We start from the raw sequence: 144,179 nt of genomic DNA, 5'->3' as shown, positions 1-144,179 counted from the left end.
GTATCCATTATGCAAGAGCTTTTTGGAGGTATTGATCTATCAGATATTTTTCTGCAAAATGTCAAACAAATAATCAGCAGTAGATCTAATAAATACTTGATATACGCCCCATATAACAAACCCTGAATCAATCCGTTGATCATTTAAAGGATTTTTATTGGGATTTATCTTAATGCTCCGAGATAATTGGTTATTTTTTTTGTTCAATTTGAGTTATTTGTTTTAATTGAAATAACTAGGATGAAGCATAGCTTTACATTTAGTTTTATTCAAATGAGCTGTAGTGCAAAAATACCTACAACTTACAAGTTAGTGTGCTAAATATGATTGCAAAGGCATCCTCTGGCCAGCTTGATAGAATATAGCATTTAGATTTTTTCCTATAATTTAAAAAACATTTAATGTTAATGAGAACACTGCTTATAAAATAACAGTTTTGGATGCGTACTGTATTTTTTAGGTCCAGGAGCTATTGATTATTGTTTATTTCTAAATATAGCAGTAGGTCACGGAGCACTGTGAATGTGAAGAGGGAGAATAAAATGCCAGTTCAGATAGAAATATAAAAATCACAGTAAGACATAAAAAATGACAAGAAAATGAAGTGGTGGTGACAGAACAGAAGAGCAACAGAATGTGATAAAGGAAGAATCATCAAACAAGAGCCCAAAGAAGAAGCAAACATTAGAGAATTAGAAAATTCTTAAATTTTTACTTGGAGGTTGCATAGATGATGTAGTCCAAGATCATATATTTACCAAGTTTTTAACATCAACATTGATTAAGATATAGATAAAGTGCACAACCCTGTACCTGCTCCCAAGGCCTACTAAATGTGTGCAAGAGCATGAAGAAGCCAATTTCTCCTTGTGGAGGCTCCGTTTTAAAAGTTGCTGTTTACAAGCTTATTTTCCACTATGTCAGACTCACACGGGTAAGATATCTACACGGGGACGAGCACGTAAGATGGCCTTAAGAAAGCATATTACCAGAATGATTGTCAATTAGGAGGACCATTTATTTTGCAGATCCACCCAGAAAAAGTTAATCCTCCAATATACCTTTAAGTGAGTTTTGTCAAAACTTTAAAGATAATTTTGAAGGATTGAAGAGTTTTTTTTATGTGTGTGTGTGTGTGTGTGTGTGTGGGGGGGGGGGGGGGGGGGTCCTCTCCACAAACCACCTCAATTGTTTCATTATGCTGAAACACCTAAAAGGAGAATTGTACTACAAAAGGTGATCAAAATAGAAATGGAGGTAATCTGAAGGGCATACGTTTGATACATTCAAAGCCACAGAGAAACCTTGCTTTCCTGGTGATGAATTCTGATCTTGATTAAGTTACATGTTTTTTATATATATAAGAGAACTAGCTAATGTCAAATGCTGCAGTCATTTTGCACATCTCTGATGTTGCTGCTATTTTTTAATATCCATCACTTTAAAAAAAAAAAAAAGTCCATAGCTGTATAATGGTTTTTTATTCTCTAGGTGCAGAGTTTTATATTGTTAAAACACTTTACTGTACAGTGTTTTATTGTTTATCTTTTAACACTTCACTATTAGGTTATTCTTACACTTTCTTCTAAGGTCAACATTTGTGTGACCATTTTTTCTATAATCTTTTTGCTGCTGTAAACACCAGAATTTCCCCATTGTGGGACAATAAGGGGAGTTTTTTATTCTATTCTATTCTGCTCTATTCTATTCTGTTATGTTATATATATATCTAAATCTTTCATTGATTTTACATACAATTCTGCCTTCTAGCTGATTTGTCAATGTAATAGTATGAAATCAACTCACAAAAGGTGCCAAGACAAAAAAGGGACAAGACAGGAAACTACATCCTACTTTAACAACACACAGTGATGAATCACAGCACATTAGGGAAAAGCTTGCAGAAGAGTTTGGGAAAATGTGAAAAAAAGATCTCATGCAGCATGAAATCTAATATGAAACAGCTACATATGCAGCCATGAAAATAACTGGAAAAAATAACTGAAAAAACAACAACATCCTTTTACAAACCAGGCTTCAGTCTTTGTAAAGATACCATACACTGTTGCAATAAATTTTGTGAGAAAAAACAAGCCATCAAAACAGAAGTCCAACTAAGAAAGTTTATAGAGGAACAGTAAGTGATCTACTATGTGATCTTTCTTACCTATTATACAGACATTATAATCTAAATATATCCCAAAGACTAGAGGCTCAACAAAAATTAACTGAGGAGAGGGTAACAACACTGCGCTCTGTAGCTCTGTGTTCTGTTATCATTGTTGCCAGTACAATATTGCCTGTGCTCTGATTAATTGTACACAGCACAAAAGAAGCAGAGATAAGCATACTCCCACAACCACACTCTCATATGCAAATGCTCCTGGAAAAATTGCTGCCATACAAGCCTGAATAACACAAACATGCACACTCACTTCACAGTCATGCACCAATGTACTGTATGAACCCAGTATTTATTCAATTTTCACAAAACAATTGAGCTCAGTTATATGAAACTGTAAAAAATTATTATTAAAGTTTTTAAAAGTCGGTCAACATGAAGTAAACCAGAAAATACGAATTCAAGTTTCCTGTTCAATGAAGACTGTCTAAACAGACAAGACAAAAAATGCATTTCTTTGTTCAGCTGACGGAGGTTTTTCCATGTCAACCCATTCAGGTGAAGGCAGGTACACCTGTATTTTACAAGTTCATATAAAATATGTCTTACTAAGTGGAGAGAGATTGCGTAAAAATTTGCTTTCCTTATTGTTTTTCTTGATTGAGTGTTAATAATCTAGTGCTCTGTTTAAGTACGAACCCTGGAGAATAAATCCTGGATTCCATCTTCCAGGAGTGATTGTGTTGACTTCAGCTATAACACAATTTCATACAATCCCACAGAGGGTCTTCAGGCCTTGAAGGGTCATTCTTGGAAACAGACAATATTGTCTGTACTACAAAACGTCTTACTATGTAATACCATGTCAAACTAATCTGTCTTGGTGATGTTGACACACTTAATTGCATTTTATTTGCATTTAATGTGCAAACAGTTTTATCAGTTTGATTAAAAACAGCAGAATCAGACATGGTGTAAGAAAACTGAAAAACTGCACAGTCAATATTTTTCAGAAACCTATTACTGTATTGACTGATTGATTGATTTATTCCACTCACAGTGGATAACTTTACCCGTTACATCGGCTCAATAGTTAGAAAGAAGAAGAAGGTGCCAATAGAAGGAAAATGAGCATGAGCTAAATACAGTATATACAGTGAATACAGTGCGTATAATGAACTTTATTGACTGAAATACTTGTAAGACATAATTTATCCGAACCACACAAAATGCAAATCCACAGATGATTTTATTTTAATTTATCATGTCACAAAATTTGGTGCTTTAGTGTTCTCACCTCTTATCTCTTCTTCCCTTCTGCATCAAGAGAAATTGACTGTGACAGATGAGCTGGTAACTTTGGATGTTTACAGTCATCTACAAAACCTTGTACCAAAAATAACTTTGATACAAAAAATGACTCAAGTTAAACTCCGCATGGAAGATTTGGTTTTATATCAAGAAAATGAGTTAAAGATAAGAATTAACATAGCAAAATCTTACTAATGCAACCGGGCATGACAGTATTGAATCTTTATAATATCATCCTACATCAATTTTTTTTTTACTTTTTTAATTATTAATTAATTAATTTATATTCTCACTTTATGAAATTAAAACTGAGGGAAATAAAACATTGAGTTTGAATTTAAAGAATGTAACCAGTCACAGTGTGTCAATGTATTTCAGTCAGATATTCAGTCAGTATTTCATTTTGCAAACACTATACAAGATGACCATAAAGTTTGTCTAAGTCTTTCTTTCAGCAATGTATTTTTCTTGTCACTCCTCTTTAGGGTGGATTTGTGGATGAGAGAACACTTAGTTGTCCTCTAGACATATTCCTCCAACTGAGCTCTGGGTCTTACCAGCTCATCCAAAGTTGCAGAGAACCTATTGGTTACTTCTCCTATTTCCTATTTGCTGGGTCAGATTTTTTAGATATTGGGCCAAACTTTGTAGGCATGCAGTTGTGTAATTCTGAGTCTTTCATAGAGCAACTATATTTGTACTATGATTAAATGACAGGTTTATTGAGTATCTTTATAAGGTAAAGTTGTTGATTGCACTGAATCTTATTAAGGGGGGCCTTATTTGAATGGGCTACTTATGGCTTGTTCTTCTCAGATTTTCAATTTGTAACTACATCTTTCTATACATTCATTTGGCCATCCACAATAAATCCAAAATACATTGAGGCTTGTGGCAATATTGAGACAAAATAAAAAACAACATCTAATTACAGATTAGTCTCTAGAATAGTTTTCATGTTTAATGTTTTTAGGTTCTTCTCTAGAATATAACTTCCTAACCAGAAAACCTGTAATTTTGATTTAAATGAGTTTAGTCTAATCATAAACACATTTCCCAAACCTGCGTATCCTTGCAGGGTTGGAAGGGGGGGAGGGCCTTTATATGTATTTTATTATTTTTAATATAAAAAAAAATGCCACTATGCCATTTGGTAAATATAACTGTTAATATTTTGAGAAATATATTTTATTTTCTTTGTTTTATTTTAAAGGGACATGCCTTTTCCTCTGCATGAAATGTGTTGTTGTTGACACAGGCAAACGGAACTAGACTCGATTCTGTTGCATCACACCTCTGCTCAGTTTTGAGGTGTTGGCAGTTTTCTTATAACCTAGGCCATCTTTATGAGGAAAAAACAATTCTTTTTATCATAGCCTCAAAGGGGTCTTTGCCATGAAGTGTCATGTTGAACTTCCACTGACAAGTATGAGAGTCTAAGAATGATTACATCAAATTTAGCACGCTTGCTCTTATACCTGAGACCATGTAACTTTAAAAAGTCATATTAGAGGGAAAATTCTTGACCGGGCACAATTTGGACATTTAGGGTTTGCTCAATTTGTTGCCATAGGCTCATAGAGGTTTATGCAGCTATTTTTTGTTTACCAAGCAGGGGAGAGAGCTGTGTATGCCGCTGGAAGGAGGGGAGTGTATTGGAGTTGTTCATCAGATTATAATATATTGTGTTAGCTATTCCGAACTGGAGGTCTTTTCCCAGACTGGAACCTTACTCATTGTTTAGGCCTCTTTCAAACATCGACACAGTTTAAATGCATAAATGGCACTTATTCTGGACGGGATAGGGAATAAAGCCTACCCCCTTTCAACCTGATGTTGTCAACAATGGGTGGTGAGGTTGCTCGAGGACCCAGATGCAGAGACGAGTGAAGCAGAGATGAGTTCTGAGAGGTTTAATTGCAGACCAAAGGTAGCAGAGGCAGAAATCCAGAAATCCAACTTAAAATATTAAACAAACCAAAATCATGGAGACATCAGGGGAAAAACGAGTCTGAGGAGCCGGGGAGAGACGAGCAGAGTAGACAATACAGCAACGAGAAGGAACCAGCACTGAGTGACTGCAGAGGTGGAGTATTTAAGGAGAACAAAACAAAGGATGGACTAACGAGCTGAATGAGGAGCCGGTGTGGGTGGAACTGGCAAGAGGGAATCCAAGGGGAAAGAAAACAATCACAAGGGGGCAACAGAGAGTAACCAAAGAATGCTAGAATATCATGGAAAATAAAAACAACCGATAACAGAAAACTGAAAACTCAGAATCACAACAAATGAGAACCATAACAGATGCATGCTCACTCGTTTTGGCATATCCAGTGAGGACCATGTGTTGACTCCCATTGACTCCTATTGACTTTCAGTCATTTCCAACCATTTCTATGCCCTAACCCTGACAATCACCTTAGACCTAACCAGTGCATAGCTCACCCTAATCCTTAATTAAACTCAATTCATACCTTAGTCCTACATTAGCAAAGAAGGAAGTGAAGACCAACAAAATGTGCTCTGATGCAACTGAACACATGTTCATTGAATAAAGTATGTTACTCGGACAAAACCCTAATATCCTAAATTTCCTTTAAACCTGATCCTGAGATTCACTATTCCTCATTGTCACTCTCCTCAAGCTCACTGTCAGAAAGAATGGACCTCATGCAAGAACCGTTTGTACGAACAAAAGTTGTTCTTTTGTACAAGTGATTTTGCATTCACCATTTTTCTCCTATTTCTAATTCTTCCCTGGTACAGTTAGGGCCAGAAATATTTGGACAGTAACAAATTTTTCGCGAGTTGGGCTCTGCATGCCACCGCATTGGATTTGAAATGAAACCTTTACAACAGAATTCAAGTGCAGATTGTAACGTTTAATTTAAAGGGTTGAACAAAAATATCTGATAGAAAATGTAGGAATTGTACACATTTCTTTACAAACACTCCACATTTTAGGAGCTCAAAAGTAATTGGACAAATGAACATAACCCAAACAAAATATTTTTTTTTCAATATTTTGTTGCGAATCCTTTGGAGGCAATCACTGCCTTAAGTCTGGAACCCATGGACATCACCAAACGCTGGATTTCCTCCTTCTTAATGCTTTGCCAGGCCTTTACAGCCGCAGTCTTCAGGTCTTGCTTGTTTGTGGGTCTTTCCGTCTGAAGTCTGGATTTGAGCAAGTGAAATGCATGCTCAATTGGGTTATGTCATCAATAAACACAAGTGACCCAGTGCCATTGAAAGCCATGCATGCCCATGCCATCACGTTGCCTCCACCATGTTTTACAGAGGATGTGGTGTGCCTTGGATCATGTGCCGTTCCCTTTCTTCTCCAAACTTTTTTCTTCCCATCATTCTGGTACAGGTTGATCTTTGTCTCATCTGTCCATAGAATACTTTTCCAGAACTGGGCTGGCTTCTTGAGGTGTTTTTCGGCAAATTTAACTCTGGCCTGTCTATTTTTGGAATTGATGAATGGTTTGCATCTAGATGTGAACCCTTTGTATTTACTTTCATGGAGTCTTCTCTTTACTGTTGACTTAGAGACGGATACACCTACTTCCCTGAGGGTGTTCTGGACTTCGGTTGATGTTGTGAACGGGTTCTTCTTCACCAAAGAGAGTATGCGGCGATCATCCACCGCCGTTGTCTTCCGTGGACGCCCAGGCCTTTTTGAGTTCCCAAGCTCACCAGTGAATTCCTTTTTTCTCAGAATGTATCCGACTGTTGATTTTGCTACTCCAAGCATGTCTGCTATCTCTCTGATGGATTTGTTCTTTTTTTTCAGCCTCAGGATGTTCTGCTTCACCTCAATTGTGAGTTCCTTTGACCGCATGTTGTCTGGTCACAGCAACAGCTTCCAAATGCAAAACCACACACCTGGAATCAACCCCAGACCTTTTAACTACTTAATTGATTACAGGTTAACGAGGGAGACGCCTTCTGAGTTAATTGCAGCCCTTAGAGTCCATTGTCCAATTACTTTTGTTCCCTTGAAAAAGAGGAGGCTATGCATTACAGAGCTATGATTCCTAAACCCTGTCTCCGATTTGGATGTGGAAACTCTCATATTGCAGCTGGGAGTGTGCACTTTCAGCCCATATTATATTTATAATTGTATTTCTGAACATGTTTTTGTAAACAGCTAAAATAACAAAACTTGTGTCACTGTCCAAATATTTCTGGCCCTAACTGTATAATTAAAGCGGTTGTCCATTTTATTAGGTTAAATTGTTATATATTATCAACCTCTGCAATTTTGTCAAAAGGAATAACAGTCAGTGAACTCTATGTAGGATCAGGCTACTATTGAAATAACATCTGGAACAGAAAATTGATGGAAAGTTCAGCAGTATGGTAGACTTCCATTCATTTCACTCCATGGCATCTTCTTGTCTTTGCTATTACAAAAAAGTGGGATGTACAGATCTGTCTGAATTGGTCAATTAAGAGATTCACTGTTAACAATTTCAATAAATATATGTTTATAGAAAGGAGATTTCACAAAATTTGTGTATCGTGTTGTTTAATGGCGAACTAATGAAATATTTACATCATATGTTGCACCTCTTGCCTCCATCAGTAGTTTTCATTGACTCCTTTCGGATCAAAAGATTTTTATTTTTATTTTTGTAACAGTGCATCCACAGTATTTATAGCTATTGTGATTTATTTCCAACTGCTTGGCTTTAACTTATACTTTAATTCTGCTGCTCAACTCTGTCAGCAAACCCTCGACATCCGAACCAGTTGAGTTTTTCTTCTGCGTCTCCAATGCCGTTTCTATGAACACCTTCTTATAAGCATGGGAAGTTGTAGCCCACTTATAGCCTTATGTGGAGTTATTGGGGCAGTAATTATACAGAGGAAAATTTCTTGTGAACGCCTGCTCACTTAAGCACAGGTGGACTGCATCAAGTTTACGAGGATCATCTACAATCATTTAGTGAAGTTAAGAACATTGTTGAATCTAATGTGGTGCATTTGTAAGAGCCCACAGTAGGAGAAAAGTAAGAGAAATTTATGATGCCAGTATAAAAAATGTTATTACACGTAGCCAAACGAGTGTAACGCCTCAATCCCGCTCCTTACACCCATAAAATATTTGTGCATCCATTTCCTGTGAGTAACAGTGGATAGTTCAGCAAAAAAAAAACAACAACAAAAAAACCCAACTGACTATGGCGATAACCAGGCATCTCTGCACATATCCATCCATGAGCATGTTATTGTTCAAACAACAGTGGTCTAACTGTACAATGTTACCCTGAGGCAATGAATGGAAAACTACCATTTTAGTACATAAATAAAAACAAAAAGGTTCCTTACTCAATCAAATGTGCTTCTTATCCTACTAATGCAAATCACAGATATTATTTCAACCTGTCCAGGGAACACCTCTGGAAATGAGCAGATATGCTATAACCTGGTAATTTTTTTCTATTCTTTTTTATTTTTTTATTTACAAAGATCTTTGTTGTGCATTGTACAGTACCTGTGGAAAAAAAAAACTTACCATACCAAATGCAGAGGAGAAATCAAAGAACATGTTCCTCACAAGTCTGTCTGGCTTGTGTAAATGACAGTGTGTTTGTTGAAGTAGGTGTGTAAAGGCCACGCTTGTCTCTCCAAAAACAAAGAATGTCAGAGAAGTTTGTAAGGAGATCACTCCTCACTCCTTCACTGCAAAAACAATCAGACCTCCTTCAGCAGCCATCACTTGTTCAAAATTACAGCTTGTGAAAAGGAGGCCCTAAGAAGAAAATAAAAAAATAAAATAAAACTATGCTGTAATCTGTATAATTTTTTGGGATTCATCATTTAGCAAAAAATTATTAATTAGAGACCTAATAGGCTGCAGCATCCCGGCCCCTAATTCTTAACTTTAGCAATGTAAAATTTCAAAGATAATACTCAAAGAAGACTATATCAAACAAAGAATTAATGTAGTTTTTATCCCTATCAAAGTTATACAAAGCCTATCAAGGTTTCTAATACATAAAATCAGTCCATAGTAAAGGTTGGAAAGTCTCTTTATTCATTCTGCTCTCGATTTAAAGACAGAACTTATCTATTTGTCGCTGGATCACATTAGATTTGGCATCTGGCATCAAACCCCTTGGCATCTGGAAGAGTCCTCATAACACAGCCCATTGATCATGCATCCTTTAGTGCCAATTTATCTGCAATAAAATCCAGATCTCTGAGGCAGAAGTTTCTTTACTTGTTGTTTTATTTGCCTCCTTCTTGAATATGTTGGATGTACTTTCTTATTCATCGTCTAGAGAAGTTGAAAAACGTTTTTTAAAGACTCTCTGTGTTTTCACTGCCTTCAGCTCGAATAAATGATTTGGTGTCAGGGGTTCTAAATCATTGGCCGTTGTTTGAAACAGCAGTTATTTAGAGTGGCATCCATTTCACACGTGGTGTTGACAGGATTTCATCATTTAGTGTTTTTTCCTTAGAACAGATGTGAGAGTCTTTTTGATGAATTAGTCATTCCCAGACTCTGCCATGGTGACCCCTAAAGGACAGTTAAAGATCTATTTAAGTCCTCCTATTAAACAGGTGGTTTGAATCTTTTAGTAGTATAACTTTTTTAAAGCTTCTTGTATTTCTTTTTATGCTCCCAAAAAGTTTGTTTCTGTTCTTACTCTTGGTACTGTTCCTTTTCTGCATTCGAATCATATAAAAGCTTAATACTTTAGTGAAGAAGTTTGCCATCTCATGCTAAGTAGCTCGCCTTACTACACGGGTGAACATAATCCCCAAATATTTTACCTGAGCTTGTCCCTTTTTTACTTTGATGGGACCAAGTAGTCAATGTCAAGGTAGCTAAAAGAAATCAGATCTAGAAACAAAAATGGTCCTCAGGAAGATCGGACATTTTCTGTTCACAAGGTTTTGCCTGCATGCATCTACAAAATGCACAACTTTTTGTGATTTTCCTGGCTAAGATATTTGCATGAGGGAGCAAGAGTTTCTAACCTAGCACGGAAAGCGTATGGCTTCATCCTGAATGTTTCACTTGATTATGGATTTTTTGTAGGATGAGATTAGATATATGTTCAACTTTAGGTAGAGAATTTGTCTGTTTTTTCTTTTTTTTTGTTTCTTTCTTTCTTTTTTTTATCATCCAATAGGCTCTATGAGTTGTGCAAAGGCATCTTCAAGTCTACAGTAACTCTACTGCAGCGGGTCCTGAAACCTGCTTGTTGGCTTGCCCAGATAAGCCAACTGGAGTCTTTCTTGGACCTTTGTGATATGGCATGTCAGGGTAACTGGTCTTCAATCACATCAATGAAACAATCTTCTGTGTCAGGCTAAGGTTGAGGAGGTGCTGTAGAATCCCATAGAGCTGCTCTGCAGCACCATCGTCTAAATTGGTTGAGAATAAATGCATAGAAGGAGGAGTCTCCATGGCAAAGGCGCAAGATAAAACATTTGAGGTGTAAGATAATAGCTTTGGGTAAAAAGGAAGCTGAGATACTCATTTGAATGCGGGCAGGAGAGATGGATGCTTAGTTTTTTCCTAAGCTGAACATATTGAAGAATGTATTCTGCTTGTTCGCTCTGTCCAGACTTTTTGTCTGATCCTCTTTCTACTTGAAGCCTATAATCTTCTTCATCCCTTATCACACTAATCAGAAATTTTTCAAGCCTTTTTTTCCAGGTTCTTGTATGTCTCTTTCTTTTCTCTTATGTTGACCCTAAGTTGCTTCTGTATATTCTCAATAATTCCCTGCCTCTTCCTGAAGGATTATTTTTTTCTTGTTTAGTAGTTCCTTCGGATCCCTAGTGATGCATGCTATAAAACGGGGAAGGCATCTGGCTGTTCTCGTAGTGATAGTATTTATAGAAGTTTATATAGTCAGTGACTCACTCGTTCATGGTATAGATGTCCGCTTGATGTGGCTGGCACAGTGAATTCTAGTCTATAGCCTCAAAACAACCCTTTTATGGCTTCCTTCGGCAATCTATTTAGTTCCCTTATTCCTGCAACAATTTAATCTATCTTTCCTTCCCTCTTAAGCAACTCAGGTTTGTTTTGCTGAAATAATTCATCTAAAATCTCACCTTTGACATGAAAGCTGTGAAGCCAGCAGGGCATAAAGGGCTATTTGTGACAAAAAAGTCTACATGCATCAACGACTAATGGCTTTCAAAAAGCTATCAGTGCTGTCTGGCTAGTGAAAAGCTACTGAATTCCTGCCTAAATGGAAAAAAAAAAAACTGGGCAGGTATGACATTAAAACTAGAGAAACTATAATAGAATAATGACACATTTTGCTAAATGTTTTTAACCAAGAAAAGGGGAAAAAAAATAGGAACGAACAACAATAAAGGGATGAAAATAAATCAAAAACCGGGATTTGAGATCAGACGATCACAAAAATCTCAAACTGTAATGGTACATTTGGGCCTTTGTCTTGTAGATTACCTAATACAAAGAGACATACAAATATTCTCTAATAATGTTTATAATTAAGAGAATATTTTTATGTTGAATTGTAATCTACGTTGGACATAGAATATCTAGCAAAGCATTTATTTTCTCCAATGTATCATTAACTCTGTTGCCTGATGGACGGCATAACATTGCAGAGAGGTTTGAGTATTCTTATTAATGTCACTGCATTCGCTCTGTCAGACCACTGATTAATCCATCCACCCATTTAGTTTTTGTCTCCGATGTCAAAGGACTACTTGAGAAAGATAAGTGGGTTCAGATGCACAAAATAAACAACCATCTGAAATACAGCAGAGGCCAATTTGACCTAACAAGCATTTTTTGGGGGGGGAGAACCAGGGGAACTTACTCCTACTTAATACAGTTAATGAGACATGTTTTTACTGGTCAATGCAATCTGTTAAATATTTAAAAATGTGATATTTAAAAAAAAGATTTAACAAGACAGCCTTCACTGGGGTTTTTGGATCTTAGTGAAGCCTCTTGCTGTTAGATCCAGTCTAGAAAAGGACAGATAGACACATCTAAAGGGACTGACCACCTGTAGGGACAATTGTGGAGGAGTGACAGACAGGCAACGAAGCCCAGTTTTCTCAGTTTTTTAACTTATAAACTGGCTTGTGCTCATCTGCAGTCCCTGGCAACTCTTGTAAAGTTAATCAGGCACTTTAGTATGGATAGATTAAACCTTTTAGCACTATTGACCTTTTTTATTTCTTTGTTTTTCTATGTTTTCCATAATCTTTTATCATCTTTTAGCAACAAGTTTGGTCAAAGGCTTTCCTCCATCCACTTCCGTACTTAAAGCATGGTTGTAGAAATAAAAGAGTAGACAAACCCCATGGATCATAAGTTCATTGTTGCTCATTCTTGTGACAGCAGGAGGCACTGCTGCTCCTTGAAATTATGGTATGTGACTCTCGGGGCTTTTGAGATTGACTATATGCCACCTTGGCTGGGCCACTAAACTGTGATTGAAATTAAATGTAACTGGAGAGCAGAGCAGACTGTCATATCAAATCTAAACACTGGCAGAGGGGTTCTTTGGCAGTAGTAAATGATAGAAATATACTTGAACATCATCTGTTGACGACGATTAACCTTGTACAATACCATATAATTAATAACAGGACTGTGTATATTTTATTTGTGTGCATGAATGCATGTGTTTCCATTAAAAAAATGGAAACATTTAAACAACATTAATGAAAAGTGTTGTAAAATCTAATTCCTGTTGTCAGTCCAAATTAAATTAGCCCAAAGTTTTTTAAAAGTTCAGCCACATTTAGGTGTCATCCCCTAAGAGGAGCTTTTATATGTAATTACAAAGATCTAAACTCAGCTTTTGTGTTAACATTATGAGAACTTGAGAAGAAGAAAATATTGCTTCAATAAGAAAATAATTTACAATTCATTCTGCTTTTCAAAATAAAATTCAAACATCCAGTGTAGCATCCTATAATGTTGAACGATTGGACTTTTCTTTTCATAGTCACCGAATTAATCATGAGTAAATACTTAATTAAAATAATGTTTTATAGACAAGCATGTACAGGTTTAACTGAAGATAATAAACCTTCTTGATTTAATTCAAACTGTCAAACTTGTATTTTATATACTATTGCATGGATATATATATATATATATATATATATATATATATATATATATATATATATATATATATATATATATATATAAATATAAATTGGCGACACAGAGAACAATGATTTCAAAATGGCAAGCCTTCATTTTTGTTAGCTTTCATTGTTAGGACACAGCACATGAAAAACAAAAATTCAGCTTGTGAATATTTTAATGTTAATTAAGACTTTTAAAAGAGGAGTGTGCTGCGCTTACTTGATACAACACAGTGAACCATCAACAGCAGATGATGTCTCCACAAAAGATTACTGACTGAGGTAATTTTACACTGAGTCTCAGCTACTTTTAACTCCTACCTCTTTGTTCCTCTTTCAGACTCTGGGACCTTGATTTCCGAATAAAATGGGGAAAAAGCTTTCTCCTCTTAACCCAAATGAAAAAAGCTTTTTGATGTTGTCTGTTGTCATGTGGTGGAAGGTGCTAATAAGAGGTATTTTAGTTTCTCGAACGCGCAGCAGGTGAAGCCTGTTGAGAAGTTCTGGGCTGAGTATATTTATAGACAGAATTTTTTTTTTTTTCATGTTTTTACAGTTTTGGCTTAATTAGTACCCTAACTGTGTTATTCTTTCAGCAAACAGTGCAATAATTAGAGCTGATCATTTAGACAATCAATTAATCACAATTAATCAAGTCAATCATTTAAGCTGGAAAATACAGCAACAAAAAAATATTTCATACTACAGATGCACATTTCTTACATCTACACATCTTTAATTATGTAAAAATCATTATGTAGCCTATATATGAAAGAGAAATATTGGTCTTGGAGCTAGATTGACACACAGGAGCAGGCTGAGATAGAAATAAGAACAAAGTTGGCTGTCAGATCTCCAACAGGGATGTCGTTAAGGACTTTGCAAACAGCAAAGCTTGGAAGCACAAGTTAAATGAAATACTGAGGTAGTATTGGGGGGAAACTGTGTTATATAAAGAAGTCATATTTGTGGATAAATATAGTTTATATTTTCAGATAGAGCTTTTGAATATTGGTACATAGATCTGCATTCGATTTCATTTTAGGGAAATCTATTTTTACTTTTAAGAACAATGTTAATATTTCATTCTGTTTGGATACACTCTGAGAGGAGTCATGTTCTTAGGCAAGGTGGTAATAAATATAGTCTTCTTCAGGATTATGTGGGCCAGAAAAAGACTATAGCATACAATTCTGTGTTAAACAGCTATTTATATTGATTTTATTATCATATAATTTTATCATAATCATCAACCTAAACAGATGGTCGTGTTTGTCTCAGGTGGATACATGCTAAAGTTTTGTCTTTTTTAAAAATCCTCTGAGAATATCAGGCCACCTTTTAAAAGAAGTGACAACATCCAGAAAAAAAACCCTTATCAAGTAACACACCATTTCAGCTGTTTAACAGCATATTTAATAGCCCAGAGCACCCAGTTGTTGCTCTGTTACATCACAGCATAAAAGACAAAAAGACAACTTCACATCCATCCATGGGTTTTAGGCTTGAGGTTTCCATGAAAACCACTGGCATGAATATTTTTAGCATTAGGCAGAACAAAGGGTTCTTCAAGCATTTTCACTTTTATGAAAATTATAAGAGCTATATCAGCACCATCAGCCATTTTTAATTTCCAGCTGCACCAGCATATGCAAAGCTATAACTTAATTACCCATCAAGTTACCCATAAAGTGATTTGAGACCTGTTGTAATGACACCGAAAATTCTCATTAAATGCTCAGTGTATGCCACTAACAGATTAACATGCATTGTCATATATCCCTTTGGGTGACACATTTTCTTTGATTTTTTTTTTTTATTATTATTATTATTTTAATCCCCTTCTGTTGAAAATGATAGTGTCTGTTTGAGGTTTTGAATTTTCCTCAATAATTCTGTGTGAAAACGCTGTTCCAATAGTGGTAACTGACACTAAACAGGAATAATAACTTAACTGGAAGTCAAAATGGGCTTTTTGAGGCTGAAGGACATGTATAAAAAGCAACCACCGTTAATCCAATGCATGAAATTGCTTCTTTGGTTGAGTGAGCTTTTGTCTCTGAGGAGTTCCTTGATTCAGAAAGGAATCAGCCACACACTGCTCAAGAATTAGAACCTGTTAATAAAAGCTTTAACATTTTTAGGAATAAATTAACATTAAAAATCGGAATTTTTCGAAGCTAATAGCAAATGAAGGCAAACGTTTATCTTTACTGGTCATTTTAGAATATTTGATATAGTAGACAAAATTTCATCAGCAAAATGTTTCTTCCCTTATATTATTTAGTGCCAAGCCCTCAGAAAAAAAAAAATCGAGTTTTAAATTAAAATCAAAACCATATGCACATGTCTCTGAATAAATGTGATACTTTTGAAACATCGCCTGTCTAATAACAAAAACAAAGATTTTGTTATTGATTACAGTAAACAGTAATATTGTGTAAATATATAATTGTCCTTGCGCTTGTCTCTCTTGCTACTATTGTAAGGTGTTTATCCTGATGTTCAGATTTTATATAAATCCATATGTCTATTTATTTACCTATTTACCCAATCGTCTCTATTTGTGACAATGATGATGATGGTGAATTTTTTTTTTTAACAAATAAAGGGTGATAAACATTTTTGTTATTATTATCCATTTATTTTTATTGAAACAATCATTATCATTAGTATAGATAGCTAAACCTTGGCTTGACATGACCTAAGAGAAGGGTGAAGTTGCTGACCGTTGGTGGTCTCATCACTCTGTGCTCATCATGGTAACCTGTGTATAGGACATGTGGATGTGACACAGTGCCTCTCCTATTTAAATGCATTACATTAGTATGCACACATCATCCCCAAGGCAGGGAGAGAAGAAAAAAAAGAAAGAACAGAATAAAGTAAACCAACAAAATATAAACACAATACAGACTAGGGAGGGTCTGGTATGCTGGGTGTCCTCTGGCTGGGTCACCCTCTGTGGCACTTTCCCTGCTCGGATACAAACCCCGTTCAGGAAACACGCAACACACTGGGCCCACTTCTGACTGCATCACACTATCTTAGGGAAGAAGTATATCAAACATAGGTTAGGCATGGCCTGCCTGGAGCATTAGAGCTGCCATTTGAAGTTTTTCTAAAGGTCTAAAGGAGTTAAGATCAAAATTATTATCAATATCATTACTACTTTTAATTATTATTATTAGCATTATTATTGTAATTATTTATATAATTCTAGCAAACATAAACTCTTAATATCATCATAATAATCACCATTGTCATTATTACTTTATTTTTAACACATCAGTTTATTATTATGATTCTTACAAATATTTTCACTATAACTACAATCAGGATGTTCTTATTATTAACATTGTTTCTACAACTTAGAATTTGTCACAAATTTAGAAGTATTTCTACAAACTTTGTCAATACTCAAACTGATATTACTTTCCACTCCCCTTTCAGACTCAGTTTCTTTCTTTCTGTTGATCTTTGCTAATTCGTTACCGGTAATTATTTTCACAATGATCAGATTATGAGTAATCTATGCCATCCAAAACTTATAGGTTAGGTATGTTTGTGTTTATGTATATTCATTTCTATTTCCTCCTCTATCCAACTGTTTCACGTTGCTACTTTTTTTGTTTACCGTAATGTTCAGTTTATAATAATAATAATAAAAGAAAAAAAGGTTTAGAAATCCTGTCCTTGAGGGTTGGTGGTGGGGTTTAAGTTGATATTTGCTCTTTAAATGATGATCGTTTGACTCATATAATTATTTTATTAGTCTTGTGCATTGAAACGCATGTTCAAACTGTTGTTTTATATTATAGTCTACTTATTTTGAACATGGAAATGGATTTTTTTTATGGATAGCCACATACGTTAACAGGTTCATATTGGTGAAAAGCAACGTTTTTACACTTTTGGGGGGCGTTCAAAGAGAGTATATTTTGTACACTGGTTAAAACTTAAAAAGTTATGAATGGACCCTTTGTATTTGGTAGGGCAGGTACAATTAACATGGACCATTAAATAAAAATGTATATTATGCCTGTATCATAGTCCTTATACCATAACCAAATCACAACACTCATCCCCTGAAGAGCTTTTAGCATTTAAAAAAAAAAAAAAAAAAAAACAAATATAAAAAACTTAAAATACATTTGGAAATTTCCACAAAAAAAAAAAAAAACAGATACCATTAATAAAATTACTATAATAAAAATAAAAACATGAATCAAGGATCAAATAAGTGTATGTATTAGATATACAAATGCATTTCCTGTGACATGGCTGCATAACTGCAGCTGTATGAGTTGGGATTTTGTTTTTGTTTTTTAAAGTGGGAAATCTGGTAAAGGTCCTAACATTTTGTGGGAAGACTGTTCCATGGGATGTCTACTTTCACATAAAAAACATTTTTAGCAAAGGACATTTAATAAAATGTATAGTCTCCAAGGGTAGCAGCTCTTGTTGATCTGGAGGTATCCAGTCTGTTAACAATACAATAACATCATTAAAAAATAAATTTATGCTTCTGAAATTGAAAGCTTAAAAAGTTAAAAATATATATATATTATGTAACAATGATTGACTGGATGATCTCTGTCTAAAATCTTTAATATGTAGCCTTATGTAGATTGACTGTTTGAGTCCAGACAGTTGTGGAGTAAGACAGATGTGACAAGATTATTGTATTGAAAAAGACTTGAGCAGGTTCAGGTTTCAGACAACTCCAGATCATTCTAAGACACTTCATACTAATCTTCTTTTTTCTAACGATACTTTAAAGTTTAACTGATAAATCAATGTTACTACTCCTGACTAAATTATTTTTTTATGTTTTCAGACAAGATTCGACTTTACTGACAATTGCCTCGTCTTTGCCAATTTTCAAATCAAACAGCAAATTAATGAATATGTTCTTGCAGAATTCTGTTAATATAGAGTGCAGATTATTTATAGTTTAACTGTGGCGCTGCAGTCTGCAGGACCTCGCCAACCGAATGTGTTCCTGAGCGTTCTTGTTTTTCCGACAGTCCAAAAATGTCCCACTCCTGAAACGTCATCACAGCAAGAAGCTTCGTCATCACGCAACCCCGGAAATGCTCAACCGCATAGCTTAATTTTGTTTTGACAATGATGGAGGAAGAAGAATTAGAACTAGCTGATGATTTAGAGGCAATTTTGCATCTAACTCCAGAGGTGCAGCTAGCTATTGAACAGGTAGGTGGTTAGCCCAGTCGGCTTAAAACAAAAACTCATTATTCTCGCTTTTTACAAAAAGAAGGTGCAACTGTTAGCTGGCTAACGCATCCTGCGAAATTACCTGACAGGACGTTGCTGGCTCAACCATTGATTGTACAACAATGACGACATGTTCATTGTTAGAAATGTATTCTGAAAGTTAAATGCAGTTTAAATTCAGGGTTGACATTTTGTTGTTTTAACCTAAAGCTTATTGTTTTTTTATACAAGGTTTTCCCCAGCCAGGACCCTCTTGACAGGGCAGACTTTAATGCTGTGGAGTATATCAACACACTCTTCCCCACCGAGCAGGTATAGTACCTTTGTTCTAAGGACTAAGCTCTTTAAGAGTTTAATTGGTTCGTTTCAGTTTTTTTTTAAATATGCCAGAACTTGATCCATTAACCTGTAATTCATCGTGAATGACACAGAAGTTATGATGAAAACATTCCTTTATGTTAGCAGGCTTACTAATTAATAAACTAAGGGTTGGCAAAAAAAAAAAAAAAAAAAAGGCAAAAAATGTTGCTTACATTATGTGATATATGTGACATATATATATATATATATATATATATATATAGAGAGAGAGAGAGAGAGATTTATCACATAATGTCACATAATATAAGCAAAATTTGTTTGCTTATTATAAAAAAAAAAAAAAATATATATATATATATATATATATATATATATATATATATATATATATATATATATATATATATAGTAATTAACAGGAAGACAGAAAAAACGAAAAAAAAAAACATAAAATAATAGTATTTATATAAATATAAACTCTTTTAAAATGTTGCTCCAACATTTGCAATCACTTGAAAACCTTTAACTGTATTAATTGCATTGTCTATAATATCTTCTGAACATTTTGCTGTGTATTAAAAGGAAATTTTTAAGTTATACATCTAAAGGTTTTGTTACTTTGTTTCAAATTAGACTAATTATTTTGTTTTTTATTACTATCTAGGATTATATGTAAGAATTAAACAAACATTATTTGGAAAATAATCTGTTGTAACTTTAGAGGAGACTTTAATAAATATGCAGCAACTTTCAAAGACGTGTTAATCACTCTTTTTCTTTTGCAGTCATCTATAAAAGTTATTAGCAACCGAATTGTAAAAATAGATAAACAAGAAGAAAACATTATATGGTGTAAAACCATCTTGGATATATTTCCTCTATGTGATTAGTAAAGGACAAATTAGCCATGCCATGTATGGTTAAATCTGTCTTGGGGACAAAAAAAGTACTAACAATTAATAACAATAAGGATTCATGGATTTATTTATTTATTCTTTTTTTTTTTTTTTTGTACGAACATCAGTAACTTTTTTTGGTTTAACTTTGAGATTTTTCCCGTAATTAGGTCGGTTCGGTTTGATGAAATAAAATGGCTCTGTTTTCACAGTTTTAAAGAATTCTAATGTGACTTTATTGTGATGCAATTATTGCGTACATGTATTCCATGTCCATCAGGGGTCACTGCAATCCTTATGTCGATATACTATACCTGTAGCACACACTTTTTTTATACCAACCCTTTTACTTGCATGTCAAAGTAATTTAATCTTGTTCAAGATTAAGTTATTTCTAACTCAATCATAGTTGATGATTTATGGAAATAAAGAACATATAAATCGGATTATGTTGCAGTGAATTTTTGTTATGATTATTTTATATTTTTCTAATATTCTGTCTTTTCTTTTTGTCTCCAGTCTCTGGCGAGTATCGATGATGTTGTAAATAAAATCAGACTAAAGATCCGGTGAGTTTTGTGTTTAATGTGTTTTTACCAGTTTTGCACTCATAAGAGATTTGACGGGTCCTTTCAAGTCACAAACTTAAAATAACACTTTGGCTTTGTTTTCAGACAAACTTTTATTCTCTTTAACAACCATAAAAAGCAGTGAATTAAAGATTAGAAAGTCAAATTATACTTTTATGCTATTTTCCCGAAAACAGCCCAAAGGTACAGTTTTCACTATGCACTTTGTTTATCTTTTTCTTTTCCTTGTGTAATATCTTAAAATATTACATTTTTTCTACAAGGTAATTTAAAATAACTAAAGGTTGATTTCACTCTGATATTATAGAGGAGAAATCTGCTCTTCCCTTTAATGGTTATGTTGTCATTTTTTGCATGATAACTATACAGGAGCCTGGGAAAGCATGACTGCAACTGCAAATTAATAATTCATATTAGAACACAAGGTGATGTCTCACTGTGTGTTTGCAGGAGAAAAAGAAAAGTCATTGCTTCACAGCTCAGCAATTAAACCAGATTCCACTGTTCAATCAAAGCAAGGACACAATCATTACTGAGAAGAAGTCTTTCTCTTCCTTTAGCATCCTCAAAATAGAACAGATATCATTACTTGTAGCAGCAGGTGTGTCTGTTTCATTTAGTGTTGTCAGGCTGTTTTCCTAACTGTGAGATTTCCAACAGCTGCCAACAATTTATAATCCATTAGGTTTCATGACTGACAGATTTATACTTCTGCTGTTGTGGTGGTCAGTTAAGTGTAAAATCTTCTTTAGGTCACTGGTGAATCTGTTTGAGCATCTCTTGTTAGTGCTGCATGATTGATTTCTGAGTGTCAGTAAAACTTGTTTTTTTTTTGCTTTGCGTTTGACAGGCGTCTTGATGACGATATCAGAACAGTAGTGAGAGGCCAGACCAATGTGGGGCAGGATGGTAGACAGGTAAGTTGAACTAAAGGTCCTGATTATCATTTAAAAAACCGATTTGGATGTTGATCTCTGATTTTTGTCTACTTTTAGATCCAGTTTAAATGATTTAATCACATCGCTCAGCATTTTCAGAAAGAAAATTTAAAGCCTCTTTTTTATATTGGTCTAAATAACTTTATTTTGCTGGTGAAGCACTCTACTCCACCTTATAGTTGTGTGCATAAGTTTACATACCTTGGTGGAACATGTTTTTTGGGCCATTTTTCAGAAGGTGTGAGTGATAACAAAATCTTTTTTTTCACCCATAGTTCTTGAAGTGTAGAGTCAGTTTTTATCTAACAACTGTATTTATTCTTTTATTGTGGATGACACTTTATTTTCTTTGATAGTAAAGCTGCCTATTATCTTTGGCAAAAAGCCTTCAGTTCTTGTAAATCCATGGTCTGTCTTGCATGAACTGTATTTTCGACTGTCTATGGAGCTGCTCAGTGATCTTTAGGTCAGCAGACTGAGGTAACCTTTACTTTGTTTTGCCGTACCCAATGATAGGCTGACTTGACCTTGTGTTTTGAATTATTGTCATGTAGGAATATCTTCTTGTGTCCCACGTGCAGCATCCAGGCTGATGAGTATTTTCTGAAAACATACTACGTTCATTCTACCGTTGATTTTGACCAAGTTTCCTGGGCCTTTGTTGCTCAGATGTGTCTAAAACATGAGCAATCCACCTCTGTGTTTCACAATTATAATAGTTTACCATTTTTAGGCATTGTTGTCTCCAAACATTTATATTTGTGACTAAAAACTTAAATTTTGGTCGCATCACTCTAAATAAATGTGTTTCTCAATTAATGAGACTAGTCTCTATGCTGTTTGACACATTGTAGGCCACACATTGTGGCTCTCTTCCTGCTACTGGACTGTGCAGAACATTTTTCTTCAAGTGCCTCCCTAATGGCCTGTGAGATGGGAAGTGTTTTTCGCTGCATCTAATGCCGGTGCTTGGACTGGCTGTACAGTCTGGTTTGGCGATCTCCTGTGTCGTTGTCAGCTGTAAATATGCATCTGTCACTTGCTGAGAAGCAAATGCTGGCATTATCCCTACTAGAAGTTCAGCAAGTGGGGAGGCTGTTGGTGCACCAAACGCTCACGTCCAAGGAGCAGTCTGGGGAGTTCTAGCTTGTGAAAAGCACATTTTCCACAGTGACTATTTCCAGGTCTATTTTTGGCTCAGTTTGGAGCAATTCAGGAGTATGCTGTGGAAAGTCGGAACAATAATCTCAAGGATCAATACGAATCAGACACGCAGTGCTGCCTTCTCCTCCATTTCGCCCTCAGTCAAGTTGAGCTAGCTGACCTGAGCTTGTGCTTTGCTTGACACAGCACCATAGTGCCCTTTTACGGCGAAAGAGCTGGGAAAAAAAAGTTTTTTGAAGCGCAGCGGGGCACGCCTTAAAACCTGTCTTAAAGGCCCAATATTTAGCATATCGTAACAGACAGACCACTATTTTTCATAGTCGAAAAAATAGTGCGTGCAAAGTCGAATCTTTGCAACCTGAAACAATTTTCCTGGCAGTTGTTGCTGAAACTTTTGTTGTTCTCCCTGGCTGTGGTTTGTTTTCAACAGAATCCCTAATTTTCCACTTAATAACTCGTTTCAGCACTGCTGATCGGCATTATGAGTTTCTTGGTAACTTTTTATATCCATTTCCTGTTTTATGCAGTGTGCTTACCTACCTTCCTGCTGATCCCATGACAGTTAATTTGTTTTCCCCATGACTCAGAAACTTCAGGGCAGCACTGGTTGAAAGATGCAGGGGTCTGTCAGGAGCCTTGAAACTCCCTGACCTTTTATGTACACACTGTGATTACAACATAAGAGATCACAGATTCTGGATAGCAAATCTAAAGGATGGTTACCTTTTGTTATCCTTTAGACCCATTTATGTGAACTTGTGTGCTTATTACCAAGCCATCATCATCTGGGTATGTAAACTTTTGATCAAGGTCATTTGGAAAAACATTCGACAGGAATGTATCTTTATAAAACAGGTTTTTGTTTTGAGAACTGCATCAACAAATATTTAGTGTGGACTTTGCTTTTGTATTTTTGCTAAACACTGAAGATTAATCTAATAAATATACAGCAAATCTAAGTGTTATATGTAGTGTTAAAACTAATATTGTTCTCTTATAGTTAGAGGGGTTCCTTGTGATGTAACCGATACAAAAAACTTGTGCTCCTGTGTGACTTTCTTCTCTGCTTATTGCTTCCATGGAAAAGGACAACATGACTCAGATCCATATTTCCCGAAGCTCAGTCAGCCTCTTTATGGAAAACATGTCTGGGAAATACATTCTCATTCTTCACGTGTTTGTGTTTATCTCTGACTATTGGGGCACGGCGTTGAAAATCAGATCAAGCTGATGTAGTCAAAGCTTAAAAAAAGGCTAACTTAACACCAGCTTTATGAACATTGTGACCTGTGAATGTTAATAGGTGTCTTTAGGGAGCCCAGCACAGTGGCCTGTCTTACCCAGTCAGCTACCGTTTTGCAGCAGAAAGGCTCTAAATCTCCATCCAGACCAATAACATTAACCAGTCACACACAATAATTTTAGTTTGCTTTTCCAACCCCACTGAGCAATTTTAACATTTCCAGGAAGAAAAAAAAAACTTTCAGCAGATGGAAACAGGCTCATTTTATTAAGGGAGAGAGCAGTAGCATAAAACCAACAGCATCAGCAATTTTAGTCATTTCTGCTGTTGACTGAACTCCATTACTTTACCGGCAAAAATATTAAGGGTGAAACCCAAGATGGTAGCATTTATTAAGAAGAAAGGAAGAAGCAAGTAGGGTGGAGAGAGAAAGTGGAGGAAATCTGGAAAGTGTTTTCCCTTTAGGTCTTTTTTTTTTTCTTAAGGGAGGCAGACAGTAATAAGCTCACTGACAGAGAGAGTGAGGAAATGTCACAGCGATCAGGCTTCACTTGCCATTAAAGTTTGCATTGCTAGTATTCCTGCTACTTAATAGCTGTGTTTACATTTTATTCTGTTAATTATAGTGCAAATATTTAGGCTCATTATGAGGGCATAGTGATCCCCCCTCTGGTTTAATTGTAATAAGAGTAATTACAGAGAGAAAAACAAAACATTCATATTGAGGTACTAATAATAAGTTTTCTTGCTAAGTCTCATGGACCAGCAACTGAGACATTTGCTTAGTCAAAATTGCACATATAGTTATGAAAACAATGGGGTGAAAATTCAGATTTTTTTAAAGATTAAACATTTTGCTGACCCACAAAACAGGATATGATCGGCCTGATTTGAGATGCAGAAAAAAAGAGTTGCATGCATCAATATTTAGAATTTTATGGACTTTATATCCTAAACTAAATTTTATTTTCTCCAAATGATTTACTGACCTAAATCTGTAAAGGTGTGTATTGGCCTTGGGTTTGAAGGTTGTATGAGGATGCATAGCATTGCCTTTTTACACCTATGATCTCAGAGCTTTTATTTTGTTATCCCCAGCTAAGACGCTGTGCACCAGATTTTGCCAACTTATTGAAAAGTTTTACAGGAAGCAATGCACAGAGCCTTACTCACCTGCAGCATGTAGGTAAACGCAATCTTAATGATGTAAAACTGCCCTAACGATATGTAATCGAATGCTACAATATGCAGATGCTCAGTCTGCGGTGTTAAAGATTTTACTTACCTATACATGCCTAATGTATGAAGTGACAGAATAGTAATGATTATTTTAGCAAATAGTTATTTCAGATGAACTCATAGATCCTTGGATGTTTAGACATTATGTTGTAAATGTATAAAAAAGTGTTTATAACAAAATTATATAACCTAAAGGGTAAGTTTGCTGCAGGAACATTTTCCATATAACAGGGTGCTTCTTTGCTCATTCTGTTTTTAATTGGCTAAAATAAATGATGGATGCATATTAATTTAAGAGAAAGGCCTGGGTTCTGATTCTAATTTCTTATCTAGCAGGGTGGATTTTTTTCACATTAGGAGTGTTCAGCTCTCCAAGCTAGTTTAAGATATTTTTAAACTACACAGTCATGTCCATTACATTTTACATATTTTAAGTTTGATTATTATCTGTAATAGACCTTTATTCTTGAATGTCTACTTATATACATTTGTAGAATTAGAGGGAGTAGATTTTCCAGGCAAAGTAATAATTTTGGCCTTTTTGCCATTTTTGCTGTCAGGCACAAATAAAACAACTGCAGCCCCTTTGGGTCCCTGTTATATTTTTATCAGATGGAGCTGTGCTGTTATTGTCTGCATGTGTGTTTAATACTTCGTCACAGAGGTTTTAAATATTAAAATCTCTGAATGTTAAAAACAGGACATATGTTTAGGAGAAATCCTTTTTAATGCGCTTCAAATAAACCTCTCCCTTGACTTTGTTGGGATTTTACATAATTTATGAAGTGTTGTCATTGTGGCAGAACTGACAGTTATTTTGCAAGTAAAAAAAAACACGGAAAAAGCTCAAAGTAGGAGGAGTCTGCTGACATTTAAGAGGGACTTCCTTTTGGAAGTCGAAACAAACAAAATGGGTAAATTAAATTTTTCAACGGGAAAAACACAGGCTTCTCATAGTCCAAAAACACATTTTTACTTAATAAATTATATATATATATATTTATACCCTTCTCCCATACACATTTAACATACACACGCACACATACAGTATATAGACATAAATACAACAGCACCTTGATATATGCTAGTTTGTTGCTGCATAGTGACATTAAGGATTCTTCATAAAATTGCCAGTTTATTTTGAAAGCTTTATTTTTTTTCTGGGTAAAAAGCATCGATTGGATTTTTAATAAAGCACCTATGGTTCATTTTTTTTCCAAGAGAACTAAAATCAGTTATTTCTGGTGGAAATCAATGACAAGTTAAATGGCTGCCCATTAGGGCTTCACATCCTTAGGACATTATAAATGTAGTGCTAAATGTCTTAATGGCATCAGCTATGATTATTCTATGATTATTATAGTTTTATTTCTTTACAGTACCAATACACAGTGTTCCCATCACGCTGCATGGGTTTCATAATCTTAACCAGCTGCTGGTTAATACAGTGAATAATTGTTTTAAATAAGCTAGATTTCATTAAGTAAGGTTACTCACAATGGATGGTGTAGCCAGAAATTTAACTCAAGTAAAAGTAAAAAGTCCAATACTGTAAAACTGCTCCTAGAATGTTTCTTTCCCTAAAAAAATTACTCAAGTAAATGTAAATGAGTAAATGTATTTAGTAGGGCTGGGTATTTTCGCCAAAGTCCTGAATCGATTTGATTTTGATTAATACAGTTCTAAATTGATTAATTTCGATTCGATCTGTTTTTACAATAATGAAAGTGGTTCAACTGTGTTTCAAAATACTCGTGAATTATATTTTTTCCTGTCACATTAAACACCAAATGCAAACTTGTAAATCAGACAGTTTAAACTTGAGATATGGACAAAAGTGCAAACTTGTTTGTGAAAAGTGAAAAAGTGAAAAACTCACTCGAGCAAGCAGATGTGACACAGCGGGGACACAGCAGACATGCATGAGCTGAATTATCTTCACTGCACAAACCATATTTGCAGCGTTGTCTGTAACAATTACAGGGTGTTTGCTGGTCAGCCCCCATTTGTTAATGTCTTCAGTCAACCTATTGGCTATATACGCACGTCACTATAAAACTAATCAATCTCATTCCCTAGACATCGATTTTGCAAAAATGTAAAAGAATCGATTCAAAATCGATTAAGTCGATTTTTTTAACCAGCCCTAGTAATTAGTTACTACCCACCTCTGGAGCTGAGAAACCTGATAACATAATACTAATAATTGAACTTTTTTGATCTCATGGGCTGCTAAGAGAGCAGTGTGGGGTTAAGGGTTTTGCTCAGAGATCCAGAGTTTTGCAGTTTCCAAGTCGCCTGCACAGTGAGTAAGAAGTTATACAGGTACCAACAATTACCGACTGCCTGCTGATGAGTCCCATTTCGCGGGAATGAGAGAAGAGAGTGGCGATGGCAAGGTGTGCTGATGCTAGCAGCCTTTTCAGGAGTGATGTTAGTACACAAGGAGGACCAAAATCCTTCTTTGTGGAACGAGTCCACACCAAAAACCCCAATTCCTCTCAAATTCCGGAATTTCTAGCAAGTTTTAACTGAACCCTAAACAAACAAACTTTGCCCTGCTTATTAAATTTTTAAAGGACACATGTCATTCTTTTAATTTCTTACTTTTCCTATTTAAAACATTTAGTTTTGGCCCATATAACACTCAACTCCGTTCTGCCATGTTTAATAGCAGATATCCGATCATCTAATGATGTAAGAACATTTTTCCCCAGAATATCTATTGAAAGATGCCAACAATTGAAGAATTTTCTATTCAGCCCTACCTACAGTTGCGAAGGTCCATACGCGAGTAGACTCCAAAAAAACCTATATTCCTATATGACTTACGTGCCTATCATTATAGGCTACATGAAAAATTTAAATTCTTAAAAAATAGCTTGGAAAGCTTGAGCAAATCACAATAGTAATTAGCTCCAGTGACATTCCTTTGTTAAGGTTTTATTTAGTCTGTTTTATATATGTGCATTCTGAGCAGTGCCTGCATACAACTTTTTATTATAGGTCAAAAGTAAAAATAAAGAGTTTTGATTCTTAAACATGTCTTTTAGAAAAGACCTCAACATAGTTAGGTCTCTTAACGTTTTAACCTTGGCTAACAGCTAACATTAAAGTCAGAAAAATCACTTGTTTCCAGATCATGTTTTCACAAAGAAAAAACTGCAACCAGACAGATTGCTAAACAAATCAACGAGAATCAAGGTTCCTTGAAATGCTTTGCTTAAATCAATTTCCCTGCAGATCTATGTACATTGAAGAAATGGTTTTAACAGGCAACTTAGAAGGAATGTTGATCCTGGGGAAAGTGTAAGGACTCACGTGGGTTAATTTACCCAGCAAGCAAACATTTAAATGCATCTTTTGGGGCTTCGGTATCTTTCAGCTTGCAACTCAATGGATTGACAACCAGATGTCCATGATATTGTTGAGCGGTTCCACTGCAAACACTGTGACGTAATAGAGAACAAGACACAATAGAAACTAAAAAGAAGACTAAAAAAATGCCACATAGAGCACATCTAAAAATACCAAAACATGACCTGGAGAATGAATTAAACTCATTTAGAACCATCAAGCACAGACAAATAAAAATGTTATAAGTTGAAAAAGTGGATTTTGCACAAATATGTCTACTTTGAATGGTCTGTATTTATATAGCGCTTTCACATGTCAGGAGACTTGACCAAAGTGCTTTACATTACATTCAGTCATTCACCCATTCACAAACGCTATCTTTATTTAGTCACTTTTTTTTGTTTTGTTTTTGTTTTGTTTTTAATCACACAGCCCCTTATTTATGTTGAGAAACTAAAATCCAAGTGTGAGATTTTGTAACTGTTATGTAAATGTTGTGCAGAGCTTTGTTTCTACCAGTATGACCTTGTCTAGATATGACATCGCAAAACAAGAGAAAAACAAATTTCCTTTTTTTTTTAACAATTCAGTCTGTCAGGAAAAAAAAAACAAAGGTCCAAGGGGAAGGAAAGTAGAGAGAAAAAAAAAGTTATTATTTATTCTTGGCTTGCATACAGAATTTTAACTCAAAGAGGTATTCTCTTGTCAGTTACAGTGTTTACACATGTAGGGTGGAGGGTGTTGTTCAGACAAAGTCCCAGCTGCTAAAATAGCTCTGTTTAGCTGATCTGATTTACTGCAGTGTTTAGCTTTAAATTCAGAAGTACCTTTTAATGTGCCCTCCTTCTCGAACCACTCCACTGAGGTCTGCCTGCAAGACGAGTAGGGTTTATCTTTAGCATGTGCAAATGTTTTTAAAAAGAGGCTCCACTGCGTCTTATCTAAACTTTACATTGCTGCCTTTGTGAGCATCGGAACATGTGCAGCTTGTTGCATGTCAGCAATGCACTGGTTTGTGGGAACGCCGATATCATCTCTAGTTTGGAGGCGACTGCTAGACATATATCCTTTGAGCTTTCTTCCAGGCTAAATACAGGAAAAAGGCACTAGGAAGTGTGCCTGATTCACTCAGCTGAGACTGCATGTGCAACAGTTGCACCATTGGAAGTTCTTGCATTTGTTTATTTAAGAGCCACTCCAGCAAACCTCTTAAAAGATTCAGTGGCACTTACACCCTCACGGGGCTCAGATCAAACAAGCTTCACCTCTTATTTAATTTCCTACAATTAATTCCTTAATTAGCTAAAATGTGTGGGTAAAAGGAAAGTAAGATGTATAAAGCAGAGCTACATTTCGATTCTCTTTGCTTAATTAGAACCAGACTTGCTGTGCTGCCCTGAGAGGGGAAAAAAATATGGTATCTCTAGAAATATAGAGTCTAAGCTTAGTCTGAAAAAGCCACGCTTTGAATGATTTACGAGCAAAACAATTCAGATGTTTTTTTACATAAACACTCAGAGAAAGGATAATTAATCAGTTCTTGTCAACACACAAGGTATTTACTTCGGCGTGAGCCTGCTTGCTGTCCATTTGTTTGTCAGAGGTGCTGTGAAAGCGGTAAATTCCTCAGACAGCTGGTGTCGGCTGTTTCCATTCCTCCTGTACATGTGTGTGGAGAGAATCTAGAGAGACTGAGTTGTCTCTGCTGTGCCACCACACCAACGGGACCAAATTAGGCTAATTACCTCGGTTTCAGGACCATCAAAGAGCAGCTGCTTTTATCAGATAATGGGGGAAAACTTGAGAAAATCTTACAGCTGTACAGTAGCTGGCTAATGGTATATAGTCTGAAAAAACAGCTGATGATCTCTTTAGCCTTAAAAGTATGAGCCTTTATACTCAACTTAACCTTTGCCCTTTTTTTCATCTTAAGCCCTGTTAATGTTTTGATATTGTGCCAGTTTGTTAATTATGTGTGCAAATTGTACTGTGAATGGTGCCCTGGTGTTGGGGTTGACATTAGTGGCACAATGCTTTACTGTGGCCAGTTTTAAAAGGGGAACCAAATTTTCTCGGGTTATGTTACTCAGACATCCATGATAAAAATTTTCCTCATATTTTAAAATGTTAGGTATGTTTTACTTGATTTAAACATCAATGGTTTTGTATTTAGAATTATTTTATTTCCATGTGTAAAAGTCCAATTTTTCCTGTCTGACAGTGGTTCTGAAAATCGAGATCAACACCCAATATTTGTGAACCGCTATTAAAATTCTTATCAGTTTATTTTTATGTTTTTATATCTAGACTACTGACAATAAAATGTAATATAATCTCAGTGCTCTGGGATGATATTTAACGCTTAAAAGTCAAAGAGGTAGAAATGGAGTAGATTACAAAGTTTCCACAAATAAATGTATACCTTTTATTTAATTTACATGTAAGATTTCTTGGACCATTTAGCCTAAATGGAAGTAGGAAGGAACAGCGTGACAGCACATTATTATGATTAAAAACTATATCATAGTGTCAATTCAATTGTTTTATTCGTACTGTTTTAAGCTTTGCATATTTAACACATTAGTATTTATGGACATTTTTTAATAACAGAACTTTGGTGACTGAAAATACTTAAAATCAAAGCAGAGCAGACAAGTTATAATGGTTAAAAAAGTGTGCTATGATATTTAATCTGACCAAAAATCTGCGCCATCTTTTGCTTCTCATAAATACGGCATACATTTGATAAACCGGTGGGAGGTAGCACAAAAGCCTTATGTGCGCAAGTTCTCACTTTGCCAACTGTTTTTTTTTTTTTTTGTCATTTCTGCTGCAAAGTTTATAAACTCCGTTTAGGTAAAGTACAGGGCAAAGAACATTTTTCTTCAAAGGAGTTGGACTCCCCTGTAATCTTTTAAAGTGGTCACAAGCAATAGACCTCAAAGCTTTTTAAGTCCTTTATTGTTGTATGCTGTACTGTTTTATGTGCCTTCAGACGGAAAACTCTCTATTATGTTGTGGTATAATATCTATTTTCCAGCACTTTGTAACATTAAGTGCCTCTAATGTGTCTTGTTCAGTAATCAAAAATTGTTTCTCTGAGTGTGCTTGTTTAGCTTTGCTCTGTTTATTTTCTGCAGGCTTTGGAGGAAGCCCAGATAGCCATCCAGCAGCTATTTGGCAAAATCAAAGACATTAAGGACAAAGCTGAGAAGTCGGAACAAATGGTACACACAGCAAAACGTACACACAAACAAAAAACATAAAAGGGCTTTGTTGTTGTTCTTTGGAGATGCAGCTTTTATTTAAAGAAGGAAATCATTTTGTTATCAAGTTATGTATAACTTATGTAGTTATATTATCACTATTAACTGTCACTATTAACTATAGCCACTATAGCATTGGAGAAGCTGTTGGTGCAATGGGCGCACAAACCCCTGTGTTTGAAAAACCCAGGTTGACCTGTTAATTTCAGTGGGCAAAGGGCTTTACTGTCTTTTTGTGACTTTGAAAGTTCAGTCCTGGACCCAGATTTTAAAGGAAAAGGCATATTTTTTTTTTACATTTTGCCCTTGATTTTACGTTATTACATCATGTTCTACTCACCCATATGAGTTTTGTGTCATTTGGAGCCGTTCTGAAGATATTCGGTTAGGTTATATCCAAGTAACCTCTTCCTATGGGCAAACAACTTGAAGGCACAAACTAAACTGTTCATAATTAATTCTTTATGGTACGCCAGCATTCATAACATGTAAGCGAATCACTGTCCCCCAGACATCCGCGGTTATATTATTTATATTTATATCTTATAAAAACAAAGCGACGTGTGTATGACGTCATCCGCGCGCCGGACCGGAGTTGTGACAGGCAGCTCGGGCCACAGGCAGCTACGCTCTACCCCTTCTATTCATTCGTCTAGCTAATCTAAATAGTTCAATTCCATTTCAAGAGTGAGATCATCTGTGGTAGCAGCACTAGAGATCTTCCAGGCATCTGAGTAAAACTAGCAGCAGTTCAGCGGACAGGATGAATGAATGGTAGCCGGCGCGCGCGGATGACGTCAAACACGCGCCGCTTTGTTTTTTAAAAATATAAATATAAAAAATATAACCGCGGACAGTGATTCGCCTACAAGTTATGAACCATAAATGATAAATTATGAACAGTTTAGTTTGTGCCTTCAAGTCATTGCCCATAGGAAGACGTTACCTGGATATAACCTAATGGAATATCTTTAGAACGGCTCCAAAAGACACAAAACTCATATGGGTGAGTAGAACATGATGTAATAACGTAAAATCAAGGGCCCAATGTAAAAACAACGGCGTTTTCCTTTAAGCCTGATTGGTGGTTTTAGCTGTTTTCGTGCTTACTTTTGAATGCTCTTTGTTGTCGATAGACTTTTATCATCTGAAGAAAATTTTGGCACTTGTGTGTCTTTAACGCACTTACAAGATGGGTTCATGGTCACCTGGTGACAACGTGATGTACATCTGTGTGTCGTATGCATAGTTTGGCAGCTTCTGTTGTTTATTAGGATCTGAGTTAGAAGGAGCATGTAGAAATTGAATAGCAGGGCTTAATAGCAGCTAGCGAATATGTATGAGCAGAATCAACTACTTTTCTTTGGCCAAAGAGAAGTTTGCTCAGTAAAACCCCCCATTTGATGAATGTGCCAACATCTAAAGGGAGTCAGTGACTCACAGTGAGCATGGCAGGGACTTAATATTTGATTCTCCATATACTTCAAGTCTTTTCTTGTACTACACAGGTCAAGGAGATTACAAGAGACATCAAGCAGCTGGATCACGCCAAGCGCCATCTAACTACCTCCATAACCACCCTCAACCACCTGCATATGCTAGCAGGGGGTGTTGACTCTTTAGAGTGAGTGAAAGAGTGGTGGTTTTGTAAATCAAAGTTCTCTAAAGCAGCAGTTTTTTATTTATTAAAAATGTATTGTTTAATGTAAGCAGGGAATGTTTATACACATGTCAATGTAAGTACTGCCTCCTGGTGGCCTGGAGGGGAATGACACAGTGATTATCATTTCTCCAGAAGTGTTGAGCATGGAGGTCACTATTTAAACCATTTTATGTGGCGGTTAACAGAAAAAGGAAATTGTTTATGGTTGATTGTTTTGCACACAAGGCTTAAAGGCTTAGTTATGCTTGATGCAAGTATGTTCTGTGTTGAACACACCCTTTGCAGCTTTTATACTTTTTATAATCCCACTTGTACCTAATAGTTTGGGCGTATCTAGGAGGGCATGTAGAACACAGACCAGGAGCTACAAACACCACACAACATGTAGAACATGAAAACACAGCTGTGTCATTCAAGATTGGAAATTTCTTTCCTAGTATTTCCAATGTGTTGATCATAGTGATGTTTTATGGCGTATTAAACCTTAAGTTAATATAGAACTTTTTACACTTTTAACACAGTCTGATGTGTTTTTCATAAATCCTACCATTTAGCCTTGTGAACTCTGCCATTTTAGGGGCAGTATTTGCATTTACAGGAAATATTTGGAAGGATTACCTTGATTGGATGAAAAAGGCCTGTCTTTGATTGGCTGGTTGGTGCAATTTTCATACAGTTAAGCAAGTAATGAGTGCAGGTCAGTGAGCAAGGACCAAGCAGAGTGTGTGCAGAGATAAGGTTGAGCTTGCACAGAAACTTTGTGGAGTATATGAGCAAATGGAGTGAAACAAGAGCACAGGTGGTGGAGCAGAGTTTAGCACGAGGCAGACGGTTGTGAGCACTCAGGTCTGTGGCACAATAAATATGCCATAATATTTATGGACCAACTCATACAATGTCTTTAGAGGTTTATATATTTGCAAACCTTGTCAAGCAGGAACTGTCACTCTATGTCCACTATGTTTTTCCCATGGATCTGTCCCATTAGTTACAAATTTTCAAAAGGTTCACAGTGCCAAAGTTGTAGGCGTTGGCCACACGGACCTTGAGAACGCATCCAGCATTAACACGGCTTAGGTTGTCTTTGATCTATGATTTTCTTCTCTGGTTTGGCCTTGCATTGGCCTTGCATTAATCAATATACCGCATGTTCTCAGCTTAATGGTTATTGGTGAGTTTTTGTTGTCAATAGAGACAAATTCCTGGAAGGAGATTCCATTACATGCTACATGGTGCCACTTTATGTAAAAACTAGAAAAAAATGCTTGTGGGATTCATCTTGTTTCAAGTAATGTAGTTCGACACCTTAAGTAGGACTCCTATAAGTGTCTTGAGTGTGTTCATCTCTTTAGTAAACATTTCCACATAATACTGGAGATACACTGATAATAATCAATATACACATGGACCATGTTAATAAATGTGTTCTAACTTGTTCTTTAACTTTTGTTTTGTTTTAGAGCTATGACCAGAAAGAGGCAGTATTGTGACGTGGCCAACTTGCTGCAGGGAGTCGTCAACGTGCTTGAACATTTCCAGAAATACATGGGCATACCCCAAATCAGACAGCTTTCTGAGAGGTAACGCTGTTGCAACCTTCTCCCTGCACACACCCACACCCACATTGCACACTTAGATGTTTGGTGATCAGCATAACTCTGGAGCTAATTTCCACCAGCCAGAGGGTGTCCTCCCTTCCCCTCTCCACTGGAAATGTTCCTTAGCTCTTCTCTGAACTGTTGAAAAGTGTTTCCTTTGTTTGGGGAGGGGCTCTGTGTATTACATCCTGTTTATGCTGATATGCGCACATTGAAACATTGTGCTGTAGATGAAGGAAAACACAGGAAGGAAACCGCCTGAATGGGTCCTCATTATTCCAGCGTTTCTTTCTTTGTAAGCTAGCACGGTCACCCGTTCCCTTGGTGTGTTTCTATCTCTAAATAAATAGGGTTATTTATGCAACTGTAAACTGTATGTGCCTAAGATCAAATGTCATGCCTGCTACTTTTCCTTTAGGCTTTTTACCAAATTGGTGTTGCATGTTAATGTCAACTCTTTTGGGACATTATGTGGCTGTCTGGTTCCAGTATACAATGATTTTGAGATGCGTCAATAGTATTTGTTGAATCTATTTAGTAATATTGATAAGTTTCATAGTTAAGTTTAAAGGATTATTATAAATGTACAATAATACTTGAACTTTATTGATCTCACATTGGAGAAATTTACCTCTTCATTTATCCCATCCCCTTTGGGAGCAATGAGCTGCCATCATGAGGCGCCTGGGGAGCAGTATGGGGTTAAGGGTCTTGCTCAGAGAGCTAGAGTGGCAGTATGTGAGGGTGGGGCTGGAACTCAGAACCTCAGGATTCCAAGCTCTATGCCCCAACCAATTGTCCATCACACTCCTCTACTAACTCCCGGTCACTAACACGCTCTTCTTTATTTTATTGGAACAACACTAAGTAACTTTTCCACCCTTATAGAATATTTTCATAGCTTTTGTGATACATCGACGTATTTGGGGGCAGTCGTGGGTGAGCGGTTAGGGTGTCAGACTTGGATCCCAAACCGGTTCGACTCCCGACCCGGCAGGTTGGTGGGGGGAGTAATTAACCAGCGCTCTCCCCCATCCTCCTCCATGACTGAGGTACCCTGAGCATGGTACCGTCCCGCCACACTGCTCCCTTGGGGCGCCGTTGAGGGCTGCCCCCTTGCACGGGTGAGGCATAAATGCAATTTCATGGTGTGCAGTGTTCACTTGTGTGTGCTGTGTCACAATGACAATGGGAGTTGGAGGAGTTTCCCAAAGGGCTTTCACATTTCACATTCACACAACTAGTTGAATGATGCCTCTGTTATGGCCTGAGGGGGTCTGTATCGCTTTCACCAACACTAAGCAACTTTGATAAGGGTGGTAGTAGCCCTGCAGTACAAAACAACAAGAAATGTGCAGACCGCTTTACGGCATGCGTGACTTCCCCCTTTCTCCATCCGTAATTAAGACAGAAGTTGATGCCATAAGTTTCCCTGACAGAATTTATATTCTTTCAAATTGTGAAGGGTTGATTTTCAGGGAATGCAGCACCTTCTTGCTGGGATCTTTATGTGTGTTTACTGTGAAATCATTAAACATAACATTGTATTTAACCGTTTCAAGGCTCTGAATTTGTCAGTGACTGATGTGCTGACAAATGGGGTGGAGGGCAGCAAAACTAACGAAAGTTAAACGTTTCTTATTTCCATGTCGTCATATGACACAGATTTATTACATCATCACTGTTCAGCTTTCACATAGCCATTGGAAGCAGAAATGTTGTTAAATCCAACTGCAGCTGACTGGAAGATCGGGATTTTACAACGCTAAGATCTTCCTTCAAGCAAAGCAATACAGATTCTGTCCACACAGGGGACTAGAAATAGACCAAAACTGAACATTTTTAGTACTGCTTTAAAGTGTGTTAGATAGTGTTCATAATGGCTACAGCTTTGCTGTAGAGAAGGATGAAAGGAGACACAAGGAAGTGTCAAACATCAATGCATGGCCGCCTAAAACATGGGTTGATCTGAAAAGATTTGAACTCCCTAAGTGACTAATTACACTGAAAAATATATATTAAAATTTAAACTGATGGGGTTCTTCCAAAGCAAAAAAAAGGTTTTTCAGACTTTAGAGTGTTTTAGTTTTAAGGTCTGCACCTTAGGAATGGGGGTTGTTTAAGTTCTTTGTTAGCCTGTTATACCCAATACCTGTCTATGTCTCTGAAAGACGGTTGTTAGAGGTAATTGTTGGCCTGGCGAAGTGTTTTGGTCCCCTCTATGGATATGGGGGTTGCGATGATAGCGGAAGGGAATCAACTCAATTTCTGCATTGTAGGTTTTTGAAAGCTGAAATCTGAGTCCACCCCCTCTGTTTAAGGCTGTTTTTTCTTTCTTAACATAGAGGGCTTCCTTCACGCCCCTCTCAAACCTCCTATCTTCTTTGTCCTAAATGTGAACATTCTGGTCCTTTAAAGAGTGTCCTTTGTCCATAAGGTGTAGGTGTACTGCTGAGTCTTGCCCCAAGGAGAACGCTCTTTTGTGTTGGGCCACGCGTCTTTGGAGGGAAGTTGCCTTGATAATGCTACGTTCAAACCTAAAGCAGCAAAAGCAGCCAAAACGGTCATGCTGATTAATTTTTGGTGCTTGTATAAGTTTAGTTCTGACATGAAGCTGGAGCAGGAAAGTTGCTTCAGCTGCGCGGTAGAAAAGTGGGTCTGATGCGCGTTGGGCGGACCTACCCTATCCTTTCTTTGCCTGTAGCAATGGCAGCTATATATGCTATGTGGGTATAAAGTAGTTTAAATATGTTTTTAAGTGAGAAAGTCCACCTGAAAACTTAATCGGTGCCTGTTTCAGAGGAGTGATCATAGCGCTCTGCATCAGCAGCGATGTTTCTGTCTACCTGCCAGCTCCCAGATCAGATTCGCTGATTGATTGATGTGGCGCGTCGAGCAGCAAAAGTAAAATTTTTCCAACTACAGCAGTTGCTGTCGCGCGTTGTGCCCGTCAGATGCTCAAACGCTCATGACGCACTGCTGTAGCTGCTCAGATGATCTGCTCCTGCTGCGGGACCTTTTGCAGCACTTTGATGCACGTCAACCATTGACTTTACATGTAAACTAGCTGCTCCTGCTGCCTTTGCTGCTTGCGGTCATAAGGCCTATAGTGGAAGCCCTTTTGATGTGCTACATATTTTTTTTACTATGACACTTTCCTGTGAAACTGGACCTGAACCAGGGTTTTTTTTTTTTCTTTATTGTAGAGCAGCATCCATTGCTGTCTTATTGAAATTAATCTCTATGGACAGATTTGTTAAGGTTGACCAATAACATAGCAGTATTGTAGTTAAAGGCAGGAGTCAAAGCTGTAAAGAAAGGTACCCAGCCCACAAAATAAATACAAAACCAAAATACATGGAGGCGCAGGAGGATGCTCGCATAACTGCTGTTAACACATCTGGTTTGTCCTTTTTGAACAAGGAACCGGGAGATACATTGGCAAAAATGTTTGTGCCTTTTTATGAATGCCTGAATCCAGATTTTCCTTGGCGAACACTAGGTGTCACCTTGCCCAATATGCTTAGTAAGTTCCACTGAAGGTCGCTTCATTCCCAAATGGGTTCAATGGAAACAGTCCAAGTCTAAACTGAGAGTGCTACACATTATCAACCTGGTTTGACATGTCGATTAAACTAATCTTGTTATTATTTTGTAAGAGGACTCATGCACTTTTTACTGGTTTGTTTTTTTGTCTTGTTTCATCTTAATTGATTTATTCAGTAATTCATTTTGATCAAAAGTCTGTTTGTACATCTGTAGACAACCAAATAATTGACTTGTAGTGCATTTAGGTGTCTAGATCTCTCTTTCCAGGTTATGAAAATGACTTCAATAATTCCCTTATTGGGCTTGGTTGAAAGGCTGCTGCGAATTCATAATTAACTTGACAGGGGGTTGTATTATTTTACTTTTACATTTCTTGTACTTAATGTTTGCACATTAATTAAACCAAAGGATCTTTCATTTGGTTGTTGGCCATAAAACGTCTCTGCCACAGCAATTAGGGAGTGAAAATAATTGACAAGCGCACTGAGTAGAAATATGCTATTACTCTTCTAAAATGCTGTACTGCTTTGGAGAACAATTAACAGCTCAATCTCATTGTTTTGTTTCTGAAAGGGTGAAGGCAGCACAGAGTGAGCTGGGGACTCAGATACTTGCAGATTTTGAAGAAGCATTTCCTTCACAAGGCTCCAAGGTAAAAATAATGTATAAAAATAAATCTTTATTTAGATTTTCCCCTATTTTTCCTCTTTTCTAACAAATAAACTAACCTTGATGTCACTCACAGAGGACAGGTGGACCTAGTAATGTGCTGAGAGATGCCTGTCTGGTGGCAAACGTCCTCGACCCTCGCATCAAACAGGAGATCATCAAAAAGTTCATCAGGCAGCACCTCTCAGAGTACCTGGTTCTCTTCCAGGAAAATCAAGATGTAAGAATACAATTTTACTCACACTTTTACACACAATTATGAGCTCATTAAAAAAAGCTTTTTTATTCTACTCTGTTTTTCAGGTTGCCTGGCTGGATAAGATTGATCGGCGCTATGCTTGGATCAAACGACAGCTGGTAGACTATGAGGAGAAATATGGTCGCATGTTTCCTGAAGAATGGTGCATGACGGAGCGAATCGCTGTGGAGTTCTGCCACATCACCAAGTAAAAGCACACAAAATGTCTCAATGTGATCAAACGAAGCTGGAGTTATAAATTAGAGTCTGTGACTTCTCTAACTGGTGATCATTTATACAGATAAATGGGGAAGAAAGTGGCTGAAGACAATAAGATAAATCATGCATACACATACTGAAGAAATGTGTAATTTCCATACCTCAGTATTATGAATTGAGCTCCACTGTTTTTGCATTGCTACTCCTGGAAATGGCACAAGCTTTTCCACAGTTGAAGTAGGTGGCCCACATAAGCACTGGCCCAGTGTTGATACTTCTCCATCTTTTCCCTCAACTGCTTGAAAGAACGCAGAAGCTTTGGACTCTGTGTGTTGCTTCTGGCTGTAACCGAAGCCCCCCTTTACTCACTCGTTTCACCATAAAAACACTCAGAAGAACCTGTCATTATGCCGCCGTTTCTGGCTCTCACCAAGTGAAACGAAATTGTTGTGATGAAAGTCCATCTTTTACTTTTTTACAGCATGCTGGTGCTTTGGACCCCGAGGCCTGATGCTGTAACACAACAGCTTTAGTGACCTTTCTGTTCCCTCATGCAACAACTTCCTAAAGAAAGACTCAAAAAACGTTTTTCTCCACTTTGGTGTGCCTATTTTTAATCTGTAGCCAACAACATGGATAGGTGGAAAATAACGTTGTATTTAGCACAATCTGGTATCAATGATGGGTTAAAATCAAAGGCTTTGTTAGAAGATAGAAAAAATGCAAAGGAAACTTGTTTTTTCTAAAAAAAAAAAAAAAAATCAGCTCCACTTTATGTAAGACTTACTTTTTTAATAAATTTTACCACTGTTGGTCAGAAGTATCTGCTTTTTTCATTGCCATTCCTGATTTAAATCACAAGATTTTGGCTTGGCTTACTTAATTTGAGTAGGTAAATAAGATGATCTGCCAATGGAATTAGTATTTTCACCCTTAAAATAAGATAATTACATATTATGCACTTGAAATAAGAGACTGCATTTGTTTTTTCTTACTTTAATGGTCTTAGTACCTACTCAATTCATTAAAAAATGTATTTATTTTATGAAAATTTCACTTACTTGGATTTCCATTTTTTGTAGTGTATACTAAACCCACACTCATATTTCAACAAATGTTCTTGAGCAAGTTGCAAAAAAACTTTTTTTTTTACAGCCATCCATGAAGTTTTGTTTTGTGTGTTTGAAAGGGTGGAGCTGGCCAAGGTGATGCGAACACGGGCAAAGGAAATTGAGGTGAAACTTCTCCTGTTTGCTATCCAGAGGACAACAAACTTTGAGGGTTTACTAGCTAAACGCTTCACAGGATGCACCCTGACAGACATACCTGGGGTAAGAAATGTGTACATAGATGTAACAACAATGCGTAAGCATGATGGATCTGTGTAATTCAAATACTCCTTCAAACTATTGGTGGGCACATCGAATGTTAAATCAAGACATTTCCTATCTAAATGCACCCTTCACTCACTATTCCCATAGATCAGAAAGTCATTTACAATTATAAAATAAACATTTTATTTGTGGCCATATTTTAGCAGTTAGGTATGTTTTTGTTTATTTAAAATATTGTAGGAATTGTCAGGCCCTAGCGAAACTGTCTCTAAACCCCCTTAGGTGTCCAAATTTGTTTTATTGAGATTTACGGTAATACAAAGAAGGGAGTAATTGGTAAATTAAATGAAAGGAAATTGATAAACACAATTTAAAAAATAAAATGCTCTATCTTTGTATGCATAACAGACCCAGTGTATTCTAACACATAGATATGCTTTAATCTTAACCCAGCCACTGCATATCTGTTTTTTTCACGACTGCCCTGCATTTAGTTGCATCCATTGTGCCATTAACCCTGACCGGTGGCTGAATGCATTATGCTCCCACCACAATATAAACACAGTAGGGATGGTCTGGTCAGGGTATAGGATAATATTTAATGCAATCTGGCCAGAGGGGAGTGTTGGCCTAGTGGTTAGAGCAGTGCATTTGTGCTCTGTGAAGGTTTCAATTACCCAGTTCGATCCCCACAGTCTCCACTCTGGGTCCCTGAGCAAGACCCACATTTCTCCCAGGGCGCCGCACAGTTGCAGCCCACTGCACCCCAAGGGAATGGGTTAAATGCAGAGATAAATCTCTCTAATGCGAGATCAATAATGTTCAGTTATTAAAAGTTAGGTTTGTCTTACTACTGTTTGTTTCTCCTTACCATTATGTCAGATATGGAGTACAGGAGAAATAGTTCCCCTGTCTACAGATTTGCCTGTCTGTCTAAAGGGTCTTTGCACCTCCTCCAAAGTCACCATTAGAATCTTGACTGCTCCTCTGATTAATCCTCTCTTTGCCAAATGGTGGAATAAACATTGCTGTGTGGCAGATAAATTCATATTTTCAACTGATCCTGCTTTAAACGCATCCGCAACTATATCCCAGACATGTGAGTTGTGTTACTGGCTCTTCATTATACTTAAGCTGGGCATACACTGTGCGATTTTTTATTCTTTTTTTTTCAATCGTTGCAAGCATTTGCAGCTCACATTGTACGACAAAACCGCAGGCTTTTGTCGCACAGTGTGAGTTCACAGCTCACGATGTCAGTGCAGCGCAATGCTCTGATGCAATCTAACTGATCACACTGTACGTCTGAAAACAATGTGGGATTCAGCTCTGCAGTGAGATGGAGCTGCTCTGACTCCTCTATCCGGAAGCCAAATAAGTAGAAGAGGAATATAAAGCTCACTAGTGAGAAATGCGCTGCCTTGGCAATCTGTGCAATTTTGTGCTGAAAATCCTAAAAAGACATGCCTGAGCAAACGTGGCTACTATCCTCTGTCAATTTTACAGAAAGAATTCCATTTCACTTGCATCCCCGCCATGCTTCTTTGTTTACATCTGAGAGGAAGAAGAAAAAGAATAATCATTGTTTGCCCGCCGAGCGATTTGCCCACGACGGGCAATCGTGAGGTCGGGAGAAAATCAAACAGGTTGGATTTTTCTCCCGACCTCACGATTCCTGATCATCTTATTTACCCTCTGTACACTAGATGATCCACGATGCATGATCAGGCTAAAAGTCGGCCCATTTCGGATAATACTTGCGCAACTGGAAAGTCGTCCAGCAAAGGGCAAAAAATCGCACAGTGAAAGCCTGGCTTTATGTTTTCTCCCAAACACCTGAAGCCATCATAAAATAAATTGATTAAACTGCATGCAGTGGAATTTTGTTTAATCATGTTTTTTATTGAGAGGAGTCTTTTCGTTCAGTTAGGGGCCACCTTTCTTTCTCATGAAAACTTTGGGAATGGAACTGCTAACCTTCATGTGTTTCCATCCCAGTACCCTTGATTACACCTTATAATCCAGGTCATGTGTTTTGCATGAAGGGGAAAGTGACGCTCGCTGTGAAGGCACATAATAAGGGACATGATTAGTTGTGGCCGAGTGGGCCAACCTCGCCTTGACCTCATGACATTTAGGCTTCACACAAGCCTTTTTTGTCTGAAGCAAACTTTAGACCTGTTCCTTGTAAGCTTTGTGTTTCAGCCGGGGATTTGGTGGCAATGAATTGAATAACCAAGCACCACATAAAAAGATCTATAAGACAGTAGTGAAACTTTAAAAGCTTGCTACAATGAAAGATCACTTTTACAGACTGTGTTAGAGATCAATGCAAAGGTTGTATTGTTTCCTTATTATAGCAGCAGAAGAGAGCAGAGAGCCCTCTAGACCAAACCAACCCTTTTTTAGAGGATGAGCCAGGGGAGGATGTGGGAGCAGAAAAGGATGAAGATCTTGCTAAGGTCAGTTAAATAAAAAAAAAAAAAAGTTGCAACTTTAGATTACTGACCTTGCATAAATATATTTTTTCCTTGATTTACCATAAGCTTTTTTTTTTTTTTTTTTTCAGCCGAGGAAGCCCAAAGCTCCTGACAATCCATTCCACGGCATTATCTCCAAGTGTTTTGAACCTCATCTATATGTCTACATAGAATCCCAAGACAAGTGAGCAACAGCCACTTATAACAGCAGTTTGGGAACAAAAAACAGATTTAAGAGCAGGTTGTATAGAGAGCTGGCCCCAGAACGCTTTTTGGACCCACTGCACATCAATCAGTCCCCTCCCCTGTTATTCTGCTTCACCTCCTCCTGCCTCCTCATTTCTTGTTCCTCTGCATGCTTCTGTCTCGCAGAAATGTTTCCCATTAGCTGCACAACCACAGAGACTGAAAGAAAGAGAGAGGGAGATTGAATAAATGCTGTCACAGCAGATATGCCTTTTTTCTTTCCCACCTCTTTCTCTTCTTTTTCTTTTTGAAGTTGCCTTTCTCTACAGTCTAATTCATGCTTCAGTCCTTTTTTAAGTTCTATTTTCTTTAATTATTAAATGATTTTTGTTGTTTCTTTTCCCTTATTTCTGCAATTTTTTTTAAGCAACCTCCTCTACAAATCTTTACCACAGGACCTCTGTTTTCTCTGTGCTGCTTTTCTACCTGAATTCTGACTATATTTTATGTAACATAAAGAGTATTTAATTCCACCCAAAAAGAGTTCTGGGATTAATGAGTCAATTGCAAACCCTAGGAGTATAAAATGCTGTTTTTCCTGTCCAAAGGAACAGGATTGACCAATAAGGCAGCTACAGCTAAAACCTCATTTCACTTCAGTCCAAAAGCAGAGGCCAAATCAGCTTGTCCCCAGTGGGAAATGGCTGTGGAGAACAGTGGCCTGCTTGTTTGTCCTTGGCTTTATTTGCCTGGTTCAGGCGAACTGGGACACAACTGGCTGTGGAGCTGCAGCACTGCAAATTTGGCACAAGTGGTGCTTTCTTGTATATTTATCCAGTTGGCTTGCAGTCTCTCTGCTTGTTATTTATTTATCAGGACTCATCATGTCTTTATGGTTTTTGTACAGTTTAATTCACTTTATTCAATATGGCCCCAAGTCTGCTGCTCGAGTGTGTTTAAACCAACCTATATTGTCTGCAGGAACCTTGGGGAACTGATTGACCGCTTTGTGGCTGATTTCCGAGCACAAGGCCCCCCCAAGGCAGGCACCGAGGAAGGCGGGGCAGTGCTGCCTAGCTGTGCCGATCTCTTTGTTTACTACAAGAAGTGTATGGTCCAGTGTTCCCAACTGAGCACAGGCGAACCCATGATCGCCCTTTCAACCATTTTCCAGAAGTTCCTCCGAGAATATGCTTGGAAGATCCTTTCTGGCAACCTGCCAAAGTAAGATCATTTTTTAATTTGAGAAAATAAAAGACACCCAATGATCAGAATCATACGATATTCAGAGTCTTTGGAGTTCAACATACATAAACGCTGTTAGGTTGCAGTAATGTTGACATCTGCTTAAGGTCCAGCAGCTGCACCTTAATCGAATTCAATAATAGGATTTAAGTAGGGAACTCCAGAACCTTAATTTTGTCTTTTATTTTTAGCCACGAGAAGTTATTTTAGTGTGACTAACCCTAACACTTGCTGTTTGATATATTTTATTGGATGATTCCTTTTGTTTTTCTGTTCTTAAGTTGATTTAGATCCGGGTTAAGGTCTGATGCTTTCTTAGATCTTACTTCATGTCAGGAATCTCTCAATTTTGCAGGTCTTACTTTAATCAGGATAAGGTGATTTGCCTTGTTAAAACATAAAATGTGTTTGTTTAGGTAGTTAATGACTACATAGGGAGGCATCACAGGTGGGTACGCTGACCAAAAAGCATTACTCCATCATATTTATGTTTCTGACTTACAGCAATCAGTAAAGGAAATTTTGTAATGAGCCAGTTGAATTGAATTTTAAATTAAGGTATTTAAAAGAGTAATGTAAAAGAATTGATGACTTTGAAATCATATTAGGCAAATTGAAGTAAAGGGAATATAAATATAACAGTACCCCAAAAAAATAAATAAATAAATACGGCCAGGTTTATTATTACTAGTTTTTATTTTCCTGTATTAAAGGAAGCATATTTCAACATAACTTGAAACTGAAAAACAAGTGTATAAAACAGAAAAACCAATGTATATTTTTTCATGACACAGTATCTTCTTAAATGTGGTTCTTAAAGGGATATCAGAATTGGTAAAAATACTTGCATATCTGAAAAATAAGCCACAGGAAGATGTATTTTTGAAAATATACATCCCTCTACAGCTGCTTGGACTGGCTGGGTTTTAAGAAAGCCTTAATCTCATATCAGAGGTCTCTGCACTCTCCACAGGTATTAATTTGTTCCTGGTTCTGAACTACAGTGTTGGTAACACACCTTATATGTGTGAGATTTGAGCGCTCTGACCTTTTTCTTTTAACTCAGATTCTCTGAAATGAACAAACACAGACTCCAATAATGAAGCGCGAAAGAATTAAGATTGATTCTCCCTGGCCGCTTGATTACAGGAGAGCAGTTAATCTACTTCCTACTAGGAGTATCTAAATGTTGCTAGTGTTTATTAATTATTCTTTGTCACGCTATGTAATTATAATGAAAATGCTTTACTTTCTCTTTTTTTAGTTATTAGTGTAAAACTGTGTTAAACTCCAAATTAAATTTGGAAAGGCAAGGTAAAATGTAGGCGGGCGAGGTTTCGTATTAAAACAATATTTTAATGCTTCATCATTCAACCAAATCTGCATTTTTCTTCAATATGCTCAAAGTTTGAGGCAAAGGAAGCAGTAGTTGTGTTCCATTCGGACACTGAGTGTTTTTATCAGCAAACATCCCTCTGCTCTCTTCATCCATTCATCCATTTTCTGACACGCTTATCCCAAGCGGGGTCATGAGGGGCTGCTCCCTTCAACATATGCTTAATTAAAAAGCTCTGCTATGTAATAGATTACTCAGCAATATTGGCAGATAGAAGTAAGGAGTCGCGGTAAACCCTCTTGTTTGAAAATGAATTGTCAGAACAAAACTTAAGTTACAGATTCAGTCAAAGATTTTATTTCCTCCAATCTACAAACCGAAGTCTTTAAAAAAGTATCCAGACCTTTTGAGCTTTTTCCCATTTTGTCACATTGCTACAGCAATTTTCATTGGGTACCATTGGGATGTTATGTGATTAATGAACACAGAAGGGTTCCTTCAAATCCAGAATTCCTAAATGCAACAACAGTCCCCCTGTGGTGTAGCAGTCCAGGTCTGTGTCTTAGATTGTTTTAGACAAGTTGTAATAACTTGCTACAGGGAGCAGCTGAAAGAAAATCCCTAAATGTTCACACAGCCAAATATATAAAGAAAATTTAGGCCAGGGAATATTCTTGTATTAGAATGGATCAGTTAAAGTCCAGAATAATAGCTCAGATTGAAAATGATCTCTAAGTGAGTTTGAAACTGGTGTTCAGAAATGCTCTCCAAACAATTTTGGTCAAGCTGCAGCCTTCTGACAAAGATGAATCTGCAGTATTTTCAGTCTCTAGTTCTGTTAAGCTTATAGTCTTTGATCCCTGAAATAATTGGTTATACGAATGGCTAACTTTGGTTGCTAAACAAAATAAAAAACACATTTAAACATTTTAAAAACTGTAGGGCTAAAAAAAATCAGATTAATCTGTTATTTAAATGGCACAAATTAAGTAATCTATAAATAATCTATTGTTACCTGGAGCATAGAGACTCTAAAACATGCAATTAATTATAAGAGCAACCCCAAATAGAGCAGCAATTATACCAAAAATGTAAAAAAAAAATATATATATAAACATTTTGGATTGAAGATTTTGATGTCTATCAAAATACTTTATCCAGAACTCGATACGCAGATTAGTTTTATCTTCACCTTAATCTAATCTTGATATATTGATCAAAAAATTAATTAACAAAATAATTATCAAGTGCAGTAGTAAAAAACTGTTGTATCTTCTTACCACCTCACAATTATACACCTACCACTGCGTATTGGAATTTACTCTTCAAATTGTTTTCTATTTTTAACACAAAAAAAATCATCAAGCTAGAATCAGCTTATAATGCAATCAGCTTATAATGCAAAAAAGTCAACTGCTGTTAGTATAATTTAGAAATTTAAGACTAGAATTTCAAGTAGGAATATTGAGTTTAATCCCAGTTAGACCATCAGAGTAAGAAGTTAAGCTGTCTTGATTTTGATTAATAACATGCTTCCTCCTCTGACGGTTTCTTGGATTTTTTTTTCAGATTGCTGTATAAGTATAATGCCCATCAATCAATTAGGATGTCTCACAGCCGTGGTGGCTTTTTTTTTTTGCCCTGTTCAGGCTTTGTTTTCCTTGCTTTTTCTATTTCAATTCACAACAGTGGCTATAAACAATCAGCAGTAAGGCTAATGATCATTTTGATGCTTCACTAAACTTTAATGTTGGTAAAGAGCATATCTAAAAACAGTAAACAAACCCAGCTTTGGGAATCACAACAATTTTCTAGATGGTAACAAACTCATTTGTTTGAGGCTGCCACACCCGTGTTTGTTCATTCATTTTGGTAAATTGCAGGCCTGGTTTGCAGTTATATATGAAACCGACATGTTCTGTGTTTGATGGATTAGGATGGCATGCCATGAGCGAACTGGAATTGGTTATGTTGTGGCAAAGCCTAATGTGCTACCAGCGAAAACATCTCTTGCTCATCAGCCACATCAGAAATCATCCCAGGCTGTGGTGTGTGCACACACAAGCACACACACACACACACATACAGATGCATTCTGAGATAATTGTGCATGCTATTTACACCACTGTGTTTGCCGCTAATGCGTGCCATATTCTTAGCCGTATACAAATACTGTCCTGGATGCACTTAGACTCTTTAGAAATCCACACACTTGCAGACACCCATCAAGTGGGGTGTGCTGTGAATTAGTTTTGTGAGGTTTTGAAAGGGGCCCTCAAAAGAGCTTGAACTATGTTGTGGTTTTACCCCCATGTCTGTGTATGACGTTTAGTAATATTGTGTCGCCAGTGTGCCCTCTTTGGACCCCATTTTTACATCTGTTTATAATTATATCCATTGTGGCTCAGTTATTAAAATGTCATTTTTACCTGTAGTTTGAAATGTATTTATTTCCTTGTAGAGATTTGATTAAAACTTGAGGGCAAAGCATAGGATTAGATAGGAAAAAGAAAAAAATACAAATATTAAATGCTACAGAATTATCTTTCTTATGATAATATACAAAATATTAAATGATCCTTTTATATGAGACTAGCAGTGCAATTACAACTAAACGCAAGTGGTAGAAAAAAATAGACCACTGAGTCAGTTTACTAAATGAGTTGTTTTTATTTTGAAATCATGCAGAAAAAAATATTTTGCTGATTCAATATATTAGCATTCCTGCAAACTAAAAAGTGTGGAATTTGCTCTTCAGTGTGGTCCAGAACATAAATATAAGCTAATAGGTTTTAAATAACTATTGCTTTTCTAAACTTTACCCTCCCTTTCATTTCTCTAAAGGTTAAAGTTAGATATTCTGCTGCCTTCACTCAGAGAATAATTAGACTCCCTTTTGATCACATCTGATCTTTGATTAAAATTATTTATAAAATGTATCTTTGATTAAAATAAAATAATCAGCTAGCTTATCTAACTCAAAGTTGCATATCTGATAAAAATTAAATTATCAGAAAAAAGTTGCTGAAAATGTTCATATATCATGTAGAAGTTGACAGTTATTTTTTTGATCATGTCTGTAAAAGACGACTTTTATTCAAATGTAAATCCAACCCCTAGTACAATAATTATTAACTAGAAGTGAGTTAAGCTGTTAAAGAAAATGCCGCTTTTTAATTTTACACTTATTTTGCAAATAGTTTTGCAAAATATCCCAGTTTAACTTATCTTTTACCTCCCTGGTCATAAAGGAAGCCAGTTTTGTCATCAGTTTCCCTTAAACCTGACTGTTTGTGTAATCGATAGAGAGCATAATAGTGAAGCTTATTTAAGTGGTTCTCACAGTTTGAGCTGTCATAATCCGTAAAGGTGTCAGTCTGACCTCCTTCTAATACTAACAGAGGTACTGGATTTATGGCTGATACTGAGTCCATGTAGGGATGATACATGTTAAATAACAATCCTATTCAAGGCCAAATAAGAAGCTTATTTGAGTTCAGCAAACACACTTGTCAGCTTTAAACACTCTGGGTCATTTCAACCCCTATTTCTTTCTAATGTGTTAGCATTTCTCCCACCTCACTTCTCTTCTATACTTACCAGCTCCAAATTGATTTATTTCTTTGTCTCCTCAGTAAATAATGGTTCGTGGAGATGCGTAATCAAAGAGTTGCACAATTTAGTTTATTTCACTTCAGTTCTAAGTCCAATTTTGGCAAATAGGTATGATGAAATTACCTCTGATTGGGACAAAATAACAAAGGGCCCTGTTACGTGATATTCACCTGACCACACCTCATTAATAGAGTATAGAGAATCACTTAAAATCTCAGGTTGTCAAATTAGGACACAGAACCTCCGCAAAGTAAGTTTAAAAAAAAAAAAAATGCTCGGTGAAGGGATTCACTGACAGGTTGAGCTTTATCGTGAAAACTGCGACCTAAAGAGAACCTCTGTCAGAGTTCATAGTTAACCTGGTAAAACCATTAGATTTTAATTCTAGCTTTAAGGTCCAATATATCCTTAGCCTCTTAGGGCCAGATTTCAAGTGAATTTTTTTACATGGTGCTGCAGGTTACTAACATTTTCTAATTAATCTTTCTATAGTTCAGACAGGGGGCTGTAAACTAAAGAACCTTTCAAAAAGATTCTTCAAGATTTTCCAAATCCTGAATCTTTCTTTTTTTTCTTCTCGTTTTGCTACCTTCTTCAATGTGTCCAGATCCAGCAGTAACAGCGGAGGGCTCACCATCACCAGCCTGCTGAAGGAAAAGGAAGGTTACGAGGCAGCGAAGTTCACTGTAGATGAGCTATGCCTGATCTGCAGCATCCTTAGTACAGCAGAATACTGTCTGGCCACCACACAACAGGCATGTCCATATTAAATTTTTTATTTTATTTTTTTATTTTGTTGTTTGCAAATACAGAAGAAATTGATTTTATGTAAAGTTCTGTTTACCGCTCTACCCAACCGGTTTTCAGCATCTGTAGTAAAATGTTTTTACAGATGCGCTCTCACAGACGAAGCTTTTTTTATTTGCGCATTAAATTTCTTGTTGATATGTTTCAGCTGGAAGAGAAGCTTAAGGAGAAAGTTGACAAGGTGCTGATGGAGAGGATAAATCTGACCGGGGAGATGGACACATTCAGCACGTAAGCATTTAGCACTTAATAAGCTAAACATACCCGTCTTTTCTGCAACAAGCACATTTTAATGGTCTCCTATTTTATGTTTCTTTTTAATAGTGTGATCTCCAACAGTATCCAGCTGCTGGTCCAAGATCTGGATGCAGCCTGTGATCCCGCTCTAAGTGCTATGAGCAAGGTTAATAAAAAAAAAAAAACACTGTTAAATATTCGGCTCATTTAATTGCATTAAATCAAACACAGCTGCTATTCATTGAAATACAAATAAACATATTTTTGCCTGTAATGTTAATAGATGTCCCAACAATGCATTCTTGGTGGTTTTGTTGAACTTCTTGCTCCCACCCAGAAGGACATTATAATTCTGTCATTGTTTTACATGTAATTAGATTAAAGAGATTGTCAGATAATGTTAGCTGCTTAATTAGATGTGTTTGCAACCAGATCTGATCTCAAGCTCCCGTCCTTTCTTTCTCTCTTTCTCTCTCTCATCCTGACCTTCAGATGCCATGGCAGAGTGTGGAGCACGTTGGTGACCAGAGTCCGTATGTCACGTCAATCATTATGCACATTAAGCAGAATGTGCCCATCATCAGAGACAACCTTGCCTCAACTCGAAAATACTTCACACAATTTTGCATCAAATTTACAAAGTATTACAAACAGTCTGGCTTTTGTTTTCTCGTCGTAAGCAAAGAAATAAGGTTTGCTCAATGTTTGTCTCTTCTTTCTTTTCTTCAGCTCTTTCATCCCTAAATTTATTAACCACCTGTTTAGATGTAAGCCTATCAGCATGGTGGGAGCTGAACAGGTGAGCATAATCTGCACCAGGATTATTTGAAATCTTTTGTGTTGGCCAGCACTTTGCTTTTTGACATTGTAAGACTCTCTGCTCCTTTTCTCCAACAGCTTCTTCTAGATACACACTCCCTGAAGACCGTTTTGTTGGATCTTCCGTCCATAGGCTCCCAGGTGCTCCGAAAGGCGCCTGCCAGTTACACTAAGATTGTTGTGAAAGGCATGACGCGAGCAGAGATGATATTAAAGGTGAGGAGGTTAGGCATGGAGGATCATTTACTATCCCTCTGCTTCAGCTCTGTTCAGACGTGTTATTTTGTGGATTTTAGTCATAGGGGGAAATAAGAAAGGAGTCCAAGTTCCATTTAAAGTATTTTGGAAAAAGTCAGCCTCACCCCTTAAGGCCATGTAGATTAAACACTATAGCTTTCCGAGATAAACTAAGGATCCCTCAGGATCTGTTTAACTAATGGGCTTTTAAGTGACCCTGAGTTTGACTCTAAATACATGACTGTCCAACTTAAACACAGCATCAGTGATTTGCTGTCCTTTTAGGACCCTTCACATTTCACATAACATTTAACTCGAGCAGCTCAGTCGGCAATGGTCGTTTTTTTTACTGGCAGACCTTTCAATTGATGCCCTTTAAAGCCTCCTCTTATGGCCTATGTGTGCGATCCGAATTGTTTGGTCTTTATCCCCGGTTTGCCGTTTAGCAGAGTTGACGGTGAAGTGCCGTCACATACATTTAAACAGGGTTAGACGTCTGACTAAAAGCAGACTGGCAGAGCGAAGTCTAATCAGTTTCTGGGCAGAAGTTTACATCCACCTTTTATAGTTTTCGTCACAAAATCCAAGAGTAAAGAAAGTATGTCAATGTTAAAACTCAAAATGAGCTAAATTATATTAATTTACACACAATATTTTGCATGGGCTCACATGTTAAAAAAATGCTCCTCTGAATTTTGGATAAGCATCAGTTTGCAGGCTCCACAAAAAAACATGCATTTGTTTAGACATCGGTAAGATAGAGTTCAAGGCCATTCCTGAACTTTATTGTAACACGTTCTGATGATTGCTGGATTTTTCCCTTCTCATCCCTCCATCTTTGTTATGAAGTCCATTAAAACAGCCTCCCACCATATTGCAGCCTACTACATAACTGGACAGTTACTGTACTCATCTCAGACTTGTGAGTGTGACCTTCTCCAAACTGTTGTCTTGTCTGATCCATAAAACACTTTTTTCTTTTTATATTTTTTGTATGAAGGTTTCATCCTGAAACATAAATTGTCTCAAATAATTATTCATTTAATCTTTATTTGACCAGGAAAGAAATCACTAACATCCCAAAAGAAGTCACATTCGTGCTCATGATGACTCTAGTAAACACCTAACCAGAAATGTGGCTGCTTTTCCATGGATTCAAGGTCCAATCATGAGAAGCAACAACAGGCCAAACAAACAGTCTCCCCTTCAGTATTTGTGGTCGGACCACTGAGCCAGCTTTAAATGTTTGCCTCGAGTTAGTCACTTGAGCAGATTATCCGCTGTTAGTTTATTTTTGGCAGAATTGGTCTTTAATTGTGTCTTTAACCCCTCTCACAATAGCACTTTATGAGCATGTTTCCACAAAATAGCTCATCTCACATGAGGCGAGTAGAGAGCAGGGCTGGAGCTCTTCTGGTTTAATGAATGAGTAACGGGCCAAGAGGAGGCAGATATCTTTAAAACCAGCATGTGGTTGAGCCTTTAGAAAGGTTTGTGTGTGTGTCTAATTTTGACATCACCCCCCCTCCCACACATGCAATGTGCCATGTTGCAAATTGGATGATGTTTCCAACGAAGACGCAGGCAATCACAGGATTCAGACGTTTCACCTTCCTTTAAAATAACCTTAGGAGACTCAAGAGGACACTGGTATGCAGCAGCCACGGACAAACCACACCCTAATTAACAGTCTCAGGAGTGTAGAGAAATGCATGCTCCTTTGATTTGTACAGCACTCCCAGGAGGCCTTCTTTCCTTCCTCATGTTGGTCTTTCTTTGTGTTTACAGGACCGAGTCTGATCTGCTCTGATTGTGCTGTCTAAGCCTTGTTTTTACAGTGAAACCAGTAGATCAGTGAGCTTATCTTAGACAAAGACCTTCTGGCACACTTGCTTCGCCTCAGACAGTGACAGTTTGACAAGCACTTCTGTCACCATTTGATATTTGATTTTGTGTCTCAGTCTGTTCTCTGTTGTCTCTTTAATCCTTGACACAGTCCTCTGAAGGTATTGCCTAAACGTATATCCATTGATTTCCACTTATCCCACCTTAGACATATTTAAAACATTTTCCTTTTTCCAGGGTTGTATAAATTTATTCACATCAGCCCACTCCAGGTTTTGTCTGATAGCTTGAAGGCACAATTTATCCAGAGTGGATCTACCCAGTTTCAGAAGATAAGGCTGCATACAGGCCTTTGATTGAATAAAGTGCATTACTGTGAAAGCAGAGTAGAGCAACTCATTGTAAAGGCTTGACATTATGAAATTATATAAGGAGGAAAACGTTAGTGCCAGATAGTCTATAGGAGGTTTTAGCAATGACAGATATTTATATAAAAACAAGCTAAATGACTGAAAAGAGCAGAAATTGCGGCATGTATACTGTGAAGAAAACAAGTCATGAACTATCAGCATAACATCGAAGATGAGACAAAATAGACAGATGACCTTTTTGCATTGTTTTAAACCCAAATAACGAGAGTAAAGAAAAGCTTCTGGCCAGCATGTAACATTGAGTCTCCTCTCAGGTAACTCCTTCCACCTTGAGTCAGACTTCTCAATGATAAATCTATTGAAGGGTCAACACTGGAATCCCTCTGCTTTCACTCAGTTTCACATTCCAGTCCAGGGTGCAGTGTCCTTACTCTGAATCTAGGTTACCGTTACAGAAAAAGTCTGTTTTCAGAGCATCTAAAGTGTTTATTGGTTGTCTGCTAATGGTTTCCAGCTCCATGTTTATTTCATTAAAGAGCAGCCAGAGGTTTATACTAAAGCAGTATTGTTTTAAGTTTTGCTTTATACCCCAAAGAGCTTATGTAAATAATCCAAGGAGGTAAATTATATTAACAAAAGTTTTGATCCTCCATAAATGATATTCAAATCAGCTTTTCTACACAATTGCATTTATTCCCTGTTGCATAAATGTAATCTGTTTTCATTTGGGAAATATTCATGTTACCGGTTACTAAATACTCTGAACTGTCTGCTTTTCTAGTTCCAATGCTTTGTTTACATGCATCACTGCTTTGCAGTAAGGGTGCTTAAGCTCCATCAATTACAAACAAAATTATAGGAAAAAAATGTTTGTCATAAGTGACATTGAAAACAACTAAGTACACCAATATAAATCATATGCAATTCATATTTTGATATTCAGCAAGCATCAGTGCCTCTATAAATAAAGGGGTGTTCCACATTTAGAGCAAACTGGTTTGTTAAACTCAATCGGAAGAAGGAAAGACATCAGCAATGACCTTAGAGAAGCTATTGTTTAACTTGGGAAGGTTGAACAATAGCTTCATATTTCCACATTATTTAAAGTCCATTTTAAGGGCCGACCGAAAACGCGTAGGAAAACTGACAACCTTCCCAGGAGAAGACTATTGCAGAAGCTTTTGCCATTCGAATCTGAATAGCCCTGACTGGATCTTTATTTATGTAACCTAAAGTTAAATGCATTAGTTTGGAAATCATTTTCATTAAACTGCTTTAAATGGTTTGAAACAGAATTCATGTGCTCCGTAAATGTATTTTGTTGCATAAAAAAAATTCAGTTAGTCTATTTCTGTCCTTGAGTTTGATAATTTCGTTTCTTAGTGTCAGACAACTGGGTCCAAAAGCCACAGGTTAACACATCAAGATTAATTTACTTTTTGTTTTGTTTTTTAGCTGCAGCCTAAATGAGCTTGGTAGGTGTCACCAAACTCATGTATGCTCCACTGTTAAAGCTCAAAATGAGGCAAGTTCAAACCAATGTCAAAAGTCAGTGTTTCATTGCACCGTGGCTTAAGGACCTGGTTATGTTTATGCAAAGAAGCCACATTTTCAAGCTGAAATTAAAATGATATAACTGAAAGTAAAAATAGAATTATTGAATTTTCAGTAAAATATAATACATTTTTAAAGCAAATGAATTCCGTTAAATTCAGTTTCAGTTTAGTGAAATTCATTTTCAAACCATTGCATTTCATATTCCATGAATAGAGATTCAGTCCGGGCAATTCAGATTCAGTTTCTGATGGTACAATTTTCTGCCTGTAGTAAACATTTTAGAGGACTCACTACAAGATCAGATCAGACTCTGAAATTGCAACAAAAAAGAAAACAAACAAAAACCCCAAGAGCTCCATCTCTGACTCTACAGGCCTCTGTTTGCATCATGCATATTATCACAACTCTACAGTAAAAAAGGTTAATCATCTATGACTTCTTTGTAAAGCTAAAGCCTGGCCATAATCTTTTAAAAAATACTGAACAGAGCAACTTTGCATAAATGAATCTCAATTGGCTGTAGCTTATTAGTGTACATCAGAGAGGCAGTGTATTAGAGAAATGATGGTATGTTTTAAATACTATATCCAAAAGGACCAGTTTGTGTGCTGTTGAAGTAATGTTAAGCTTTCAATGATTTGTCGAGTCTTGATCTTTCATACCGGATAGAATGCTATCATCTTTACCTTACATGGATCCCAGCTTGAACCTAAAGGCAGAGATCAGAGAAAGCAGATTTTCTTAATTTCGATTTAACAGTTAAATACATTTGGTGAGAATGCTGGCTGCTGTCAGCAGACCACATTGTTTTAATTGCCCAAATCAGTCATAGACATCTGTCTATTGAACAATTTTTGGACAACGTCCTTAGAACAGATGGAAACAAAGCAAACAAACAAACAAACCTGGCTAGAATATTCAGTGGCTTGTTTGAAGAACACCAAACACAGAATATTGTCATGTACTATACACCTCACACCAGTTAGTATGCATGATGGTGGAGAACTGATGATCAGGGATGAGGTGTAGCTACTGGGACTGGGCATCTGGGACTCATTGACTCATCCTCATTGTATACTAAAGCATTCTAGAGTCTAATGTGTGAACATCTGTCCCATCATCTAAACCTTGGTGGAACATTTGCTATTAACAGGACAGGAATCCCAATCACAGAAAAAGAAAACAGAATAGCTTAACAATGTTAGACAATATTAAAAGAAGAATAATGTCCTGAAAAATGCTACAGCGAGAACTGGGGGGATTGTGTAAGTGGGGTGATGGTTTTGTGTGGGTTTATCATTGTTAGATTATGGAAAGATTTGTGAAAGGGCTTAAGAGACACATTTACAGCAGCACCAGGGATCAAGGGAGCTTTGAATCCTCACCTGGAAAATGTCACTCAAAATGCCACCGAACAAGAGGACTCTAGAAAGATGAAAGCTGGCCACAGAGAAGCAAAAAACATCAAAGAGAGGAGGAACAATACAAAGTTGTGGTAAAATAATAGCATTGCAAAGATATGCAAATAGCAATATAAAATGTAAAGCTTTCAGAATTTAAAATAACATAAAAACAAAGCACTACAGCAAGTCAATTAAAGAGCCTGGCTTCTCATAGTAGCTGTCAGATTTTGTGCTTCGAATGAAAAAAGATGAATCTGCTCCAAATGTGTTTTGAGCCACAGCTCAGTTATGTTCAAAGAACATAAGACTTTCTCTGTGTGTCTGAGATGGCCTCTCCTGGCCTGCACAATGCCTGTGAGACGTGGCGGTTTTCCACACTCCTCAGCCCAGCCCACCATAGCTGCAGCTTTCTTCTCTCCTTCTGAAGTTTTCTTCTGGGGAGCATTTCAAAGGCAGCCCCATCCCCACCCCTGTCCAGGCTGAATTCCTTCATTGCTTGCTCTGACGTTTAAGGTCCTCTTTTCAGTCTTAACTCTTACATTTTCTTTTTTTCTAAGGTCCCCAGCCGCCTTTCTCTTGGCCTGGCTCCAGTACAGTTGCAGAGTAAATCACTCAGTCAGTAGGTCCCATAAGAAAACAGAGAATTCCAGGGAATCCTGAGGCTCTCCTGACTCTTCTTCCCTCCAGTACTGCTTTGATTCCTCTACACTCGCACCGTGTGCCGCTCATGCGTTTTATTCTGTGTAAAGGAAATGTAAAACCTAAAAACGTTGTGTTGGAGTTGAAGACTGAGGGAAGCTTTTCGTTCATGCTGTCAGTCATTTCAGTTATTCTCAAAAAAATGTTGTTCAATACTGATTTCCTACTTTTAAGATCATTTTATTTTTCAGCAGTTTATAACTCATACATTTTTAAACACATTGCTATGACTTCCAGTAAAGTTAATCTGATTCATCAATATGTGATGTGACTTGTTTTCAAACACAAAAAACGTCAGCAGTACGAAGTAGGCTTTAAGTAAAACCTGAATTCTAACTTTACTTTGAGGTTTCTACTTTTTGATGTGTTCCATTTAGGTGTAGAAACCCAACGATTGCAGTACCATCTGGTATCACTCATAGACCTCTAGGGTTGTCCAGTGATGGCTCATTGGAAGGTAGCAGAAGGTTCTGAGCCAAAAAACCTCAATAAACTCTTCTCATTTCCACAGGTGGTGATGGCCCCACATGAAGCACCAGTGGTGTTTGTTGACAACTACATCAAACTTCTGGCTGATGGGAACCCAGAGACCTTCCAGAAGATTTTGGACATGAAGGCAAGTTGGATGATTTAAATAAATAGTGTAAAAATGATCATTTTAAGGGTTGCTTCCTGTAAAAGGGAGGGTTTGTTAATTCAGTTTGTAGTCTGTATTTCCCCGTAGAACATGTATTTTTTTCTGCATTTTGTTTATTATAGATGTAAAAGTAAATGTAGGCATTTTGTACGATTAAGACAGAACAATAGGGCTTGGGATCCGCGTTGCATTGTGGGATGTGGCGGCCATGTTGATGGCTACGCGAACTTAAACATAGCACTGATACAGCGTTGTTGTTGAACGAAGAGACGTAGAAGTAGAGAGAAAAAAGATATTAAATCCCAAAAAGGATCTGGAATTTACCCGGACACATTAAATAGAGAAGCCAGGGACCGGTATGTTGACAAAATCAGCATTATTAATAATTTGGATCCATATGAAGTTCCAAACAATGAGTGAAGCCCCGATGAGTGAGCGCCTATACTTTAAAACAGTTCCGAAGCTACAAGTCCTTGTAGTCTCATGTGCAGTTCATGAATGGATGGGTTCAGGAGCTGCAGATCATAAAGCCAGCAAACAGTGCGGACACAGTAATCCGTACAAAGGTATGCTGTGCTTAGACGGGCTCTGGAACCTGCTAGTTTAGTAATTGCTAACCGTTAGTAATGTACTTTAATGTACTTTTTTTGTACTTTAATGTACTTTTAACTACGTAGCTTCTATGTGTTTCAAAGGTGTAGTTAGTAATGTTAACTGCCAACCCTCCCTAAACCCTCTGGGTTTCTCACGTATTTGAGCCTTTTCCCGCTGCCGTTTTTATTATTTTTCCGTAAAACCATGAAGGAAAGAAACACTGTAGGCCGTAAAATTAAACCGTGCATCATTAACTTACCAGAATGAAAATGTAGGGAACACACTCTCATTGACATCGGGATACTGTGGAAAGTTATGTTCGGCCGTCTTACAGCCGCGATCCAAGCTAGCCGACGACTCTTTATCTCTGACACTTGGTCTTCATGGTTGCGCCTCCAGGCAGGAAAGCGGTGGAAAGTTAACCCATTTTCTATGTTTTTCCCATGGCGATCATGTGTTGCGCTGGTACAGCCCACAATACAGCAACGGTTTACCATGGTTGAAATCAAGTTAAGGTGAAATTAATCAAATTAAAACGCGGCTAAGAGAGAGTACAGTACGCAGTAGTCGTAGGCAGTAGTCTGAGCAGCGGTAAAGGAGGCCATCAACATGGCGGCCACGCAAAGTAATTACGTCATGACGCCCAAGCCCTATAAAATTATATTTTTATGCAAAAAAATTATTATAATTATTTTTTTATGTAAGGTTAAAATCCCACTCCCACTAAATGAAGACCACATTAAAAACCCAAACTGTCAATTTACTGTTGAACTGAAATATCTGTTAGAAATTTCTGTCACAATGCTGCTGTGGCAACAAGATGTGTAACCACACCATCCTTCATTGTTCCAGGCGTTAATATGAAAATGTCTTCATACTGAGCTAGCACATCATGGCTTGTTAAAGTTCTGTACCATTCTTAAAATTGCACTTCTTAGGCAGGGCTTTAAAAAAAAGTAGGATAAACTGAAAGGAAAGTTCTAGTCGTGTTCTTTTTGCATTAGCACCCACACTAGGTAGGCTAAATAGATTTAGGTACACTGGGTCAGCTCGACACGTTTTTGTGATTTTCCATTACAATTGAGAATCATCTCGATGTGGGTGGCATCGCCCTATTAAATATCCCGCCCCATAGTCAAAAAGTAATGTGCAGTGTAGCGGCACAAACACGACAACAAGGGGAGACCTGCTGTAGCTGGAATCAGAGTGAAACAGGAGAACCACAGACGCCTGTGAGCAGCTAGAAGAGGCATCCTGGATAGGTACAGGACAGAGAGGGACGTTATAGAACAGGCTTGACGATGTCCTGCACCTTTGAGATGTCTCTGCATCAACACACCTGAGTCAAATAATCAGGTCATTAGCAGGACTCTGGAAAACCTGACTGCATGCTGAGGAGGTAATTTATGATTCTGGTATGGAAGCAGAGACACATCTAAACGCTGCAGGACACCATTTAAATGTGGCTGGAACTGACAAAGCCTGCTTTAGAGTTTAAAAAAGAAGAATATCAGCCAGATGTGACAGTAAGCTAGCCTTACAGGATGCTAACTCTACCTAGTCCTCATATTCACAATAAGCCTTGTGCTAAAGGTTTAACGGTTCGAGGTATTAAAATAATCTGGGACTAGTGATGCTGCCCCTGTAGTCAATCAGTGATCCACAGTCTTCTGAGATCACGTTTTCAGCTCAACTTTGTTGGAGCTGTAAGCAAGCAAGTGCTAAATATAGTAGCTGTTCCAGATAGCCATTCTTTATGGAAAAGCCTAAAAAGCGAGCAAAGCTGCCCCGAAACAAGTCGGTGAAGAAGGGGCTATAGTTTGGCAGTCTGCTCTGGTACTGCCTGCAGTGGGCTGCATAACATACATGACACTTTGCCAGATGTATTTTTAAAACAGTCACACTGAGCCCCATACAGCTTTCTGGCATCTTATGAAAATAACTTCAAACTGTGCAGACAGTATAATGGAAAGATTTTAGGGGTCACAAAACAAAGGTATACCTTGATACATTCAAAGTTACCTAGGAAATCAAATCAAATTGATATTGTGTTTCACTATCTCAAGTGTGCTCCATTATATTTTATTTTCACTGTATTTTTTTGGTGCCTGCTTGTGTGGATGCACAGGGTCTGAAGCGCAGTGAACAAAGCAGCATGCTGGAGCTCTTCAGGCAGAGGTTACCCACTCCACCCTCTGGAGCTGACAGCGGCCCATCTTTGTCCTTCAGTGCCCCCACCCCTGAGCAAGAGTCATCTCGCATCCGCAAACTGGAGAAGCTCATCAAAAAGAGACTGTGAAGAGACGCAGAGCTTGATCTGAACAGGCGCTGCTGTGGCCTTCAGGTCTTTTGCAGTTAAGACCTCATTAGACTTGATGTCCGAACTTTGCTAAATGATGGTAACACAAAACCAATGTGATGCTTGGTTATGAAGAAACTTCCTCAACCGTTTTTTTGCTGTTGCAAATGGCCTGTACTTCTGTAATTTTCCACTGTTGATTCTGTGACACTAACATCGGCAATCTTAGACAGCTATATGTGCTATTGTTAATTAAATTCTGCTCAGTTTTTGCTCCTTTATGTACCTAATCTTGGAGGAGCCTGATATGATGAATGAATTTAATGTTTCTTTGGGTAATTTTCTCTGAGGATGGTATATCTTTAAATTAACTGTTTTGGAATGAGTGAGCTCAAATATTGATTTATTTCACTTATAAAAAAGACTGATATCTGGTGTAGGTGATGTTGAATTAGCTGTGCCCTATAATAATCATAATGTCTCAAAAAGATTTGCTTATTCAGGTCTGTGAACCAATATTTAACTAAATGCCCTATAATAAGCAAACATCATAAGAGTACATTCAGTGCCTCGCAAACGTGTTCATATCATGTCACCTTTCATCTATAAACTCCAGGGTATTTTATTGTGATTCTATCCAAAAAAAAAGGGTAAATCATCTTGATGCGGTGGGAAAATATTAACCCTTTTCATAATTTTTACAGATAAATGTCTGAAATTCGAATAAACCTCCTTGCAACCAAATACCTTCACAATCTAATAGTGTGCATTTTCATCTCAGAAATGGCTTGAGTTTTCAGATTTTATTTGTATATATAAACAGAAATAAACTGATTCTCCTTCCACTTCATAATTTTGCACCACGTTTTTTTGTTTTATGGCATTCCATTATCATGCACTAAAGGTTGTGTTTGTAACCTAAAATACATCCAGAATGAATACGAATGTAAGGCACATGTAGCTGTGTGTAATTAGCTGTTTAAGCCAGTTGTTTAGAAAGCAGGTTGCAAACATCCAGTCAGTGATTCAATAAATAATCCTTGTGTTAATCTGGTATATTAAATAAAACTATTCTTTTGTTTTAAACACATTACTCCAACGTTACTTCTTAATTCTGTCTAAAGTGTAAACTCCAAAGTCCAGAAATGGTTAAAACCTTTCCATTAATTAAATGTGGCTGTTGTTTAACCTACCTTGCATTTTGTGAACAATAGCAGGAGAGTAGGCTGTATCCAGAGGTGTCAAGTAACGAAGTACAAATACTTTGTTACTGTACTTAAGTACACTTTTTAGGTATCTATACTTATCTCCATTACTTATTTTTCTTCCTATTTTTGACTTCTCATTACATTTTCACACAAGTATCTGTACTTTCTATACGTTTTTAAAACGTTTCTCGTTACTCTTGGCTTCGGTTTAATGTTTATAAATATTTATTTCACGTCATGTGAAAACTAGTTTAATTGATGAGTCATATAACACAAACACTCATTGGTTAGCTAAAGGCAAGGCAAATTTACAGGTGCTGGTCATAAAATTAGAATATCATGAAAAAGTAGATTGATTTCAGTAATTCCATTTAAAAAGTGAAACTTGTATATTATATTCATACATTACATACAAACTCATATATTTCAGATGTTTATTTTGTTTAATTTTGATGATTACAAATGACAACAAATGAAAATCTCAAATTCATCATATCAGAAAATTAGAATATTACTGAAGACCAATAAAAACAAAGGATTTATAGAAATGTTGGCCAACTGAAAAGTATGAACATGAAAAGTATGAGCATGTACAGCACTCAGTATTTAGTTGGGCATCCTTTGGCCTGTATTACTGCAGCAATGCGGCGTGGCATGGAGTCGATCAGTCTGTGGCACTGCTCAGGTGTTATGATAGCCCAGGTTGCTCTAATAGTGGCTTTTAGCTCTTCTGAACTGTTGGGTCTGGTGTATTGCATCTTCTTCTTCACAATACCCCATAGATTTTCTATGGGGTTAAGGTCAGGAGAGTTTGCTGGCCAATTAAGAACAGGGATACCATGGTCCTTCAACCAGGTACTGGTAGCTTTGGCACTGTGTGCAGGTGCCAAGTCCTGTTGGAAAATGAAATCTGCATCTCCAAAAAGTTGGTCAGCTGCAGGAAGCATGAAGTGCTCTAAAACTTCCTGGTATGTGGCTGCGTTGACCCTGGACCTCAGAAAACACAATGGACCAACACCAGCAGATGACATGGCACCCCAAACCATCACTGACTGTGGAAACTTTACACTGGACTTCAAGCAACGTGGATGAAGTGCCTCTCTTCTTTTCCTCCAGACTCTGGGACCTTGATTTCCAAAGGAAATGCAAAATTTACTTTCATCAGAGAACATGACTTTGGACCACTCACCAGCAGTCCAGTCCTGTTTCTCTTTAGCCCAGGCAAGACGCTTCTGACGCTGTCTGTGGTTCAAGAGTGGCTTGACACAAGGAATGCGACAGCAGAAACCCATGTCTTTCATACGTCTGTGTGTGGTGGTTCTTGAAGCACTCACTCCAGCTGCAGTCCACTCTTTGTGAATCTCCCCCACATTTTTGAATGGGTTTTGTTTCACAATCCTCTCCAGGGTGCGGTTATCTCTCTTGCTTGTACACTTTTTTCGACCACATCTTTTCCTTCCCTTCGCCTCTCTATTTATGTGCTTGGACACTGAGCTCTGTGAACAGCCAGCCTCTTTAGCGATGACCTTTTGTGTCTTGCCCTCCTTGTGCAAGGTGTCGATGGTCGTCTTTTGGACAACTGTCAAGTCAGCAGTCTTCCCCATGATTGTGTAGCCTATAGAACTAGACTGAAAGACCATTTAAAGGCTTTTGCAGGTGGTTTGAGTTAATTAGCTGATTAGAGTGTGGCACCAGGGGCCATCAATTTTGAACCTTTTCACAATATTCTAATTTTCTGATATGATGAATTTGAGATTTTCATTTGTTGTCATTTGTAATCATCAAAATTAAACAAAATAAACATCTGAAATATATGAGTTTGTATGTAATGTATGAATATAATATACAAGTTTCACTTTTTAAATGGAATTACTGAAATCAATCAACTTTTTCATGATATTCTAATTTTATGACCAGCACCTGTATTTGTATAGCACAATTCAGTACAAAGACAATGCAAATTGCTTTACATGATTAAAATATAGGAAAATAAAACAAACCAAGTAGGAAAAAATAAAATAACAAAAAAGAACATTAAAAACAATTGTACTAAAAAAAATAAAGTTGAACTAATGATGTTTCAGTAGAACAGTCAAAGGCAATCCCAAACAAATGTGTTTTTAGTCTTGATTTAAAGGAATTTAGGCTTTCTGCACTTTTACAGTTTTCTGGAAGTTTGTTCCAGATAAGTGGAGCATAGGAACTACATGCTGCTTCTCCATGTTTAGTTCTGGTTCTAGGTATGCAGAGCAGGCCGGAGCCAGAAGATAACAAAGCCAGAAGCTATAGGAACTCATCAGAAGCAAGCAGGTGTTCTTCAAACTGCAAACGTGAATTATCTATGACATGATACAATGATGGATTCAGAAAAAGATGTTGAAATGTCTGAAAGATCGGGCACAGGCGAGAGCGTATCAGGAGATTGAGACGGAGACCAACAAGACCTCCCTCATCATTGGCCCTATCTCAAAGAATTTTTCAAAACAGTCGAAAAATTGAGGTTTCATTCATATAGTGGCATCTGGTTGTTTTTTTTTTTTTTTTTTTTTTTTTTTAAGGTTACTTTATACTTTTATGCTTTAAGTAGTTTTTGGAACACATACTTTTTCACTTTTACTTGATTAAAGAGGTCAAGTTGATTCTTCAACTCAATGGCGTAACGACACAGCAACATTATCTGGCTGGGCCCCATATGAAGTACAACACCCCATTTAATCTACTCTCTGGATTACCCATAATTCCAAGTCATAGTGTAAAAAATAAAATGCTCAAATTCATCGTTCTTTTAGGATCTTTATTGGGGTTTGAAACAAAATATATGAGTGTATTTTTTTTACCAACCGTCTAATGAACTATACACAGTTATTAACATAGTAATTAAAAGTACCAGTGTCTGCTTTGTTATTGGTGTCGTGTTTTAAAGGAATAGTACACCTTTAGTGCACTATTCCTTAGTGCGCACTTTCATCTGGTTTGGTCTGCCGCGGTTTCCGTAGACTCGTGAACGCGCTTTTAGGAAATCCTATACACTACTGTTTATGCTCTAAAAACATTCTAAATGACTTCGCTTCGAGTAAATTATGGACGCTACCCTCTTAGGACACTTAGAATTCATTGGACGAGCAGTATGGAGGAATATTGACACGTTTTTTGTGGACTTTTATGGACCTTTCTGCCTCGGGCGCCGTAGACCTCCATTATTTGAATGTCAGCAGACAGCAAGAAGCCTCCCAGATCTCCAGATGCATTTGAGATATCAAAAAAGTACTCCAGAGTGTTGTTCAGCATGGGGGTGAGTAGAAAATGAAGGCTAATCATGTTTTGGGTGTACTATTCCTTTAACGGCTCACCGTTATGTTAAAATCTGCCATGTGTTGGGGGTATACAGTAAATAAGGTCTGGTCAGTTGAACCAGAATCAGGTGGTATAAGAGGAATTTTTCGCATCAAAAAAACGACGTAGTCCACAATTGTTAGGGGGCCAACCAGGTGTCAGTGAAAATCAACTGCAGTCTCTGCTTACTGATATTATGCCATTGCTTCAACTTTGAGTGTTTTTAAACTGTAGTATCTATACTTCCGCTAAAGTAACAAATGTGTGTACTTTAGAAACCACAGGCTTCACTGTGGGTCTGCTACCATTGAGAGTCTGGAAAAACTCCTAAATCCCTACTTTGTCTCTTGCTACCAATTATCTTCCATCCAATCAACGCTCGGAAAGGCGATTCGTTTCCGGTGTTTGCGGCTGTGAAAGCCCCGCCCCTTTTAGGGGCACAAAGTTTGAAGACGAGCCGCGGGTGGCCGCTCTGCTCAGTCAATCCGAGTCCCGCACTGAAGAACAGCCCCTGCCCCCACCCCCTTTTAGGAAGCTGGAAGTCTGATCAGTTTATATTAATGTGAAGGAAGTAGAATCCTCCCCCTCAGGTTAATGATATTTCCAGCCTGCAGCGCTGCGCTCAGCACGGGAAGGAGTTCTGCTGCAACACGGGGGACGCAACTTCTCTTTCATAAGCCGCGTCTCGCGCACTCCGCAGGACTTTCGCAACTTTTCACCAGATATGGTTGGAGAATTGAAGTTGCTAAATGTAATCGACGGAGATCCTCTGGGTATGAACTGCAGCAGGACTGAGGGAGGACTCGATAGCCCGGACTCTGGGTTACCCCCCAGCCCGAGTCCCAATGCCTGGCTGCAGCCTGCGTCTGCAGAGAGAGCCGGTGGGGTGACCCCGGGGTCTGAGGACGAAGGAAGGGCCCCTCTGGTATGTAGGAACTTCTATGGTGGTTCCAAAATATCACATTTTTATAAACTCTGTCATGGCCTGAGCAGTTTGATGATCTGAGTCCGATGAATCCAACAATCCACTCATTTGCTACAAGTTTTTTTTTACATCATGGCTGCTGTTTCTTCACTTGATCTAGTATTATTTTAATTAGAGCTGTAACAATTAATCGTGATTCATCGATTATTGAAATAATCATCAACTAATTAAGTAATCGATTAATCATTAACTGGATTATAGAGACTGTAAACATGCTTGTAGCTGACAGTGACACACTTAAAACAGTAATTATATCAAAATTGTAGAAAAATATATAAACACTTTGCATTTTGGATTAAAAAAAAAACTATTTCTTCTGTAAATATGCTCTATCCAGAACTCAAGTGGAAAAATTTTAGTTTTATCTGGTTTAATTTCTTAAAAAGTCTTCTTTAATCAGCTATCTAATTATTAACCGAATTGCAAAATAATTTGTTGCAGCCCTAACTCTACTAAATCAAATGTTTTCTTTCAGTTCTTTAAAATTAATATGAAGTGTTTTTGTTTGTCTTTGTTGATGGAGGCATTAAGGCTCATCCCCAGAGTGGCATATTGTTCCGGTTGGCAGGTGCTCCTGGATAGTTGATGATCCCTATTACCTTTTGCATGTGGCTACTAATGCTAAAGTAGCCATTTAAATTGCAGCTAAAGCTTAAATTGAAGCTGAGAGGGTGGATTGCTTTGGTTATTTCTGGTTAAAAGTAAAATATTTGTAGCTTGGACTGAAATATTCTACAATTCTAAGAATGTGTACAAAGCAGATTGTGTTTTATTTGGTACAAAAAGAACACAGGACTCCTAAATGTATGAGTTACCTTTGGTCAGACAATTGTTCTAACTTTTAAGGATCTTTAATAAGGTTTATGAGGTGACATGTTGGTTAATAAGTAATTTGTGCTGCTTCTTTTTTTATCTTTATTAGATTTCACTCGCACCAGCTGGAAATCTGCAACTGCAGCCTCTGTCTTTTGGAGAAGGCATATCAATTGATCTGTTACCACCAAAGGAACTGAGGTAGAGAACAAGCCTAAGGCATAAATGTATACAGTACAGCTATCTAGGGCCCAATGCTGGCCCACCAGAGGCTCCCAAGAGCATTTAAAATGTTAAAATGTTACCTTTAGAAAAAGGGGTTGCTCTAATGATTTCATACACAAATCATAAATATTAAATGGGTAATAAAATGATAATAGCATGAAAATATTTGAGTGTGTATCTATTTAATGCTGTTTACATTTGATTTGATTTTGCTCTATTTACTCATAAGTATCATGTTTGTTCTTATAATGTTCTCTGATCTCCAGATACACATCATTTGTGAATTATGACTCAAAACGTCACTTCATTCAAAACGTGGCCCTCCAGCTATGGGGCCAGGGCCTCGAACACTACCAGCAGACAATAGTTGCTTTGCCGCACAACACTTGGCGCCACTACAAGACCCAGCTGGACTTCCAGCCCCGCCATCGACCCCACCGCTATAAGAGCACCACCATCATCTACCCCAAGAAAACCAGCACTGTCTATGTAACGGAGCTCAGCTACGACTCCCACCGGCTCTCCAGGCGTTTCTTGTCCAGTGTGGAGTTGGAGGTGGTTGGCGGCAGTAGACTGCCTCAGTGAGGAAGGAGGAGACCTTGGCTCCATGCTCCCCCTCTGAAGATGCACTGAAAGTCGGTTCAAGCTCAGTTGTTGATTTTTACTTAGAACAATCAGCAACATCCATAGACTCTATTTTTTTTCCTCTGGGTCACTGTTTTTATTTTTTCCAAGGCGACCTGAGTGGGCTGGAGGTAATCACAGTTAAAGCAGCTGTGTCCCCCTCTTTAGGCCTTTTAAAACCCATAATCTAAATAGGAACATCTACCAAATACTCTTATTCTAGTGTTTCTTTTTCTGGTTTACCCTGATGTTCCTGCTTGATCAGAGAGCTTCTTTGTGGAAGGAGGGGGCTGTGCTTGCTTTGAAGCTAATGTGGATGTTTGCCACTGATCTGTTGTGTAGCTTCCTTTTGGTCTCTGTCCAAAGCTAAATATTGGAAGGATCTGCTCCGCCATAGCACAGATAAGAATGGGTTTAAGATTGTTTTTATATATATTTATGGGCATTTAATTGAGGCGGGGTAATCCCCGCACAGGTCGCCAGTCTATGGCAGGGCAACACAACCATACACACACACACACACACTCTTAAGGACAATTTAGAGAAGACCCACCTGTCATGTTTGTTGACTGTGGGAGGAAGCTGGAGTACTCCCCATATTCATGCAGAAAGACCACTTTTAAATGCTCAAGGAGGCATTTCTTTTCAGAAAACTAATTAGATCAGTGTAATTAGTTTGGATATGAGAGTGTTATTTAGCAGGTTACCTAGGACTTAAACAGCTAACAAATGATTTCCATGTTCTGTGCAAATTGAAGACCTTTTCCAAAGCCTTGTGCATTTTTGTTTTTATTTTTAGAGAACTCTGTGTTTAGGTGCACAGCATAAAGTAGAGCTCTTCACATGACTAATTCCAAGCAGTAAGCATGTACCACTCTGGTGTTGTGCATGCTATGAAGATGTACTGTTTGTTAGTGTGTACGTTTTGATTAACCAGGTAGCACAGATGGCACCTAAGTAAGGTATTCATTAATAAGTGCGCTAATCACTGGCTTAAAACATTCCACTACTTTTCTAGCTGTTGTGATTTGATTTTTAAATTTGTATTTATTCAGGTTGAGATTTTAAATGCTAATAATTATACCCTTTCCATTTTTGTTTTTTGTCAATTTATTTTGAAATGCCATATGTTTTTGTGGCTTTTTAATTCAATCAATTGTTGGATGTGTAGTTAAAATAAAAGGAACACATGTTCAGTTGTGGAAATGTCTTTTTTTTGTTTTGATAAGTTATGATTACCTATCACTTATTTGAAATGTTTTCTATTTAACCTTTGGAAAAATGTACCGTAGTTTAAAAAAATATTCCTGCTTCCATTAACAAATCTACCGTAATAGATTTAACAGAATCATAAAGTTGAACACCACACATTTGAAATTACTTTTCAGCTGTACAATCTGTGTTTTACTTTTATATATATTTTTTAATTAAGTTGCTTTATATCAATTTTTTGTTGGCTTGAGAGGAAGTTAATTTTTTTGTCTTATTGTATAAATCTTTATGCTGTACTACAGCGCCCTCTTGTGAATATAGAGTGTAAATGCATGGTAAAAACTAAGCTCATGTCTGTTTTTCTTGTGCATTAAAGCATGAAAGGTACATTTTAGGCATCTGGATGTGTAGTTTTCTAGAAGAGTGTTTCCCAAACCTTTTTTGACTTTGACTTTTAATCCTTTGGGCATTCTGTCTTACCATGAGTTCTCCTGTCAGTCCAAAGTTTTAAAGATTGTCCAAACATGGAAAGTAGAATAATTGATTAAAAAATAAAAACTATTTTACTTTTAAGTATTTATTAAATTAAAAAAAATATGTTGCCTGGAAGTTAGTAAGGAATCAAAATAAATACAAAATAAAATATAAATCTGTATTTATAAAGCTGTAGCTCATCTGAGTAACTCCCTTTGTCCATTTGGATACGATAGTCCAAAAAGTAGTTCCACCTTTTGAAAAAGCAAAAGAACTAAAAACTTGTATTTAATCCTCATCACATATCAGAATCTAATTAACCTTCACTGACGAAGTTTTTGGGTACAAATAAGGAAATCGACTTTGGTTTGACCTTGCAGCTCATTCAGTGAAAGCTTTAGGCAGGCGTTTCTTCCACCATCTCTGCAAAACGTGTAGAATAGGCTCACAGTTCTATTGGTTGCATTTATGCCCACTTTAATAGTTTCCTACTTGGAAACTGGCAGTCATAAGTTACTACTTGCCAAGTTTACAAAGTGTGACAGTGTTTTTCACATACTTTTAAAAATATTTGAACTGCAACAGTCTGGTTTATGGGGCGCACTGGTGTCAACTCACCCTGGAACCCAGTGGGTCAGAGAACTGTACCCTGGCCGAGTTACAACTGCCAATTTCAAATCCAGGCCCTGAAATGGTTCACTTGGAGTGTGAATGCATGTCATTTCAAGACAACCTTATGATGTAAGAGCAGCACTTTTCAGTTCACTAAAAATAGAAAAAAAAAATAAACAATAAGAACAGGAATAAAGACTAAGGAGTTAGAAATGTCTCCTGTGGCTATATTGAGTAATGAAAAGGTGCAAAATGCAGGAGGGCATCTGGAATTCCAGCACAACAGTGGTATAAAATTCCCATGAGATGGACCTTCTTTATGTTTTTGTTTCTTCTCAGTCAGCACAATACCGGTGCCTAAGCTGTTTGTTTGGAACTACATAATGTTGTTTGGCTCAGTCTAAATAAACACTGTGTGAAAGTCAATTTGGTTCACTGAAGGTGTGAATTTTCTCACTTAACTAATTCTTGGACAGATCCCTAAAATCACCGCCATTCCATCAGCAATTTGGAATGAAATTACCTGATTTCTAAAAAAAAAACTTTCTTGTCATTTGAACGTGATAAAGATTATTAGGTTATATCTCAAATGGTAAGTAAAGAGATAATTTCTTTATGCCTCTATACAGTTAAAATATTTATATGTTTTAATGTGTTAAGAGATGTATAGCCAAATAACACCTCAAGCTAAAATTCTAATGAATAAACACTTTTTCTCAAGTATGGCTGGACTGAAAAAAAATGTGTAAAATGGGTTTATTACCATGTTTTTTTAACACGTAGGAGGAAATTTTTTTGGTGATAAGGTACAATTACAAACAGATGAATTTGAAAATATTCAGTGTAGAATAAAACTTTCAAGTTGTATAGGAATGTTATGAGAGTAGAGAAAATTTGTGCATGTTTTTGCAGAGGAAGAGCCCAGAAGAGTGCAGATATTTTTTTTTAATGAAATTAAATTGAACCGAATTTCACTTTAAAGAAGAAAGAACAATCTGAGATTCACAGGGAAAATAATAGAATATAGTCTACTTTTTCTAGATGTTTGTTAATCTGCATAGTTGCTCATAAATAAACACATTGTCAGAAAATAGTTTTTATATATAAAAAAAATATAAAGCTGACTAAAAGCTTCTCCATTATTAAACTGGTACTTTATTTTTTTAGGTTTGTGACACAATATTGAACCATGCAAAACACAGATTTACCTTCACGAAGCCTCAGAAGGGCAAGATTTATGTACAAAACGTAAACCTGGGTATGCTTTGTTTTTATAATGTTTTTTGTTGTTGCCATTCGTTTAAATACACTGGTGTGATAACTTACCATATGTTTGATTGGTTTTTGGTATACGTCTATTTTGAATTTATTGCCCCCCCTGGAGAAAACTCCACCAGCCGCCACTGGCCGAGTAGCTACCGTTTAATAAAAATGAACATCCAGCTCTCCCATCTTTCTGGTTATGATAAACACACCTCATTGGATCATCACATCATAGGATGGGCCCAAATAGAAATAATAAAGACAGACATGTATGTATGCAGAGGTGTTTTTTTTTTTTTTTTACAGTTGCACATTTCAAAATTCAGTTTTCAAGTTCATGTTTGTTGACAGATATTTAATGAAGATAAATTGTGCCTACATCAGTAGTGGATTGGAGATATAAAGTTAAGTTCACAAGTGGGCCAATTCAATTCAGTTTAGTTCAGGTAAATATTTAATGATGCAGAAGATAACAATCTGATTGTTCAATTTATTTATGACGCTTTATAGTAATAAATAAAGTGCTATAAAATAATTGCTCGCGTGTTTGCAATAATCATCTGTGTCCATGCTTTTTTGAAATAAACATTTGCCTTGTGCGCTCGCATTTTACTTGATACCCTATTGTGCCTCTGTATAGTATTGGGTCAGCTGACGTCCCTGGTCCCTGATATAGTGGCTATGAAACAACCAAAACGAATGAATTGAGAGCAATTTTGCATGCTTAAGTAATGATTTAAACGTATTTAAAGTGTTAATTAACACACATTAAATTGTTTGCAACCAATAGACTGAGCTGGACCCAGCTTAAAAGCATTTTTGCAAATTCTGTCTGAATTTTGTCTTGATTTATTTTACACAATCTCTTTTTTCCTTTTCATCACCTGCTGAAAACAACCAAATCTAAATAAATCCTCTTTATACATGTCCACCTAAGCTCTGTATGTTAACTATAACTTATTGATAGTTTCTGTCTATTTTTCTGTGCTTTTCTTTTTTACGAAAAACATGGAAATCAATGTTATTTAGGGGCACCTGAAAACAAATAAAGCAACAAATATGCTTTATACGGTGCTGAAATGACGCCAGTCTTTAAATTTTCTTTATGAGTTGATATATATATATAATTGTTTATTTATGTATTTTTTTATTTTATTTTATTTTTTTTTTTTTTTTGGAAACTTGGTACGTTATTTTCTACCCATCGTCTTATATGATATATATTTTTTAATCTTTTTTTGGGTTGATCTGAAATTTCCTCTTTAGATATACTACCGTGAAGGCATCATGACGTAGGCGTAAAACTCAAGGCGTGAAACCGTCACTTTTTTTTTTTTCCTAGTAACGTTTGGTACTTTATGAGACATTCTTCCATTGACCAAAATAAATTAAGATAAAAATATAATGATAATAATAAAAATAAAGGATGTAATGGCGCGTTATGTGACGTTTCACTTTAGAAGCCACGCCTACGTTTCCCGGCGTCCATGCGCTACGTCTCTGTAGCTCAGTTAAACCCACTCACACACCCACGGCGGCTTGTTTTGCCCACAGAGAGGAATTCCACGCTGGATACCAACCTTCACTTTAATGATATAGATGTCAGAACGTTCATTTGTCTTTTATTTTAAATCAAATAGATCAATTTCCTGTTCAAATAGTTAGCTTGTGGCTAACAAGTTACCTGTGAAGAATGAAAACAGGCAACGAAAACAGCAGCAGCAGCATCATGGACATGTTTGAGCAGGGCAAAGTGCTGAAGATCTGTGCACCTATGGTTCGATATTCAAAGTAAGGACTTTTGCTTGTTTGATCCGACGGTGATGTCATTTTTTTTTGTGTGTCCGTTGTTGTTAACATATCTTTTCACAGGTTAGCGTTCAGATCTCTTGTCAGGAAGTACAACTGTGACGTCTGTTTCACCCCAATGATTGTAGCAACTGACTTCTTGCGATCTGTCAAAGCCAGAGACAGCGAGTTTACCACCAATGAACGTAGGTGCTCTAACTATTATTTATTAAATCTTGTAATAACCCTGCATAATGCATGGTAAACAAAGGTTGGTGGCACTTATTAGTGTGATAATCATATGTTATTATGTTTTTTCTCAGGTGATCGACCCCTCATTGTGCAGTTTGCAGCCCATGATGCTCAGACCTTGGCGGATGCAGCTTGTGTGGTGGCCCCTTTCTCGGATGGAGTTGATCTTAACTGTGGTTGTCCTCAGAGGTGCTGCCAGTGGGAGAAAAAAAAAGACCTCATCTATTATAGCTTTTACTCATGCTTTAGTACTTTCATTTTAGGTGATTGATTTCTCATAAACATGCCAGTCTGTTTTGACTGGGGATGGGAATCAAAAACCTGTTCTTGTTCAGAAGCAGTTCCGTGTGTTTCAATTCCATGGCACCGTTTGGCAGCCGGTTTAACGATTCTCTTAACGGTTCCAGGCAGCACCAGAGCTGCGCTGGGCAGCACGACTCTCCCCAAAAATGGCGTCCCATCGGATAAAGCGGTCGAAAGTTTGGCTTCATTTTAAAGAAGAGAAAGATGGCAACAAGGCGCTTTGCAATCAGTGCAAAGTGCCAATTACATCCGCAGGAGGAAATAGATCCAACATGCAGAAAAACCTGCGCACACAACTTGGCATTCATTTTAATGAACGCCGTGTTTTTTATGCTTCCGGACAGAAGCTAAAGTTACGACCACCATTGAAGGCAACTCTGGTGCTAAGAAGCTAGTTTTATATCACTTGCTGTGCTTAATGTGGTTCCTAGTAAATCATATGCAATTTCTGGAAATAAACCCATTTCCTACCTCTTTTTTGGAGTTACTAAACATGCTATGAAGGTGCTCTGCGAGAAAGGTGACACTCATTTATTTAAATCAGGGAGAGATGAGTTTATTTTCCGAAGATGTACAGTAATGCTTTTTCATTAAATGGATGCCTTCTACCTTAGATATAGATGACTGTGACGAGACGGGTAGCCTAGCTGGCTAAGAGGCTGGCAGCTCCCGTTCACTGCCTTCTGTTTTCGCCGAGGCAGGCAGAAATAGAATGTCTCAAGCGAAGGTAGACGAATGTCACCAAACACTTACCAAGTTCATTGTTTCACAGAATCGATAAGAGAATCGATAAGGAATCAAATCGTTTCACAGAATTGATAAGGGAATCAGAATCATGAAAATCTTATCAATTCCCAACCCTAGTTTTGAGTCTTTATGTTAGAACAAATGCATTCAACTTTATGCTCTCTTATACATGTAAACCTTTAATTAATTCGTTTGTTGTGTTTCTTTAGATGGGCTATGTCAGCTGGTTACGGTGCATGTCTCATCAACAAGCCTGAGCTTGTTAAGGACATGGTGCGACACGTCAGAAATCAAGTGGACAACCCAAACTACACTGCATCTATCAAAATAAGGTAAAACCTGTAGGGCTAAGATAACTCGTAGGTCATGCAACCTTTAAAGGGACTTGGTAAAGTATCCAAATGGGATTCCGTAGGGTTGTATGTGATAAACCAACAGAAAATTTGGATTTAGTCTCCTTTATTCCATTACTCCTAAATCAAATTTAGTTCAACGGGTTGCCTTGACAACCATTGTAAACAAAATCTATATGTGTTAGTTTAATCTCAGGATAGGCTTAAAAAGATGTGGCTCAAGAGACGTTTTGTTGTAGTTGAGGCAAATGGAGATCTTTGAAGTTGATGGAGGCAAACTTAATTTTTAAATATTTCTTAGTAAAAATCAGTTATTTTCTATTTTCCTTCCACTTGTGGTGACATGATCATTTAAAAACTTGAATATTTAAAGGTGCAGTAGGAGATCTTTTCTAATGCATTTTTTACGATGTGCCTTAACGATTTCCCCACAGCCACGTAGCAAGCAGTAAAATAGAAGGTCTGGAAGTGAAAATAAAATAAATGATCCTCGCTACAGTGAGAAATCAATGAATAAACCCAACCAATCAGAAAAGACGGTCAGTTGTACACGATTGGTTCCATGACATGTCAATCATGGTCGTCTGCTTGTCGCTCCCCCCTGAACGAATCAACCTTCCTAATGCTCGTGCAGGACGCCATGGCTGGAAGCTAGTCACTGTTATGCTACATTCACACCTAAAGCAGCAAGAGCAGCAAAAACGCCGTGCTGCTTCATTTTTGATGCTTGTACCAGTTTAGTTCTGATGCGCGGCTGAAGCATCTCTGTTGCTCTGGCTGTGCGGTGGAAAAAGTAGGTCTGATTCCCGTTGGATGGAGCTACCCTATCCTTTCTTTGCCTGTAACATTAGCAGCTATATTTGCTGTGATCAGTGGGTAAAAAGTAGTTTGAATTTATTTTGAAGTGAGAAAGTCCACCTGAAAACATCGTCAGTACAGTCAGTTCATCCAGATTACCATCCTGCCTTTAAATATTATTTCTGTCGGAGCCGCTCAGACCCCCTTACAGCGGCGGTGCGCTGCCACTAGGAATCCCATTCAACAGCGGTTTGCAGCGGCGGCTGGAAGGCACCAGGATGATAAAAGCGAACATATTTTGCCGGCAGATTTTGGCATTTTAAATTAATTTAAGCGTTAATAACCTGTTTCAGAGGATTGATCATAGCGCTCTGCATCATCACTGCTCAGACACGCTGCTCTAAACGCGCTGCAAACAGCATGCGTGTTCATGTGTTTTAAAGAGGTGGTTTCGAGGGGTGGTCTGAAGGGAGAGGCAGGCTGTGTGTGTTCAAAACTATTGCTTGCTGGAGCCGTTTTTCCCAGATCTCCTACAGCACCTTTAGGCCTGGTACTGAAATTAGAAGTGGCCATTCGTTTCAGTGTTTTTTCTAAAGACGCTGCCACACCCACAGGATCCACAAGGACTTGAAGAGGACAGTGGATCTGTGTCAGAAAGCAGAGGCAGCCGGTGTCTCGTGGATAACGGTCCATGGCCGAACAGCAGAGGAACGCCACCAGCCAGTTCACTATGACGCTATAAAGACAATCAAAGACAGTGTATCTGTTCCTGTCATTGCCAATGGAGATATAAAGTACCTCTGTGATTTGGAGTCTACTCACCAGCTCACTGGTGTGGATGGTATGTTTGCTTGACCAGCTGTCATACATTCAGTGATGTCAGCATGTCTTTAATTGCTAATGCTTTTTTTGTTTGGACTGCACCCCTTAGGTGTGATGGCTGCCCGAGGATTGCTGGCAAACCCCGCCATGTTTGCAGGGTATGAGGATACTCCGTTGCAGTGCATATGGGACTGGGTGGACATTTCCATTGAACAGGGCACTCCATTCACATGTTTCCACCATCATCTTATCTATATGCTGGAGAGGGTCAGCTCCCAGCCTGAGAGAAAAGTCTTCAATTCTCTATCTAGTACCTCTGCTGTTATAGATTACCTTCAGAACACGTATGCCACAGTTCAAGATCTTAAAAGTTAAGCATTCATGAATGTTTTCATTTAACGTTTATATGTTTCTGTTTTTATGCCAAATAAAATTTCATATCTTTGCCTTTATTCCATTTTCTTTTCCCAATTCCTGTATAAATGTTTTTATTTCAAATTTCAAAAGAGTTATACCTGAATTTAGTTTCCTGAATCCAGTTTATTGTGCATTGAATAAATATAAATGCACAATATTTGACCATAAAATACGTATATTGTAGGAAGTTAACCGGAAAAAGTAATTTGAAATGGTTGGATTTTTTTTGGAGGTGAGAGGTGTTTTGTAATAATATCGGCCATTAAAACATGGGCATGTGGAGTTTCTCATAAAAACCAGCAATGTATAGAATTTTCTGCTTATTTCTATTGTTGCCAAAGAACTTGTAATTTAAAAATAGCATTTTTTCTGTGCGAAAAATGTTTTCAAATAAGGATTTATAGTGCAATAGTAGTGTGTCAAATGTCTTGACAATACAGCTGAAATGTTGCTTTTAATGTAAAATTTTGAAAAATAACTTGAGAGTTGATGAGAAGATCACTACATATTTGCATTTTATTTGCACAATGTGACTCATTTGTACGTCACAATTTCCACCATATTGTGAGTGGCAAAGTGGTTGTTCAGCAGTAGGGTGTGTATCTCGACTCACAGGGTTTTAGGTTAAGCCGTAGACGGTTTAATCTGAAATTCTATTAGCAAAAGGGTCTTGATATCATATAGGAAATTATATATTTAAAATTAAATATTGATCTAATATTAAATGAAAAGATTAATATGTCCAAGTTTCGCATAGATAGATAGTAAAAAGTATTTTCTGGAATATCAACACCATAAGGTTCCCTTGCTCTGAAGAACATTGTAAAGAAATGATCATTTACAAAATACATTTTTTTCAGTCCATTTTAAGTAGTCTACACCTTTCTTCTACAATTTTTCTAAGTATAGAAAATACCAAATTTTTTAAAGAAGGTAGTTTTTGAAAAATTTCTAAAAGTTTGAAATTTTACGATATTAGGGTCTAACAGTTACACAGGTTTTATTTGTCATTTTGTTTACACAAATGTAAAACAAAACAAAAAAAATCGTTTGGAACTGCTCTCTGGACAATTTCATCTTTTTTAAAAGTGCAGCCTTAAAAAATAGTAAAAAAAAATGACTGTCAATTTACATAAATTTTTTTTTTATGTAAATAATTAAACATGTTTAAACGTATTTTTTTTCACTAGTGTGTATCTTATCTGGTATCTATTTGGTACATTTACAGGTGTAATATATTGATAATGTATATTTTTTTAACCTTTTATCTTATTTTTAGTAATACTAAAGCTAAGGGATTCTTAAAGAGTAGTTAACAGTTATTTGGCCATTGTTTCCACTGTTTTTCCGAAGGGCATTGCCACTCGCAATATGGCGGCCGTGCCGACGTATCGTTTCAACTAAGAAACGAAGGCATCGCATGTGTCAGGTCTGGAACAGGAAGAGGTGAAACAGGAAGACAAACTTTCTCTGAGAAGAAACTCCCCCCTCCGTTAGCATTTGGTAATTTATCGGTAAGTTTCGCAGGTTTAAAAGTAAAACGCCAATAAACCCTCTATACTATTATTTGACATTTTAACCGTTCTCATTTACAAGTTAACGGTAGCTTTAGCTGAAGCAGTTACGTAGATTAGAGGTTAGACTTGTGATATAGTGGTTCTATTTAGCTAATTTTAAACGTTTTGACATGTGTCCTTTCTTCGTATAAGTCGCTTTTTTTCATTAAGAGGCACCTTAATTTTTTGTTTAACTGTAAACCTATAAGTTATCTTTTTACTTGGAAAACTAGCTAAGTAGCACATTATGCAAGACTTTAGCTTCTGACTGCTGTGTCTTAGAATGATTATTTATGAAGCTGGTTCGACTTGTTGAGCGAGCTTTCTTCCTCAGCTTTCCTATTTTGGGTATTTTCAGGAGACAAAGATGACTTTACAGTGGACTGCCGTGGCTCTCTTCCTCTATGTAGAAATAGGCGTCATCCTCATCCTCTGCTTACCCTTCATCTCAGCCAGAAGGTTGGTATAAGGAGACCTGAATCCCTACCTTTAATGAGATAAGCATACACTTACTTTGGACATTTTAAGATCATGGTAGAAGTTAAGGATTTTGTCTTTTACTATAAATACACTAAATATGCACACATCACATTTTTTTTGTCTGTAAAATAAAACTACGGAAGAAATGTAAAAAAAGTAAAAAAATTAACTGATTTTTGAATATTATTTCAGTTTATTATTGGAAAAATTCCACAATTCTGAAAGCTGACAAACATGTTAGCATCAAGGTGTAGCCATGTCTGTTTTAGAGACTAGCTCTCTTGTTTTAATTACCCTCTGCTCTTCCATTAGTGAAATAGCATCACCGGGGACCCCCCAGGCACGTAAAAAGTTGCCTAATTCCGTCATTTTCCATCAATGTGTTACAGGCCCACCCAAACAACTCACATCTTTGTCAGTGAAGCGCAGTGCTCCCACATCTCTTTCTTCATGGTGCCCATCTACATTAAAGGAATAGTACACCCAAAACATGATTAGCCTTCATTTTCTACTCACCCCCATGCTGAACAACACTCTGGAGTACTTTTTTGATATCTCAAATGCATCTGGAGATCTGGGAGGCTTCTTGCTGTCTGCTGACATTCAAATAATGGAGGTCTATGGTGACCGAGACAGAAAGGTCCATAAAAGTCCACAAAAAACGTGTCAATATTTCTCCATACTGCTCGTCCAATGTATTCCAAGTGTCCTGAGTCGGTAGCATCCAGAATTTACTCGAAACGAAGTCATTTAGAATGTTTTTAGAGCATAAACAGTAGTGTATAGGATTTCCTGAAAGCGCGCACATGCGCGTTCACGACGCTACGGAAGCCGGCAGACCAAACCAGATGAAAGTAAGCATTCAGAGTCTACTCTGCCAATAATGCAAGCGTAGAAGAAGAAATGTGCTGTTTACCTGTGCAAAGAAAGAAACAACGAAAGAAAAATGTCTGAGGACTTCAGTGTTGAGGAAGAGCATGAGTTCTTTGCCGAGCTGAATGCGCTGGTTTGGTCTGCCGGCTTCCGTAGCGTCGTGATCGCGCATGTGCGCGCTTTCAGGAAATCCTATACACTACTGTTTATGCTCTAAAAACATTCTAAATGACTTCGTTTTGAGTAAATTCTGGATGCTACCCACTTAGGACACTTGAAATACATTGGACGAGCAGTATGGAGGAATATTGACACGTTTTTTGTGGACTTTTATGGACCTTTCTGCCTCGGGCGCCACAGACCTCCATTATTTGAATGTCAGCAGACAGCAAGAAGCCTCCCAGATCTCCAGATGCATTTGAGATATCAAAAAAGTACTCCAGAGTGTTGTTCAGCATGGGGGTGAGTAGAAAATGAAGGCTAATCATGTTTTGGGTGTACTATTCCTTTAAGATCCAAATTCTGAGATTTAAAGTTAGAATTCTGAGATTTAAAGTTAGAATTCTGAGATTTAAAGTCAGAATTCTGAGAAAAATTTCAGAATTCTGACTTTCATCTCAGAATTTTGACTTTTTTCTCATATTATACTAAAATTAAATTTAAAAATCAGTTACCTTTTTGTTTTCCAGTGGCCCTAATCCTTTTCCTTTTTGATTTTCATGGCCTTAGATTTGAGGCAGTTTAAAATAATACATTTCAAGGCGTATATTAATTTGGAAATCAAAGGATGATTAGCAACAAGGCTGCATGACATTACTGTGTGCAATGTTACAGTAACAGAGCGCCGTTCTAACCACTGTAAGCACACTTGGAGGATTCAGACTTTGTATATCATACAGATATTTGGCAAGTTAGATGGATTTTCAAAGCTGTTGCTTCTCACAGCTAACTATGTGACAAATGCCCAAGAAAAGGTAACAGCATCATAATATGATTAGAAAGCAGGCATTGAAAATACTTATTTTTAATTTTATATCATCTTCACAATAGTATCGCCATCACATATTTGTTCTTATACTGCTCAACCATAAAGGTCAATTTACTGATATTTACTTTGTTTTGTTTTTTACATTATATCAAATACTGTTCCTTTCTGAAAAGAAAGTAATGAAAAAGATGATCCCTGCTAGAACATATTTTCCAACAATACACATCTAACAATCATTAACCAAATAAAGGAAATAGCTGTAGGGCAAAGAGTTATTTACATCTCTAGGCAAATGTTTGATGCTTGTTGAGAAACGTTTGACAAGTTCTAGAGGAATCTATCTCAGTGGCCTCCATTGTAATATACTGCACTACATGAAAACCTAATTCTTCACTTATGTGCCTCTTTATACATTTTGCAAAAAGAATGTAGCTTTATTGAAAGCTACATTCTTCCCACAAGTTAATCTAAAATTTAGTTTTTACCTTGGAATATATTTTAATTTTGAAATATCCAGTCTAGGCATCTCCAGTTATTCATTCACTTTATCATTTTTGTGGAGAAAAATGCACACAAATGTTGTTCAACCCTATTTATCAATCCTCACTGACTTAGTTTGATAGACGACAAACATAACAATTAACATAAGATACTTAAGTACTTTGTTTTACCTTTGCACACTTAAAATGCTGGATATCCAATTTAGTTATTTAATTTTTGAATGAGTTGAACTGTAAAAGAAAAATTACAGGTTTTACTTGGACACCCTACGCCAGAGTTCAGCATATTCTCCAGTCCAAAGAAACATCTTTGGATTTGCTTCTACCAATATGATTTCCCTAAAGCCACAAAGCCTCCATGATGCTTTGGAAAAAGAGATAACATCTATAATGTCATTCTGATGTTGAAATTCCACTGAGATACACATGGAAATGTTTTTTGTTATCTTTAAATGTGAAAATGTTGCTTAGTGTTATATTCTTTTGGCCAGATCATCTATTTAATATTTCTACATTACCCCCAAATCTCAAACGTGTTTCTGTTATTTCCTTGCAGATGGCAGAGCATCTTCCAGCTGAGAATATGGAACTGGATGGCTAAATTCTGGAACAAAGTTTTTCTCACTATGATCATAATCCTTATTGTTCTCTTTCTGGGTAAGAATTAATGGCTCTGACTTAGTCCACCCCTTTGCCCGTCCTTACAACCAACTCGTTGCATTTTAGCCCCGTCTCACTTCCAGCATATACCCGTAGTGAAACGATTCCGTATTTTGGATGAAATGTGGAAATATATAATCATAAAGTGTCAGTTTTTCTTTTACAGTTCACTCTATATATATATATATATATATATATATATATATATATATATATATATATATATATATATATATATATATATATTCACTCTTCTAAACCATGTCAGATTATTGCCTCTTATTGATTTTAAATTAATCTGGATTTAGAACATTCTGTCTAACTATAGCAGATTATTAAAGATTATTTTAAATCATTGATTTTATGACTGCTGCAAAACATTGTCAAGGCAGAAATGAATTAGTGAAAAACCTAAGGCTACAGCCTCTTTTAACGTGAAAAATAAATCTGGTTTGAATGAGTTAATCTACAAAGGTTCAAAATGAAAAAGTTTTAAAAAGACTAGAACCTGAGAGAAAGACCTAGTGGGTAACTTTTCTTTAAAATGTATTTTTACATATTCTTAAAAACTGTAATTAAGTCATGACTGTGTAATCTGGGACAAATAATCTGTTAATAAAAATCAGGCTCCTCATAGTAGTCCCACTTCCTGTCAGAAACAACCGATCGGAGCGACCTTCAAGCTTAAGATTTGCAGTGTGCTGCAGCTTTTCATTAACATAACGCGTATCATTGATGATTATTCCCTTTTATCCCAACTTTCAAGTGAAAATGGCATAGATTTTTCTATTTTTTGCTTTAATTATCGAAGGCCCTGCTTATTAGCCTATGTGTTTTTATTGCACTCTTCACTTTAGACCGGACTGTTGAGCTGCAGAGGGAAAAAAAAGGAAAGGACCTAAAAGACTTGCTGGTTCAAATTTCCAGACTAAATGCTGATTTATACTCAGAAACCAGGTTGTCTGCATGTGTTGCAGTGATTACAAATGTGCCCCTGCCGAAGACACTCTGCTGCAGCTCTCCAAAATTGTAGGTGACCGCAGACAGCAGGCCTCTGATTGGTCAAACCTACATTTGTTCTACACTATCCGTATTTCCTGTTGTTTTGTTTGTATGACCGCCATTGTGGAAAACAACATGTGAAGTTGGACCAGCTAGAAGAGCGAGGTGCGCGAGAACGCTGGGACCCTTTTTCCACCTGGATCCCCGCTCTTTTTCGCTCTCATGTCCCTCAGTTTTTGCACAAACTTGCCCCCACTTCATCACCACCTCGGCCGTATCTAGACCCACAGCTACTTTGTGATTGTCCCTCTTGTGTTGTGGCGTGGAATAACATAGTGCAGACCACGCTTCATTTTGGGCATAACTCAAAAATATCTGCGTTCTCAGAACTTCTCATCTTTTCTTTTTTAGATGCCGTTCGTGAAGTGAGGAAATACTCAAGTAGAGAGATTGGCACAGATGCAAAGGTTCAACCAAACATGTTTGACCACCTGCACATGAAGCTTTTCCGGGCTCAGAGGAACATCTACATCTCTGGTTTTGCAGTTTTTCTCTGGCTGTGGGTGTCTTCATTCATGTACTGTAAACCCAAACCCAGTTGGAGACCATGCTGTCCTCATGCTATGTTGTTGTTTGCAGGGTTATGAAGCGATTGATTACTTTAATTAACCAGTTAGCGGCTTTGTCTGGGACAACAGCTGCTCTCCAAACTCAGGCTGATAACGCTAATAAAGCCGCAGAGAACTACAAGAAAGATAACGAGCAGCTGAAACAGGTAGGCCTCACATATACAGGTACTAGATCATGCCACAAAAAAAAAATTAATTAGTTTACTTGGTGAATTAATGTTAATCTTTCACTGTGTGATAAACTTGGACTTTGCGTTAATTTCAGACCCTGATGGAAGGAGTGGGGGATAAGGTAACAGCAGAGGGCATGGAGCTGTTGAGAAAGGAAGTGGGGAAACTGAAAGATGAGCTGAAATCCTCTGGTGACGGTGAGTTTATTTGTCCACATCAGTCTATTAGTTTGCATTGTAACAAGTAGAAGCTACTTTAAAAGACTTTAATGTTCCATAACCAACCAGCCTAATAAAATATTCAATATGATCTGGAATTTATTTCATCTAAGGAATGAATAAACATTTTTGGATTCTTGACAATTGTTTATGTGTGTAATTTTGAAAGAAAGAATAGAAATAGAAAAATTGTAACGGATGATTTATTCTGGTAAATCTAAGAATGTCTGTGTTGCAACGTTCAGATTATTAGTTAAAGTGATCAGGAAAACAAAATCCAAGGATTAATCTCACTACACATCATGTTAATGTAGTTATTTTTTTTATTATGATCTAAATTTCCTGGGGAAGCAGGTACATTTACAGAGACTTCCCTGTTCTGATGTGCGATTGCATCTCTTTGCAGCCTTGAAGAAATCTCAGTCAGAGGCCGATGAAATGAAGGTGAAGATGGAAGGACTCGGCCGGGAGTACGAGAGGCTGCTGAAGGAACATCAGGACCTCCAGGTCAGAACAAAACATTTAGCAACACTGATTCAATGCACCAAGCAAACAACAGATAGATACACAAGTTTCTCATTATTTCATCTTTAATGTGGCATCATTCTGCTGCCAGTCATGTAGTTCTGGTATTTTCCCTGGTATTAAGTACAATAAAAATACAAATATAATCTCAATGAAATTTTTTATGTTTAATGCATTCTTTTTTTTCTTATTTAATATCATGATTTATATTGTTTTCAGAATCGGTACGATGATGGGAACAAAAAGGACGACTAGTGGCGATGGTGCAACTTTCTCAAATTATCAAGGAAGCCGTTAAAACACATGGCATCCATCCAGTATGCTGTCACCGTTTACGTTATTAAAGCTGGGTTGGATTCTCTAAAGAGGAAACCTTAGACTAATATTAACGGTTTACACTTGGGTGAATATTTGTTTTTATAGTTAAATGGTTCTTCATATTTCCACTCTAGCATAAGTAAAATAATTTCAGCTGAAAGCAATCAGCCAGCACATTATGCAGGATGAAGGGGATAGTTATTTGATCACAGAGCGCATAACGAGTTAAATTAAGATGAATGCTTTCCAGTTGGAGTTGATAATTCAAGCCCTTCACACAGATCAGAGTGCATTTGTAAAAGATGAATATTTAAATGAATATTTCTGCATGTACATGCTGATCTGCAGATGATGCATGCAGGTAGACCTTACCCTAGAAGAGGCTTCTTCACATTTCTGCTGCATTTCAGCCAATGTTTCCTCCCATCCAGTGAAATGAGATTCTACCACATTTTGAGACGTTAAACACATTTTCTTGTTTTTTTTTGTTTTTTTTTTTTTTACCTTTACCTGTTAATACTGATTAAAATTTGTCACATGTAAACAGAGTTTATTGGATAAAATATGACCCTTTACAACTATGGGTTAAAATTAAAAATAAGACAAAAAAGATTTTAGTTCCAACATGTTCCCTACATGTCTAGTCATTGCACTGCCTTTCACAGTTATGTTTGAACAAAAAAAAAGAACATGACTGTTTGATCATCTTTCTTTAGATAATTTTTTTGGTTACATTAGTTAAGATATGTCACTGTTTAAAGATTTCTTGTTCTCTATGCTAGTTATTTTAGTAATTCACAACATGATTTGTATGACCTTATCAGGTTGTGTTTGCTTCTTTTGTACAAAGACATTGGACTGAAGTGCCTTTTCAGCTGGTCTTTAATAAAAAATAGGTTTGGTTATCCTTTGCTTTGTTCCTTTCATTGATAAACACTACCACAGCCATGGCATTATTTTTGATAGTAAAGTTTTATTACTGATTGACATGTATGATATTCACATTTTACAAAAATAATCCAAGATATATTTTTACAGTCTGGTTACTCTAATGCAGCTGAATGCCTTTTATATTATTGGTTTTCTTTCAGTTTGTGTCTGCATCTATTTCACTGTGCCTGAAATTGAGTCAAATAACCAACAGACAACAGGAAAAAACACTTAAAATAGATTAGACAGTGAAAATAAAACCTTTTTTTCTTTCAAAATATAAATATTTTTAGACATCACCTAAAAAACATTTAACTGATAAGATTTTGTTATAAAGACAACCCATGCTTTCAAATCTTTAATCCTTGCCAAAAAAAACACCGTAGCATCTGATTTGGTAGTTGAATGACTTTACAATCCCACAAAATGTTCTCAATCCTGCATAAAACACTCAAACACAGATTAAGCCAGCATCAAACCCTTTATACAAAAAAAAGACGCAATTTTATCACCATGTGAGTTAAACCTTTTTCTGGAGTTTCTCCAAACCTGATTCTTCCAAACTCTTCGCGTACAGTTTTTTTGGTTCATAAAATTTGTCCAGCAAAACAAAAATCAGAGAAAATTGGTAAGACAATTCTGCAGAATCCCACTGCTAAACTGTAACATCTCAGGTTGCAAAATTTCAGAAATGGTGAAAACAATACATCATTTAACAGAAGCGGTGGCTTGGAGAAAAAAAAATTCCCTCTGAAGCATCATGTCACAAGTTATGACATGTTCTGATGTTATATGTAACTAAAACAATGAAATCAGAGAATCCATCCCAACTGAAGAACTGGAGCAGTTTAACAAAAAGAGAAAAAATTGAGCAGATTGAGATTAAAATGTTGTTTTATAACTAAACCACAAGAAAATGCTTTTTAAAATTCTTTATTTTACGGTAATTTAAAACAAAACCCCCTCTTGGCTTAATGTGACTATTGTGTTTAGAATGGAAAATACCCAATTTAGCAATGTGTTTTATGTTAAACACTTTTATTGGCAGTAGCAGGAAGATAGCTTACAGTGTATGCATGTCTGCTATCAAATATATATAAGAAAATGAATCTAAATGATGTAACCAGTAGAGCTTTAAAGATACATTATATAGCCGAAAATTATTTGCTCAGTCATCCAGATGATTGGATTCAGGTGTTTTAATCACTTCCATCACCACAGGTGTATAAAATCAAGCACCCAGACATGCAGACATCTGTGAAAGAATGGGTCGCTCCCAGGAGCTCAATGAACTCCAGTGGGGAACTGTGATGCCACCTGTGCAACAACTCCAGTTGGGATTCTTCTCCCCTAAATATCGCACAATCAGCTGAACCATAAGAATATGAAAGTGTTTGAGAAGGACAGCAACTCGGCTACAAATTGTTTGCCCACGTTAACTGATGGAGGGGGTCAGCTCCAGAGCAGTGGAGACACGTTCTCTGGAGTGACAAATAACTGTTTTCCATCTGGAAATCTGATTGATTATTCTGGGTTTGGCATTTACCAGGAGATCAGAACCTGCCTGACCGCATTGTGCCAGTGTTAAAGTTAGGTAGAGGGGGGATTATGGTGTGGGGCTGTTTTGCAGAAGCTGGGCTTGACCCCTTAGTTCCAGTGAAAGGAACCCTGAATCCTTCATCACAAGAAGACAATTCCAGCTGCCAACTCTGTGGGAACAGTTTGGAGCTGGCTCCTTCCTCTTCCAACATGACTGAGCACCAATATACAAAGGAAGGTCCATAAAGACATGGAAGGCAGAATGTAATGTGAAGGAAATTGACTGGTCTGCCTGGAGTCCTGACCTCAACCCGACAGATCACCTTTGGGATGAATTAGAGCGCCAGTCCTTCTTGTCCAATGTCAGTGTGTGACCTCACAAATGCGCCTCTGGGAGAAGAGTAAAAAAAGATCCTTAAAAACTCTCCTAAACCTTTTGGACAGCCTTCCAAGGAGAGCTAAAGCTGTTCTAAAGGGTCCAACGCTAGGAATGGGATGACACTTAATCTCATATGAGAATCATGGCAGGTGAGCAAATACTTATGGCTATATAGTGTATGTTTGATGTTTTTAACTTTGATAAATATTTCTAAATGGGATCTGGTCAGTCTTTCAAATCCGCTTTTGTAATTCATATTTTTGCCACCTGTTAGGTTTTTTTTGGTGTTCGCATATATTTTCGAAAATTAAAATATCAGCAGGGAAATAGAAAGAAAGATGTTTTGAAAAAATTATTAAAGATCCCGCTGAATCTTTGGGGAAGAAAAGTTATATAAATCCATTGTTTGACGAGTGGTGTTCTAATTCCCACTCAATCCTGGTTATAATGAACATGACAACATTAAGTAATCAAAAACAAGATAAAAAAAAATACACAGCAGCCTTTCTTGGAGTGACCAGCCTATTGAAATGACTCAAAGAGTTAATTGGTGAGTTATTAAGACAATCACTAGAGAATCCAAAGCAGCATCCAAACATCCATAGCACTGCAGTCTCAGCTAAGATCAGCATTCATGGTTCTGTGCAGAAATGGCATCATAAAAACTGCTGACCTAAAACACCAACTTTCTTCCCAAAATGTTCATAAAGATGCTTTAGGATTGAAAATCAAACTATTGGGAAATAGTTCTGGAGTATTACATTTTTCAAAGTATTTCAATAAAATACTGTCATACCGACAGCCATAGTGGTAGTAGTGTGATGGGTCCAGACCATCAGAGTAAAACAAAAACAATAAAACAAAAGGTTTTTGAGTGGTTTTGACTAAATTATGACTTCAGATCAGTAGATGCTGTAATATAACCTGCAACAATCCAAAACATACAAGCCTGACAGAAAAATAAAAGTAAAATCTTAAGAAATCTGTAGGGGACAAGTTATTTTTTTTACAGTTTTTGTACCAAAAAGAAAATCATACAAAAATGCCAAGCTTTCCTCATTGATATATTGAGCTTTAATGGAAATGAAAACCATATGTATTTTGTTAGAAAAAAATGGTTTATATTGTTCTACTCATTTTGATTAGCTGAATAATTCAGGACTGATCTGATTTAAAAATTAAGGAATGGCACAAAGTCAGCATTTAATTGTTTTTTTATCAACTGATCAGAAACCACTGATTTTTAACTACTGAGTGCTGTATAGACGATTACAATCACTAAGTTTCTATTTTCTGCTAAAACATTTCATATTTTTTTATTTTTTATTTACAAACTAATAATTTGGTTATTTTTCCAGTTGTCTAATATATAATGTTCTTTGTTTTTTTATATATATATATATATATATATATATATATATATATATATATATATATATATATATATATATATATATATATATATATATATATATATATATATATATCTTAAAGCAATTATTTAATAGTTACTGAAATTACTTTAAGAAATTGTCACTTTATCAAAAAGAGTTTTCTGATTATTGAAAAAAAGCTTACAATGAGAGTAAAACCTGAGCAGAGATTGATTTATGGTTTTGGCACAAAGGACCAACGGTCACAAAGAGAAACACACAAAACTACTAATTAACATAGCATATTCAACAATCTCTGGAGATATAGGAGCAAAACATACAGAAATACACCCCATGGTTCCACTTGAAACACTTACCCTGTTCATCCATCCCCATAAAAACACTCTACATAGAGCATACTAATAAACAAGAAACGCAACACAAAATATTTTGCGATAAAACACAATAATTAACAGATCGTTCTCAGAACTATATTCTGAACAGGGACACAGTCTTTAAAAAGGTTTAATTTGGTGTTTTTTTTTTCCTTACAGCTTAATTAGATAGCAGCTCTAACCATGTTTATTGTAGATATACAATAAAAACGTTATGAGCAGATTTTAACAAAACAAAATTTAATTTGATGACGGTGTATTCCACTTTTTTTTACACCATAAGGAAACAGTACAAGCTGCAATAAAATCAAATTGAACTTTAAAAAAAAGAAAAAAAAAAGGTCAAAGGCTTTTTAAAGTTTCACCACTTCTACTCAAGATTAATGACCAGCAGCTCGAAATGTTCTAAAACTCAAATTGATAAATCTTCACATGTGAATCAGGAGGACAGCTGGAAAAGAGGTAACTGTTGAGTGAATGAGGCACATACTGTGTACTTAACATGACATCGCCAGCTGCAGCCTCCAAAACATCCCAGGAATACGTCCAGACTAGGAAATAAAAGTAAAAACTAAATAGAACATTAGTAGAAAAGCCTCCTGGGCGTAGGATTTCTAGGCCATTTCACCTATTTTGTTTAGCAACACTTGTAACAGAGATAAACCATCTTTATTTTTAAATGATAATCTTCAAAGGCAGCTCAATAGATGCTGGTGTTTAAAACAAACTGTACTGTTTTATTTTATTTTTTATAGTGGCCACCACTTCCCAGTCACATTTCCAGTCTGAGCCTTGTTTCCGGATTGAAAGTTAAAGAAAAAAACGTCAGAAAGTACATTCCAAAGATACGTCAGGTGAGTCAAACTTCATCAAGATTCTCAACATCTTCACACATTCAGCAGTACAAATATAGATTTTTATGGTCTACATCCAGTGATTTAACAAAACGTGATTCCCTGCAAATCTTTCATAAGTATATATATATATATATATATATATAAATATATATGTGTGTGTGTGCATTGGTTGGTACATACTTTGGATGTACTTTTCCAGTGATGAGCATAAAACAAATGTTGAGTCTCTTCTGCTTGTGAGCAGTCATAACTGTGCGTGTCTGTCTGTGCTGTTGTCTGTCGCGTTCACACCTAGATCAGAATTCAGAATCACAAACTCCTCCTTCCTGAGTGCCTCCAGTTCGGTCCCACCGTTTGTCAAGATGCTTTTTTTCTCCTCCTTCAGCTGCCGGCTGAGCAGGATGAAGCCCGGGATGCAAATAATGAATGAGATAGTCCTTAGGCTCAGAGTCAGGCCCAGATAAGCTATCCTAAAAGGGAAGAAAGTGAAGAAATAAGAGTGTTTTGCTAAATTGTAAAAAGGGAAGGAAACATTATGAGTCTGTGGGAAATCTGGAATATAAAAAGAGCCTTGAGGTTGATTTTTATTCATTTTTCTTAAAGGTAAAGTGGAGGATGTTATTTTTCCGGGTGAATCATCACAATAAGTGGTCCTCCCAATTGTCAATCATTCTTGTGATATGTTTACGTAAGGCCTCCTAAGTGCTCGTCCCCTATTTTCACTTACCAGTGAAAATTTCAAATCTTCTTTAGGAAAGTAAGCTTGTATGAGTGACGCAAACAGCAATTTTTTAACAGAGCGTGCACGCTCTAACACACGTTTAATAGGCGTTCCCTCTCGGAAGCGGGTACAGGGTTGTGCATATGCATTTTTTTTTTTTTTAAGGAGAGGGGGTGGGTCTTTTCAAAACTTCATGAAATCCTCCACTATACCTTTAATATCAAAAGAAAAATAACCGCATTAAAAAATAGCATATAACATAAAAGCAATTATACCACATACTAAGAAAATGTATGTATATTTCTAACTTCAAAGAAACTTTTGCCTTTATCCACTAGACATGAGGATTATAATCCCAAATCACCTGAATAGGAGAAGTTTAGCCTAATTTAATAACAACATCTGGGGGGAAAAAGGTGTTGTGGGTCATTTTAAACACTGAACATAAATGCTTGGTTTCAAGTGTGCATAAACTTGGTGATGCTGAATGTCATAGCAGCCTTGGGTATTCTGGATCATTTAGTCCTCATGATACATGTCCCATCAGGTGGAGCAGTGGTTTAAGTCCCTTGTTGACAGACATTCCATGTGATGATCAATGGCTTTTCCTTCTCATTCCTCAGACCTGTATTTTTTTAACAGTATATGTTTCCATTGAGTTCAGTTCAGTCATAGCCAACCGCAACCTCCAGTTTAATTTTTATGCAGATTATCTACAGATTATCTACGGGTTTTGCTAAATGCCTTCTAACAACACAACTGCCTTGACTCTATACTAAGAGAATGGTTCTCACAAATCTTTCCTTAATGAAAGTAAAACTTTTTTTTGGGAACAGAAATGTATATATATAATATAAATATATATATACCTCAAAACAATTTTTGTTTGGAACTGCTTTCAGCTCATAAAACCGTTGTCATTTCTGTTTTTTATGATTAAAAGTTTCTGAAAGTGTCTAATTGTTTTTTATGTTCACTCACTATCTTTTTGTCTTCCTGTTACTAACTTCCTCTGTCAGTGGTAAAAATGTCTATTCTGTGCTAACAAAGACCAAATAGTGACGACTTAATATGGTAAAATGCAAGGCAGCATCAGCAACATTTTAGTTGTTCTAAAAGACTTTATTGTATGACGAAAAAGATGTGAATGACTTTAAACCAGTTACCACCATGGATATTGAACTGTGAAGGTGAATATTGTAGTTTTTACCTATATAAGTTTAATTGATTTATTCATTTACACAAATCTAATCACTACCTGTAGGCGGTGGTATTATAAATTCTGCAGGCTCCAACTCCTCCACATCGTTTCTGACCCCATTTGAGGCATGTGGTGTCTATGATTGCTCCAAAGTAGATGGGGGCTGGGATCCCTGCTGTAGAACCAGAAGGCAAAAAATGAGGGTTAGAGGTGACTCCCATTTAACCAGTACAGAACTGCTTATAATAGTTGAAATCACCATTAATCTGAATAAAATCCACTGGTTTAATAGCATGAATGAAAATGTCTTTAGTAGGCTTTTAAAAAGAGGCATTTTTATTCCAAAGCGAGACACTTGACCACCATCAGATGAGCTTTAAGGTACTTACCAAGTGTACGTGTTGCCAAAGCATGAAAACCAAGCGCCAAAGATTTTAGTTGTGGTTTTATGCACCTGTATAAAGGAAAAATACATATGTTTGAATATTTACTGTGGAAAAAACATGTTTTATGCAGCAGTTCCCAGAACACATAAGCCTGGATGAGTTTGAGATTTACTATTCTATTTATTAACTACCAAAAGGGTACGTATAATCTTCGCTGTTATATATCTAATATACTATGCTGCCACCTGTTTGCCAGACTTTTATCAATATGTCATTAATTTTATTTTACAAATACTCTAGATAATTTATTTAAAATCTTTCTAAAAAGTAAAAACAAAAGCCAAATAAAGAATGTCTTAAATATATTGTTATTAATCACATTTCTTATTCATTTAACTGTAAAGTGATTTGGGCAGTACACATTTCACTAACATGATATCAAACATAAATAATCTTTGGTTCAACCTAACTAGAAATTCACACTATTCAACTTTATAAAGATAAACAATAATCTAAGATAATTAAAAGATGGGTCTAGCTGTTCTACAGCCAGTTTGAATTGAACAGAGATTAAAAAAGATAACAATATTTTGTTAGTATGAGACTTTCAAATTAATTTTTAAGTTTAACTTTTTAGCTTTTATTTTTAAGCCTAAAAAAAGAAGTGAATTAACATAAAATGCCAATCTCTCACCTACATTTGAAAGTATATTTGATATGATTGCCATAACAAAAAGGCTTAAGAGGCAAATAAGGCAACAGAGACTATAATGCTCCACAGGAGTTTTTAAGCTCAACTAACGCCGACAATCTGACACACACAAGTGCTGTGTTTTATATTTAAAACCAGAGATAAAGTCCATTTCCAGCTGACAAACTTAAATACAGACCCACTCCTTTCGAAGTTTTAGATTTTAGAACATAAAAGAGATATGATTTCCACTAAGTTTTTAACTAAACTCGGCTCCGCTTCCTTTTATTACCGTAAAAGAAAAATCTTAAATAAAGATGCACTGATTCAAAAACTAAGTGCACCACCTAAAAGGATTAAAGAGGGACAGCAGTGGCCATCTGCAGATATTAGCACCTCAGTAACAGGATTTGACAAAGTGTGTTAACACAATGCAACGCAGGAAAGAATTCAGAAGAAGCCGGTTTAAAATCATTCATGTCAGAAAAACACTGAATGAATACGGCTGGTTTGAAGTGAAAAAAACTCTTCTCTCCTATAAATCATGGCTTAGGTCTGAAAGGCTGTATCACATTGAACAAGACATGGACCCATGTTTGGGGGAAAAAAAGCTGAAATAGTACATCTGCACAAACACCGTGGTGGACGGCACGCCCCGCAAAAAATACCAAACTAACTTTAGGAGGACCTGCAGAATGTGGCGAAACCAGCAATGACTGGGCTACCTTTCCTTTGTAAAAACATGGTCTATATTTCTGTTTTTACATCCATAGAATAGCTTCTGGATGGAGCTGTTAAGAAGTACTTTATATTAACATGTTTCTGAATGGACATACTGAGACGCTCCAGGAGTAAATTTGCTCTCCATAACATTGTCCAGGCCTCAGATACCTATTCAGATAACATTTTCTATCTGAATTCTAATAACTGGCCACATGGAGGAGCTCAAGTTTCTTCAGTTTCCTCTCTGTGAATGAGCCAGTCTCATCCTGGCCAGTTACACACCTTCTCCATTGCCTACTTAGGTTTAAGTAATGAACGACACCCGGTACAACACAGAAAAATACAATTTCTGCCATGATAGTTCAGTTATTGCTTTTAAAAGAGAAGTCCAGTAATATTCAGAATTCAAACTTCTGAAAGTAATTAAAATATGAATTTATTACATGCTGTTCAATAAATAAGTGTTTTAATTAAGAGTAATTTTCATTTTTACTGTGCTTTATCAGAGACATCCATGTTTGTCAAAGAACACTACTGCCACCGGTATAATTATTGTTGATTGCAGATGTGTCTCATAGTTCCTATTGATTTGGCTTGTAAAGCGGGGAGAATGGTGCTCAGCTTACCGCACAGTGACCTTACTGCCGGAAGATGTCAGGAGTGAGGTGTTACTATATTTCGGCAAAAATAGCCGGTCCCGAACTCTGTGATTGCAACGAAAATTATTGTTTTTATTTTTTTTTTGCTGATTAATGCTAAACTCATTAAATCACTGCAAATGTAGGTATTAGTCTTAGGCTGACCGGACATTTCCTTTAATCCTATTTACCATTAGATTTTATAATTTAATGTGAAACATGAATGCTTTGCCACAATAATAGCTGTTATCTTTTATTTACCGACTGAATCTAAAGAAGGTTTTTGCAATTTTTTAACTTCACAATTTTATCTTTTGTGTGAAAAACTGATTTTGCTCTAACTGAACAAATAATTTGGGGTTCTCACATATTTGTGTTTCTGATGTGTTTATATGAGATCTTTGGAATAGAAATGAAAAACAAAATCAAACTTTGATAAAACAAATTTTAAAGATAAAAAGCTTCCAGTTTGTCATTTTACTTTGTTGAACTAAAGCTAAACTGCATCTATCCTTATTATGCTGTGATGTGAATACAGGAAAATATCAGACAGCAACAATTAAATGCATAAAATGACCTAATACTTATATGCTGTGACCAGCTCTAATAATGACTGGGTTATAAAACCAGGACCTGGATTCCCAGTCTCCACAATGGAGGTAGACCAATACACCAGCTACCTGATATTAGCAATTTTTTTGGTATTGGCACAGGACAATACATGCACAATTCATTAGTGCATTCAGCAGCCAATGCCTTGAAATCATCTGCAGCTCATACATTTCCGCTTCCAACATTAGCTATCAATTTGTTTTATTTATTTTTATTGTGCCTGTTTGTTTAAATTGAGGCCTGTGTAACTATTGTTATAATTGGGTCATTAAGGGAAAGAGCAGTTTAAAAAAAAAATCTAAATAAGCATGGATGGGTCAGTCTCTACAGGATTCAGTAATAATGTTAAAGGTTAATATTGTTAATATATTAAAATTTCATATCCCCGCACATTTTGTGATTTAACTTTATCACGTCATTGACTCTGTATGTTTTGCTCAATACAGTATAACACACTAATTGAATTAAATACATTTTCACCACAGCTGTATTATTCCCTTGTTTTTCTCTGTTTTATTGGCAAGAAAAATATGTGTCATTAGTTTAAAATTAAACAAATGCAGTTTATTAGAATGGAAGTGTTTTTAAAAAGCAAGAATCTTCAGCCTTCAAATCAAATAGAAAATCCATTAAAAAAATTAAGTTGGGATTTCACCTGAAGACTTTTATTACTGCAAGGCAACCATACTACCAACTGTGTCATTTTGCAGCTTTTCAGGTTAAACATCTGGATGTCTGAAGGTCCTCAAAGATTAGTAATTACACATTTTTTTTTTTTTGGCTATTCGATTATAGATTTGAGTCTGACCTGATGAGAAACATGTAGCCTGGAGTCCCTCCAAGCGAGATGATGAAGGAAGTGATGACAGAGAGAGCTAGGAAGTATGGGAACATCCTGTCGCAGTCGTCCTTATTGAGGCACTGACCTGTAGCGGCTGTAAAGTTACCAGCCACACTGACACAGCTACAGTTAGAGAAGACCTGGAGAGACATGCACAGTCACACATGAAGCAGGACAATGACATATAAACACACACTGCAATACAAACTAAATAGGAACACCAAAAAAGACAAAGAACAGTCCTCTGTTTTGTAAATAAGATTTTTTTTTTATTTGCAAATGCATTCATGCTAAATCTTCTTAAATGTTGCTCTACATATGTTTTAACATACGGAGTTTAAAAACTCACCGTGTCTTTCCCTGAGCCTGTAGACGTGGTGCAGCCAGCGAGACATGGAGAGACATATGTGATGCCATTCCGCCCACACACCGGGTCCCACTCACTCGATGAACAAACGCAATCTGAGTTGCAGGGCATGAAAAGTGTTTGTTTGTCATAACTTACAGTGTCTACACTGAAAGAGAGAGAAGAAACAAAGTGAATCACAGAGAGGCAATTTTAAAGGTGCTACTGCAAACTGGAAATAAAAATATTTCTTGTGAGTAAGAACTTCCTTATTGAACCCATTAAAACAAAACACATTCTAGGATAAAAATGTCCAAAGTTTAATAATTTACCTCTCTGGCTGCTAATATGTTGATTTGCCTGAGTAAATAAGTCTAAAGCAGACTCAAACCAGATGTAATTAAAAACAAAGCTCTCAATTTCACTGTAATAACTGACCTATATCTCCACTAGAAGCACAGAATATGTGCTGATGTCATTAGTTGAAACTTACTTGTCGTACGACACCGTCACTCCGGCTACTTTGGCGTTCTCGCAGCTCATTGCGAAAAAGAACATCGACAGAACATATCCGATCAAGGAGGTGCAAAAAGCAAACTTTGCTGCTCCCATAATGTTCAGTTTAAGCCTTTTCATCAGCAGACCACCAGAAAACATCCCCAGGGCCACAGCAGGGATGTTGATCACTCCTGAAAATAATCACAGATTAATAGCTCTTAAAAGCTTAACCATAACTTCTGACAGAAGTAAGCACAAGATTGCAATTTCCTTCGTAACTATGACTACACGAGTAGCTGTGGAGAAAAATATTCTTTTTATTTTATGCGCTGGTATTTCTATTTAACATTCGGGCAAAGAGACCGTCTTTGATCTGTTCACGCCATTAACTCTGGTCACTGATTTTGCATTCTCTTTCATATGCATCCAGCTCAGTGAGCGCAGTCATCTCCCTTAACAAGACCAGATGAGCCCAGATTTTCTCATTTTACTCTCTGAACTTCATTACCTATTTTATTTCATGTGCATACCAGTTCTCATTTTCACAACACTGCAGCCGTTGTTGTCATGGCAGCTGCTTTAGATCGAATTAGAAAATACAGCCAAGGCTAAAATAATTAATAACTCCCGACACATTTACATTTAAAAAATATTTTTCTCTGAGATTTTTCTTTACAACTTATCGATTATCGATTAAAAATTAAAAGCATAATTGGCCTTAAAGCAAAACACTTTTTTATGATTGCCGACCAGCTTCTGCATATTTCACAGGGTTCTGACACTTTATGATTGGTTTTGAGTTTCAATTTCTGTGATCATCCTGATTTTGTTCCCTCCATAGATTCGCTATTATGTCATGACTATGGCTGGGCAGTACAAAGAATTAACATGACTTCCAGTCAGAGGAAATATTGGGGATGGATAATATGGGTGTAAAATAAAGAGGATACAACTCTTTAAAAGCATCCTAAAAATGTAGTATCTGTCTCTTATATAAAAGATTTAAAAAAATAACCTGTGCTCATAAAAAACATCACAAGTAAACTGATTTTAGTTGAACTCAACAAGCTAATTATACAAGTAAAGCACCCATGCATAAAGCACAAAAGCCTGATAATATATATATAATTTCAGTAGCACAATACAACACCATGTTAATGTGGAAAAATACATCTTATTTAGTTTGCGCATATTTTACTCGCCTTTTCTCTTGGTCATTCTTCAAAATTGGAAAGAAGAGAGTTCATCTCTTGTATATGATGCATATGTGCATCAATATTTACAAGTCAAGAATAAGCTACACTATATTTAAACAGCTATGCGACGAAACCGCACATATTTACAGTCTAGCAAAAATAAAAGTTTTAAACAGGAAATTTGGAAAAAAGTCAGGAAAGGTACCAGATTTAGCTTCCTGCTATGCAACCATAAATGATGATGATAATAATAAAAAAGCATGTCAAACAAAATATATTTTTTATTTATATATATATATATATATATATACACACTTATTAAAAGTGACCAACAGGAAATGTATCGATTTGAGCCTCTGCTACAGATAAACACTCCCCCTCGGTTCAGTTTCCAGGCAGTAATCCAATAAAAGCTGTTAGGCAGATTTTTTTTTTTTTTTTTTTTTTTTTTTTTTTTTTTACAGTGTCCTGTCTGGCAAGGTGGCAATAAGAATAATTGTCTTGATGCCAAAAGGAGCCCAACAGATTTTACTTTCACAAGTGTAGCGGTATCGCAATTGCCATACCGCTCCACTTGTTTCATGTATATAAATTGCTTTATTATAATTATGCAGGGAGTTTTACAGTTCATATGGACACTGCAATGTAAGTAGAGCAGAAAAACAGAAGAAGAAGAAGGAAAAAGAAAAAGAAAAAAACAGGACAAAAGATGAAAGAAAGAGGAGATAGGAAGGAGACAATGACAAAACATTTTCAGTCTGCTTCAACACCTGTAATGAGATGGAGAAAAAAAAAAAAAAAAAAAAAAAAAAAAAAGAAAAAAGAACAGCACAACCAAAAAACATGGTACGATATATACAATAAAGCAAACACCTTGAAACTATCACTAAAGTAATATTATTAAGTCTGACATGTACTCTGTGTTACCTGAAGATATGAATGTGGGGTTTCTGTTTGGAAGTGAATCTCTAAGTACCTGAAGCCTAGCACCTGTAGTTGTTTGTGAGGGTGAACTTGTGCATGTAAAGTTTTAACCATAGAAAAAAAATGCTCAATAGTGGTTGTGGAGAGCCGGAGAGGCACACCCCCCAGAGCACTGAGTCCAGCGCCGGGAGACCCAAAGCCCCAGGCGCCCAAGGGGACCCCAGAAGCGAAGGCACCAAGGCGGGGCCAGCCCCGGAAACCAGACCCCACCAAGGCAGGAGGAGAGACAGCCACGAGGAAGCCCCCCAGCCACCGCCATGCCGGCGCCCCGGGGAGCCGCGGGGACGAGTCCGCGGGCCCCGCCGGCAGCCGGCCACCCCGAAGTAGGGCCGGGCGCCGAACACCAGCCCCCCCACGGCGCCGACCGAAACGCCCCAGCCCCACAGAGCACCGAAACACGCCCCGCCCCCCCCGCACCAAGCCCCGGCGACCGGCCGCAACACCCACCGCGACCGCACCACCCAGGAAAACACTAAGGCGGCCCCGCCCCCGGCCGGGGCCCACGCGCATCCGCCGCGAACCGGCCACGAGCGCCGCGGGACCCCCCCCAAAACGCCCCCCCGGCCAAAAGCGCAGCCCCACCCCACCAAGACCGATGCCAACAGCGCGCAACGAAACACACCGCGCACAGAATCAGCCCGAGAGCAGAAAAGCCGCCCGGCGCAAAAACCGCAAGAAGAGCAGACCGCAGCCGGCGCAACCACCCCCTCCAGCAGCCCGAGGGGCAGCACAAAGCCAGAGCGGAGCGAACCGCGCCGCCCCCCCACCGGACGATGCCAAAGCAGCCCAGCCACGTCCGCCACCCCCCCCCGCAGCCCGCACCAGGCCCCGACACGCGGCCAGAGCAGCTCCGCCGCCCCGGCCCCCCACCACGCGCCGGTCATAGCCACCCCAGGCCCCCACCCGCCCCGCAGCCCCACCCGCCGCGATCAGTGGGAACAGAGCAGCCCCGCCATGCCTCCAGGAGGGAAAACCCACCCGAATACCCAGCCAGCGCAGCCAGCCCGCCCAGACCGGCCCCCCAACACTACCCCCGCCGGAGCCGCCCGGACCCCCACACACCAGCGGCGCGCCGCCAGCAGGACCCCCACCCAGCAGGCCCGCCCGCCCCCCGAGAAAACAGACATGCCAAACCCCCCAAAGAAAAAAGAGAAAAAAAAAAAAAAAAAAAAAAGGGGCCCCCACAATGCGACAGCGGACACCAGACACCGACCCGCCCGCAACCGCTCCCCCCCACCGAGGAAGAAAAAAAAAAAAAATAAAAATAAAAATAAAAAAAAATAAATAAATAGGTAAATAAATAAATTAATTAATAATTACAATTAAAATAAATAGGCAAGAGGAGAAGTGCGAGCGGAAAAACCGGAGCCCAAAACAGGACCCAAGACCCGCACCCACCATGCCGCGCAGCTCCCCCCCTCCCCGAACCGATACCACAGAACCGGCATAGGAAAGAAACACCGCCCAGGAACCGGCATCGTAGCGAAGGCACCGGCACCGACCCCGAAAATCCCCGAACAACACCCAGCCCCACCCCGAAGCGGATCCAGTCCCAGGCCCCAGGGATCCGAGGCCCCAAGGGCACCCCATCCCCAGACAGGAGCCCCAGCAAAGCCCCGGCCGGCCGGGGCCAGCGGAGAGGCCGCCAGGAATGAGCCAGCAGTCCCCCGGGCATCCACCCCCAGCTCCACCAGTGCACCGGTGAGCCCCGACGCCAGCCAGCGGAGGGAGAGCAGGACGGGGGGAATGGGCTCCGCACTTAGCGGAGACTTGAGATGTATTTGGGAGAGGGTGCGGTTGAGACCCCAACCTGGGAAAGAAAAAAAAAAAAAAAAAAAAAAAAAAAAAACACACCATCTCAATCATGCCTTCCCTCCCTAGTGCCCCCACTCGTACCACAGGAAAAAAAAAAAAAAAAAAAATTGAATAAAATAATAATAATAATAAATAAAGAAAATAACAACGCAGACACACATTCACGCATAACACTCACATCCAATAATACCAGGACCAAAAACCCGGTGACACCGGTGGTCGGTCCCGGGACTATCGGATGACCCCATAAGTGAACCTAAAATCCGGATGTGAGGGGAGGGGAGCGGCGACACCGCCACACCAACCCATCTCTTTCCTGCTTCAAGCCCGGCCCCCCACCCCGCACACGGACCGGACCACCCCCCGCAAGAGCCCCCCCCGGGACCGGGGCCCACCCATCCCGCGCCGGCCACCCAACCAGAACCGCCCCCCCCCCCCCGAAAAGAAAGAGAAAAAAAAAAAAAAAAAACCTTCATCCAGGCACTTCATGCCCCTCCATCCAACCTTCTTTGGGGAGAGCAGAGGTGACAGCCCCGCCACCAGCAGGCCACCTAGGCCCCGCAGCCAGCCCCAGCCAAAACCACGGACCAGGTGGCCCGCTCTTCCTCCAGGCCCCAGACTCCAGGCGGCAGCCGGAGAACAGGGGTGTGAGAAGACCCCGATCCTCACTGCGCCCGCTCGAATGTGGTGTTGTTGCGTGTTGCTCTCAGATGCAATTAAAACTGGGAGTACCAAGAGGGGGTGTCCGGCACACTCCACCCCCCCTCCAGGAGATAGACGGTGCCAGCACACCCTCCCCCTTCGACAACCCTCAACCCTCAATGTCTAGATGCGAGAGGGGATGGAGGAGGCCGACCGTGGTGAGGCCCATAAAATAAGCCCCCCCCCCGGTGGCCCTGACCCCCACCCCCCGAAAATGCCCTACATAGATGTGTGTTGTGAAAATGATGTAGATGGAAGTGTCTAAAATGCAAAATAAAATTGGGGTGGGGGACGTCATCAGAAGGTGTGGCCCTCCAGTAACGACCCCCTCCCCAAAAACCTACATGTGTGGCCGAGTGATGGAGCAGGCAGAGGGAGGATTTCGGGGATGGGGAGCAAAGGACTGGGGTGCCTGCTGCACTCCCAGGGAGCCAGCTCCCCCGCTGACTCCAATAGGCACCCCCGTTCCCCGAGAGCCCCCCCAGAGAAGGGGGCCCCACCAGTTTCACCACCATAGCCCGGGGGCACGGGACCGGCAGCAGGACCCACCAGCCAGCCGGGCACGGAGCCGACACCACCACCCTCCCCCCGTCGTGTCCATCCAAAAAAATAATAATAATAAAAAATAAATAAATAAATAAATAAGTAGATAAATAAATAAATTAAAAAAAAAAAATAAATAAAAAAAAAAAAAAAATAAAAAAAAATAAATAAATAAATAAATAAAAAAATAAATAAATAAATAAAAAAATATAAAAGGAAGATAAGAAAAAAAAAAAATAATAATAATAATAATAAATAAATAAATGAATAAGGGAAGGGACAATCCCAGCCGGCCAGCCAACGCGCAACACGCAGAGCCCCCACCCCGGACGAAGCCCCACCAGGGGGCAGCACGGACCAGGACCAAGACAGGGAGCCAGACCCAAAGCCCTTCAAAGATCTTCTTCCCTCTATCACCACCCCCCACCCCCCTTCCGGAGATGTAATCCCTCCCCTACAATAACAATCAAGCTACTCACCACACAAGCGACAGAAGACATCCAGGCCGAGATCATACCTACTCCCCCTCCCTCCCCTTCCCCCACTTCCAGAGTGCAAACCCGTGAGGGGGTAAGCACTTGCCATAGGTGTTAATGTCCATGCCCCCCCCAGCCCAGCAGGCCCCGAGGCACCCCGGCACACCAGAGGCCGTGGCAGCAGGGACAGACAGCCAGGCGTACACCGGCCCAGAACCCAAGCAGCACTCCCCACAGAACCCGAACCCCCGAACCCCCACCGGGGACCCCGCCCAAGGGCAATGCGCCCCAGGGATCCCAGGCCCAAGGAGCCACCCCAGACCCACCCCGCAGTAGGGCCGGGCAATGCCCAAAAACCCCCGGCACCGGCGCCAGCACCCCCACCCCGACCCCGGCCCCCGAACGACTCCCCCCCCGACACCGGTCCCACAGCACCAATCCGAAGAAGAAGAAAGCCACACAACACAGCTAAGCGCAAATCCCGAGCCCCACTCCAAGCCCCGATCCCCCCGCCCACACACCCCCTCCCACACAAAAAAAAAATAAAAAATTATAATATTCTCCCCCTCACCGGAGAAGAACGGCCGCAAACAAGCCAGTGCCCAACACCCACCGCCACACCACGAGGACCCCTCCACCCAGATGCTCCTCCCCAGAAAAGTCAACATGCCTGCCCTCCCAGGAGACAGGCAAGCCCGCCGAACAGGAATCCCCCCGGCAGCGCACCGCCGGCATGCGGGGGCCCGAGCAGCCCCAACAGAAACAACACCGGAAGGCCGACAAGGACGAACCGACGGCACCAACCAAGCCCCCAGGCGGACTCCCCCACCCAAAAACACAACGAAACCACCCCGCCCCCACCGACCACAGCAAACACAGCCGCAAGGCAAAGCAAAGGACAGAGCAGCCCCACCCGGCGCACGCCAGAGAGCCAGAGCAGCAAGGCCGCCCCAGCCGCCAGAAGCCGGCACAAGCAGCAAAAAGAAAGCAGCAGACGCGACCCCACCACCCCCGCCGCGCCCGGCGCGAAAGCAGCACGACCCACCCCGCTCCGGCCCCGCACCGCCCACAGGCCGCCGAGAGGAGGACGGCCACGCCGGCCACGGCCCGTCCCCCCCCCCGCCGCCAAACACCGAGCAACCCTCCACTCCCAAACCGCGCACGATGCACCGCACCACGCGCCACCGGCACCCGCCCCAACAGAGCGAAGCCACACCCCGACCCGGGGGCACTCCAAAGGGACCCCCGACGCCCGCAACCAGCCCACAACAGACACACACGAACCCCGGCCACAGGCGCGACCACCCACGCCCCCCCCGGACGACGCAACCACAGCAAGCACCACGGCCAACCACCGAAACCCGGCACCGGAAGACGAGGCACGCCCCGACGCCCCGCAGAGCAGAAGCACCCCGGCCAGCACCACAAAAGAACCGATGCCCGGCGCCCAGCCCCACCCAGCAGCAGCACAGCCACCAGGCCAGTAGCCCACGTCCGCCACCACGGAACCCCCCAAGAGCACCGCACGCGGCCGCCGCAGGACCCCCCCGCGGCGCCCCAGACCCCGCCCCGACGGGGGCAACAGTCCCCCGGGCCAGACCCGCCAGGCACCCCGCTCCGAGCACCCCCCCGAGCCCCCAGGACCCAAGGACCCCCGAACTAGCCCCCGCGCCCCACAAGACGCACCCCATAGCCCCCCACTACACTAAGTGATGGAGCCGATCAAGGGAGCCCAGAGAGATCGGTCTGATGGGGATGCAGATGCTGTCTCAAGATTAATATGATCCAACAACAGATCTCTGTACTGATTGATGTTGAGTTTATCCTTACTCTTCCAATTCATGAGGATAGTTTTCTTTGCGATACATAATGCAGTGAATGCCAAGCAAACCGATTTTTTTCCCATAGAGCTTCCCTCAAAGTCACCCAGCAAGCAAACTGAAGGGGAAATTAGGATTTTACAACCCAGGCACAGTGATAGATCCTTACATACCTGTACCCAGAATCTCTGAACCGGCGTGCATAACCATAGCGCGTGAAAATAATTATCAAGTCGATTGCCTGTGCACTGTGGACAGATGTTAGATTGCGCAAAACCCATCTTGAATAATCTTTGACCTGTATAGTGCACTCTGTGGAGGATTTTGTATTGTATTAATTGTAAATTGGGGTTTCTGGTCATGTTAAAAGTTCTTAGACATATCTGAGCCCAGATGTTTTGTTCAAAGCTGACTGATAAATCCTCCTCCCATTTAGTAATAGGAAGAGATATTGTATCATCCAGTTTAGTCAGTGTCCTGTATAACTTAGACAGTAGTTTGGGGGGGGGTTAACTCTAGAAACTCTGATATTTTAGTTGGAATTATTAAACCTCCATCAATATGCTTAAATTTATTTCTAATTATAGCTTTGATTTGCTCATATTCTAAGAATTTATTTTTGTTAATGCCATATTGCAAATTTAATCTAGCGAATGTGATAAACTCCGTACCTTCAAACAAATGATCCAGATATGTAATACCTTTATTCTTCCAGTACGGAAAGTTTATCACATTATTGTTTTGTAGAATGTCAGGGTTATTCCAGATGGGTGTACGACTGCACGGGATAAGTGATGAGTTCGTTATTTTTAGAAATTCCCACCATGCTGTCAGGGAAGAGCTGATGTTAATATTTTTGAAACATGGGTGCCGTTTGATCTTAGAGCTAATAAACGGCAAATCTGAGATTATTATATTACTGCATATATCCTGTTCTGTGTCTATCCAGGGCTCATCTAAGGGATTATGTTTTATCCATTTAGAGATGTATTGTAATCTATTTGCTAAATAGTAGTATTGGAAGTTAGGTAAATCTAGTCCCCCTCTGTCTTTAGTTTTCTGTAGTGTTTTTAAGCTGATACGAGGGGGTTTGTCCTTCCAAAGAAATTTAGAGATGGAAGAATCTAGAGATTTAAACCATTCGGGTGATGGTTTATTTGGGATCATTGAAAATAGGTAGTTAATTCTGGGTAAGACCATCATTTTAATTGAGGCTACCCGACCCAAAAGGGAGATCGGAAGCGATTTCCATCTTTCTAGGTCCTCTTCTATTTTCATTAAAAGAGGGGTGTGGTTGAGTTTTGGTAACTCAGCTAGTTTAGATGACACAGTAATTCCCAAATATTTGATATTTCCTGATTGCAATTGTAGACCTGAGGGATTCTGTAGAGAGCAATTAATTGGTAGTATTACAGATTTAGACCAATTTATAGAGTATTTTGAGACTTTTGAGAAAGATTCTAGTAAACTAATCACCTGAGAGAGGCAAGTGTTTGAGTGCTGGAGATAAAGTAATACATCATCTGCGTAAAGACTAATTTTATGCTCCATTTTCATGCCTTTTATACCTTTAATCATATTTGTTTGTCTGATTGTTGCAGCCAGAGGCTCAATAAAAATAGCAAAAAGTGAGGGGGAGAGTGGGCATCCCTGTCTGGTGCCCCTCTGGAGACAAAAACTGGAAGATGTTTGATTGTTTGTCCTGACACAGGCTGTTGGGAAGCTGTATAATATTTTTAACCAATTTATAAAGGAATTGCCAAAGCCAAATTTATGTAGAGTAGCAAATAAAAATTTCCAGTTTACTCTATCGAATGCTTTTTCTGCATCTAAGGACAATATATAGGATTTAAGATTTTTGCTGTTAGGCAGATTTTACCATTTCCAAAACATGCAACATACCCATAAGAAAGTTCGCCTTGGAAGCAGACTGTCTGAAATGCTGCTCGATGTATTTGGGCTTGTATGTGACCATGCCAATGAGAGAGTTCAACTGGATCACCACCACATACAGGTAAATCACATACACAGGGTGTCCCAGTAGAGTCCGCAGGGTGGGAATAAAGTCTGAAAAGAAGCAGATCCCATTATTGCACAAAGTGTATATTATACAGCAGCAACAGCAGTGGAATATAGCTGGTTGGAAGAGTTTAACAGCAAAACAATTTGTCTATCATCACCTTTAGCCATTTCTATAAACGTAGTGTGTTCCTCTGCTTGATACTTGTGTTTAGGAAGAGGGGCTTCCTTGATGAAACTTGCTTCCTCCTGAGTGCCCTTCTTTGGGACTCTTGAACCAGCTGTAGGTAGAGATCGAGGTAGAAACCAAAACGGGATGGCAGAGAGTAAAGTTATGACCCCAGCTATAAGGTAGCCCAGCCACCAGGCTCCCACCCATCGGGCGTCTGCAGGTGTGATGGTGATGGTCTCTGTGTTGAGGAAACACAAGGGGAAAGATATGTAACACTGAAGTAAAATAACAAAAAAGTAGCTTAGTATATTAGGAAACATACTGGTAAGGGATATGAATACGGAGACTAACATGTACTGCATTTAAATCTTTTGCTAAACAACTCTAAACCCTGCTGAACTCTTCACATCTCACACCTGCAAACAAAGAGGATCCTTTATACAGTTTTATAGTTTGTGCAGCCTAACCTCCAGAAAACAGAAAAAGCAATGATTTTACACTCATTATGCTCTAATTGACCATATGCGAAAAAACAACAGCAGCAAAATCTTCCAGTACACATTTTCTGTATTATTTTAATCAGTCTTTCACACTATTTTCCGAATTCTATTTAAAATGGTCAAGAGTTTATGGTAAATATTATTTCTTAAGTCACATCACAGCATTTAAGTTGCCAATCAGAGTCTGGACTCTGATTGAGAAAAGGCAGTATTAATCATCTACTTGGAGTTTTTTACTATTATTTCTGACAATCCAAAAGGTTCACGTGCATGAAGGGGGAGCGGTGGCCTTGTGGTTAGGGCATAGAGCTTGGAATCATGAGGTTGTGAGTTTGAAACCCACTCCCACAGACTGCCACTTTTAGCAATAGACCCTTGACCCCACACTGCTCCCCTAGCACCACAAATGCCAGCCCACCCATCCATAAGGGGACCCATAATCATGGTAAATGCAGAGAGTGAATTTCGTTGTGCTGTACTTGTGACAGTGTAACGCCAGGAAAAAGACTTTCTCTCCACTGTCAATAGATAAACCGGTGCCTCCTTAGTGGACACATCAGACATTTTTTGCAAGCAAGTTTGTACCTTATTTTTCATGCTAAATATAGATGCAAACACTTCAGCTGCAATCTATTTCAGGTTTGATAAAACACTATGCAGGTGGAAGAATAACATTTGCATATCCTCCACATATCTGCTGTTAAACCTGAAATTTGATGTGCCCCTGCTTAGTAAAATTAGCTTTGCACATGCTGTAAGGTTAACTCCTGTTTTTATACACGCAAATGTGTCTTTCAAAAATCACAATGAATGTTAAATTATACATGCATGCAAAAAAAAAGTTAGTGGGGATGCTGCAGGTGTTTTACATAGGTTCCATATACAACAGACAGGTTTGTTTCACCTTATTTAAAGCTGCTTGTGTGTACTACTGGCAGTTTGGGAGTGACAGTAAAGGACCATAAGTTCATAGAAACAAAGTGATGATGGTGATTATTTAAAACAATTATAAAACAATGAAAGTTCTCAAAAAATATATTAAGGAAATCTTTATATATTATTTTCTTAATTTTTAATTCATTATACACAAGAATCTAAAACTGCTACAAACCAAAGTAAAATAATAAATAAATAAAAATTTAATTTAAAAATCTAAGCATTAATCATTAAAAGGGAGGTATCTATTGAGTGATTATGAGTCGTAGTAATAACCATACTTTTCTATTCTACAAGGATTTCTGTCACCACTGTGTAAAGCTTCTCACTAATACATTTGAAGAGTTTGAACTGTTGCCATGAAAGCTCCCAATGCATAAAATTAATCAAAAGTTGCAACAAAGATCAACTAAGAGTCTGAATTTTTAGTAAGCTAAAATATAATGGTAAACAAAGGCTTCTGAAAGATTTGCACTTGATAGTTCATTCCAAACACTGAGTGCATGATAACCCTATAAACACTGTGAGTGGTAAATCTATTTCACTAAAAGTTGTTTCCCCACTCATTGAAATAATTTTAAAAGCCTTTTATTTTAAACACCTTTTTAAAACTGTACAAAAAAGGTGAATTATTCTTTTTTTTAAATTGACACAGTTTAAAATGTTGATCAGTGACTTTATCTGCTTGTGTTTCAAGACCCTGAACAGGTGGGTTCAGAAAGAATCTTTCTTTCTACCTTGGTTGCACCTGTCCCCCCCCCTCCATGCACTCTATTTGATTGTTGTCTGTCAGAGAGCTTTGTCCTTCAGCTGGCCTCCTTCATCAGCTAACCGACATTGATCCTACACACCGGTTCTAATTTTTGAATTGTGCACCTTCCACCTGTGGCTAAATCTGATAAAGGTGTGTAATGGTTTTATGAATGAAAGGTCTTTTTTTTCTTTAACCAGGAAAGATTTCACCAGTAACGAGGAGCCAAGGTTAGCTATTCTACTTTAAAAATGTTTTCTCACCAAACCTGTGTATAGGGAACAACATATACATACAGTTTCCTAACTTTCCATTTTCCAAGGAGTTTACTGATATAAACAAGGGTTTTAAAAGGGTCTGATCTTAAGACGGTCTCAACAGGCCTTTTAATATAATAGAACACAATTCTGCCTCTCCTGAAAAGAAATCTCATATTAACAAATAAAAGTGATGATGAAAACATTCAAACCTTGACCTTTTTAAAGACACCAGCTGCATAAAGAATTTTAATTTTTGTCACTAGGATTCACACAGGAACTACCTTAAATTAAATTTTCTTCAAATCATACTATTGAATCTATTTATGCTCTTAAGAAACCCTCTGTGGAGAAAATTGTACAAAAAAGTCCCCAAACACACACAGTTCATCCATCTTCTGCAAAAAGGAAAGTGCCCCCACACTTAACATTCGCACCTAAGGGCAATTTAGAGATGCCAATTAACGTAGCAGTCACGTTATTGAAAAGTGGGATAAATCCATAGAAAACCCACACATGCATGGAGAGAACATGCAAACTCCATGCAGAAATCCAAATTCCTATCATGAAAAATATTCTTAACAAGAAATGCCAAACCCTTTTTTAATGTTTAGATAATGGATTGAGTGATGAGAGACATTAGCCTTGATTTAAAGTTTCTCCTTGACTTGTCTGTTGTGTTCCTTGGTCTTTGTGCTGCTTTTTTAAGGTAATTTTAAGGCACTTGTGGCCTTTATTTAGTTATTTTTGAAAGTAGGCAGACAGGAAATAGGATTAGAGAGGGGACCAAAGGTCACCAGACCAGGACTCACACCTGAGGCAGCCACATCAAGGACCAAAGCCTCTGTACATGGTTGCAGACTTAACACTTGCACCCCCGCCGCACATTTTGTGCTGACAATAGAAGATTGGAAAGACGTTGCCTGGTCTGATGAGTCCCGATTTCTGCTGCGACATTCGGATGGTAGGGTCAGAATTTGGCGTCTACAACATGAAAGCATGGATCCATCCTGCCTTGTATCAATGGTTCAGGCTGGTGGTGGTGGTGTCATGGTGTGGGGAATATTTTCTTGGCACTCTTTGGGCCCCTTGGTACCAATTGAGCATCGTTGCAATGCCACAGCCTACCTGAGTATTGTTGCTGACCATGTCCATCCCTTTATGACCACAATGTACCCAACTTCTGATGGCTACTTTCAGCAGGATAATGCGCCATGTCATAAAGCTGGAATCATCTCAGACTGGTTTCTTGAACATGACAATGAGTTCACTGTACTCAAATGGCCTCCACAGTCACCAGATCTCAATCCAATAGAGCATCTTTGGAATGTGGTGGAACGGGAGATTCGCATCATGGATGTGCAGCCGACAAATCTCTGGCAACTGTGTGATGCCATCATGTCAATATGGACCAAACTCCCTGAGGAATGCTTCCAGCACCTTGTTGAATCTATGCCACGAAGAATTGAGGCAGTTCTGAAGGCAAAAGGGGGTCCAACCCGTTACTAGCATGGGGTACCTAATAAAGTGGCCGGTGAGTGTATACTCTGAGAGGGGATGAAAACATATGCAAACTATCACACGTATGAAATACTCAAAAGGAAAAGAATCACCTTTCTACCACAAGTAGTTATGCACTTTGTACTGGTTTATCAAAGAAGATTCCATGATTTTGTCTACAAGGGTAAAAAATTTTAAAAGGTACACATATTATTAGAGGCACTATATCTCACATGCGTCAACCTCTGATAATTTTAGATAAGAGATCGTCCACAAATATTTTTGCCCCAACATAAAGTGCTTACTGTATGCTTACCCATCTTCACAAACCCGATATCCACATAGATCTGGGCGCAAAGGGAGCCTAACAGGTATCCAAACACCGGCCCGACAACGGAGATGGTCTGCACACAGCCTGGGTAATAAAACAAAATGTAAAACATCTCCTCAGAATCATAATGAACATTAAAAATTGAGTGGAATAGGACTGTGTGATTACAGATTACACATAGAGGCTTACTGAACATGTACAATAAGGTTAAACCCTTTTGTCAAATCCTAATTTGTGGGCAAAACGTCTACTGACTCAGGATGTTCTTTTTCAGCAGTACACATAATCTGCTGCTGTGGAACACACAACAACGCGATTTATCACTCTGTGCGTATTCCTGGAAATAAAACAAAAACAACACTGTTGCATGTGGCAACAGAGCTTTCTGCAAGCTCGGTGTGTTTGTGAGCTGAAGTGCTGCTTTAAAGAAAACATTGTTCTCTCTTAAAGAACAATGTTTTAAGGATTTTTAAAAGATCGCTTTTTAAAAAAAAAATGTTATCTACCAATGCATAATTACAGATAATTATGAAGCATTGGAACATTGTTTTTGGTCCGATAAGTACGTAATATTCAACCATTGATTTTGATTATCAAAAACGGTATGTATTTTATTTTAACGATGTGGGCGTTTCATTTGGGTGTAGATGGTGAACACCCATCGTTCAAGTGATCAAAGCGCTTGTTTTTTCACTTGCAACATAAAAATTACTAACATGAACGTGTTAATAATCGACCTAATAAAGAAAAGGGTGTGAAAACATTGCTATGCCTTTGTATCAACTGAATACAAGCTGAGGGGAGATAAAACTGCTGCACTTCTTGTTTGTATCTTAAACTGAATGTAAGATAGTTCACTTTTTTTTGGGTTACATAGAGGTTTAACCTAAGAACCAGATGTTTTTTTAGGTTAATAATGGAGAGGAAATGGATGGCTGAACTGGCTAAATATCTGGCATATATAGTGTTTCACTTGGGTTTCCTCAATGTCACAAAATCCATTTACAGATATGTTAACATCTATTAGTGTTTTTATGTATTTAAAATCAATAGAAAAATAAATATGTTGTAATAGCGTTTGTCCGCTCAGACTGAGCCTGGTTCTGCTGGAGGTTTCTACCTGTTAAAAGGGAGTTTTCCTCTCCACTGTCGCTACAAGCATGCTTGTTGTGAGAGATTGCCTTCGAGTCAATGAGTCGATGCATTCAACTGCTTTTAGATAGAAAACTTTGAATCAATTTAACTGTATGATCTGGTTGAATTCCAAAGTGCCTTGAGATGACGTGTTGTGAATTGAGGCTATATAAATAAACTGAATTGAAAACTGAATATTGAAAAAATAGCAGTATTTGATTTATTTATTAAGATATCAAATGCAAATGTATCACCGAATAAAATGTTCTAGAGTTTTGCTGCTGATTCAGGCAGAAATGCATCAAGGAGGAAATTTAGAAAAAAATTCTTTTCCGAGAAAGCTGCTAAAGACCACCTTTGAAAAAGTGTTACATATAGGTAGCAGATTTGCACATAACCATTAGTGCTTTACAGATAACAGCTCACGTTAAAGATAGTATAGAAACACATGACATTCATTGAAAATGTTATTTTTTTTCATCACCTTTGTGAAGTTTTTCTCTTATAGACATAAACTAATGGTTCCTGGGGTTTATTGTTCATCTTTCTGTAGGCGAAGGCTTTTCTCACCGACATAAAATGCAGCATTCTCCTCTGTAGCAAAATCATCTATGTAGGAGATGCCCAGGGGCTGAACGGGTGTCTCTCCAATCCCCCGCAAGACATTCCCCAGGAGGACATATATCCACATCGATAAGTTGGACTCCCCTTCACAGCCTGGAAGGAATGAGTTGGAGAGATCTCATTCATAATACAGCACCTGTGTGTTTTCACCTTGCATTGTGAAAACCCACTTGTTGATGGCACTGGAGATGATCTAGCAGGCTGTGACAGGTCTTGCGGTACATCTCCCCGACAGGGCGATGAGCTCTGTGTTGAATTCACCATCCACCGTACAGATGTTTCAAACTCATAGCTGTGCATACAGATATAAGCAAATCAAGAGCACAAACATTGACATATACAATGTTAGGTCCAAAAATATTAATTCTGATGGTCCTTTTTTTATTATTATTTAATTTGACCAACATGTGTTTCTTTACACAGGAAATATTAACTGTTGGAGTGATTTGGCCAGATTCCGACCTTTAATCCAACAGAGAATCTAAATCTAAATAGTAGACTGATTGCAAGGAGGTCTGCCAAACATAAAAACCTGGAGTTCTTCACCATTGCATAGATAATTAGTCAAAATACCCATAAAATACCAAAAACCTGGTCAGTTATAAAATGGGTTTGCTTTACATATTGCCAATGAATATTCTTTTACTGATTACAGAAGGCCTTTATAAGTAGGCCTTCTGTAAAGAAAGATTTTTATTATTATTATTATTATGCTTTTATATTATTTAACTATCGTATTGGAGATTTTCTATCAAAAATAAAAAAATTTCACCCTGGCCTTCATTATGACCTAATTATCCTTACATGGTCACCGGGAGAATTGTATCTTTTTTTTTCAGTGGTTAAATAAAAAAAATATATAATTTAAATCTGACAGGGGTTTTGAATAACTTTGGGCATAATGGTAATTATGATCTTTTCCAAATTATGAGCTTCACATTTTGCTAAAGCAACACTTATATAAGAGGAGATACAGTTTAAATTTGCATGAATGCAAAAACTTGTTTTTTTTTTGATAATCACGGGCAAGCCTTATCTATTTCAGCTTCTGAAATAGATAACATGGACATTTCTTTAATCAGTTTGTTTAAATGGATCTCATTTGGAAGAAAGAAATAGTTTTCAAGGGCTTTTTTGTTTACTGTACTAAATAAATCACAATTAATGGTGAATAATTACATTTAAAAAGGACTGTTTAAAGTAATAAAAATGCTAAATATGACCATGTAAACTTGATCTACTAAGAGCTTAATAATTCCAAGCTCATCATATGACTCATACTACTTTGTAAACCAACAAGCCAAAGATTAAATTTTTTTACCTGACAAAAAGGGTTGTAAAAAACAAAAAAAATTGACACAAATAACAGAAAAAGACTAGACTCTAAATCCACATCTGACACAGAGTGAAAAGCTTTTCACTTACCGTCCGATGATAAAGTGCGGCAGAGCGATGATGAAGGTGCCAAAAGACATCAATAGGCATCCCATAGCTATTATCTTTGGCCTATGAAGTTTGGCTCCAAAGTAGCTGACAAAAGCTATCACCAACAGGTTACCTATGTGGATGAAGGTAGTTTTTATCATTTAAAAAATATGACAACATCACAAATGGTCAGTTTGATTCTGCTTTGCAAATTAGTTGTACGGTTTGGGGCGTTTGACTTGTGAGATAGCATATTTGTAAGGTAACAAAAAGAAGGGAAATTTATATATATATATATATATATATATATATATATATATATATATATATATATATATATATATATATTACCTAAGTACAACAAGCTGTCGATTCCTGAGGCTCTGGAAACTGCCAAACAAAGACACGCCGCCCTGGCCACCCGCCTAAAGAGATACAAGGGAGAAGCAGAAGCCAGGAGAATAAACCAGGTGTTCTCCACCAACCCATCCAAAGTGTACTCACAGTGGCAGGGTAATTCAAGATCAGATCCACCCAGGGCTGAGACTGAACAGTACTGGAGAAACATATGGGAGAAGGAGGCATCCCACAACACCAATGCTCAGTGGCTAGAAGATCTAAGAACAGATCACAGCAATCTCCCAGAACAAGAACCAGTAACCGTTACAACGGCAGATGTCCAAGAAAGAGTGGCAGGTATGAAGAGCTGGACAGCACCAGGCCCTGACATGATCCACACCTACTGGCTGAAAAAACTAACCGCACTTCATGCACGCCTCGCAGCACAAATGAACCAACTGCTGATGGATGGGACCCACCCAGAATGGTTAACCCAAGGACGGACAATCCTGATCATGAAGGATCCGCAGAAGGGAACAACCCCATCCAACTACCGGCCAATAACTTGCCTATGTACAACATGGAAGCTCCTGTCAGGCATCATAGCGGCTAAGATGAATAGGCACATGGCTCAATACATGCACCCTTCCCAGAAGGGAATAGGCAGCAACACCAGAGGAGCCAAACACCAGCTACTAGTGGATAGAGCAGTCACCCGAGACTGTAAGACCAGGCAGACAAATCTGTGCACTGCCTGGATTGACTATAAGAAAGCCTATGACTCAATGCCACATACATGGATACTGGAATGCCTGGAAATGTACAAGATCAACAGGACTCTAATAGCCAACATCAAGAACTCAATGAAGCTGTGGAAAACAAGTCTGGAAGCCAATGCAAAGCCAATAGCACAAGTCACCATCAAGTGCGGCATATACCAGGGTGATGCACTATCCCCGCTGCTGTTCTGCATAGGTCAGCCAGATCATCACAAAGACTGGCTACGGATACCAATTCCGAAGCGGAACAATCATCAGTCACCTCCTCTACATGGATGACATCAAGCTGTATGCCAGGAGTGAGCGAGACATCGACTCACTGATCCACACTACCAGGATTTACAGTAACGACATTGGGATGTCATTCGGACTGGACAAGTGCGGTCGCATGGTCTCAAAGAGAGGGAAGATGATCAGAACCGAGGGGGTTGAACTACCAGAAGGCCACATAACAGATGTTCAGGACAGCTACAAATACCTTGGGGTGCCACAGGCTAACGGAAACCACGAGGAGATGGCAAGAAAGACTGCCACAGCTAAATACCTACAAAGAGTAAGGCAGGTCCTGAAAAGTCATCTGAATGGGAAAAACAAGATCCAAGCCATCAACACATATGCCCTACCAGTCATCACATACCCCGCTGGTATAATAAACTGGCCAAAGGAGGAGATAGAGGCTACTGACATCAAGACGAGAAAGCTCCTCACAATGCATGGAGGGTTCCACCCCAAATCCAGCACTCTGAGACTGTACACCAAGCGTAGCGAGGGAGGCCGAGGGCTAGTGAGTGTCAAGACCACTGTCCAGGATGAAACAACTAAGATCCAGGAGTACATCAGAAAGATGGCCCCCAAAGACAAATGGCTCGGTGAGTACCTCAGGCAGGAGAAAACCGAAAGTGAGGACAAGAAAGAGGAAGGGGAACCATCATGGAGGGACAAGCCGCTGCACGGCGTATACCACAGACAAATAGAAGAAGTGGCTGATATCAAAAAATCCTACCAGTGGCTGGAAAAGGCTGGACTGAAGGACAGCACAGAGGCACTAATCATGGCAGCACAAGAACAGGCACTCAGTACAAGATCAATAGAGGCCAGGGTCTACCACACCAGGCAGGACCCCCGATGCAGACTGTGCAAAGATGCCTCTGAAACAATACAGCACATAACAGGAGGGTGTAAAATGCAGGCAGGAAGTGCATACATGGAACGCCACAACCAGGTAGCTGTCATAGTGTACAGGAACATCTGCCATGAGTATGGGCTGGAAGTCCCAAGGTCAAAATGGAAGACACCTCCTAAGGTAGTTGAGAATGACCGAGCTAAGATCCTATGGGACTTCAAGATCCAGACTGACAAACAGGTGATGGCTAACCAACCAGACATCGTGTTGATGGACAAACAGCAGAAGAAGGCAGTAGTGATAGATGTGGCAATCCCAAGCGACAGCAACATCAAGAAGAAAGAACACGAGAAGCTTGAGAAATACCAAGGACTGAAGGAGGAGCTAGAAAAGATGTGGAAAGTGAGAGCAGCAGTGGTGCCAGTGGTAATTGGAGCACTGGGGACTGTGACCCCCAAACTGGGAGAGTGGCTACAGCAGATTCCAGGTAAAACATCAGAGGTCTCTGTCCAGAAGAGCGCAGTCCTAGGAACAGCTAAGATACTGCGCAGAACCCTCAAACTCCCAGGCCTCTGGTAGAGGACCCGAGCTTGAGGATGACACATACCACCCCACGAGGGGTGAGAAAACAGTTTTTTTTATATATAGAAGAACTTCAAAAGAGAAGGAGATGGTGTAGGAAAAGATTTCTGCTTAAGTTTATATGTAGTCCTGTGTGGCAGGTAGGGTTGTCAAAAGTATCGATACTCAAAAATGTATCGATACTGAAACATTGTATCCGGATACAATACTCGTTTTTAAAAGTATCGATACAGTGCTACCACCAGTGGCACCTAAACAGTCATTCATCTAAAGTGCAGAATAGAGGAAAATGCACATTCAGAACACTGTGTGATTGAATAATTCTACGCACTCTTCAGTTTCAGACTTTTTTCTGTAACAGGTGCAGCTGCTGAGAATTATTTTTGTTTCTTAACCAGTTGGGCTAGTGTCATTGTTGTGTGTGCAAAGCATAGCCAAGGAAGGAACACTTCATTTTAATTTTATACGTTTTTTTATCAAGCTTGCTTAATATTGTGCACAGCATACAACCTCAAAATATTGTTCTTATTGTTAATTGTTTTATTTATTGTATTTTATTTATTAATGAAAATATTTCTGTAGAATTTTTGAGTCTTTGTTTTTATCCTTGTGGTATCGAAAATGGTATCGAGTATCGAATATTTTCCTTAGTATCGGTATTGAGTTGAAAAGTTTAGTATCGTGACAACCCTAGTGGCAGGCTGTTTTTACATATGTTAAATGAACTATCCTATCAGTTAGACCATTTCTAGCTTACATCAATAGGATTCTTCCTAGTAAAAATCACATTCCTCAACGGAACTGTAATGTAAGATTTCCTAAATTCCATTTTTGCGGAAGAAACTGAATTTCAGAAGGTCCAAAACCAAAACTGAACACAGAATAAAGTTTCATACAACTAGAATTTTTTACACATTTTAAGTAAATATAAAAACAGCCTGCCATCAAGAGGAAGCTAGTTTACTTGTTGAATGATAAAAGATTAATTTATTCCATTTAGGTGGAATAAAGTTGTTCAAACAGCTAGGACCTGTTTATCATGTCATGGGGTTCCTCCTCATTTTGATTCTATCTTCCATTGCACAGTAAATACTATGTGGCTATTTGACTGCAGTTGTTTTTTATAATGCTGTTATCACACATCATTGGGCTCTCACCGATGTCTTGTTCTTACAAATACTTCTCAAAGAAGTCTGTGTAATGCTGCAAATGTGAGGACAGATAAGGCCGTGGATGCATGTGAACAATTGTGAGTTTAAAAGTAGCGCTCATGAAGATACAATTCTGAATATGAATCCTCTTCAAAAGGACATGCTATGTTTTTATTTTTAACACCTAATGTGTCCCACAGATGTGACTGAGTTTCTTTATGCTGTTTGCACAGAACTACGAAAAAAACTCTCCTGACTAAATCGGGAAATAGGACAACATGATTGACTTTAAGGAGGGAAGAGACAGGGAACACTGAGTTTAAGGAAAACATGCACTGAATCAGGCTAGCTCTGAGAAGAATAGATAGAGTAAACCCTCTTTGTGAAACAGAAAACTGAGTTTCTCTGACTTCAGGTTTAGAAAACTTAAAGAGTTTTCAGTAAACCTGCTTTGTGAACCAGGCCGTCGGTAACAAAGACGCCAATCAGGTACAAGAGAAACAAAAAAAAGCTTACACATCCCACGATAACATTATGATAAATGAAAGAAAATACTGATAACATCCTAATGTTGATGAATTGGAAGGACATTGAAATTCTTTTTCTCATAATACCGTTGACCTTAGAGATTCTCAGGGGAGGGTCTAAAGCAAACGTCCAAAGTGTTTACTAACCTGTAAATGCCACGTAGTAAATGATGTTAGGTTCTTATCGTCCAAGCTATACTATAAAATATCACAACTTCATTAAATAGATATAATTTATGTCCAGATTAGAATCTCTTATTAAAAATTTGCACCATGACAATGTCAGTATTCCTACTTTTCCACTGCTGTTTGATTCTCCTCTATTCTTTCTTAATCTTTTATTTCCCTTTCTCTTCATGCTGCCCTGCACTGCCTCTATGTTACCCTGGCAACAGTCCTATGGAAAAGCTTGTTGCCTAGGCCACATGAGAGAAGCTGTTTTTTTTCACAGGAGGCAGAGCGATGGAGGTAAAGAGAATCAAGACATCCAGCTATCATTTCATCTAATGTAGTCTTCATTGGCAGATGAACGTAGAGGAAAACTGTATCATCATGTACTACTTTAGATGTCCGTAGCGCTTCCCTGGTTCCATACAGCTAGCCTGGAACCACAGATGGATGTTTTATTTTCCTTGACCCACATTTCTTTTTGGATTTAATTTCAACATTTTACCTAAATGTAACTTCTGAGAAACAAAGTAGAATGGTACAAACTTTTACAGTCATGTAAAGGCCAAACATAATCTGATTAAACTACAGACAGGATAAATGGAATACTTTGTTATAAATTATATCAACATTTTAAGGGTATCGATTTAGACACTGACGGACGAGAGGTCTAGAAAATGAACGGATGGGTAGATTCATCCAGATCCTCTGATACTTTTCACACAGAGGTGTTGTTTCTATTCATAGGTTAATGGTACTTGCACAAATACATAAAAGTGTATAACGAGATCAATTTCCTTTTGTATAATTAACAAGAAAAACAAAAACGTATGTCTGATGCTGTCCAGAATTTCTACATAACTATGCAAATTATCTCAATATTACCGTACCTTTAATATTTATGGGCTTATTGCATAGAGCATTTTATCTGACCTGCACTGATCAGCTGTCTTTGGTGTTTACATGCACTTTTTTGTACCCTCAGTTACTCAACTTTTTTTTTATTATCTTTTTATTGTTAGAGTTTATGCATATAATCTGGACATTGCCATTCTCAAAACTTCAAAGGAGGAATTACAAAATAAAAATTGCCTTTTTAAATAAACTATATATCTTCTCAACAATGAGAAGCAGAATTATTGGGAATACAGATATCATTTTTAAATCCATCTTATTTTAACCCCTCTTTTTTTTATAAGCTCTCCTTCCCTTTCTTGGTGTTTTCTGTATAAAGAAAAAAACGTAATTTACAGTATCAAGATAGTGTTTTAAAATGATTACTTTCCGGCCAAATAAGCGAGATACATTTGTGTTTACAACACCTTAGTGGAGGACAGGTCATGTCCCAGTCTGGATCATATATATACACAGTGAGGGAAATAAGTATTTGAATACCCTGCTATTTTAAGTTCTCCCACTAAAAACAAAAAAACAAATCCAGGAATCACAATATATGATTTTTTTTTTTATATTTAGCTCTATGATACAGCTACAAATAAGTATTTGAACAGCTGTCTATCAGCTAGAATTCTGACCCTCAAAGGCCTGTTAGTCTGCCTTCAAAATGCCCACCTCCACTCCATTTATTATCCTAAATTAGATGCACCTGTTTGAGGTCGTTAGCTGCATAAAGACACCTGTCCACTCCATTCAATCAGTAAGAAATCCAACTATAAACATGGCCAAGACCAAAGAGCTTTCCAAAGACACTAGAGACAAAATTGTTCACCTCCACAAGGCTGGAAAGGGCTACAGGGAAAATGCCAAGCAGCTTGGTGGAAAAAGGTCCACTGTTGGATCAATCATTAGAACATGGAGGAAGCTAAACATGAATATCAAGCTCCCTCGGACTGGGGCTCCATGCAAGATCTCACCTCGTGGACTCTCAATGATCCTAGGAAAGGTGAGTAATCAGCCCAGAACTACACGGGAGTAGCTGGTCAATTACATGAAGAGCTGGGACCACCGTTTCCTAGGTTACTGTTGGTAATACACTAAGACATCATGGTTTGAAATCATGTATGGCAGGAAAGGTTCGCCTGCTTAAACCAACACATGTCAAGGCCCGTCCTAAGTTTGCTAATGACCATTTGGGTGATCCAGAGGAGTCATGGGAGAAAGTATTGTGTTTAGATGAGACCTAAAATAGAACTTTTTGGTCCTAGTTCCACTAACCGTGTCTGGAGGAAGAAGGAGGATGAGTACCATCCCAGGAACGCCATCCCTACTGTGAAGCGAGGGGGTGGTAGCATCATGCTTTGGGGGTGTTTTTCTGCACATGGGACAGGGCAACTGAACTTTATTAAGGACAGTGTGACTGGGGTCATGTATTGCAAGATTCTGGGGAACAACCTCCTTCCCTCAGTTAGAGCATTAAAAAATCGGTAGAGTCCGACACAGAAAGCCAGAGCTTGAACTGATGACCCTCCGTTTGCAGGGCAAACTCCTAAATCTGACACCTCTATTTCCCATATTTATTTAGAACAATTACAAATGGCAAGAAATAACAGATTGAATAATGATTCTTCTGCCAAGTTTTCAATGAAAATTTTGCTGGCAAATAATTTGAGAGTTTCCATGTTCTTTAACTCATAACTTCTAACCTGTTTCTTTATCTGTATATAAATGACTGAAATGCTATTAAATATAAAAAGCAAATACGGTAATAGTGAAAACATGCCTGTGTAAAAAATCTTGACTATACCAGTCAACCACAAAACAGGCTCAAACTGAAAGGGAACTCGAATTGTGTTCCTGAAGATATTTCCACACCTTTTCAGGAGTCTGTAAATTCTGCCAGCTTGCATAATCTAACAGAAAATATGTGTTTTATGTCAAAACGTTCTATGACCAAATTTTTGAAACGTTGTTATGCTGTTGGAATCTGACAATCAGCCACAAACATCTGAAGATTGGGCTTTGCATGCTGGAAGCAAACAATTTCCTCATGTTTCAACAATTATTTTAGTAAAGAGGTCAGCTGCTTAACAGTACCAATAATAATAACATACTAACATATTTCTTAACTATGACATTCCTCTGAAGATATTATAAAATACAATTCTTTCAATGATATATATTTTGTTGGTTTAGAGGATAAACTATTTATCTCTAACAATTTGTTGACATAACAGTACAATTTTATTCAGGTTCATGTGCAAGTCTCATATTTATAAAGTTTGTAACTGGTGGGAGCATTGCTTCTGCACAGTTGTCTTAGCACTTTTAGCACAACGGTCATGATATTAGGAATATGTTGCAACAGACTTGGAAATTCATTAATCAAATCAGCTTTTTACAGTCTCAAAACAAAAGTATGTTAGCTCTTGTATTCTTTAGAAACATGCGGGTTTTAATTTAGGTTATACGTAAATTAAGTTATTATGAAATAATTTTTTGTAAATTAATGATGACTTTTAATTCTATCGTTGGTGTGTAAAAATACAAACCAACCAACATTAGAGAAAAACAAACATTACCTTGGCAGGTAGCCTTATGGTGTGCTTTTGCCACTTGTTTAACAAACAGTTTAACAAGTGGCAAAAGGAGATTTAGAGACCTTTGTACTAATTACAGACTATCCACCTAACTCTGCTGAAAACTGAATTTTTAAGGACTCAATTTTTTTTTTTTTTTTTTTTTTTTTTTTTTTTGGAAGTATTACTAATCTCTATCTCATATGAAGACCTACAGCAATTAACCCACTGAGAAGGGTACATATTTGGACAAAGCAGACCCTACAGAGGAAAAGCATTTTTACCACATCATTATCATGTTCCTAAACCTATTAAACTCACAAAACTTTTCTTAAATTCTTCACATCAAGGCTCCCCGCAGGCACAGTGCCCCTTTGGTCCCAGCTACTACAGTGGGCGCTGGTTGGAAATGGACACTTCACTCACGCTCCGCGTGTTTCACGTATTGTGTGAAAAACATGTGACTACTATAGCCACTAGGTGGCAGTCTGACTCCATTTCGGCGTCCCATGAGTCAGAATTACATAGGTCGAATAGCAGACTGGAAGGGGTGTCACGGGTTGCGAGTTTATAGCGCAGAGGTTAAGCTGAGTGGTCTTTGGTTCAATAGACTGTGGGTTCAATCCCAGCTGTGGCCGAGTTGCCTTAAATGTTTTTTTTTTTTTTTTATTATAATTATTATCGCTTTTTTATAAAGTAATGAATGTTAGAATGTAAAGTAATGAAACCAGGTTTTCTATTTTTGAAACAACAATTGGAGTTATTCGTTGGACATTCACGCATGAGCCTGTATAAAAAGAGGAGCTGACCAGCTCCTTTAGTCAGAGACACCGTGTCTGTACGTTTGTGGGCCTGCAGTCAACTGAAAAGCAGGTTTATTGGGGATCTTGGTGTGATATTGTTCTATTTTATTTTGTTTTTGATTAAAATAAAGTTAATGAATTAATTTAACATTGGGACTGCATAATCTTATTTCATGAAAATATTTATAGATAGATTGATAGTAGTTATAGATACACCTCCGATCTTATCTGAGAACTGTTATTTCTATTTATCTGCATCGCTATTATTTAATGAAAAATAAAATTAATTAAGTTGGAGCCGGGGATACGGACTGTAGCGCAACCAGAGAAAGGCGACAGAGACAGTGCTGCGGCTGGTGATGTTGAAATTAAAATCATATCCAAAGTTGATTCCTCATTAAGATAAGCCAAAGTTATTCAAAAGGGTATGTAAGAAAATATATTTTCTTTAGTTTTGTAAAATATAAGTGCCGTTGAAAGCTTTGTTTTTGTGTGTTACTTTCTTGCCATGCAATACGTGACGCCCCTCCCAGTCTGGTCAAGTAGCAGACTGGGAGGGCTGTCACGTGTTGCGAACTTATAGCGCAGTGGTTAAGCTGAGTGGTCTCCAGATCAACAACTCGTGGGTTCAATCCCAACTGTAGCCGAGTTGCCTTAAATGTGTTTTTTTTTTTTTATAAAGCATCTTAATGCACCTTTTCCCTCCCTGTTTGCACCTCCAGTAACTTCTATGCCAATATGTGACGAGTGAATTTCTCCGCTGTGAGATCAATAAAGCTCATCTAATCACATCTACTCCAATCTAAATAAATAAATAAATATACACATGTTCAATAAATAAATAAGCATTCAATTAATTACCCCCAATAAATGGTGAAATGATATGTTCTCATAATAAATCATTTATTTAAAAAATGCTGTTATGTTCCTTTTTTTTTAAATTCCTTTTAAAATGCTTAACTATTTTTATTCTTTTATTTTCTTTCAAAAAATCACTAGATAACCACAAAAAAAAATAAAAAATCTGTAAATGAGCAGCGAGTTTAAAAATAAAATTAATAAAATTGAACAATATCACACCAAGATCCCCAATAAACCTGCTTTTCAGTTGACTGCTGATCCACAGGACAAAAAACTGGTCATAATCAGGGAAGCAGACAGACTAAAGAAAGCTAGGAAACGTCTAACCAAAACACACAAATCTTGGTGTGATATTGTTCAATTTTATTAATTTTATTTTTAAACTCGCTGCTTCTGCATCAACAGCGATGTTGATGAGTGGAAAAAACCCCCACCTGGTCTCCTTACCAAAGGGAGCACCGCACATTTCAAGGGATAAAAAGACGTTTATGTGCGCTTATAGTCGTGAAAATACGGTAAATTCTAACACTATCCATTCACAAAAATATAAATCCTACGGGAATGCCGGGGCCCCGGGCTGCAGCCCCGGTAAGCCCCTGCTAAAATCCGTCCCAGACCTGGATATACGGTATAGATATTGCTTATATATTGCCACAGTGTTTAGATATTTTTATAATTCTATTTACCCTTATATGTGTCATCTTTCACGATTGTACCATAAAAAAATCCCTAGTTTGTGAACTCCTTCTCTGACAATGTCAATAAACCTGATTCTGTTCCTGAAAAAACTGCTGTGAAACATTTTGTTTCTATAATTTCTATTTCTATATTTCAGATTAGATTTTAAAACAACACAAAGTGGGAAAAGAGCATGTGGGAAAATGTGTTTATTGTGATGAATACTGAACAGGTTTACATTGAGAGTCGTTGGGATGATTTGCGTGTTGTACGGAGAAATTCGTTGATCTTATCAATGCAGTCCTTCAAGTCACTCTTCCCCATATCAGGAAACTTTCGCTGCAGTGTTGAAACCACAAAGTTGAGCTGTGATGGGGAGGGGGTCTCTGTAAATGGTGGTGGTTGAATTCTATTGTCAGAGAACAAGAGAGTAAGTTGTCTGCAAAGTACCGCGTCAACTCTGAATAACCTGCTAAAGCCATTTGTCATTATTTTTTGCATTGATTAGGCGGGGGTCCTGAGGGGTAGGGGGTCTCACAAACATAAGTTGTTGATGAATGCAGGCAGACCATATTTCTGGTTTTCGTCAAGATAAAAAAAAAAAAAAAAAACGGATTTCATTATTTGGGTTGGCAAGGGAAGATGTTTGGCCTGTATAACCCACACATCAGTCGGACAATAACATGACCAGTCCACTTACAGTATGTCCACAGCAGATAACCACAAAAAAAAAAAAAAAGAAAAAAGAAAAAGAAAATTCAGATGCTTTTTTTCTATTTTTTCCCCTTTGGTTGGTGCAAAGAAAAATTAATTTGGAAACAATTGCAATACTTTAACATTTATATATTAAATTTTTTAATACTTAAAATTCAGTTTTTTGTGAATCCTTTCTAGTCATATTTTATTTCCTATTATTTTACAGTTTTTATATCTTCAAAATGTTTTTATTTGTCAAGACAATTCATTTACAGATTTTTTTTTTTTTTTTGTGGTTATCTAGTGATTTTTTGAAAGAAAATAAAAGAATAAAAATAGTTAAGCATTTTAAAAGGAATTTAAAAAAAAGGAACATAACAGCATTTTTTAAATAAATGATTTATTATGAGAACATATCATTTCACCTTGTATTGGGGGTAATTAATTGAATGCTTATTTATTTATTGAACATGTGTATATTTATTTATTTATTTAGATTGGAGTAGATGTGATTAGATGAGCTTTATTGATCTCACAGCGGAGAAATTCACTCGTCACATATTGGCATAGAAGTTACTGGAGGTGCAAACAGGGAGGAAAAAGGTGCATTAAGATGCTTTATAAAAAATAAAAAAAACATTTAAGGCAACTCGGCCACAGTTGGGATTGAACCCACGAGTTGTTGATCTGGAGACCACTCAGCTTAACCACTGCGCTATAAGTTCGCAACACGTGACACCCCTCCCAGTCTGCTAATTGACCAGACTGGGAGGGGTGTCACGTATTGCACGGCAAGAAAGTAACACACAAAAACAAAGCTTTCAACGGCACTTATATTTTACAAAACTAAAGAAAATATATTTTCTTACATACCCTTTTGAATAACTTTGGCTTATCTTAATGAGGAATCAACTTTGGATATGATTTTAATTTCAACATCACCAGCCGCAGCACTGTCTCTGTCGCCTTTCTCTGGTTGCGCTACAGTCCGTATCCCCGGCTCCAACTTAATTAATTTTATTTTTCATTAAATAATAGCGATGCAGATAAATAGAAATAACAGTTCTCAGATAAGATCGGAGGTGTATCTATAACTACGCAACCATTTTCATAAAATAAGATTATGCAGTCACTTGACTGCATAATCTTATGTTAAATTAATTCATTAACTTTATTTTAATCAAAAACAAAATAAAATAGCACAGTATCACACCAAGATCCCCAATAAACCTGCTTTTCAGTTGACTGCAGGCCCACAAACGTCACCCTCAGCACGGCAGAGGTCCCAAGCGCCACCTGGTGGTTGTCCGGGTACATTGCAGTTCTTTTTGAAATAAAAAAACTGGCCTCAGGAAATACAACGTGATTCACGTGGGAATCACACAGGAATCACGCAGGAAACCGTCCATTTCCAACCAGTCCCCACTGTAGTTGCCATCTATGTAATAATAATAATAAAAAAAAAACATAGCCACAATATGTTATCTTATTTGTTGGCATATTGTTTCATTACTGGTAACTGTGTATCCATTTTTTTTATTCTCTTCAGTATTTAAATTTAATATCTTTACTGTTAAACAAAGGTCAATCTAGAGACAGCCATTCGAAATGTACTTAAGCAATGCACGTTTAAGTTTGCTGTTTGTTTATACTTAAAAACTGTACCTATACCTATAGACTCATCCTTACTTTCTCAGATCCTGGGGGATCAGTGTATTTCATACAACACTTATATCTGAGTAACATATCCTTGTTTTGAGAGTGACTCAACGTTTACTAAAACATAATCTATGATTAGTTCAAAATGGCCTTCAGTGTAGATACTCTAATCTTTTTCCAGTTTTATTTGTACCCTTTTATTGCCCTCTATAGATATTATGTTCATTTGATAAGCCCAGTGGATGTTCCCTGAGGAGAAATGATAAATGTGAGAGAAGGGTTGCTTGCATCTGATTCACATGTCAAGATCAGAGCTAGTAAATGTCAGCTGATGTGTTTCCACAAATAGCATCAGTGATCGGGGGGGTAGCAAAACATATGAGGGAGTTATGTAGGGGGAGTAATATTACAGATTCTAGGCTATGGCTGTCCACATCTTTGATGTCTGACTGCTGTGTCCTTGTTCGAGATTATGACTCACCACAAACCAACACAACCCTGTGTCTTTTTCTACGAAACCTGATTAATCTTTTATCTGCATTCGGAATATCTCAATGACCCATTCATGTTTTTCAACAGAACAAAAACAGAAGGAAGAATAGATGGGGAACAAGGAAGCAAAATGTGTGAAATGTGAAAAAATAATGGCAGTTACAGAGAGTCCCACTCACCGATCTCAAAGCTCCCATCAATGACTCCTATTAGGTAGCTTGGGATGTCAAAGCGCCTTTCCAGCTGAGTTATTGTGCTCTTCATGTAGCTCCCCGACAGAGCCTTAGCAAAATAGGCAAACGACAATGCTACCAGAAACATCTGGGGAATTGAAAGAGAGAAGTAAATAAGAGAAGGGTTTACATTGATATAAACAAACCGAGACAATGTGCTGAACTACTGTTTTGTGTTTTTAAACCAGTAAAACGAATAAAGTGTTATATTATTACGACTGAAAAATGTATCAAGCAATTCTCTTTACCTTTTGTTACCAGTGAAAAGTGTAGCTACTATATTAAGAATAACTTTTGGTTTTCAGAATTTTCAGAATTGGAGGCTCTCCTGTTGTATTTTAGCCAAAAATGGGGATCAGGCCTTTATTTCTGATTATTAACCTAAAATGTATAGATCTGGTTATACACTCCATCTACTGAAAAAACTACTGGAGGATAGTTTTTTTGGTTCAATTTGCGTGTTTTCTAAGCCATAACAAGGCTTTTGTTGGGCTACTCTATAAAGCTAATCCAGACATTTTGATTTGAGAAAGCTTCCTGGATGGAAAGCGAAACGTCTACAAACTTTGAAAACAGTCCAGTTGTTTGTTTTAACTTTTTTGAGAGTCTTAACCATCACAGTGGAGGTTAGAAGTTCACCACCGCTCTTTTGCATAAAAAAAAAAAAACTCCAACATCAAAACTAATTTGGGACACATCTGTTTATATAATAATAATTGCAATGCTGTTCTTGGCTACACTTTATGTTGTTGCATTGTGGGGATTTGCACAAAATGAAAGAGGGCCCATTTGTTCTCAGTCTAGCCACAGATCATCCCTATTTTGCTGGAGGGCAACAAGCAGCCTGATGTCATTCACAACAAAAATTACCTTGACAACAACAAAGACACGGGGCGAGGTAATCATCAGTCAAAAGCCATAGCGGCAGAGCATATATAGGACTAAAACTACCTCCACCTTCCTAAAAAAACTATGTCCTATAAATCCTGGGGTTTGATATGCGGCTCTGCTTTTTTAAAAATGGCTGTCCGCCAATCCAATAGATGCTGAAGTGGATATGGTGGATATAGAGGCGAGGCATCATTTCATAGAAGATTTTCTACCAAATCTTTTGGGGAGTTCACCTCTAAGTAATTGGCATAATACCAAAGTTATTATTCAACAAATTCATAGGATAATCTTCTTTTTTTGTTAGTTATCAAAGTCTGTTTACTTTTCAGTAAAAAAAAAAAATCCTTTATCAGACAGATACACCACTTAAATAATGGCCCTAGGAAGAAAAAAACAAAACAATGTTTGACTTTTTAAAAGGGAGTCCAGATGAAAGAACAATACAACCTTTATGTTATCTTTAGACTGTCTCTAATCTCAGCCCATCTGCTTGTGAGTTAGTGGAAAAAGAACATTTTATGACTCTGTTTATTGCCCTTACAATGTATTCCATTCAATTTACTGTCCAAGAGAAGCCCTGCACACGAAATTCACATTACACACATGGTCAGAAAGGCCCGCTCTAACCATACAGTTAATTGATCTTCCCGTTGCACAACAGTACATCATTGTAAAGTACATGTTTTATCTACAAAACTATTTCAAAAGTAGCGAAAACAAACAATGTTTGGCCTTTCAGTGACTATTGGAGGCAGATGACTATACTGTTAGTTCTGGTGTAACCATGTTAAACATATTACCAAGAGCAAAAGTCAGCCACTGTTGAACTTGTTCTGGTATATTCAGAACCCTTTATATGTAACCCTATCAGGGGTTTTAGCCAGTGAAAGAGAAAAAGAGTCCCATCTGAGCATATTCTTATACATAGCTTTCATTTACATGATTAAAGTGGAACAGAGCGCATCAGTGTAAACAGATCACGCTGGCCACCACAATTGGCTCAGAGGCTTAAACAACTGCAAGTTGTCATGTGCACTTCCTGGGGGGTTGAATACCGAACAAGCATGCATATACATTTGTTTCCCCTTTTGTTTCCAGGCATTCCTTTTTTTCTCCTACTGAATCAAAATGGCCTGTACTGTTTTCCTTGCAAACTAATTAACAGGAGAAAGAGTAGGTGGTTTGTTTTCTTGCAGACAACCCTGTATTTGGTGAATTAGCATTTACCATTACAATAAATTACGCCTTTCAGTTAGCATTTAAGGAGATGTTATTTACTTGGGTTGATGGTTTGGTTTGCATGAGTCCCTGTTTCTCCTTTAGTTCAGTAATTGCTTTATTCTCTACTGTGGGTCATGGGAAAACAAGTACATACTGTTGTCAGTAGGGCTGAACAATGATTCAATATCACATTGCAATTGAATTTAACTAAATGGCATCAATATTGATAGGATTATTTTTATTTCAGATATTTCAATATACACTTCAATGCAAGTTTGTAACTTTTTCTAATAACATTTTACTGGAAGAGTTTAAAAACCTTAAAATCAATATTATAAGTTTATACAGGATTCTGCTGTTACCATTCTTGACAGTTTTTCTGAGGCTTTTATTTTGTTTGTATTGATGTCGAAGTTGTATCACATTGACTAAAATTAAGATCTATATCATAATATAAGTTTAAAACATATTGTCCAGCCTTACATGTCACAACCACAAAGTTTTATGCATTTGACTGGGATGTGACAGATAAACCCCAAGGCACTTAATCAGGGCAAAATGGAAGGAATATGATGCATGCTTTTGAAAATGTAATAATAAATATCAGCAAACTCTGGACTGCAATAAAAAAATTACAGGTTATTTTAGAATTTGTAGAATAAAAGGCCAACTGTGTCTTTTTTTTTTTTTTTTTATCTCTTAGCCTAATTTTAGTTATCAGAAGGCTAAAGGTATTGGTAAAAGAAAGCCATAAGACAGACCATTTCCATTGTTTTAATATGAACATTTCTTTGTATCTGTAGTTTACAAAGCTGACCTTTTCCTTTAACCTTTTCTCTGTTTACTAAAATTTTGGAATTTGTGTGCAGTTTGTGAATCATCAAGTGGTCAATCCTAAGAAGGCTATTGCTTTTTCATGACTATCATTAATATATATAGTTCTTATTTGGACAATTTTTTTAAAATCATTTAAATGTTTAGAAAAAAATAAATAAAATAAAAACAAAAAACTGCCCTTTTTTTTATAACTGTCAGGAGAATGACTACAAATGCACAGTAAGGAAGAATGTCGAGTCATGACGCAGGGTTCACTTTAGGTTACCACAGCTCAAACCCAGCCAGTTTGTAATTACCAGTTACCTTAAACATGAGTGTTAAGAGGAGTGCATGGAGACAGCCAAGTGTTAACATGCAAAGTCTAGAGACACAGAGATTCTAGGTGACCTGAACCTAAACAAAACAACAGGGGTAACCCCCCCTCTGCCTTATCTAGAGTTCAGAAACAACCAATGAGGGGATAAAATAAACAAAAAACTACAGTTGACCATTGGAAATCCAATATATGTTGTTAGTTGAAGCTATTTGTGTTGAGGTGTTACACCATCTGGCAGCTCCTTGTAAACAGTGAAAAACAACCATCATCAAAGAATAAATGTTAATTATAGCAGCATCTAGAAAACATTTGATTATCCTTGTAAAAAAAAACATTACACTAGGATCACAACTCCCAGTATTAACAGATCCTAAAGGGACTTCCATTAAAGTTTTGTGTTATGACATCATGAATTCCTGTCTACATCCACTTGTACAAACACACCAACCTTGCTTATTAAAAAAGGGTTAAATGTGAATTACGATGAATCCTTTATATATAATGGAGCGATTCTTAATTCATATTTCCATGTTACTTTTCCAGTTTAAGCATGGGTACAACTTATTTTTTTTCAATTCTGAATGTTTAGTTATGAACTCACAAAGCAGAAATTAAGGCTTTCAATGACAATCCTAACAAAAGTAAGTACATTTCAAGGTATGCATGATACACATCCCTTTTTAACAGTGAAATAGTTCTCAGATTGTGCCTTGCAACAAATCAAAGCAAAATGAGGCAACACAGAGACATTGTAGCGCCACAGTTTTAGCCCATTTGGAGGAATTAACAAAAGCGGAAAATAACACTGAGCACCGGATTAAAGTTGTAGCACACTGTGCCATATCCCACCCAGCCGCTCGGGGAACCAAACAATTCTGAGAAGAAATAACTCTGTCCTGCCTCAACAGTCTGTATTATGATAAGCTGCTTGAACACCATTGTCTCACATCACTTTCATGTTTGGAAAAAAAAAAATCTTCCAGATTGATTGATCTTATTCAAAGCTTTTTCTATGCCTTTTTTTTTACCTCCTTAGAAGAGTGTTTGAAGCTTTTGGTTTAAAAATACGAGGAATAGCCTGAGGTAGACTGGGAGGTTGTCATCGTGTTCTACAGAGTTCTATAGAAATAAGAAAGGTAAATAAAGGTAATAGATGCTAAAAGAAAACAAGAGTATATTTCGTGTTAAAGACACAAACTGCCACCAAGAAGATGGTCAATATTTAAGCTACCGTATTTATGGTATATAGCATTATAATTAAGACTATAGTAGCTGAATAATTTGTTTAATCTTTTATTATTTTTTTTTAATGACTGGACTTTATAATGTAGATCTTGTGCTTTAATTTTTTGTTAGATATTTTAAGGTGTCTTTCATTAAGTGGCTTAAAGGCAAGATCTGCGTTATGAATGACCAAGCAGCTCATATTACAGACTGACCAAGGGACAGAGCCATTCCTTGGGCAGTGTCTGGGCCTCCATGGTTTCATCCATTACATTCCAAAAAAAGCTTGATTTGACAGAGATCAAAGGGGATTGGGAAGCTATGTAAACATTTTATGTCCATGCTTTCCTCAGCTGACATTGAGAAATTCTCTGAATGGGTTGAGGCAAAACTCAAAGACGCCAGAGGATTTTGATCAGCTTCACTGCCTCTCTAATAAAATAAACTATTATGACGTCTAATCCTCTTATGGATTAGTTCAGTGCACCAATCTATTCACATTAAAGAAACTTTATAATAAATGTCCCCATAGCAGATTAGGTTTTAGGTAGGATAATCAAGTATGATTTATTTTTAAGAGAGCTGTTTGATTTCCATATATTCTGTTCTGATATCAACATAATTATTTTATCTAATGGTTCAATAGAAACAGTAAAAGAGTTCTAACTTATTTTTTCTACTTTTTCTTATTAGGGCTTGTGATAGAGCAAGTTATCCCAATAATCTACATGTGAACCTGCTTGTTTCTCCACAATCTGAGAGGCAGCTTGAACATAAAGAATTACATTAATTAAATTATGTTTTAAGTTATCTAAGATTGTACTCGTGCTAACTGTCTTCCGCTTATCCAGATCACGAGGTCAGCAGTCTCAGCAGAGACTCACATATTTCCCTCTCCCAAGATACCTCCTCCAGCTTCTCTTTGGAAAGCCCGAGGTGTTTGGAGGCCAGCTGAGAGACCAACCATGCCTGTTGGGACGGGCCTTAAATATCTCCAGAGAGGGGGCTTTCCAAACAGATGTTCAGTCCACCTCACTTCCATCGATCTCCAACTACATTCTCTTCACTCTTGAACATGAGCCCTAGATTATTAAACCCCACTTGAGACAGGAATTCACCTCTAACCTACTTAAACCTGAATGGGGAAAGCCACTTTTTTCCTGTCAGGAACCATGGCAAAACCAGGGACGAATCCTGTTGGTTGCCAAACCTTGAAATCCTCTCAAATCCTGTTATGAACTGGGCAGCCCTGCTTGAGTCCAACATGCACTGTTCCCAGTGCAAGTTGGGAACAGTGGTCCACACTGCTGGCTTAATGCCAGCAATGACTTGGTGGAAACCCCCAAATCCTAGTGGTGGACACAGGTAGTAAGGGATGCTGTCAAGCTAAACTAGAAGTCCTAGTTGCATTGTGGGACCCCTGAGGCAGAGAGCAGGTGCCCATGTGCTGCTGTCCAGGTAGTTGCAGAGGCAAAAGTTTCGTCTCAAAGTGTGTTTTGTGAGACCACAGAAAAAGACTGTAGATGGGCCACAACGCAATTCTGGCGAACCGTTTTGCTCCTCCGGAGGGGATAGTACTGCTTTGCCAATTCCCTTTTGTGGGAGTGGGGAGCCGCCAACTTTAAATTAAGTAATGTTGGACTTTTTAAGGATTACTTTGAGGATCCACTAAAACTATATGACATGCCTATTGTGACAGACGCAGGGATTGGGTACTCGGAGCTGGACTTGTTCATCAACCAGGTGGAAGTCACAGAGGTGGTCAAAAAAAAATCAGCCATGACTACCTTTGAACTCTGGATTTTATTGGGCTGTCGTGGTTGACACACCACTTGAACATTGTGAGATGGTTAAAAGGGCTAAGCAATTTTGCCTAAAATCTAAATTGCAATTATTTTTAACCAAAATTGAGATTGCAGTTTTATTTCAATCTTCCTTTGCCCTAACCCCAAGCTTCTAGATTTTTCATCTCATTCTTTCTGTTTTTGAAAGCTTGCTTGCGCAGAGTCCATCGTTGCAGGACTTTACTGTAATCTTTGTGTAAAAAAGTGTTTACTAATTTGTGTGCATGGAGCTGCATGCTAGCTGCAAATCTATCTCCCTTTCTGTATGGCGACAAACCCACTTTAAGTAGTTTAACGCCTTCTAAAGTGGTGAAGGGAGAAATTTAGTGCCTTAATCTTAAATATAGTGTGGCTCTACAATTTGAAAATTGTGTTTTGTTAAATTGCAATTATATTGCAAATGCAATTAATTGCCCAGCCCTATACTTGAAGAAATGTTTTTTTTTTTATTGTGTAGCAGTGTTTCATGATATTTAACAGTCCACATGAATAATATTTTACTCAGCATTATCCGATGTAGAAAAGGTAAAGAATAGAGTACATCAGGGGAAAGTTACAAGAAGTAAGCCACACTTCTTTGTTTCTTCAATCTCAACTGTATGCTTAGAAAGCACAGAGGGTGAATAATCTTTATTGATCCAAGAGGAGCTGGTGTTTTTTTCTCTACAAAACAAAGAAACTAATGCTGGTCAAGCATAAGGACAGTTTTAGTTAAAGGAGAACTGTGATGAAAATCCACGCAATGGCATCAAGAGCAAATAACATGAACAACTAAAGTTATTCTCCTACAAATAATTTCATCAATGACTACAAGACTTAGATTCAAGCCAAACCAAAATGCATTTGACTTAAATGTCATACACAGCACAGCAAGCTTCTAAAAATCTAGCAATAATTTGACAATAATTTGAACTAAAGAACTACATAATGTTTAAAAGCTATATAAATGTGATTAATGGCAAGTTGTGGCTACATAATATCTGAATTTGTTAATAAAGCTCTAAAAATGTTAATGCGTGAAATGCTGAACAACATGTCCTCCCTCTACTGCCAAGGATGTTTTTAAGAACTGAGCCCTGAGAAAATAATGACTGGTTGTTTACTGGCCAACAAATGTTTCCATCTCTGTGGTAATGACACGCTGCAAGCTCCAAAGGCAGTTTTTCTTACAGCAGTGACAGCCTAAGATCAAATCAACAAGTGTAAAACATTGCAGTGATTCATTTTCATTTACATTTGAAGGGATAAGAAACCCAGATTGAAATTATTATTATATTCTATTGATAATCATGATTTTAGAGGACTAAATGTAGTAAAATTGCTGTTTCAAGGTTTGTTGTTAAAAATAACCATACGGCTGCGTACCTACTAGAAGAGCATGTGACCCCATAAAAAAGCTTAACTCAGCACACCAAAGGTGTTAGTTGGAGCGCGATAATCCTAGTGTCTGAAAGATATATTATCACGTGTACCCTCAGACTGGTGCTGGGAGAGCCGCTGGGTTTGCCATTTGTCGTGTCACTTCGTCCGTTCTCCTGCACACAGTCCTCCTCGCTTCTGTCCTCCATTCTCCAGATATGTCTTTGCTTCTCCTCAGCAGGCATGCAACCCTGCAAATGGATAATTCAAGCATGTGACCCACTTCTCATCCATAGCAAAGAAAAAATAAATAAATAAATAAATAAAGCCTGGAGTACAGAAGAAAACTGACACACAAACTAAAAAACTGCCCGTGTTTTGTCCTGAATATCCTCAGGCTTCAGTCACAAGTAAAAGTCAGCATTGTATTCAGGCTGTACGACGTGGACGTGCTTTGAGAACAAAAGCTTTTTGTTTCAGGTTAACTATTTTAAGCTAAAAATATCAAACACTCTGAGCTGAACATTCCAACCAATCAAACTCTGTACCTACTTGTATTGTTCAGGGCAGTAACTGAGATCATGAGACCAAATATAATGAATCTTAAACCAGGACTGTGAAGTCTGCTAAAACCATAATCTTCAGTCTAAGAACCTCAGTGCGCTGAAACCAAACGACGTCAGAGGAGAATTGATTACTTTGAGGTTGACAAGATGAACTTCAGTGGTTGTGGGTACCAAATTTTAGCTGAAAGTATGGGAAATCTTACATTTTGAGAATATAAGGGTAAAGAAATATTAAAATAAGCTCAAATCTGTTAGCTATGAAATTCATTCAAAGTCATTGGATATTTCATTAATGAAAATACGCCATTTACAACATGGCAGCTCGACACATTTAGAAATGGAGTTTGGGTGAAGATGATTTTATTGAAATTAAAAAAATGTAAGGGGTGTTTTTAATTATTGTAATTTTTTGTCTACAGTAACATGGATTGTACAATAATGTGACAAAGTCAGAAATTTCTAAAAACAAACATTATGCTATGGATCTACATTTTGGTCATTTTTTAAAATGTTTTTTGTTCTATGATTGCATGAATTCTCTAAGGATCAGTTTATTTAAAATTATAAATCCATGCCTGCTTGTTGGCAGCTAGGGTTGCAACTAATGATATTTTGCAAATTGTTTCGTTTTTTTCAAGCGATCGATTAATAATCAGATAGCGAAACGTTCCTCAAAGACTTTTTACAACATTAAACCAGATGAAACTAAAACTTTTCCTTATGTTCTGAATAGAGAATATTGACAGACAAGCTTTTCTTTTATCTTAAATGCAAAATATTTAAATATTTTTTTTTTACAATTTTGGTATAATTACTGCTATAAGTTATAAATCTGCTATAAGTCTCTATATTCAATTTAACGATTAATTGATTACTAAATTGATTGATGATTATTTCAATAATCGATTATCACAATTAATCTGATTTATTGTTCCAGCTCTATTAGAAGCACTATTGCACTACTTAATATAATGATCTCCTAAAGTTCATCATTGACGACAATGTGATATCAGAGGTCACATGCAGTTTTAGGCATAAAATGTACTGCCAAAAAAGTACAGCAATTGAAAATATTAAATATTTATCATATTACATACCATTAAATATAATAATACACTTCTAAATCCATTTGAATCTGTCTTTGATGAATGATGAATGATGGCTGATTTAATCATCACTTCCTAGATTGTAAGCCAGACTACTAATGTGTAGTTCTCCGCATTATTACCCTGTGCCTCCAATCAAATCCATATGGGAAAAGGAGGGATGTTCAGCTGGATGTGTGAAGAGCACCTATTGCCCCCCTGCATAAATTTGGTTTGAGCCAATCCGTTAACCTATTAAAGGACCGCAAGCGGCATGAGGAACCACAACAGCTTAGTCGTAATAATGTTTATCTTAGGTATAACGGTTTACAGCACATGCTATTATTTTAATGCAAGGTCTTAAGCCAAAGGGCAGAATTAGTCCTCACTAATTTAAGAAATTTTGATGAGTCCCTCCAACAAAGAATGCTGGCTAAACCACAGCAGTTAACTGGTGGCCACGGAGGAAGGAGGGTTTGATAGGAAGAGGGACAAGGGTCAGCAACCCCCCTCCTTGGACATCTTATGCAAAACATTACCTGTTGTCACACGTACTCGCTATTCTACTTCCTCACTGTGCAATAGCACATGCCAACTACTGTGTAGCCTTTTTTACTTTTTTTAAGGTCAGTAAATTTCTGCAGTGCTAGTGCAATAATCCAAGTCAACTACTATGTAGTATTCCCTTAGCTCTCCACTGTGCAGATATTTTTATATCTGAGGGAATCATATTCTAGGACATTACAACATTTTTAATGCTTTTTTGTACTATATACACTCTTTTTTATATTGCCTGTTGTAAGTTTATCTTTAATGGCATCTTGCTTTAACTCTTTGTACTCTATTTAACCCACTGGAACAAGAATTTCCCTGAAGGAGTAATTCCTAGGGAAAAATCAAGTTCAGTCTAAGTCTAAGGTGAAGGAGGGGCCTTTAAAGTTAAATAAAAAACTAGAACCCTGCTGATCTCTCAACAATGGGACTTTAAATGTTGTGATGTAAAGTCTTTGTAGTTTAGAAGCTGAAGCTTTCCAAAACTTTGGTACACATTAATACCAGTAGTCGGCTCATGACTATCTAAACTTTTTAATATGGTTACTGATAGGTCCTTTGGATCTATTTAATTATTTTTCTTAACAAAATCTGTTTTACTAATTGTTTAAAAACAATTAAGGTAATAGCTTCAGTGGTATTGAGATAGGATCCCAGTTTTCATCTGCTAATTTTATTTTTCAAAACAAATTGCTCAAATTTTTACAGCAGAACTTATCAGTTTTTCTTTAGTTCTAATTCAGATTTTATAGAAAACAGCAATTTTAACTTCAGTCAAAAAATATGTAAAATTCCTTTATTATGAACGTATATTGACCTAATAAGAAATATAATTTAAATGAAACCTAACTGAATAGAATGCAGCTATCTTAATATATTTGAATCCCTTGGCCTGTTGTTTTTTAATTCATCCTTTTCTGTGCCCACCATGAAAACCCTCTGGCCCCCTCCTTGCCCCCTGGTGTAGCTGCTGTGGAGTAGAGTATAAAGCTGGATAGAGGATCTCTGGTCTCTTTCTCTGGGCTTCCATCAAAGGCACTGACACATCCTAAGCTGCTGCTGCACTATTTTGAATCTCCATTCAACACCGTTCAATCTGGTTTTATCTTCCGCGCTTTGTTACAATTCAGAGTTGTAACTAGATATTGCAAATAAATAAAAATTTGTTTGGCCATTCTTTTAGCCCTATGTGACTTTTTTATTCACATACAAAATCTTAGCACTTTTAAGTGTGATTTGGCCCAGTTATTTTCTGCTAGTCTGTCTGAAAACACCAGGGATTTCTGACATAGCAGTGCTGTGCTTCAAAGTCAGAGGAAGGCATGACTGTGTCAACCTAAATAAATCTACACTGACATCACATCAATGTCAGCGACATTTAACTGGAAAAAAGTCGGAGAAAGGAAGGCTTAGCATGGCTGAAAGTTCTCCTAGAATTTCTACCATATTTCTGACATCATAAGCACAAACCTAAACTGGAAAAAGCAACGACATAACCAAATTTAACAGTAGCATTCATGAAGAAAATTTTATTAAAATTCTTACAAAATGACATTTAAAAAACTAGTTAATGTCATCTGTTAAAGTTCTGCATCTTGATGTGTTTTTGGAATCTGCACATTACATCAGGACTGGTACTTGGTCTGAAATCAACATGTTGGTTAAATTCTTAAATGCTTTTCTGCAATCAGTCACTGAGTAGGAGGGATATGCTGAAAGACAATAGTTTGGGGGTTGTTCATTAATGTGTTTCTCTGATCCAAATGCAGGTATAGATCATGTTTAATCATGTTTACAACATTAAATCGATGAAAGAGGAGAGACTGGCCATACAGTCACTTGATCAGTAGAAAGGCTTTATTCTAACACTACTCATATGATGACTCGTGGTCTATATTATAACACACATTCATTGTACTTTTTTTTTTCCTAACTCTAATTCCCCTTAAAATCTGCTGTCTTTGTTCATTTTCCTCCATGGTAAGTAAAATGCAGTTATCTTGTGAGGAAGTATGGGCACCATTGTTGGTGGAAAATCTCTTCAAATTCAATTCTCCTCTTATTCATTGCAGCAGTTTTGTAGTTTCCAAGCCATTAATGTGGAGAAGCTGTTTTGAAAATAAAGAAAAACAAGCTGAATTTATTGTTTATTTCCAGGTGGGAGGCACCTTACAGTATTTGTGTGCTTAGGGCCCCCAACTGGCTAGGACTGCCCCTGATTTTAAGTATTATCTGAAAATATATCAAACAGGATTTTGAGGTGGCAGGTTCCCCTTTTGGATGGGCTAATTCTAGCTTGTGGATTGCAGAGTCCCACCTTTGTTTCCTTCTGTGGTGCAGTTAAACAAAACCCAAACAAGCTGATACCCATCCGCTGTGTTTTATGCTCATAACAGGCAGAGTAAACACAAAATGTAAAATTTTAAAATCCCCAAAACTGTAATTTAGAGCTGTAATTTGAGTGGTTCCTTCATTTCTTTGCATGTAAACAACAAGCGTCTTTCCTTAGAATGTTATGGCTTTTCCACTTTTTTTCACTGTACTCACTTAGTCCTATGTTGCTGATGGTAAATATATATTGAAGCAATAGGAAGCACAAAATATAAGCATTTTCTTACATTCTATAAATGATTAAATTGCATTAGCATACTGAGAGCACATTTTAAATAGAACCATAATGATCCATGTACAAATCTGATGAGCCACTTCTAAGATGCTGATGATTATGATGACATTTCGGTATGTGGTATATCTGCGCATATTCCATTTATAATGTGTCTATGACCTCCACATAGTTCTTTTCTCTGCCTGTTAATATTATTCTGCTAACCTCAGACTTTCTTTATATGCTTTGATTTATGCTCTTTATACTATTATAACTGATAACTACTCTAAAATGGTTTCTCAGAAATGTACCTTGTGCAATAACACAATCAACTAAACTGATCAAGTAATTGCTGTTTCAGACAAAATAATTTCTGATACAGACCAATTTTCAAATAAATAATGTGTTACCATTCATTTGCCTCTGTAAATATAAAACCCCTAGGCATGATTTATTTAGGGTTTCTACTGAGATTTTTAATCGAGTTATTAACCAGTATTTGTTTTTTTTCTTACATCAGGAAGAATCATTATGACAAAAGATAAACTTCCAGGAATCGGTTCTTAAAGTTTCTTAAAGTTTATCAATCCCAGACACCGAGCCCTGATATCCCGCCGTTCACCTACTGATAAACATTATGTTGATGATTGAAGAATATTAAAGTGGAGGATTACGATTAGGATCCTAACTTATCTATGCTATTTCGGTTATTTATATGAAAATATTTATGTTCTTTTTCTATGGGCTTCTCTGGAGGCAGATTTTAATTATATTTTTTTGTTGTTTGGATTTCAAGCAGATTCAGCTGCTTAAGGTTAGAAAAAGAAGAAAAAATGTAGAAAAAGAAAAAAAATCATTTAATTTTAATATTCATTTTTACTGATTTTCACTCTGTGAAGGAAAGATATCTCACCCTAACTTGACTCCTCATTCAGCCTTGTTTCTCTCACCTCCAGTTGATTTGAACTTTCCTTATCAATGACTTGCTTTCTGAAACTTCAGATAAGTAGCTGTTTGTTACTAACAATTTCAAATCTCAAAACACATCAGCCTTTCTGGATTTTTGTTCTTTCTGGTTTACTTGGATGAGTGGCAAATGGAAAACTGCCTAAGGCTCATGTCATATAATCTTCTTCATATTGATGACTCAATCATTGATTTTTTTTTCTTTTGCAAATGAAAACCAACATCTTAGCCTCTTAGAAAACTAGAATTATAGTATAAAAACTTTTAAGAATTAGTTTAACACATATTTCATATCATAAAGACAAACGGGGGGGACGCAACAGCTGTCCAGCAGACAGTATTTTACCCAAAATGTTTGCTGTTCTCAGACAGCTGTATCCAAGCATTTGGAAAGTTTGGTTAAAGGACAATTTAAAAAAAAAATGAAAAAGTAACAAGGATAACCAAACCTTGGAAGAAACAACAAAACACAACCCACTGAAGAATTTGGAAGAGCTTGTCAGGGATGACAATTATGGCTCTTGTAATGTAATGGAAAGTTAGGTGGAAGGGGGGAAAGAGTGTAATCCCATTTCCTGCTTTAAGGACATAATAATTTTCTTTCCAACATAGATATCAGAATCAGAATCAGACATACTTTATTAATCCCAGAGGGAAATAGATAGATAGATAGATAGATAGATAGATAGATAGATAGATAGATAGATAGATAGATAGATAGATAGATAGATAGATAGATAGATAGATAGATAGATAGATAGATAGATAGATAGATAGAATAAATCTTAATTTGGGTTTACCTTTCTCACTTTCTCAAACATGTTTCTTCATCTAGACTCTTATGTCTAAATTCTGAAATGCAAGATATAAAACCTTAATATAAGCAACGAGGTCATGATAAAGAGGCTGAGAAAGGCACGCGCAAAAGCCAGCCTGTTGCCATCTTTAAGACGCTCCTTCTCCCTCATTTCTTCAGACCCACTTTCCTCTCAAAGATGCGGGCTGTTAAGCCGTGAAGGAAGAAAAAAAATCTCTCACCTCGGTGTCGCTGTTATTTTCGGCTCGATTGAGCTGCTCTGATTTCCCCAAACCAGCGCAGGATCGGTCTCTTTTTCTCAGCAGCTCAGTGCGTTTCTATCAAACTTCTCGCATTAAATGAAAGCGAGAAGAGCCGCCGATTGAATTGAAATGTGTTGGAGCAGTTCATTACAGTCCAATCCCAAAAATTGAGACAGGGGATTCCAGCCTTATGCTTTATATCCTCAGAGCATGAAGGCAGGAGAAATGAGATGTGCGCTTCCAGGTAAGATCCCTCCGCCTCCTCTGCAGAGCAGCAGCAGCAGCAGCCTTCCTGGAGAGGCGGGCGTCTCCATCAGCAGCGCACCTCTCCCTCCCTCTCTACACAGTTTCTCTAGCAGCTGTCTATCTCCTCTCATCTTTCCCCTCCCTCTCGCCTAGTTTACGAAAATCGTTTTTAGGCCCGAGCAGCAAAGCGCTGCGAAGGCCTATTGTATTTCGAAAGTTTCTTTTTATTAGGCCCGAGCAGCGAAGGCTGCAAGAGCCTATTGTATCTGTACTATTTCTTATTATTATTATTATTCTTTTAGCACTTTGAACGCATTTTACGGGGACTTCGCATATTCAAAAACTCAGGAAAACGTGGCAGTAAATTGTCCCCCGCGTGAAATAGCCGGTCTGTAATGGAATCCAAAATGGCCGCCCCCAAATTACGCCACAGCGCCCCCTAACGTGAGTTGGGGGAAACTGTAAGTCACAGAGATCTGAAACTTGGCACACCGGTAGATCTCCTCAAATCATGAAAAAAAGTCTCTTGGAGGTATGCCCTAAAACCCACAGGAAGTCGGCCATTTTTGGCTCAAAGTGCGATTTTTGGCCATTTTTCATTTTCGCTCATGTCGAACTTTAACGAACTCCTCCTAGGGATTATGAGCTATCGGCTTCAAACTCGGTCATTATGCAGTTAAGGCATTGGAGATTAAAAGTTATCAAAGGTTTTCGTTTTTGAGCATGTTTAAGGGGTCCCCAGGGGCCCCGAAGTTAGGGGTACTTTTGGAGAATTTCAAAGTGGAATAACTTCTACAAAAAAAGTTCAAATCAAACCAAGATTGGCAGTAAGGAGCCCCTTTGGATGCTTGACCATACTGGATGGTCAAATGATGACATCATCTAAGCCCCGCCCCCTTAGGGAAGAAAGTCGCTTTTTACTTGGGGGATCCT

At 37.8% G+C, this 144,179-nt stretch overlaps 5 protein-coding genes across 5 annotated transcripts; 4 read left to right on the top strand and 1 right to left on the bottom strand.

Annotated features, from left to right (window-relative positions):
• The first annotated feature begins 18,685 nt into the window (after positions 1-18,685).
• On the top strand, positions 18,686-62,534 carry vps53 (VPS53 subunit of GARP complex). Its single transcript, XM_038275150.1, has 22 exons — positions 18,686-18,772; positions 19,025-19,105; positions 20,530-20,579; positions 21,451-21,517; positions 31,682-31,768; positions 33,316-33,431; positions 34,931-35,050; positions 39,191-39,269; positions 39,363-39,506; positions 39,590-39,732; positions 40,933-41,074; positions 43,438-43,539; positions 43,647-43,741; positions 44,725-44,967; positions 50,547-50,694; positions 50,895-50,977; positions 51,071-51,149; positions 51,476-51,624; positions 51,713-51,782; positions 51,881-52,018; positions 58,426-58,530; positions 61,274-62,534. Exons 1-22 carry the CDS (start codon positions 18,686-18,688, stop codon positions 61,442-61,444), a joined length of 2,499 nt encoding a protein of 832 aa, XP_038131078.1. The 3' UTR covers positions 61,445-62,534.
• Positions 62,535-66,412: 3,878 nt separating this feature from the next.
• rflnb (refilin B) lies at positions 66,413-70,248 on the top strand. The gene is made up of 3 exons (XM_038275151.1): positions 66,413-66,910; positions 67,893-67,984; positions 68,275-70,248. The coding sequence occupies exons 1-3, from the start codon at positions 66,710-66,712 to the stop codon at positions 68,591-68,593; spliced, it is 612 nt and encodes a 203-aa protein (XP_038131079.1). The 5' UTR covers positions 66,413-66,709; the 3' UTR covers positions 68,594-70,248.
• A 3,421-nt stretch (positions 70,249-73,669) lies between these two features.
• On the top strand, positions 73,670-77,708 carry dus4l (dihydrouridine synthase 4-like (S. cerevisiae)). Its single transcript, XM_038275152.1, has 6 exons — positions 73,670-73,984; positions 74,066-74,187; positions 74,305-74,422; positions 75,493-75,615; positions 77,049-77,275; positions 77,366-77,708. The coding sequence occupies exons 1-6, from the start codon at positions 73,887-73,889 to the stop codon at positions 77,629-77,631; spliced, it is 954 nt and encodes a 317-aa protein (XP_038131080.1). The 5' UTR covers positions 73,670-73,886; the 3' UTR covers positions 77,632-77,708.
• A 1,350-nt stretch (positions 77,709-79,058) lies between these two features.
• Positions 79,059-85,896, top strand: bcap29 (B cell receptor associated protein 29). Its single transcript, XM_038275153.1, has 8 exons — positions 79,059-79,187; positions 79,588-79,688; positions 82,627-82,727; positions 84,144-84,291; positions 84,372-84,507; positions 84,627-84,729; positions 85,157-85,257; positions 85,495-85,896. Exons 2-8 carry the CDS (start codon positions 79,597-79,599, stop codon positions 85,528-85,530), a joined length of 717 nt encoding a protein of 238 aa, XP_038131081.1. The 5' UTR covers positions 79,059-79,187; positions 79,588-79,596; the 3' UTR covers positions 85,531-85,896.
• A 4,425-nt stretch (positions 85,897-90,321) lies between these two features.
• Positions 90,322-143,328, bottom strand: slco1c1 (solute carrier organic anion transporter family, member 1C1). The gene is made up of 15 exons (XM_038275154.1): positions 142,980-143,328; positions 136,281-136,418; positions 128,422-128,563; positions 114,909-115,041; positions 113,654-113,775; positions 113,430-113,576; positions 111,711-111,809; positions 107,440-107,688; positions 107,162-107,326; positions 97,719-97,914; positions 97,229-97,394; positions 96,847-97,019; positions 93,378-93,442; positions 93,046-93,163; positions 90,322-91,536 (listed from the first exon to the last, which is right to left on the bottom strand). Exons 2-15 carry the CDS (start codon positions 136,410-136,412, stop codon positions 91,311-91,313), a joined length of 2,133 nt encoding a protein of 710 aa, XP_038131082.1. The 5' UTR covers positions 136,413-136,418; positions 142,980-143,328; the 3' UTR covers positions 90,322-91,310.
• Between the last annotated feature and the right edge of the window lie 851 nt (positions 143,329-144,179).

Source organism: Cyprinodon tularosa, unplaced genomic scaffold, assembly GCF_016077235.1.
Source record: "Cyprinodon tularosa strain WSP-4 unplaced genomic scaffold, ASM1607723v1 ctg942, whole genome shotgun sequence".
In the NCBI taxonomy this organism is placed as follows: domain Eukaryota; kingdom Metazoa; phylum Chordata; class Actinopteri; order Cyprinodontiformes; family Cyprinodontidae; genus Cyprinodon; species Cyprinodon tularosa.
The sequence above is the reverse complement of the archived record's forward strand: the minus strand, read 5'-3'. Positions and strand labels throughout refer to the sequence as shown.

Excerpts from the sequence above, each read along its gene's own strand:
- vps53 (XM_038275150.1), top strand. The coding sequence starts at position 18,686 with ATGATGGAGGAAGAAGAATTAGAACTAGCTGATGATTTAGAGGCAATT. Across the intron at positions 39,270-39,362 it reads TTCCTTCACAAGGCTCCAAG|AGGACAGGTGGACCTAGTAA; the intron begins GTAAAAATAATG and ends TGTCACTCACAG. Across the intron at positions 39,507-39,589 it reads TCTTCCAGGAAAATCAAGAT|GTTGCCTGGCTGGATAAGAT; the intron begins GTAAGAATACAA and ends TCTGTTTTTCAG.
- rflnb (XM_038275151.1), top strand. The coding sequence starts at position 66,710 with ATGGTTGGAGAATTGAAGTTGCTAAATGTAATCGACGGAGATCCTCTG. Across the intron at positions 66,911-67,892 it reads ACGAAGGAAGGGCCCCTCTG|ATTTCACTCGCACCAGCTGG; the intron begins GTATGTAGGAAC and ends TATCTTTATTAG. Across the intron at positions 67,985-68,274 it reads TTACCACCAAAGGAACTGAG|ATACACATCATTTGTGAATT; the intron begins GTAGAGAACAAG and ends TCTGATCTCCAG.
- dus4l (XM_038275152.1), top strand. The coding sequence starts at position 73,887 with ATGAAAACAGGCAACGAAAACAGCAGCAGCAGCATCATGGACATGTTT. Across the intron at positions 73,985-74,065 it reads CCTATGGTTCGATATTCAAA|GTTAGCGTTCAGATCTCTTG; the intron begins GTAAGGACTTTT and ends ATCTTTTCACAG. Across the intron at positions 74,423-75,492 it reads AACTGTGGTTGTCCTCAGAG|ATGGGCTATGTCAGCTGGTT; the intron begins GTGCTGCCAGTG and ends GTGTTTCTTTAG.
- bcap29 (XM_038275153.1), top strand. The coding sequence starts at position 79,597 with ATGACTTTACAGTGGACTGCCGTGGCTCTCTTCCTCTATGTAGAAATA. Across the intron at positions 82,728-84,143 it reads CCTTATTGTTCTCTTTCTGG|ATGCCGTTCGTGAAGTGAGG; the intron begins GTAAGAATTAAT and ends TTTCTTTTTTAG. Across the intron at positions 84,292-84,371 it reads TTTGCAGTTTTTCTCTGGCT|GGTTATGAAGCGATTGATTA; the intron begins GTGGGTGTCTTC and ends TGTTGTTTGCAG.
- slco1c1 (XM_038275154.1), bottom strand. The coding sequence starts at position 136,412 with ATGCCTGCTGAGGAGAAGCAAAGACATATCTGGAGAATGGAGGACAGA. Across the intron at positions 113,577-113,653 it reads ATCTCCAGTGCCATCAACAA|GCTGTGAAGGGGAGTCCAAC; the intron begins GTGGGTTTTCAC and ends CATTCCTTCCAG. Across the intron at positions 93,443-96,846 it reads GGCTACATGTTTCTCATCAG|GTGCATAAAACCACAACTAA; the intron begins GTCAGACTCAAA and ends TCCTTTATACAG.